This window comes from Diceros bicornis, chromosome 4 (assembly GCF_020826845.1).
Source record: "Diceros bicornis minor isolate mBicDic1 chromosome 4, mDicBic1.mat.cur, whole genome shotgun sequence".
NCBI classification, from domain to species: domain Eukaryota; kingdom Metazoa; phylum Chordata; class Mammalia; order Perissodactyla; family Rhinocerotidae; genus Diceros; species Diceros bicornis.
The window spans coordinates 95130198-95274376 of NC_080743.1; the positions used below are offsets into that span (position 1 = coordinate 95130198).

The following is a 144179-nucleotide window of genomic DNA, read 5'->3' on the forward strand; positions in this document are numbered from 1 at the left end:
TCAAGTCTTTATCATTTCTCATCTGGATTATACCACAGCCTTCTATTTTTCTGCCTACAATAATTTTTCCCTTCCAATCCATTACTCATACTGTAGTCACAGTAAATTTTCTAAACTATAACTTAATCATGTCCCTCAACTGCTTAAAATTTTAACGGCTCAACATGCCCTCAGGATAAATTCTAAACTCCTTAATGTGGCTTATAACGTCAATAGTTTAGCCCTTTCTAATTCAGCCTCTTCTCTTACTACTCTTCTACTTCACAGTCTCTATTCTAGTCATACTGAACCTTGTGCAATTTTTATGAACAGTTTCAGGACTTGGTTCATGCTTCCCTTCCTTTTTCACATAGTTAATTCCCCATGACCTTTTAGTTCTCATCTTAGATCTTCCTTCCTCTTTGAAGCCTTTCCTGATCCCCCAGTGCTTCAAGAATGAATTAGAGGCACCTCTCTTTGATTCTGTTTTACCTGGTACCTATCCCTCTCATAGGTCTTTTCATACCATAATTGTAATTTCTTGATTACAAGTCTGTACCTCTATTAGATGATGAGTTATTTGAGAGAAAAGATATCTTTATCAACTTATCGCCAGTACCTAGCAGAGAACCTGGTATATAACAAGTACTCAATGAATAACTTGAATAGATAAATGCATGCATACGTATACAAACGAATGACTTACACATAAATGTTTATTCCCAGTTGTTGAACTATCTATTGATACTTCCTTTTGTGTATTAAAAAAGCATGAACATTATTCTCAGGTGGATATGACTTGTAAAACTCACAATGTCAATAAAAATCAGTTGTCTTTTTATCATTTTAGACTGAAAGGTTTTCAAATTCCTTAAAGTAGCAGGTACATATTATTTTCAAATGAAAGTGGAACTTTGCTAAGTTCTACTTTGTAGATGACACTAATAGGTAATACTTATTGAGCACTCACTCTGTGTCAATCAATGTTCTTAGCACTTTACATGTAATAAGTTACTGAATTCACACAACAACGCAATGACATTGCTACTATCCCATTTTATAGATGATAATCTGAGGCATAGTTAGATTTAGCAACTTCCGCCAAATTACTGAGCTACTAAGCAGAGCTGGGATTTGAACCAAGGCAGTCCAGCTGAAAAATGCTTTTGGTTTAAGACATTTGGTATGTGAATGTTCTTGCCACCATTTGATTTATCTTCCAATCTTTGTTATGTTTACATATGTAAATGTGGAATCTACTCCATTTAGACTTTACAAAACTAACTCAGAATTAATTTTATCCTTTAAAACCAAAAGCACAAGTGCTAATATCTATTCTTATTATAAGGTAGAGTAATGCCTCCGCGTGTGCATTCTTTTCCATATATTTGACCAAGCATGCATATAGCACTGAATTTCCTTCCTAAGTCTCAGAATTGACTATATAATTTGCAGGGACCAGTGCAAAATGTAAGTGCAGGGCCCTTTGTTAAAAAATTATTAAGAATTTCAAGGTGTCAACAGCAGAGCATTAAACAAAGTATGAGGCCCTTCTAAGCACAGGGCCCTTTGCAACTGCACAGGAAGCACATCCATGAAGCCAGTCCTGCTAAGTCTCCTTCCTAAGAGGCAGTGGACAACAAACCCCCTGTCTACACCTGACAATCACTTGACAACAATACTGCTTAGCTTTTTTGTATGTAAGACTAAAAATTCTATCCTCAACTTTAAAACAACATTTTTCAGTTGTTGTTAAGATAGCTATCCTCACTACCATTATGATAGCACAGAACTTTTACAATCAAATTGGGAATCTAGCACATATAAGGTATCTAGGTATTTTACCCGCCAAAACACCTACTTCACAGTTCTGTGTGAAAGAAATAAGTGTTTCTATTTTACATGTGAATAAACAGAACAAGAAAGATTAAGTAACTTCTATAAGGTCACTTAGCTAGTAAATTAGAGGAGCTACTAGTTAAGCCCAGAGCCACTGCCTCCAAAGCTCACAGTTTTTCCATTATACCATGCTACTTCTTTTGTGGCAATGGAAAAAAGCACAACCGGTCATGGGCTAAGAAGTTGGATTGTGAGACATTTAGTTTTTGCCCTAAGCAAATAAAACCTTACTCTTGTTTTCTCTGTTGGTTCCAGATTCTTCAATCATTGACATGTATGCACAAGTGTATATATGACTTTTAAAGGGAACAGAGCTATCTTCCGATGCTTGGTGAGATCTCTGCTGAGAGTGCTGTCATGGTCACTCTCAAATATCAGGGGCAGATGCAGTCTATTAGGAATTACAAGGCCAGCTGTTGTTTTATATCATTAGACTTTTGAAACCAACTGGGAAAAATCTACTTCTGCCAAGAGGCAAGCCTCCAGGCTCTGCAACAAATATCAATTCCAATTTGGTTGAAGTTGCACAGGGTTAGTTTTTTTTCTGTTTCTCGTGGTTCCAGAAGTGATTCTCTGCACATTGGCTGGAGCTTAACCTGAAGTATGTCATATTTTCCATTTAGATTGAAGAAGATATGCATTTACTCACACCCTCTAAAACAGAGCTGGGCACACACTTTCCATCTAGATTGAATAAGATGTATGCTTATTCATGCCCCCTAAAACAGAGCTGGGCATAAAACTTGTTGGGACTTTGAGCTGAGAACAGTGCATAATTTGCAGAAACAATCATCTTGCCTTAGACAATGGAAAAAAGAATTATAATTTGTTATTCTCTCTTGTGAATAGTTATATTGTCCAGTCAAGGTTACTAACCATCCAGTTATTCACAAGTGGCTCTTCCTGGCAAAACTTGATTTTGAGTTTGATAGCAAGTCTGATGATTTCATAACATTTTAGAATCATGAAGTGTTAACCTTGGAAAGGATATTGTAGGTCACATAATCTAAATATCTCATTTTACAGATGAAGACGTTGATGTTCAGAGATGTTTCAAGGTGGCTGGAGGCATAAAGCTAGGATATGAGGTGGTCCTGGAAATCACAGCTTCTGATCCCAGTTTAGCTCTCTTTCCATTACTCCACTGCTGCCTTGTTTTACTTGGTTGACGTGTCAAACTCCATTTTCTCTTACTCTGCCAGCAGTTTCCAGTTCAGCAGGGAAGCTCTTTGAAATTGGAACACTTCAATGAATCAAGTTTTATTGGGCATATACTTATTTTTTTTAATATTCAACTTAATATTCAGCGTAGTGCTTTGTACATAGGGAGCCGTCAGTCGTTTTTCTGTTTATCCAGTCAACAAATATTTATTGTGCATAAAAAAACATAATAGGCACTTATGAGGATGGAATTCCTTGTTCATTTCTACTAAGATAAGTAAGACACGATCCTTGCCCTTAAAGGAGCTTACAGTCAAGTGGGACAGATATATAAACAATAAATGTTTAATTAATAATTACATGCATATATATATTCAATGATAAAGACACAATAAAAACACTGCAGAAAGAAAGATGAACTTTGGCTAAAGGCTTTATTAAGTGGGTAACATACAGAATCAAAGAACGTTACCAACAGAGTCAAATGTGAGGAATAGCACTACAGGCTGAGGAAAAAGCATGAACAAAGGCACGGAAGCATGAAGGGTCATGCAATATTCTGAAATCTTGGAGGAGGATAGGCTGCCCAGCAGGTGAGCAGGATATGGAGGTAGAAAGGCAAGATTACTTCAGATCTTGGAGGCTATTGAATATCAGGCAAAGGAATATAGATGTTATCATGTAAATAATGGAAATATTAAGGTGAGAGAACTGAGATGATCCAATCTGTATGTTTGGGGATAGCATAAAAGTTATGCTGGAAAAGCACGAGAAGAGAGAGAATCAGAAAATAATTACACATTTATCTCTACTCAGTGTAAGTGAGATAATCCCACTGATTGTGTTTAATTATGTCACTTTCTTGTCTAGGATGGCAAAATAGCTCTCTATTGTCAATCCTTTGAAATTTAAAATCTTCAGCCCTTCACCAAATTCCTGCCCTACACCACGTAGCCATGAAAAAAAACAAATGCAATAAAATCTTCACGTTTGTACATTGGTGATTTATAAGCCACTTCCTGACACATAGTCCCATTTGATCCTCACAAGTGTCCTCTGAAGTTAGCAGGAAAAGGTTAATATCTTCTCTTTATAGATGGTGAAATAAAGGCTCAGAAAGATTAATTTATCAAGGGCCTATTAACCATGTTATTCTAGTCCTCAATTTTCCTAAGTTCACACATCTAGTAAATGGGAATGACCTCTCAGGTCCTTCTCTCCTCCAGTGATCATGTCCTCCCTGACCTCAGCCACACCTTCCCATGGTCATTCCTTGGACTTTATTGCTACTAGTACTGCAACATCTCCAATTTTTTTCATTCTTATTCTATTTTTCCCACTCAATCCCATTGTCAATCCAACCCCAATAATCCTTCAACCTCACTACAATTAATAACCCTATTACTTTCTCACTGGATCTCATTCCTTTGATGTTCTTTTTCTCTTCCCTTACACAGCTTAAATTTATAGCTAATTATTAGAATCACTCCACTGTATATACTCTCAATAACCTTGCCCTTTCTCACTTTGTCAAAGCCACAGCCCATAAACCCAACTATCTCATCTATTCCATGCCTCCCTGTATTCCATGCCTGCACTCATGCGGCTGAATATGGCTGGGAAAAAACACACAGCCATGTTGTATGCTCTGACCTTAATTTCATAACCACAAACCTCACATAGGCCTTAATGCTGTCAGGAAATCAAGGTGTCCACACCTAGTCCATTTAGTCTCCTACTGTTCTAGATGTCTATTTAACACCTTCTCTCTTCTCCTCAAAGTTCCAACACCTTCTCCGTCATCCTCACTTTCAGCTGATGACTTTGCTTCCTGCTTTACTGAGAAAATAGAAGCGAATAAAAGAGGATTTTTAGACTCCCATCATCACTTCAATTTACCTGTCATCATATGCAGGCACATACTCTGCCTTCCTGCCCATTATTAAACATGAACTCTCTCTATGCTCCTACCTAAGGCCAAATTACCAACTTGCACAGAGCAGATCCCATCCCCTCTTACCTGCTCAAGGACATCACCCCAGGAGTTCTCCCCTCTCACTCCTACAAAGTCAATTTTTCCCTCGGTATGGGAAAAGTCCAATCAGCATACAAATACTTTGTTATTTCTTCCAGCTTAGCTCCAAAAACAAAAATATTCCTTCACCCATCAACATTAGCCCCATTCTTTTGCTTCTCTCTTCAGCAAAGAGTTATTCACACTTGGTGTTTCTGATTCCTCTCATTGCTTTTTTCTTCTCCTTGCTTTTTTTTATTGTGGTAACATTGGTTTATAACATTATATAAATTTCAGGGGTACATCATTACATTTTGATTTCTGTGTAGATTATATTATGTTCACCACCCAAAGACTAATTACAATCCATCACCATATACATGTGCCTAATCACCCATTTCACCCTCCTCCCTCCCCCCGTCCCCTCTGGTAACCACCAATCCAATCTCTGTCTCTATGTGTTTGTTTGTTGTTGTTGTTATCTTCTATCTATGAGGGAGATCATACAGCATTTGACTTTCTCCTTCTGACTTATTTCACTCAGCAAAATACCCTCAATGTCCATCCATGTTGTCACAAATGGCTGTATTTCATCATTTCTTGCAGCTGAGTAGTATTCCATTGTGTATATATACCACATCTTCTTCATCCATTCATCCCTTGATGGGCACATAGTTGCTTCCAAGTCTTGGTTATTGTGAACAGTGCTGCAATGAACATAGGGGTGCATATATCTTTATGCATTTGTGTTTTCATGTTCTTTGGATAAATACCCAGCAGTGAAATGGCTGGATCATATGGTAGTTCTATCGTTAATTTTTTGAGGCATCTCCATACTGTTTTCCTTAGTGGCTACACCAGTTTGCACTATAACCAGCAGTGTATGAGAGTTCCCTTTTCTCCACGTCCTCTCCAACACTTGTGATTTCCTGTCTTGTTAATTATAGCCATTTTGATAGACTTGAGGTGATATCGCATTGTAGTTTTGATTTGCATTTCCCTGATAATTACTGATGTTGAACATCTTTTCATGTGCCTGTTGGCCATCGGTATATCTTCCTAGGAGAAATGTCTGTTCAGATCTTTTCCCGATTTTTTAATTGGGTTGTTAGTTTTTTGTTGTTGTTGAGATGTATATGTTCCTCATATATTTTGGAGATTAACCCCTTATCAGATATATGGTTTGCAAATATCTTCTCCCAATTGTTAGGTTGTCTTTTCATTTTATTGATGGTTTCCTTCGCTGTGCAGAAGCTTTTTAGTTTGATGTAGTCCCATTTGCTTATTTTTTCTGTTGTTTCCCTCGCCCAGTCAGACATGGTACTTGAAAGTATGCTGCTAAGACCGATGTCGAAGAGCATACTGCCTATGTTTCCTTCCAGAAGTTTTATGGTTTCAGGTCTTACATTCAAGTCTTTAATCCATTTTGACTTAATTTTTGGGTATGTTGGTAAGGTAATTATCTACTTTCATTCTTTTGCATGTGGCTTCCCAGCTTTCCCAACACCATTTATCGAAGAGACTTTCCTTTCTCCATTGTATGTTCTTGGCTCCCTTGTTGAAAATTAGCTGTACATGGATGTGTGGGTTTATTTCTGGGCTCTTGATTCTGTTCCATTGATCTGTATTTCTGTTTTTGTGGCCGGACCATGCTGTTTTGATTACAATAGCTTTGAAGTATATTTTGAAGTCAGGGAGTGTGATACCTTCAGCTTTGTTCTTTTTTCTGAGGATTCCTTTGGCTATTTGGGGGTCTTTTGTTGTTCCATATAAATTTTAGGATTCTTTGTTCTATTTCTGTGAAAACTGTCAGTGGAAATTTTGATAGGGATTATCCCCGAGCGCGGAGTATTTTTCCATTTGTTTGTGTCTTCAATTTCTTTCAACAGTGTTTTATAGTTTTCAGTGCACAAGTTTTTCACCTCTTTGGTTAAGATTATTCCCAGGTACTTTATTCTTTTTGCTGCAATTGTAAATGGGATTGTATTCTTAATTTCTCTTTCAGCTGCTTCGTTATTAGTGTATAGAAATGCAACGGATTTTTGTATGTTGATTTTGTATCCTGCAACTTTAGCGTATTCACTTATTATTTCTAAAAGTTTTTTGGTGGATTCTTTAGGGTTTTCTGTATACAAAATCATGTCATCTGTAAATAGTGACAGTTTCACTTCTTCTTTTCCAATTTGGATCCCTTTTATTTCTTTTTCTTGCCTGATTGGTCTAGCTAGGACTTCCAATACTATGTTAAATAAGAGTGGTGGAAGTGGGCATCCTTGTCTGGTTCCTGTTCTTAGAGGGATAGCTTTCATTTTTTTCTCCATTGAGAATGATATGAGCTGTGGGTTTGTCATATATGGCCTTTGTTATGTTGAGGTACTTTCTTTCTATACCCATTTTATTCAGAGTTTTTATCATAAGTGGATGCTGTATCTTCTCTGCATCTATTGAGATGATCACGTGATTTTTATTGTTCATTTTGTTAATGTGGTGTATCACGTTGATTTGCAGATGTTGAAACATCCTTGCATCCCTGGAATAAATCCCACTCAATTATGGTGTGTGATCTTTTTAATGTGTTGTTGTATTCGATTTGCTAGTATTTCATTGAGGACTTTTGCATTGATGTTCATCAATGATATTGGCCTATAATTCTCTTTTTTTGTGTTGTCCTTGTCTGGTTTTGGTATCAGGGTAATGTTGGCTTCGTAGAATGAGTTAGGAAGCTTCCTCTCCTCCTCAATTTTTTGGAAGAGTTTGAGAAGGATAGGTACTAAGTCTTCTTTGAATGTTTGGTAGAACTCACCAGGGAAGCTGTCTGGTCCTGGACTTTTATTTTGGGGGAGGTTTTGGTTTACTGTTTCAATCTCCTTACTGGTGATCATTCTATTCAAATTCTCTATTTCTTCTTGATTCAGTTTTGGAAGGTTGTATAATTCTAAGAATTTATCCATTTCTTTTAGATTATCCAATTTGTTGGCATATAGTTTTTTGTACTATTCTCTGATAATCTTTTGTATTTCTTAGGTGTCCATTGTAATTTCTCCTCTTTCATTTCTGATTTTATTTATTTGAGCCTTCTCTCTTTCTTTCTTGGTGAGTCCAACTAAAGGTTTGTCAATTTTGTTGATCTTTTCAAAGAACCAGCTCTTAGTTTCATTTTTTTTCTTTTCTTTTCTTTTCTTTTTTTAGTCTTTATTTCATTTATTTCTGCTCTGATTTTTATTTCCTCCCTTCTGCTGATTTTGGGCATTTTTTGTTCTTCTTTTTCCAGTTCCTTTATGTGCACTGTTAGATTGTTTATTTGAGATTTTTCTTATTTGTTGAGGTAGGCCTGTATTGCTATAAACTTCCCTCTTAGAACCGCTTTTGCTGTATCCCATAAATTTTGGCTTGTCATATTTTCATTTTCATTTGTCTCCAGGTATTTTTTTATTACTTCTTTGATTTCTGCATTGACCCATTCATTGTTCAGTAGCATTTTGTTTAATTTCCACATATTTGTGGCTTTTCTGATTTTCTTCCTGCAGTTGATTTCTAGTTTCATACCACTGTGGTCAGAAGAGATGCTTGGTATTATTTCAATCTTCTTAAGTTTATTGAGTCTTGTTTTGTGGCCTAATAGGTGATCTATCCTGCAGAATGTTCCATGTGCACTTGAAAAGAATGTGTATTTTGTGGTTTTTGGGTGGAATGTTCTGCATATATCTACTAAGTCCATCTGGTCTAATGTGTCATTTAAGGCCAGTGTTTCCTTATTGATCTTCTGTTTGGATGATCTATCCATTGGTGTAAGTGCAGTATTAAAGTCCCCTACTATTATTTTGTTGCTGTCTATTTCTCCTTTTATGTCTCTTAATAATTGCTTTTTATATTTAGGTGCTCCTATGTTGGGTGCGTAGATATTTACAGTGTTATATCGTCTTGTTGGATTTTTCCCTTGATCGTTATGTAATCCCTTTGTCTCTTGTTACAGTTTTTGTTTTAAAGTCTATTTTATCTTAAGTATTGCTACCCCAGCTTTCTTTTCATTGCCACTTGCATGGAGTATTTTTTCCATTCCTTCACTTTCAGTTTGTGAATATCTTTAGGTCTGATGTGTGTCTCTTGTATGCGGCATATATATGGGTCTTGTGTTTTTATCCAATTGGCCACCATATGACTTTTGATGGGAGCATTTAGTCCATTGACATTTAAAGTAGCTATTGATAAGAATGTACTTATTGCCATTTTGTTACCTTTTTTTCTGGGTGTTTTAGCAGTTCTTCTCCATTCCTTTCTTCTTCTCTTGCTCTCTTCCCTTGTGGTCTGATGGCTTTCTTTACTATTATGTTTGGGTTCCTTTCTCTTAATTTTTTGTGTATTTATTATAGGTTTCTGGTTTGTGATTACCATGAGGTTCATATATAATAACCTACATTTATAGAAATCTATATTAAGTTGATGGTCTCTTTAGTTTGACCTCTTGCTAAAAGCTCTACTCTTTTACTCCCCTCTTCCCACATTTTGTGTTTTTGATACCATATGTAACCTTTTTTTCTGTACGTGTGTATCTGTTATCTTCTTATCATGGAAATAGATAATTTCTGTATTTTTGTCTTTTGACTTTCATATTATCTTCATAAGTGGTTGCTCTGCTACCTTTACCATATAATTGCATTTACCAGTGATTTTTTTTTTTTGATAATTTTCTTATTCTTCTTTGTAGTCTTCCCTTTTCCACTTAATAAGTCCCATTAGCATTTCTTGTAAAGCTGGTTTCTTGGTGATAAACTCCTTTAGTTTTTTCTTGTCTGTGAACTCTTTATCTCTCCTTCCATTCTGAATGATAACCTTGCCAGGTAGAGTATTCTTGACTTTAGGTTTTTTTCTTTCAGCACTTTAAATATGTTGTGCCACTCTCGTCTAGCCTGTAAGGTTTCTGCTGAGAAGTCAGCTGATAGCCTTATGGGGTTTCCTTTGTATGTAACTTGTTGCCTTTCTCTTGTGGCTTTCAGGATTCTCTCTTTACCTTTAATTGTTGACATTTTAATTATAATGTGTCTTGGTGTGGGCCTCTTTGGGTTTATCTTATTTGGTGCTTTCTCCACTTCCTATACCTGAATGTCTGTTTCCTTCCTTAGGTTAGGGAAGTTTTCAGCTATTATTTCTTCAAATAGATTCTCTGCCCCTTTGTCTCTCTCTTCTCCTTCTGGGACACCTATAACATGGATGTTAGTACACTTGATGTCCCAGATGTCCCTTTGACTGTCCTCACTCTTTAATTGTTTTTTCTTTTATCTGTTCAGCTTGAGTGATTTCCTCTAGTTTTTCATCCAGCTCGCTGATCTGTTCTTCTGTATCCTCTACTCTGTTTTTGAGTCCCTCTAGTGAATTTTTCATTTCCAGTATTGTATTCTTCATTTCTGATTGGTTATTTTTTATATTTTCCAATTGTTTTTTGAAGTTCTCACTGAGTTCCTCCATTCTTCTCTCAAGATCAGTGAGCATCCTTATGACTATTAGTTTATACTCTTTGTCAGATAAATTGTTTATCTCTGTTTCATTTAATTCTTTTTCTGGGGTTTTGTCCTGTTCCCTTACTTGGAATGTATTCCTTTGTCTCCTCATTTTGCCTCTTTCTCTGTGCTTTTATCTCTGTATTAGGTAGATCAGCTACATCCCCCAATCTTGGAGAGATGGCCTTATGTAAGAGATGCCTTATGAGACCCAGCAGTGTGCTTCCCTCTGGTCACCAGTTCCAAATGTTCCAGGAGTGTTCTCTGTGTGGGCTACATGTCCTTCTGTTGTGTCATGGTTGTTCTTGCTTGCTGCAGGTGCCCAGGGAGGCTAGGCCATACCCCTGGCTGGCTGGTTGTAATGCTCAGCTGCATGTGGCTGCTATGGTCCCTTTGGTCACTTTATTGGACATGAGGAGCCCCAGCACAATTGGCTGGAAGGTCTAATAGCACATTCTTGTTGCAGTTTTTCTGTTAAGTGAGTATACCCCTGGTGTGTCTGATTGCTAGGCTCAGGGGCTTACAATTGCTGTAGGCCTCCAGCCTGCAAGGCTATTGTCAGTTCTCTCAGGATTGCAGCTGGATGGGGCCAGCCCCAGGCACAGGAGCACCCACTTGTTTCAGGCTTTGGAAGGTGGGGCCAATCCTCTATGTGGCTATCTGAGAAACACAAGTCTGCTGCAGCTGACAAGCCTCCTTGCTTGCAGGGCCACACACCCCATCAACACAGTCCTGTCCCATGTGCACGCCCTGACTCACTGAAGCGGACCCAGTCACCCCACTGCAGAGGCCTCACACACTCCACCAATGCAGGCTCGTCCCTCAGGTACACCCTGCCCTGCAGAAGTGGACCCACTTACCAGGCTGCAGAGGTTCCAGACACCTGCCTATGCAGGCCCACAAGTTGCCCAAGGACTTGCTGTTGGGTGGGGCCAGTCCCTAGGGCAGGCTGCCTTCCCTGACTGAGCTAGATTAAATTGGTGCTCTAGTGGGTGGGGCAGACCACAGCACTAACAGGCCGGGGAAGAACTCCAATGGCACTGCCAGCATCTGTGTCAGCATGCCTGTACTAGGTCACAATAATAGCTGTCGCCAATGTGTCAGTCCCTGAAGGTCTCACCTTTCACCAAGATACACCCAGAGCCTATCCAGTGAGTCACTTTTCACCAAAGGACTCTGTGCCTTTCTTTCAGTTGATTTTAGGTTGCTTTCTGAAATGGGTGAATTTGTGTGTGGGCCCTTTAAGAGCAGGAATTTTTTTTCTTTTATGTCCAATAGCTTTTCTGGGCATATACCCCATTGTTGTTGTTACTAGCCAGCAAAGCCATATATTGTGACACTTGTCTCCATTGTGCTCAGTCCAAAACCTGCTTACTGTGGTAACACTCCCCTGCTCAGATGCCCCTCTCCTCCAGGGAAGGCTTCATACTTTAAGATTGCTCCTGGCCATCTGTGAAGCACCGTGGCTAGAAGGTGGCTTTTGTCTCTCCATAAAGGAATTTCTGCCTCTTCCACCTCAGTCAGCACTGTCCCTTATTGTGTGTGGTGGTTCTTTTTATCCAGCTTTAAGTTCTTTCTTAGGCATAATTGTACCAAGAGTAGTTGTAAATTTGTTGTGTCTGTGGGAGATGAGTTCAGAGTCCACCTACACTGCCATCTTGACACCATCAAGAAGCTCTCATTTCTTAAACTCATGTTTTTTTTTAAATTCTATGTGATTTGTTTTTTCCCCAGGGAAGGATTTGCCCTGAGCTAACATCTGTTGCCAATATTTCCTCTTTTCTCTGCCCAAAGCCCCAAGCATGGTTGTATATCCTAGTTGTAAGTCCTTCTAGTTCTTCTAGGTGAGCTGCCACCAAGCATGGCAACTGACAGATGGGTGGTGTGGTTCCCTGACCAGGAAGCGAACCTGGGCCACCAAAGTGGTGAGAGCGTTGAACTTGAACCACTAGGCCATCAGAGCTGGCACGGCTTAAACTCATTTTAATCAAGCTATTACCTCCATCATAATCAAAAATGCTCTTGACAAGGTCACTAATGGCTTCCCCATTGCTAAGCCCAATGGTCAATTCTTAGGCTTCATTTTACTTGAACCATCAGCAATATTTGACACTATTGATCACTTTTCCTTGACATATTTTCTTCATTTGGCTTTTACAACTTTAACTTTGTTATATTTTTTCCTGTTATTGCCCCTTCTCAACTTCCATTTTTGGTCTTCCTGGTCTCCTTACCTCTCAGTGTCGTAGTGTTCCAGAGTTCAGTCCTTGGTCCTTTTTTCTTTCTCTAATTACACTCCATCCTGTGGTGATCTCACCCAGTTGCATGGTTTTAAATACAATTTGTATGCCAATGACTCTCACATTTATATCTTCAACTCAGAACTCTCCCCTAGACCGCAGATTTGTGTGTCTATTCCCCTAACTGACATTCTTACTTGAATGTCTACTAAGCTATCCCAAATTCAACCTGTCCCAGACTAAACTGCTGATTTTCTTTGCTGATCTCCCTAAACCTGTTCCTCCCATGGCATTACATATCTCTGTTAATGGCAACTCTATCCTTCCATTTGTACAGGCCAAAACTTTTGGGTCATTCTTGACTCTTCTCTTTTTCTCACATCCTACATCCAATTCCTCAGCAATTCTGTTTGTCTCTACCTTCAAAATCTATCCAGAATCCAAACACTACTCATCATGTCTTCTGCTACTATCCTAGTCTGAGCCACCATGATCTCTTGGCTAGATTATTGCAGTAGCCTCCTGAAAGTTCTCCCTATATCTGTTCTTTCCCCTCAATAGTTTATCCAAGTGGCTCTCAACTGGGGGCAAATTTGTGCCCCCCAAGTTACATTTGGTAATATCTGGATACATTTCTGATTGTCACAACTGGGGGAGGTGGTGCTATTGGCAGGTAGTGGGTAGAAATCAGGGATGCTCTAAATGCCATAAATGTACAGAAAAACCCCCACAAAGAAGAATCATCTGATTAAAAATTTCAGTGACGCTGAGGCTCAGAAACCATTGTTTATCATCATCACAGCTGCTAGAGTGATCTTTTTTTAAAGACAAGGTTAAATCTGTGCATTCTTCTGTTAAAAATGCTTCAAAATTTCTCCATGTGACTTAAAGTAAAACCAAAGTTTCTACAATGACCCATGAGCCCCTATATGATCTGGTCTCCCGTTAATTCTCTGATGTCATCTTCTCCCATCCTCTATTGTGCTTATTCTGCTCCAGAGGCACCAACTCCTTGCTATTCCTCAAATATGCTGTCACTCCAGGTCTTTGCTCTAATCATTCACTCTGGCTGGGATGCTCTTCCCCTAGATGCACATTTTGCGAAATCCTTCATCTCCTCTAAATCTCACCTACTCTTACTAGTTAGCATTACAACCTGCTTCCTCCCCTGGCATTTCTGGCTCTCCTTACTCTGTTCTCTGTTTTCCATAGCAGTTATTACCTTCTAACACATTATAAAATTTATTTAATTATGTACATTGTTTACTGTCTGTCTCTGGAACACAAGCTCCATCAATGTATCCAAGCATCTAGAAATGTACTTGCACAAAGAAAGCACTCAATAAATATTTTTTGACTGAATGAAGAAGGTTGTTTGAAGGCAAGAAGCCCAACAAGAGAAAGCTGGATATATTGGCATAAGTAGACTGATCAAGTCATTCTCACAACAAATCTAAAAGGAAGACACTCTTAGCCCTATTCTCCAGGAGGGCAAGAAGTTTAAGTGACTTTCCCAAAGTCACGCAGCTAGTAAATAGGGGAGCCAAGATCCAAATGCAAGTCCACCTGACTCCAAACCCTCTGCTCTTTAAACAGTGTTAAACTGCACCTCAATAATCAATATGAGATTAACATAGGCTGGAGGTGGGGAATCTCATATGACTTTTACCACTCAACAAACTGAGCAAAATAAAGATGACAAAAAAAAGAACAGATAAATAAACAAGGTTAGAAAAATTCTTATCTGAAAGGATAGAGGTAATCAGAGTAGAAGAAAGAAGAACAAAAAGAGAAAAGTATGGAGGTCTTAGAGAATCACAGAGCTGGCAGGAACTTAGAAGTTGTGTAGTCCTCATTTAACAGATGAGGATGCTGAAGTTCAGGGGGCAGGACGATTTAATCTAGTTCAAAAGTAGCTCTGACATGGCAGTCAGAATGGAAACTTGGACATCCTATTTTAATCTAGTGCCTTTTTAAATCATGTCTCCTTTCATCTTTTTGTAAAAAATAGAGCCACTCTTCAAAATAAAATTGGCCACTGTGAGAAGACGTAGTAAAAACTTGAATAATTTGATTTAACTCAAGAGTGAGGGAATAATAAACTTTTTTTTTAACAGATTACCTTTACATTCAGTGATAACAAAAATTAACTTTAAAAGGCGTTAAATATTGATGCTTCAGTGGTCTATTTTAATTAGCATGCTATTGTTAATGTGTATTGCTAATATATAAATATGTTATATAAATACATATATAATGTATTGTTAATATATAACTATTCTTTATAAAGTAACTAAAAAGTGTTTTCTTTCTTAAATTCCAAAACACTTCCATAGGCTGTGATCCACCTCTCTAATCCAGCAGACAGGCATTTATTTATGTATGTACATGTATTACATACGTGTTTGTATTTACTTATCCCTTGTCTTTGAGCATGCCAGGAATACGAACTTATTTCCCAGATTATGACACTGCCCCACCCATGTATATTTATAGCCAACAGAACTGTGTAGAAGATGGGCCTGTTCTCTAAGCCTCGGCATGAGGCAGCTTTCCAGAGCATCAGATTCTCCTCTCTTCTCAGTGGCCAGCGCATCTCTGGCATTAGGGATTCCATTCTGGCTGGGTGACAGACAGCCATGACAGCTACAAAATGGAAGTAAAGGAGGGTAAGAACTGGATTCCAGAGGACCTTCCCCTGCAGTCCAGTCTCTTGGCTTAAATTATAATAAACTACTAAGAAATATTAGTCTTTCTTCAATTAATTCTCTATATAGTAAGTCAGAAAAATGCTTTCTTCTGCTTAAATTAAATACGCTAATGCATTATAAAAAGTCACACTTATGCTACAGCTATAAGGAATGTTTCTTGACCCCAAAAGCAAGTCTACTAGAATATCTGCTTCCCTAGAATAGGATATCTAGCCATTTATATTATATACAACATGAATAGCCTCAGGATCACTTGGAATTACATACAGCCATGCATTGCTTAACGGGGGCATATGTTCTGAGAAATGCGTTGTTAGGTGATTTTGTCAGTGTGCAAATATCACAGAGTGTACTTACACAAACCTAGATGGTATAGCTTACTATATACTTAGGCTATACGGTACTAATCTTATGGGAACACCATCATATGTGCAGTCCGTAGTTGACTGAAATGTCATTATGTGGCACGTGGCTACAGTGATATAGTAATAAAGTTGTATCATAATTATGCAGTGATACAACTTTTCTGTATTTTGCACCTACTTTCTCATGGGGGATCTCTGGCTTCCACAGTATCTCCCAATTATGTCTGAAAATCTCCAAGCAGTGGCGGATATGCTTACAAATCACTCTTTCTACTACAGCCACCATTACACATCTGCTGTGTTTTTCCTTCTTAACTCCTTTCTGTCCCCCGTCCACTCCCCCATGAGTGGATGTCTCCTCACAAAGTCATGGGATAGTTCTTAGTTGCTACCCCTGCTATCCATGGTCCTGTTACCTGATGTTCCTCAATCTGCCCATTGTAAGTGTTCCAGGGCTGTCCATGTTCTAAGTAAGCACGAATAGATTGCCTTTCTCCTCCAACTGAGTCTCTACCTAGTACATAAACGTTTACTATCCTAATAGCCGGCACCAGATCTTCTCTTACAAAGACAACTGACTTCGTTTAAGAAAATACTCTGAGGGCCGGCCCCGTGGCTTAGCGGTTAAGTGCGCGCACTCTGCTACTGGCGGCCCGGGTTCGGATCCCGGGCGCGCACCGACACACTGCTTCTCCAGCCATGCTGAGGCCGTGTCCCACACACAGCAACTAGAAGGATGTGCAACTATGACATGCAACTATCTACTGGGGCTTTGCGGGGGAAAAAAAAAGGAGGAGGATTGGCAATAGATGTTAGCTCAGAGCCGGTCTTCCTCAGCAAAAAGAGGAGGATTAGCATGGATGTTAGCTCAGGGCTGATCTTCCTCACCAAAAAAAAAAAAAAATACTCTGATAAGCAACCTGAGGTTGAAGGTAAGACCTTACAGGCATGGGGGTTGTCTGGACAGAGGCCTGAGAAACAAAGAGGTGACTAAATTCCTCTGCATGAGACTGTTTTATTCTGGAGAAGGAAAGAAAAAGAAGGGGAACACGAACAAGGAGCTCCTTAGGTGGTGTGAGGCTGGGGTTTATGTGGATCAAAGGGCCAGTGGAAGTTTCTTGGAGACAGAGACATGTTAAGAATGGGAAAGCCTAATTATTATAAATTATATAATTATATAATTAAATGTTTCTATGTCTGCAGTGTAACAGCCTACTCTGTCTCCCAGGTACCTCCAAATACTCAAGTCTGCATACTGAACTCTTGCATGCATGCTCCGTGGGAATGGGAACCCTGAGGGGGAAGGCCAATATATCTGGGTCAATGTAGTGTAAAACATAGTTTGAACAAAGGCAAAGGTAATCACTAGAACATCAGTCCAACTCCCTATTCCACCTCTGCCAGGAAATTTGCAGAAATCTTAGAGAGGGCTTTTGGACTTCCTTGGCCCATGGAATGAATGGGGAAGGCTTAACTGTGGTTAAACTTAACCACTTTGGGGAAAAAGCTGCATTGGTTGTGTAGCTTCCCCCTCCTGCATTGTGAACACCTCCAATGCAGTGTCTCAATAAACCTTCACGAAAATTCTGCTTCTACTTCTGCCTCTGGCCTTCTGTTTTCCTCAAAAACTGGTCAAAAGAGCCTAGCAGGAAACAGATACCACACTACACATCTGAGAAAAGGAAATACAAATAACATTGTAAAGGCTTACTAGGCATTGAGAAACTGGTAATAAAGTGAAGAGGTAAGAGAATTAAATCAAATGATGGCCAAAATGCCCCTAATGGGAGTGGAGTTAAAAGAAGAGATTCTTCTAAAACAGGGCTTTTCAACCTCAGCATGATTACCATTTGGGCCAAATAATTCTTTGTTGCGGGGGAGGGGCTGTCCTGTGCATTGTAAGATGTGTAGCAGCATCTCTGACCTCTACCTACTAGATGCCAGCAGCATTCCCCCCATTGTGACAACCAAGATATCTCCAGACATTGCCAAATGTCTCCCGGGGGAAAAATTGCCCCCAGCTGAGAACAACTGCCCTAGAGGAAGTTCAAAGAGAGGTGAATTATCACTAAAATGTAATTTGGGAAAGGCTATCCTTATGGTAATTCTAAAACTTTGTTTGTAAGAAATGAGCACAATGTAATAATGGTATGTATTCGCTGGGCAACACAGCTCTTGCCTACTTTTCCAGAATCTTCTCCTTCCACTGCACCACATATATCCTACAGGGCTGTCTGCGTGGAATCATCTTTCTACCATTGATCTTAACCATCTTTAAGATCTTACTTAAAGATCTACTCTCTGTAGCAATATCATTCCTTCATCAATTTCAGATGGTAATCAAATGCCTAGTCCTTATCCACCCCAACTTAGTCACGACAGTCTAGGTTTTCCAAAAACCTTTTATACTGGCTCTTTTGGCACTCATCTGTCTATTTCTAAATTATCTTGCTTAGGTCTTCCTTTGCCAGTAGACAGTAGGGTCTTCCAGAGCAGTACCTGTTTCTAATTAATTTTGTGTCCCTGATAATAGTAATAAGAACAATAATTCTTAATTTGAGTACAACACTTCACAATTTTCAAAGAACTTTCATATACTCTGTCTCACTTTATTCTCACAACTTGGTGAACTATATGTATTTAGAAGTTGAGGTTCTAAGACCTGTAGGAAGACTCATTACATATCATAAAGCTAATAAACTGTGGCTCTGGATCTAGTATATAGAATTTTCATTCTTACCGTTAAAACATAAAATTACAACAATAAGATTTTTAAAGGTCATGAAATTTAGTGATTACAAAGTCATTAGAGATGTTAAAGAGTATATTTAGTTTCTGTAGCACAGTGAGTAACAAACAAGTTTTGAAAGTTTGTAGTATGTTTTCTCAGTGAAGAAATGGAAGAACATTAACTTGAGAATTTTGAAAGTAAAATGGAGAAAGACAAAAGATTAGGTTGATGGAGTTGCAGGTCAAGGGAATATTTTTAATTTATAAATCTATGAACACATTGATATGTGTTGTAGAAGGAGACATGGAAGAGACAGGCTAAGAAAATTACATAAGCACAGTACAAGGAGTATCTTCCCGAAGAGGTGATACGAGAGAGGATCAAAAGAAGGACAGAAAGGACATAAAGAGAGAGAAGTTTATTTTAATACTTCTTTTTAAATGGCATTTTTGAAAAAATATTGCAGTCACAGGTTTCAAAATGAAAAATACAAGCAGATGTTCTACAGATGCATCTTAGGTTCATTCAACAAATATTAAGTATCTGCTATCTACTAGGCACTGTTCACCCATGAACTTACCTTTCTGGCAATGACTCTTTGAAGTAGTTATTTTGATCCTGACTTTTCCGATTAGGAAACTGAGTCTAATAAGTACGTAATTTTGCTAAGTTTCCACAGTTAACCCTGGAACAGGAAGTATCTCCCAGGAGCTCTTTCCTCCACACTAGCCTGCCTTTCAGAGGTGAAAGACTCAGCCCTGTCCTCAAGAGATTTACCACCTACTGGATGAGAAAGACCAGTAAAGTGGGCAGTTACCCTCCACGGGAGTGCTGTGAGGCTCCTGTCCACCTGTGGACTATCAGAAGCCTTCATAAAATATAATGGTTTAAAATATTTCTTTGAAATATTTAAGAAGCTATTTTTGATATTCAGCAAATTTTCTATTTTTAACTGCACCCATTTTTGTGAAAGTCTCACAATGCCTCTGAGAAAGATGCTGCATGAGGGGAAAACCAGTTGTAGACATTTTGTCCTCTCGGTGCAGTTCTTTCTGGAGCCACCGTGTGGTATTGTTGTGCAATTAAAATAACTGCTTCTTTTAGTAATCTGGCCTTTGCCTTGACTAGTTCTAACCTAAGGAGTATCTTTCCTAAATCTTATCTGTCACTTCTGGAATAGGTGCTTATATTCTCCCCCTGAAGTAGGGCTTTTTAAATGTCTATGTTCTCAAATTTTTCCAGAAGCTGAGGGAAATGACGAGCCAAATGTGTTTGTTCAGAAAAAGCCACTGGGGCACATGTGCCCATGTCATTGCTTCAAGGAAGAGGGACAATTCTGTCTTTGTTTGCTGACCACCTTTTATCACAGCACCACATGGGATAGCAGGGCTTGGCCCACAGGCCCCCATCGGGAGACACCCCAAGGTCTATGCACAGGATAGAACCACTAGGACACATTGGCCCGAGCTGGTTCTTTGATGCTCTCCATCCAGCTCTCCCTCATGAGAGCCACATAAAAGCACATGCAAAATTAGGTCTCACTTTATAACTCTCCAAGGGAGAACCATCCCTGGGGGAGGGCAGTGCGGGAGAGGGAGCACACTGAGCTCTGGAATTGGTGTCAGAAGTCCTGGAATCTCCTTGGAAACTTCTGGAAAATTTCAGGCCTTGAATTTCCTATCTGTGCTTGAAAACTTATCCTTGTTTTCTTACCCATCACAGTCACCATCATTACTGTTTATTAAGCTTTTATTGACTTTTCATTTTTTTTCTGTTATACCTGGACACCCTAAAGGACAGTTGCTTAGACACCATCTAAGATTGTTTTTGAAGGGTGACAACATCTCAAATCAAATGGAAAGGTGCACTTAAGGCAAATAATACTACTAACCCCTAAGACTTTTGTATTACTTAGGAGTTTTCAAAGTGCTTTCCATACATTATCTCATTAATCCTCACAGCAACTCTGGAAGGCAGGTATTGCTAATTACAAATAAGGAAACTGAGCTTCTGAGAGGTTAAATGATTTTCCTCGAATCACCAACTGACAAAGGCAAGGTAGAACTCCAGCTTCTAACTCTCAGTACGTTGTGTTTCCACTGGACCTCAGCTACCCAAGCTGAGTGCAGACTATACAAACAAATGCCTGCTCAATAAATGGAGTTTGGGATAAAAGGCAAGAACAAGGGCATAACAGAGGGGGAGAAATTGGGGAAACAGGATTTCCATGAAATGAGTCATATTTTAATAATCAAAATGTAATACATGCTTCGAACTCCCTATAGGCAGAATTCTTATAAAATAGCTTGGTAGACAGCAGGAAAGTTGACTCCGTGGCTTTAAAGGAAAAAACTCTCATCAGCTAATGTTTGTCATGATGTCTTTCATTTGAAAATGTGCTTTGCACATGTAAGGGCCTAATAAATGCTATTGTTAATGACAACGAGGACTGATGAACTGAAATCACCTTTGGCACCAAACTTGTCAGCTTTGCATGAGTAGCATATGCTGAAGAATGCTGCATCCCATAACAGCTTGCTGAGCATTTGGGTCTGTAATAATAACTTTTTGAACCTACTGTGGTGGGGGTACAAGGGCTGATATCACAAGGGCCATATACACACACAATGCCAATCATTCCAACAAAAACTGAAAAATTCAGTCAGTCATCTGGGGATTTATCCACATGACAACAAACATCTGGATGACTGAGTGTTTCCAGTTTTCACCAGGATGGTGCCATGTAGATGCTTATATCTACTCTTAGAGACTGTAATGCTCCAAGATAAATAAACTTTTACATAGCAAGGCACATTCGGGCCACAAGAGTATATTCCATTCACTCATTCCCTCAAATCACAATTTTGGTACAAGAGACCAGACAGGCACAAAACACTCACAGTCTGATGAAGGAAGATAGTGATTACAATACAAGGTAATCAAGGCTACCATAGAGGCATCAACAAAATGCCAGGGGAATGCAGAGCAGAAATGAACTATCTGTGCCTAAAGAGCATTTGCAAAGCTTTAAAGGTGAGGTGGCATTTGAACAAGATCTTATGATACTCCAACAGAGCAGGCATGGGGGTTCTAGGTGAAAAAGGAAGGCAGAGAGTGACATATGCAAAGACAAAGAGACACTTAAAAACACTCCTCAGGGAAAAGCAGAAATTAGGAGGTGGGTAGAACATAGGATATATTGGTTGCACCTGCCCAAGGTCCTGTGTGTTACAGGGCTAGGCTTCAGTCCTCCTCCAACTACCTACCTTCCATGCAACAAGAAGTCCATGGGCAAGAAGACACGCTCACCCAGGACCCATGCCCACCACCACCCCACCCCTGTTCTTTGCTGACCACAATCTGGTTTCCCAGGATCCATTCTCTGCCCAAATGGCCCCCAAACCTACTTCAGCGCCTGCACACGCCTTTTCCCCAAACCCATACTCCCAAATACAGATCAGGCTGCTGATGTGAGCACCCCTACACTGAGGTGAGGCCAAAGGGCAGCCATTTGTGGGCATGTGGACAAGCTTGGATGTGTGAGCTGGAGTCCATGTGGTGTGTGTGAGGCCCCTCATATTGTGGGCTGGAGCACCAGAAGGGGAGCAGGCTGCAACCTGGGACTGGGAGCCAGCTATCCCCAGCCAACCCTGCTCAAGAGGGGAACTCCCAGGAGTCCAGGAAACATAAATGAGAACCTAGCCTTCCAGATTGTTATGAAGGTAGGATAATCAACATAGGATAGTACGACAGGCATTATCTAACAGTTTGTTACCTTGCTTTGTAACTTTAAATATCTAAATACAGGGTGTGTGATCTTCCATTGATAGTCTTGACCTGGGTTTTGCAAATTTTAGGGACAGGTCTGTATTTGGGGAAACTGAGTAGAGAACAAGCTGGAGAGAGAGGTTTGAGAGGAGACTGTGAAGGGTTTTATGTGACAGCTTAGCATAGACATTTCTAAAAACAGATATGTGAGATGTTAAATGGCTCGAGTCTTTCCTTTTCACATCTTCTCCAACTGCTCTTGTCCTCAGAGATGCCTTTCTTTTCCAAACTACTATTATAGTTATTATCCACAACATACAATTTAGCTCTTAATTATGGAATATCTAATTGATTAATAAATATCATCTTAACTCCCCAACCTGACTATAAGGTCTAATGTAAGATAATAAATATCCAGCATTTCTTTTTTATCTTACAGGATGTCTTGCATAATTTTAGGGTAGTAGTTTTTCTAATAACTATTTAGCGATTCATTGCAAAAAGTTGATGATGAAAAAGAAATTTCAGGGTCACGACTGAGCCATATTCTGATGCCAATCCTTTTGTATTCCTCTATCCCTTCAGGACTGGCTATAGAATTTGCAGCACCTGGTGCAAAATGAAAATGTGGTGCTTCCTGTTCAAAATTTATTACGAATTTTGAGAAGGTGATAGCAGAGCATTAAACCAAGCACAGGGCCCTTCTGGGCACAGGGTCCTGTGTGTCTGCACAGATCTGCTTCCCTTTACTCATTTAAGACAAGACGCCTTTCTGTAGGCTTTGTTAGTAAGCTCACTGAAAACGGTCTTTATAAGTCTTTCCCAAAGTGTGGTCCAGTGACAGATGAGATGATTTTAGATGGTACACAGATGGACATTTGTTTCGTGTAATAGTTATGTACCAATGTGTCATAATATGTGTAATAGTTATGCAAATGTGCTTTAGGGAAATATAATTTGCACATCAATCAATAACTTCATGTTTGTTATTGTTTGGGACAAGGCTAAGTTAGAAATGGACCAAATTAAAGAAAAATATTAAGGAAATGGGAGTACGCATGGTATGCAGATGTTGTAGAAAGTAAAATATGGTACTTAAATGATTGAAGTTGGGAAACAGTGGAAAAACTGGATGGTTAAGACATCCTAATGACCTTAAGTATTTGAGGAGCATTCTTGGGCCACATCTGACCTTTGATTTTCTGTTCTGGTTGATCCCATTTTTGTTTTCCCGTTAGGCTGGTAAAAACTTTTCCAGTATTATAAAAGAAAGGTCACCGAATCTGGATCCTGTTGGAGGTAGTCAGCAGAAATCTGGATCGCAAAGTCCATCAGTCCTTCACCACACCCTTTCCTGATCCTATTTTGCAAATGGAGAAGACTCTTCACTAGGGGCAGACTACTTGGAACCAGTCACAAAGCTCTTTCTACCAATTTCCCAGTCAGCTCTCCACCCCAGTTTTTGCTCTTCCCAATTTTATACATGGGCACGCAAAATTTAGCAAATATTATTTGAGATAATTGCCTGAATTTATACCCCTTATTTATATAAAGTGCATAAAAGGGTACAAAGTGAGATTCCTAATGTTATTTGATCTTATCAACAATCCCGTAAAGTATTGGTATTTCCATATAGCCAGTGGCTTGCCCAAGGCTGTCTAGAGGGAAAGTCTCTGAAGGAAGGTTTATACCTAGCTCTTCCAATTCTCAAATCCAAAACATTCTTTGCGAGGGTACTGAAAATGAGGCCTCAGTATTTCATTCTAGAATGACGTTTCTTCCTAAATTCACCTAGGACTAGTACTCCAAATTCCCAACAGGTATTAATCCCGGATTTGGGAACAAGAAATCAGAATTCCTGGGAATTCCCAAAGTCTTACAATATTTCCAACATTCTTTATTCTCTTTACTTGTTATTATGGATATCTAAAAAACATTTCTTTAATAAATATATTAATTATTAATTTATTAATGTTTATTATTAACAAACAATAAATATTAAGCTTGGCAATACTAAAAAGAACTATAGCCTATAGCAAATATTCAAACATCAGAAAACATTATTGGGTAGTGTTTAAACAATGTAACATTTAGAGCTTCTAATAAGATTAACAGCAGTACACAAATTGATGATATTGACAGAATCACGTCAATATCATCAATTTAAGGACTTAATGTGGTTCCAAGACCTGTTATTTCTAGCAACACTGCTTGTAGAATTAGTATAAAATATTCTATGTGATTAAACTTACTAATATGTAGTTTATTTACAGCAATGACTCACTATCAACAGCACACAGGCCCTGAGCACACGTGTACCATGCTAACAAGCAAGACCTGTTAGACCAAGGTCTCCCCTACCGCTCCCGACCTGGTATGGAGAATGCCGACCTTAAACTTCCCCTCCTCATGTCACCATTTCCTGAGATTCCTTTGACTCAGCAACTTCTTTGTGTTGTTTACTAAGCTTAATTCTCTCAGGAGATAATACTTCTCATTTTCCCGATTTCTCAGCTGATTTTGCTGGAGATTCAGGATTTAGAAAAGAATATAATGGTAAAGGAAATGCTGGGAAGAAAGATCCACGTGGAAACACTACCTAGGACAGGCAGTGATCTGGGATCAGGAGCTACGGGTGGAGCAGTTACATCAAATTATTTGTGCTCCAAGAAAGAGAAGGGCGACAAATAGTAAGCTTTTTAACAGCACTTCCTCCTTTTTGAAATAAAGAACCTTTTAAACCTTCTATTAGGTAATGAGTGTTCTACATGGATTTAAAATCCACTATCTTCCCAGGAAGAACTATTATTTAGGAGTTAATTGCTAGTTACTTGTTTAGTCTTTCTGTGGCTGTCAGATTATTGCTTAGTGGGGGTCTCATAAACAAGAAGCTTCCTAGCATGTCCTCGCTGGACCAAATGGACATGTGTTTCCCATTTAAACATTTCATTGCCCCAACTGAAAACAAATCAGCTGTGTCTTTGGGCTCTTAAGGAGAGAAGGTTGGGATTTATTCCTGGACAAGCCTGAGGAAAACATTACCCTAATGGATGAAATATGTTTGTACTAAAGACTTCTTAAAAGTGTTGAATTGGTCTTTCTCAACTTGATCTCCTCTTCCTTGAAAAGAGAGAAAATGCAGAAAAGTCCATCGGTACTATCCTAGCTTTGTCCTTAAATGAGGAGTAGTGGATAAAACTTGCTTTGGTTTAGATAACCATCAAAAGAAGTAGTCACTGTCTCTAGAGATTATTCACACACCTTTGACAATGTGGTCTAGAAGCCCATTCTCTCTTGGCTGTATACAGCAATAGAAACCCACTTCCTGTTTTCTAAAGCCAAATTCCTCCTTCAATTCAGTTTTTCCCAAGAAGGCTCTCGCTGATTTCTCAATGCTCAATGTGGGCAGCAAGAAAATTGGTTCTGGAAAAAATATTTGACTTTCTGCACAGAAAATAATGGTCACCTTAAGACTGCAAGCCCACTGTGGAGGAATTTTGGCTGATTTTATGTTTTGTACGCTGATGGAGCGCAGGAAATAGGAAAATAGATTATTTTCCTTGGCAAACCTGGGGTATGTTTGGTTTAGCAATTGGACAATTTTTAGAGTTCAAGCTGGGCAGCACAACACGAAGCCACTCTCAAAACTGTGTGTCAGGGTCTGAAGCATAATTAGGAAAATTCATCAACGCTAATGGCTTTATTCTGAAATCTATGTGATAGGGCTACCCAGCAAGCAAAATATGTACTTTCTTTTTTGAGTTTGATTTTGCCATAAAAGGTTTGGAAACTCAAAGAAATTTGAGAGCTGGCATGCTCCACAGTGTACCCAAAGAATAGCTAGCCAACCAGAAGCTGGCATCTTGCTGGCGTCTTGCTCATATTGGTGCCGTGCCACTCAAGCAAATACATCAAAGTAGTGTAAAAAGTCTGTTTAAAAATTATCCTTACATAGCTATCTAATTCAAATTTAGACTTAAACGTAGAAGTCACTTTTCCATCACTCAAATTGGTGAGCCTTCATCTGGAGTGAGTACAATATATAACTCTCCTTGTTTTAGGTTTGCCCCTAGAACCAACCTGACCGTGTCTCTTAGCAAAGAAAATTTTAGCAGAATTATCAGGGGTCAGTCTGTAGTTTTATCTAAATTATCGTCTGGCTTTCATATTCCATGGTATGATGTCTATCTTTTTGAATTTTAATTTTTTAAAGTAACATCCAAGGTTTTCCTTACAATTGTCATTCTGTGATGTAAAGTGAGACCTTACTTCACAAGATGATTCACATTCGTGGGAAATGTAAGCACATTATCTCTTATTGAAAATCATACTTGGTTTGTATTTGGCACCAACGTTATTGTCTTCCAATAGACTGTGCTTAAATTTCAGGAAATTTCAATGTGAACATACAGATATATTATTCATCAAGAGAAGTATAAATATAATTAAAAATAATAATTAAGATCATCATAATGGTTGTCATTCCTTGTTTGCAGACCCTAGTCCTTTAGGCCTTGAGGACAATTCTGAATATATTATTCTCTGAAGTCATAGTGGGAATTTTGTTTCTGGTGTGGAGTCCTAATTAATTGAACTAATCAACACATACCAAAAGTTTGTTCATTACTTTGCAGCTCAAGCCACTGATCAACAACGGTTCCTAGATTCTACTTCCTACAGCTCAAACCCTTCATCACAGGGTTGTTCAACGAGCTTCTATTTCTACTATTACATACTTTATTGATGTCTCCAACTATTTCTTAGAGTTGTACAATGACACTATTTTTTAATCAACTTTACTGAAGCATAATTTACATGCAAGAAAATACACATATTTTATGAGTATGGTTTGATGAGCTTCAACAAATGTGTGCAATCATGTAGTCATTACCCAGGTCAAGACGGAGAACAATTCCATCACATCAGAATGATCCCTTGTAACCTTTATTATTTTTGTTTGTTTGTTTATTGCAGTAACATTGGTTTATAACATTGTATAAATTTCAGGTGTACATCATCATACTTCTATTTCTGCATAGATTACATCATGTTCACCACCAAAATACTAATTACAACCCATCACCGGATAATTCGGATAATGTGCCGAATTATCCCTTTTGCCCTCCTCCCTCCCTCCTTCCCCTCTGGTAACCACAAATCCAATCTCTGTCTCTATGTGTTTGTTTATTGTTGTTATTATCTACTACTTAATGAAGGAAATCATATGGTATTTGACCTTCTCCCTCTGACTTATTTCACTTTGCATAATACCCTCAGTGTCCATCCATGTTGTCACACGTGGCTGGATTTCATGGTTTCTTATGGCTGAGTAGTACTCCATTGTGTATATATACCACATCTTCTTTATCCATTCGTCCCTTGATGGGCACTTAAGTTGCTTCCAAGTCTTGGCTATTATGAATAAGGCTGCAATGAACACAAGGGCGCATGTATCTTTACGCATTGGTGTTTTCAAGTTCTTTGGATAAATACCCAGCAGTGGAATAACTGGATCATATGGTAGTTCTATCCTTGATTTTTTGAGGAATCGCCATACTGTTTTCCATAGTGGCTGCACCAGTTCGCACTCCCACCAGCAGTGTATGAGAGTTCCCTTCTCTCCACATCCTCTCCAACACATGTTGTTTCCTGTCTTGTTAATTATAGCCATTCTGATGGGCGTGAGGTGATATCTCATGGTAGTTTTGATAGTTAATGATTTTCAACATCTTTTCATGTCTCTGTTGGCTATCTGTATATCTTCTTTGGAGAAATGTCTGTTCAGGTCTTTTGCCCATTTTTTAATTGGGTTGTGAGTTTTTTTGTTGTTGAGATGCATGAGTTCTTTATATATTTTGGAGATTAAGCCCTTATCAGATGTATGGTTTGCAAATATCGTCTCCCAATTGTTAGGTTGTTTTTTCTTTTTGTTGATGGTTTCCTTTGCTGTGCAGAAGCTTTTTAGTTTGATGTAGTCCCATTTGTTTATTTTTTCTATTGTTTCTCTTGCCCGGTCAGACATGGTGCTTGAAAATATGTTGCTAAGACCAATGTAGAAGAGCGTACTGCCTATGTTTTCTTCTAGAAGTTTCATAGTTTCAGGTCTTACATTCAAGTCTTTAATCCATTTGGAGTTAAGTTTTGTGTATGGTGTAAGGTAGGGGTCTACTATCATTTTTTTGCATGTGGCTATCCAGTTTTCCCAACACCATTTGTTGAAGAGACTTTCTTTTCTCCATTGTATGTTCTTGGCTCCTTTGTCAAAGATTAGCTGTCCATAGATGTGTGGGTTTATTTCTGGGCTTTTGATTCTATTCCATTGATCTGTGTGTCCGTTTTTGTGCCAGTACCATGCTGTTTTGGTTACTATAGCTTGGTAGTATATTTTGAAATCAGGGAGTGTGATACCTCCAGCTTTGTTCTTTTTTCTCAGGATTCCTTTACCTATTGGGGGTCTTTTGTTGTTCCATATAAATTTTAGGATTCTTTGTTCTATTTCTGTGAAGATTGTTGTTGGAACTTTGATAGGGATTGCATTGAATCTATAGATGGCTTTAGGAAGTATGGACATCTTAACTATGTTAATTCTTCCAATCCAAGAGCATGGAATATCTTTCCATTTCTTTGTGTCCTCTTCGATTTATTTCAGGAATGTTTTATAGTTTTCTGTGTACAGCTCTTTCACCTCTTTGGTTAAGTTTATTCCTAGGTCTTTTATTCTTTTTGTTGCAATTGTAAATGGGATGATATTCTTAATTTCTCTTTCTGCCTCTTCGTTGTTAGTGTATAGAAATGCAATTGATTTTTGTATGTTGATTTTGTATCCTGCAACTTGACCATATTCGTTCATTACTTCTAAAAGTTTTCTGGTGGATTCTTTTGGGTTTTCTATATATAAAATCATGTCATCTGCAAACAGTGACAGTTTCACTTCTTCCTTTCCAATTTGGATCCCGTTTATTTCTTTCTCTTGCCTGAGTGCTCTGGCTAGGACTTCCAGTACTATGTTAAATAGGAGTGGTGAGAGTGGGCATCCTTGTCTGGTTCCTGTTCTTAGAGGGATAGCTTTCAGTTTTTCACCATTGAGGATGATATTAGCTGTGGGTTTCTCATATATGGTCTTTATTATGTTGAGGTACTTTCCTTCTATCCCCATTTTATTCAGAGTTTTTATCATAAATGGATGCTGTATCTTGTCAAATGCTTTCTCTGCATCTAATGAGATGATTATGTGATTTTTATTCTTCATTTTATTAATGTGGTGTATCACGTTGATTGATTTGCAAATGTTAAACCATCCCTGCATACCTGGAATAAATCCCACTTGATCATGGTGTATAATCTTTCTAACGTATTGCTCTATGCGATTTGCTAGTATTTTGTTGAGGATTTTTGCATCGATGTTCATCAGTGATATTGGCCTGTAATTTTCTTTTTTTGTGTTGTCTTTGTCTGGTTTTGGTATCATGGTAATATTGGCTTTGTAGAATGAGTTAGGGAGCTTCCCCCCTCCTCAATTTTTTGGAAGAGTTTGAGAAGGATAGGTATTAAGTCTTCTTTGACTGTTTGGTAGAATTCACCAGGGAAGCCGTCTGGGCCTGGACTTTTATTTTTGAGGAGGTTTGTGATTATTGTTTCGATCTCCTTACTGGTGATTGGTCTATTCAAATTCTCTACTTCTTCTCGATCCAGTTTTGGAAGGTTGTATGATTCTAAGAATTTATCCATTTCTTCCAGATTGTCAAATTTGTTGGCATATAGCTTTTCATAGTATTCTCTTATAATCTTTTGTATTTCTGAGGTGTCTGTTGTAATTTCTCCTCTTTCATTTCTGATATTACTTATTTGTGCCTTCTCTCTTTTTTTTCTTGGTGAGTCTAGCTAAAGGCTTGTCAATTTTGTTGATCTTTTCAAAGAACCAGCTCTTGGTTTTATTAATTTTTTCTGTTGTTTTTTTTGGTCTCTATTTCATTTATTTCTACTCTGATTTTTATTATTTCCCTTCTTCTACTGATTTTGGGCTTGGTTTGTTCTTCTTTTTCCAGTTCCTTTAGGTGCATTGTTAGACTGTTTATTTGAGATTTTTCTTGTTTGTTGAGATAGGCCTGTATTGCTATAAACTTCCCTCTTAGAACCGCTTTTGCTGTATCCCATAAATTCTGGCATGTCCTATTTTCATTTTGATTTGTCTCCAGGTATTTTTTGATTTCTTCTTTGATTTCTTCGTTGACCCAGTCGTTGTTCTGTAGCATTTTGTTTAATCTCCACGTATTTGTGGCTTTTCTGATTTTTTTCCTATAGTTGATTTCTAGTTTCATACCGTTGTGTTCAGAAAAGATGCTTGGTATTATTTCCATCTTCTTAAATTTATGGAGATTTGTTTTGTGGCCTAATATGTGATCAATCCTGGAGAATGTTCCATGTGCATTTGAAAAGAATGTGTATTCTTCAGTTTTTGGATGGAATGCTCTGTATATATCTACTAGGTCCATCTGTTCTAGTGTGTCATTTAAGGCCAATATTTCCTTATTGATCTTCTGTTTGGATGATCTATCCATTGGTATAAGTGGAGTGTTAAAGTCCCCTACTGTTATTGTGTTACTTTCTATTTCTGTTTTTTATGTGTGTTAATAATTGCTTTATATATTTAGGTGCACCTACATTGGGTGTGTAGATATTTACAAGTGTTGTATCCTCTTGTTGGATTGTTCCCTTGATCATTATATAATGCCCTTCTTTGTCTCTTTTTACAGTTTTTGTTTTAAAGTCTATTTTGTCTGATATCTGCTACCCCAGCTTTCTTTTCATTGCCATTTGCATGGAGTATCTTTTTCCATCCCTTCACTTTCAGTTTGTGAGTGTCTTTAGGTCTGAAGTGTGTCTCTTGTATCCAGCATATATATGGGTCTTGGTGTTTTATCCAATCAGCCACCCTATGCCTTTTAATTGGAGCATTTAGTCCATTGACGTTTAAAGTAGCTATTGATAAGTACGTACTTACTGACATTTTTTAACTTTTTTTTTTCCTCAGGGTTTTAGTAGTCCTTCTCTGTTCCTTTGTTCTTCTATACAGAATTGATGGTCTCTTTAGTTAGACCTCTGTCTGAAAGCTCTACACTTTAACTCCCCTCCTCCCTCCTTTTATGTTTTTGATATCATATCTGACCTCTTTTTGGTGCATTTGTATCCATTACCCTCTTATCATGGAAGTAGATAATTTTTCCTATTTGTGGTCTTCTCTTTCCCCCTTAAATCAGTCCCTTTAACGTTTCTTGTAGCACTGGTTTCTTGGTGACAAACTCCTTTAATTTTTGCTTGTCTGGGAAGTTTTTGATCTCTCCTTCCATTTTGAATGATAACCTTGCTGGGTAGAGTATTCTTGGCTGTAAGTTTTTTCCTTTTAGCACTTTAAATATATCATGCCTCTCTCTTCTAGCCTGTAGGGTTTCTGCTGAGAAGTCAGCTGATAGCCTTATGGGGTTTCCTTTGTATGTAACTTGACTCTCTCTTGCGGCTTTTAGGATTCTCTCTTTATCTTTAATTCTGGGCATTTGGATTATGATGTGTCTTGGTGTGGGCCTCTTTGGGTTTATCTTGTTTGGGGCTCTCTATGCTTCCTCTATCTGGATGTCTGTTTTCTTCCTTAGGTTAGGGAAGTTTTCATCTATTATTTCTTGAAATAGATTCTCTGCCCCTTTGTCTTGCTCTTCTCCTTCCGGGACACCTATAACATGGATGTTAGTGTGCTTGATGTTGTCCCAGAGGTCCCTTAGACTGTCCTCACTCTTTTTAATTCTTTTCTCTTTTACTTGTTGAGCTTGGGTTATTTCTTCTAGTCTTTCGTCCAGCTCACAGATCTGTTCTTCTGTATCCTCTACTCCGCTTTTGAGTCCCTCTAGTGAATTTTTCACTTCCAGTATTGTATTCTTCATTTCTGATTGGTTCATTTTTATATCTTCCATTTCTTTGTTGACATTCTCACTGACATCATCTATTCTTCTCCCCAGATCAGTGAGCATCCTTAATACTCTTTGTTTGAACTCTCTGTCAGGTAGGTTGCTCATTTCTGTTTGACTTAGTTCCTTTTCTGCGGTTTTGTCCTGTTCCCTTACTTGGAATGTATTCCTTTGCCTCTTCATTTTGCCTCTTTCCCTGTGCTTGTGTCTATGTATTAGGTAGGTCAGCTACATCTCCTGCTCTTGGACAGGTGATCTTATGTAAGTGATGGCTTAGGAGTCCTGCAGTGTGCTTCCCTCAGTTCTCAATGTTCCAGGGGTGACCCCTATGTGGGCTACATGTGTCCTTCTGTTGTGGCCTGTTTGCTCTCCCTGTAGGCGCCCAGGGAGGCCGAGTTATGCTCCTGGCCAGCTGTTATAATGCTCAGCTGCTTGTAGTTGTTGTGGGCCCTTCAGTCTCTTTATCAGGTGTGGGGAGTCCCAGTCAGTTGGCTGCAAGTTCTAATACCACATTTGTGTTGCAATATTTCTTTTAAGTGAGTAGGCCCCCAGCATGGCAGGTTGTTAGGCTCAGGGCCTTACAATTGCTGTAAGCCTCTAGCCTATTAGGTCTCTTGTCAGCTCTCTGAGGATTACAGCTGGGTGGGGCTGGCCTCAGGCACAGGAGCACCCAATTGTTTCAGGCTTTGGAAGGTGGGGCAAACCCCCTATGTGGGTCTTTGAGAAGCACAAGTCTTCTGCAGCTGACAAGCCCTGCCACCCACAGGTCCACACACACAGTCAACACAGTCCTGCCCCGTGTGCGTGCCCCAACCTCCCCAAGCAGACCCAGTCTCTCCACGGCGGGAGCCCCACACACTCCGCCACTGCCCCACACTCTCCACCTGCTCCTTGTGGACACTCTGCCCCGCTAAAGTCGGCTCAGTTGCCAGGCTGCAGAGAATCCAGTCACCAATCTATGCAGGCCTACAAGTTGCCTGAGGGCTTGTTGTTGGGTGGGGCCAGTCTCTAGGTTGGGCTGCCTGACCTGGCTGAGCTGGATTAAATCAGTGCTCTAGGGGGTGGGGCAGACCTGGGCTAGCAGGCCCCAGGGAGAACTCCAATGGCGTCTGTGTCAGCATGCCCACACCAGGCCACAACAATGGCTGCCGCCAACGTCCCAGTCCCTGGATAGGTCTCACCTCTCACGGAGATGCACTCAGGGCCTATCAGGTGAGTCTCTTTTCACCAAAGCACTGTGCACCTTTCTTTCTGGTGATTTTAGGCTGCTTTCTGAAACGGGTGAGTTTGCGCGTGGGCCCTTTAAGAGCCGGTTTTAATTTCTTTGTGAACCGGGTTTTCTGGGGGTACTCCCCAATGCTTTAGTAGCAGGCAAAGTCAGATATTATGCCATTCGTCTGGATTGTGCTGGGTCCACAAAATCCCCACCTCGGGGGCGTTCCCGGCTCAGGGCCCCATGCCTCCAGGGAGGGCTGCGGACCTGTGTGCTTCTCCCAGGCGGCCGTGAGGCGCCGCGACTTGTGAAGGCGGCGTTTTTCCTCTCCAGAAGGGAGTCTCTGCCTCTTCTACCTCAGTTAGGATTGTCCGTTGTTGCAGGAGTTCCTCTTATCCAGTTTTCAGTTGTCTCTCAGGGGTAATTTTTCCACAAGTAGTTGTAAATTGGCTGTGTCCGTGGGAGGAGGTGAGTTCAAAGTCTGCTTATGCCACCATCTTGACTTCCTCTCCTTGTAACCTTCATAATCAATCCTCCCAACCCCAGCCCCAGGCAACCCACTGAACTTCTATTCCTCCGGATTCGATTTGTCTTTTCTAGAGTCTCACATAATGGAATCAAACATACATACTCTTTTGTCTCTATCTTCATGCACTCAACGTACTGTTTTTGCGATTCATCCATGTTATTGCATGAATATACAGCATATAGAAGGAACATATAGTACGTTCCTTCTCATTGCCGAGTAGTATTCAGTTGTATGAATATACAGCACGTATGTTTATTCATTCACCTATTGTGGGCATTTAGGTTGTTTCCATTTGGGGCCATTATGAATAAAATGGCTATAAACATTTGTGTATAGGTCTTTATGTTTCATTTCATTTCTCTTGGATAAATATCTAGCAGTGGAATTTCTTGGTAATATGGTAACTATTTTCAGCTTGACGAGAAAATGACTAACTGTTCTTCAAAGTGATTATATCATTTTTTATTTCCACCAGCAATGTAAAAGATTTCCAGTTGCTCCATATCCTCACCAACAGTTGGTATCGACAATCTCTTTTAGTGATTCTAGCATGTGTGTAGTAGAAATTAGACTAGTGAAAGATGTTGTTTTATATAGGTTTTGTTTCTCTTGGAATTAGGAGCCCACTAACCTATTATCTAAAATATACATAACATGAGGACAGTGATTCAAGTGCATTAGCTATTCTTTCAAGGCTTGGATCATTTGAAATTTCGATAAGCATAAAATTTTTTACCTTTGTACAAATAATGGATTAAAATATTGAGCAAAAGTAGACCTACAATAAAGTCCTGAGATATGTTAATGAAGAAAGATAATCTTTGGGTACGGGTATTCAGCCAGTCAAAAATTATATCCAATTGTACTATATCATGAGCCACCTCAGATTTCTCTATTTTTTTTTCTGTTGAGGAATAATAAACTTATTCAAAAATCCTCTTGGATATTTTCAACTTTCTAGCTACCAGTCTGAGGATAAAGCCATCAAGTAGAAGATTACAGAAGCCCTACCATAATAAGTTTCTAAATTTTTAAAAGACCTCTAAAAGTGAAGACAAACAAGTACTTAAGAATATCCTAACCTACCAGTTTACTAATTCTGCCAGTTTAAAGGAACGTCATACACATATCCTATCTTCTTGTGGCCATATTTTCTCTTTATCCTTTTTCTCAAAAAGCATCCATTCAATAGTTTTCTGGGAAGCAAAGTCAAATAGGATTTAATAAATTTCAGCAGGTAGCTTGGATTGACTGAAAGACCAAACACAGATATTGCTTCATTCAATCAAGCTGGATTCTCTCTTCTTAAGGATCCTTAAGGAAGTTAGCACTGTCAGGATACACAGCACATTTTCCAGGACAGATGGAAGGGCAAATTTCCATACCCTAAGATCCTGCACAGTAATGGACTACAATGTCTAAGTGAATGAGAGTAACATCAGCCTTCAGGAAGCCCAGCTGCTCTGCTCCCTCAGGCTCAGTCTTACATAGGCCAGAGCACGCCTGAGCACAGGCTAGTCTGAATATACGCCTGAGATCAAATATTATTATGCAATATATTATATTATTACTGGGTGCAGTTCAGTTTAGTACATTCAGGAATCTCCCTCAGCCTCCATAGATTGACATGAGTTCAGTCCAGGTACATTCCTGAACTCAATACCCTGGGACAAGAACAAGAGTCAATTGCTCTGATGTCTCTGGGAGCCAGACCAACAGGGCCTTAGACTGGCTGTGGGGCTAATCCCCTAGACACATATAGGTACAATACCTGCCATCTCGCTTCCTTAAAACTTGGAAATATCCTTCTGGACCTACTCTTCTGGAACGCGTTCTGTTGTCTGTGGCTCTCAAACATGGCCTATGATGTTTCTCTTATCATATTTCTTTTGTTAATGATATTGTATTTAGTTAATTTACAATAAGAAGGTGGTCTATATAAAATGAGTTCTTGATATTTAAACAGTGTTTTATATTATCAATATTCATAAAGATCAAGCTTGTAAATTGTCTTATTTAACTCTTCTATAAGCAACCTAATTTTTAATCTTCTTTATCATTTCCTGAGAGAAGTATGTTAAAATTTCCAATTGTGATTGGGGATTTCTAAATTTCTTTTTGTGATTCTGTCAATTTATGCTTTATACATTTTAAAGCTATGTCATTAAGTATTGTTAAGTGTTATTTAAAATTGTTATAGCTTCATGCTGACTTGTTCTTTTTACCATTATGCAATGATCCTCCCTGTCCCTAAAAGTGCTCTTTGCCTTAAAGTCTATGTTATCTATCATTAATATGGATAGACCAGGTTTCTTTGACCTAGTATTTGTCCGATTTATATTTTCTTCGAAATCCCATCCTTGTGTTTCATGCGTCTTTTGTCAATAGCACATTTGCAGGACATTTTTAATTGCATCTGACCATCAGCAATTTATTTGGTGTTGGGGTGAGATGGAGAAGGAGGTGCATTCTTACCCTGGGAGGGCAGGGGCTAAGTTAGGTACCTAGTGACAGAGACAGCAGGGGCATGTGAGGGCCACTCCAGACTTCAATTTTTTGAGGCTTAGTGGACAATTCTGTAATCATTTGTAGACCTCCATGATGACTGCTTTTATCCTCACTGATACGAAAGCACTTAATTTTAAGAAGACTCTTTGAAAACTCACCTGGAGCCAGGAAGGGAGAGGTTGGGGTCAGGAAAAATAGGGAGTGCTGTCCAGGCTGAGGAAAGTTCCCCACAGCTGACCGGCATCCAACACTCCATCCCTGACAAGAAGGAGCATTGCAGAGACAGGAAACAGTAGGGAGATGGGATTGAAGCAAAGCACTTCTGGGGCTTTGTCTTCACTCCAAAATTAGCTCTGTGCCCTACTGCTTTGGGGCTGGGCAATTCTGTGTTCCTAAAGAGAAAAAAGAAAGTCACTGGGACTCAGTCACTGTTCTGTAGAATTTCCATTGGGGTGGGGTCAGGGGCTTCTAAATTTCTGAGTGCCATTTTTGTAACCAAGCTAAAAAAAAAAAATCCTCAATTTTAAGAGTAGCTAGGCAACAAGAAAAACATCTTGTGTGCACTTCTGGGAGGAGCAGGGCAGTCACACACTGCACACTCCGTCTTTTCCTGTCCGCATTTTTCCTCCACTGCTTGCTGCCACACTTCACTCACCTTTGAATTCCTTCTGCTGTGATGCCAGACAGAGAGCCTGGGCCTCCTGACCTAGACCCCTGACTCTTTCCGCTGTATCTGGGGTGTCCATTGACAGCATGGAAGGAAAAGGAAATCTACAATGTGATTTAAGCCGTACGTGAATGCTCTATGTGTGTTGTCTCATTTAATCCCCTCACCAATCTATGGTGTAGGTATCACTTTACAAAAGAAGAAAAAAGACCCATAGGCAATAAGCAATCTCCCAAGATTACACTGCAAATAAGTAACTAAGCAGGGCCTAGAAACAAGGTCCATGTTTTTCCCATTACATCATGTTATCCCCTGAAATCCCCCTCTGTAGAGTTCCAGACAATGTTTGCTATTCTGCAACAGGACTCCCATACCCCACACACGTACATCTCTTTTGCCCCCATCTCATGCATCAAAATTGTGTCCTATTCCTTCAAGACCACGCAGGAATGATAATGGCTAAGAATAACTTCAAGGTATGAGTTACCTCATACAGTGCAGATACGGAGAGACTCCTGGAAACCCATACTGTGAAGGCAGGAATTTAGGTACAGTAGTAAACCGAGGGAGATATTTTTGTAGAACTCTTTCAGAGACGTTACCTCTTCTATGCCTAGAAGCTTGATTAGGTGAGTGAAGTTGTATGAAGGATTTTTTGTTGTCTTTTTTTTTTTTTTTAAATGTATTATAACATCCTTCCTCCCTGCTTGGCTAGAGCAAAGTCTAGGATTACACAAACACACCCACCTCAATCTGGCGTCTCCCCCTGCTGGGGTTGTAGGATACACATGCCCATTCTTTTTTTCCACACTTAACAAATTTTGAAATATAATAAGCACAGAAAAGTACAGAGATCAATATCATGGACATGCTTTACTTACCACCCAGCTTTTGTCAAACTTCAATGTTTGTCATATTTGCTTCTCATATTTTTTAAGAAATAAAATATTTCAGATGTATTTAAAGCACCCTTCCCAAGCCTATCCTCTACCTCCTTAATCAGAAACGGCTTTTTCTGAAATTGTTTTTCATTCCTCTGCATGTTTTATATTTTTACCATGTCCATATATACTTACAAGTAGTATATGATTTTAGTGTGCTTTTTAAACTTTATACAAAATAGTATTGTATATCCTTCTGTAACTTGTTTATTTTTTCCCCTCAAAGTTATATTTCTGAGAGATATCCATCCAAGTGGATATGTATAACCATGGTTTGCTCATTCATTTTTTATTTCTGAATAGTATTCCATTGTGTGAATCAGAGTTTGTTTATCCTCCCGTTGATGGACATTTTGTTTGTTTCCAATATTTTGTTACTGCAAACCATGCTGCAACGAATATTTCTGTTCATGTCTTCCTGTGCACGTGTGAGTTTCTCTAGCTTTCCAGGATTGCTAGCCTTATTTTACCTCTGCTTAACTGAGTGACACTAAGTAAACAAATATGTGTCTCTAAGAAATAGTTTTCAGATGCCTTCAATTTGTAGATGACCTGGCTATCTTCCTTTTAGGAATGCTGCCTTTTTTCAACTAGGATGACATTTTGAGTGATTTTCCAGGAACTCCAGAGTGGCAGGCATTAACTTATTGAAAGTGTTATTTAATGTGTTCATTTACTATAACACTCAATTACTTAATTAGGTATAATCCAAAGGGCACAAGATGACACATAACTATATATTATAATATTCAAATATCCAGTGTGGAAGAATAGAAAGTGTGGTCATTGAGGGCTATAAGACTATGAGTTACAAGGATCTTGAAATGCAGGTGCTATGGACGGAAGGAAGGAAGAAAAAAAGGAAGAAAGGAAGGAAGGAGAGATGGAAGGAAGGATGGAAGGAAGGGAGGGAGGGAAGGAAGGGAAAAATGGGAAGGAAGGAAGGAAAGGAGAAAAAGAGAGAAGAAAGGGGAAGGAGGTAAATTAGTTAGGTTGGGCTGAGTTGCAGTGAACAAATAGACCTTGTCATGCAATGGCTCAGCAGAATAGAACTTTCTTTCTCTGTCATATCACACTCCAAGATGGTTCCAGGTCAGTGAGCATTGCAGCTTTACTTCCTACAGTCACTTTTCAGGGTCCCAGGTTGACTGTTACTTTACCATCTTTAAATTGTGGTTCCCAAAGTTGATCTGAGGTTGTCATATCAGTGAGTCAGATGGAAGAAAGAGCAAGGAAGAGCACAAATGGGAGAAATGAGCCAGGACTGAACTTGTTAATTACCACTTCGGCTCACATTCCATTGGCTAGAAACTAATCACAAGACCACATTTAACTATACGTGATGCTGGCGCACAGAAAGAAGAGTAAATGGACTTTATTGAAATGCTAGTTCTGTCTTCCACAGGAAAAAGGAAAGGAGTTGATAGGGTTTTAATTAAAGTATTTTCAGCAAATATTTGCCAACGTTAGTAAGAAGAAATAGTGGATACCAATTGAGCTGGAAAACAATTTACAATCAAAAGTGCTTTCTCTCTTCTTCCTTGCTCTGGAGGTTCTGCACTACTTTCTTTTATCTACATTTCATTTCTTTCTCCTTCTTCTGGTAACAACAGGTCCCAACTACTCAATCCACATAGTTTTGGGGAGGATGCCCCGGCAAAAAAGAATAGAGTTTTACCTTAACCTGGGTCCCCCCAAGAGCATAATTGGAGGTAATGGCTGACATGCGGGTAGTTTATTTAGAAAGTAATCCCAGGAAGCAGGAATGAGGGACCGAAGGAATAATACGGTAAAAAGGGAAAACCAACACAAGGATGCATTATCACGGTGGCTACCACTGCTATGGGGACTGATGCTCGATAGTTATATGCCTGTAGATAAAAGCGGAGAGCATTTATCTGTTGGTTCAGTTGAGATTCTGTCTACAGGACTCTGGAAATATCCTGGGTCTGAGTGCTGCAGCAACGACTAGAGCTAGAGGTGAGAAAAAGAGGAGTTGTACTGGTGCTCATGCAGTGCCCGATACAGGCAGGCAAGCCTAGTCTGGATGCTCAGTACACCTCCATCCCCAGGGCACAGTGACTGGGTCATGGGTTTGCACAAACCAAGCCAGGAAGTTAAAGTCCTCTCCCAGGACTTTTATAACAGGAGCTTACTTCTCAGATCTTTTTCTCAAAGCTGAACAGATTAAGTCTGCACCTGCCAGCAGCCACTTTCTCTACTATATGGAAAAAACTTGCCTGCAGAGTGAGAGACAGAGAGTTCTGGTGGTGTCAGGTCTCAGTTCCAGTACCTGAGGTTCTCAGAGCTACCCTGACCCCTATAGCTCCTCCTTTCATTCTGTGACCCACCCCATCCATCTAATAAATCCCCTAATTAAATCGTCTCAATCTAATTTCAGTTGGTTTTTTTCCACTTGCAACTCAAATGTACCTGATGATATAGAAATGGATAGGTAAAAGTGGAGTGTAACTTTTTATCGTCCTTCAAATCCAGAACTAGATGACCTGAGGTACCTCGTGGAACAGGGAGGATCTCAACCCAATGCCAGATCTCCAAGACTCCTGAGGGTCAGACAATAGCAAACTCTGTGAAAGGTAAAAGAATTTCTCCCTTTTCAAGTAAAGCTAGGGCGTTTAAAGCACAGTGGAAAGTATTGAGTCTTAACGGGAGCTAGAGACACGAGTGGAAGTCTCCTTTTTCAGCCCTTTCCCAAACCTCTCTGCTGTCCCTCTCCCCACAGGCCTAATAGAAGGTATCCACTCCCACCCACTGCAAATTACAATATACTGAGATGCTGCCTGAAGATAGCGGGCAGATAACTCTGTTCAAAACTCTTCTGTAGCTTTGTCCCAAGGCAGAAGACTAGACGAAGCCTTTAAACTAAGGTCATAGGGATGAGTGGAGTAAACTTTTTACTCTAGAAATTCACTAATCCAATGGCTTGTCAGCTCTACAGCATTTGAGTATGTTGAACATTCCCTTCTTTTTGAAAACTTCTCTTCTCTTAACCCTGAGATAACAAACAAGCTGATCCTCCTCCTATTTCTCAAACAGCTCCTTGTAAATTGCCTTTGGTAGCCCTCTCCCCAACTATAGATGTTCTTCAAAGTCCAGTCTTCCTCCCTCGGCTGAAACTACTTCTGACAGCGATTTATCAGAAAAATTATTTGAGTCACAATGACACACTCTGTTCTCAAAGCACTCATTCACTCTTGTACCTCAAGGAGTTGCCTCCTCAAAGATGAATCCCAAACTTCTATCTCCATCCTTGATCTTGGCTCCAAGCCCTACTTTCACATCTTCACTCACTGGACTCTTACGTTTTGGTTTTCAAATTCAATAATACATCTAAAACTGCAGTTATCGTCTCCTGTACTGGGTCTCTCCTATTTCTGTTGATTTTTGTCAGTTTTGTCAGTGATTCCTTCTCCTCGTCCCCAGGTTTCGAACCAGTCTTGTCCGTGGCTTCATTCTCTTTTCCTGCCGTGAAGTCCTATTGATTCTTTCCTTGCAAGATGTTTCCTCCTCATCTTTTGTTTTTTGTTCCCCTTCTATCTGTTCTTCTGCTTCCAGTTCCCAACCTGCTCTAGATTATCTCATTCTTTTACTTACAATAATCCTGCTCAAGTAGTACTTTTGGCATGGCATTTTTTTTTCTGCTTCATAACTTTCAAGGGATCTCTGTGGCTTGGGGAAAAGACCAAACTCCTGTGTGTCACACCCAATACCCTGCAAGATGAAGGCTCAACTCCAATCTCCAGTGTTTTCTTTCACTCTGCTTCAAAATAAACTCTCCATCCCATCTGGGCCCATCTTGCCCTGGTCCCTGAACACAAATTCCTCATTCCAGTATCCCTGCCTTCATACCTTCTTCTCCAAGCCCCCACTGGAAAGGCCATCACCTCCTCTTCTACTGCCCAAATCCTGGCTGATGAAACTCAGTCCCAGTTCCTCCGTGAAACCCTCTCCCATTCCAGCTCACAGTCTTTTCTTTCTTCTTCTTCTGAACTCCCATCTGCTCTACGTGTTTGACACATTCATTTATTGTCTTGAACTGCTGCATACCTTTGTTCATGCTAGAGTTTGCTTTTAAGACAGGTTTTAATTTGTATGAAAACAGAACCTGTGCCTCCAAATTTGGGTTTTCTATTCCCGCGCCCATTACCACACACGCGATGCCATGCACCATAGGTGATTACAAAATTTTACTGTGTTTCTTCTCTATTCTAAAATAAAATGCTGTACTTTATATGAAGTCTCCTTTGTCGTATGCTATCTGGTATTGTAGATGCTAAAGATGTGGGTAAAAAATAGATAAACTCTCATAAAAGTCCCATTCTATACTTACCCATTATAATAATAAATGTCCCCTCTACCTCCCACCATTGTCTTTACTTTTGAGGAACAATAGATTATTTTCCTTTTTAGGAAATAATAGCACACTCTGGTAAAAGTTCTCTTGTTGGGGCCAGCCCCATGGCATAGTGGTTAAGTTCGGCGCATTCCGCTTTGGTGGCCCGGGTTCGCAGGTTTGGATCCCGGGTGCAGACCTACACCACTCATCAGGCACACTGTGGCGGCAACCCACATATAAAGTAGAGGAAGCATGGCATAGATGTTAGCTAGGGGCTAATCTTCTTCAAGAAAAAGAAAAAAAAAGTTCTCCTGTTCATAAATCCATCTTACTTTCATTCTTTTCTGAATGTAATCTTAGATTCTAGCAGATCTGTTTATAAAGTTCAAAGAGAGAAGAATCAGCAGACTCAAATGTATACAACAAAAGACGACATAGTAGCATCCTTCTTTCTTTTTATTGAAAAGGAATCATTTCTATTCTAGCGCAAACAATGTATATTTTACATCATAAAGCAAGATATAATTTACATATTACATTTCTTATGAGATCTTTATACCTAAGTGTCATTCCCTTTTTATTCAGTCACCTCTTCTGGTTTGATTTAACCTGCCAAAGTATCCTACAATTCAGCATCTTGTCTGGGGAGGACTTGGGGGCACAGATAGTTTGTATTCATCTGTATCTGGGTACGATGACGGTGAGGAACAGGGGCATGCTTTTGTACTTTGCGGCCCTGAGGCCTTCTGTTACACCTGGCTTAGGAGCCAGAAAGCTACTCCTCCAAATCATGTATCAAACTTCTGTTTTTTTTAAATCAATAATAAATGAACAAAACTGAGTGCTTGTACCATGTGTATACTTGATCGAGTGCTTAGATAATAGATGCTTGTGGTATTATTAACAGCAATGCAAGTTCCTATGGCTGACCAGCACTGGTTACTCTATGATATTCCCAGATCTCGCTTTTCCAGGCATTGGGTAACACTGCCCAGTCTCACCCCCCATTTGGGTTATGGCTTCAGGCTTCTCTGTTCACCACTGAAAACAGATGGCAAGGTGAAAGCTTCAAATGACTTTGTTTCACATAACCCTCTATCTCTTTACTTCCTCTTCTAAGAGTCTCCCTTTCTAGCAAAATCCTTTCATGAGTGCTTTCTGTTCCCTACTCTATGACCCAAATCCTCTTCTAGCTGTTCTCCCCAAACTCCAAACTCCAAAAGTTCACCAATTTCTTGGATTGCACTCATTTCACAAAGAAATGTTTTAATCTGTTAGGATACACTGTTCCTTTGAAACTTGATAATCCGCAGCAGCTACTGGGACAAAAGAACTAGTCGAGAGACTCTTTAGGAAGCAAGTAATGTGTGTTGTTCAGCCAGCCTACATCAACCATTCAGTAAGAAATGTTTTAATAGTAGGTTAAAAGAAGAGGGAATCAGTTGATGAGAGCAAAATGCATAAGATGGGCTTCCTTCTTGTTATTAAAGGAAGTACAGAATCAACATCTGAAATAACATTTTCAGATTGGCGGCTATTTGAAAAAGTACCACCATTAGCTCAATCTGATATGCCCAAGGAATAATAAATGTGCTAAAAGTGCATCTTAAACCCCCAATTCCTTGTCTGTCACTCAAAGTTGGCATAATTGGCCAAAATCAATCGAAAGCTTTTTAACCACTGATAACTAAAATTATTAGAACCAAGCTGGTCAGGATGAAAATGTCAGAAATATGTCTATTCCGTGTGTGTTAAATTATTCTTTGGTCAAACGATGTGATTTTTGAGAGGTCTGTAAATAAAAACCTATTTCTCATTTCCAAATACAAGGTTATAAGTACATACAGCAAGGTAGCATTCCCCTGCTGGAAAACAAGGCTTCCAGGTACCATATCCTTCCACGAACTTTCAGAGTCTCTTTCCTCCCATGGCTACAAAGTGCTGGACATACAGAGAACATAGGAAAGAGCAAAGGAGCAAATGAATAGAGCCTCACAACACCCCTGTGAGGTAGGTAAGTACTGTTAAACCCATTTTGCAAAAAGGTAAACTGAGGCACAGCTTGGAAATGTGGTCTGGTCAAGTCCACCTGACAAGTTACAAAAGCACAGCTGGAAACAAAGAGAAAGAAACAAAGAAAGGTCAGTCCTGGCTCCCAGCCCTAGATGCTAAACTTTATTTCAAAATATTAGAAAATAAAAATAGCCCACAATTGCCTTTTATTTTTGGAATTTAGGCAAACCTTTAAGTATTCCATTTAAACCTGGGTCTTTCAGATTCCTGTTGGCAGAGACAGGGCAGATGACTAAATGGCTTTCCCTCCTATCTCTGAGTGCAATTCCCATGATAGATCAGGATGCATCAGCATTCCACCAGAGCTCAGGCTCCACACTCAAGGACATTTTTATAGCTTCAATACTTCCTAATTTATTTAAAGCCCTAATGTGGAAATGAGACCGGTTCTCAAACAGCTGCCCTATCAATTGCTCTGTGGCCTTAATGAGAATTTTGTGTGGAGAAAGAAAGGAAACAGGATCCCTAATACAACATCTCATCACTATAGAGATAAGGACAGTGGTGACGGTATGAAATTTGCTTTTTGTAGTGTTTGAGAAACTGAAAACTCAAGCTTGCAAGAATATTTTATATATATATATAATATATAAATATATACAGTATATATATAAGTGTGCATCTGACTACTCTTAAGGCACCAAAGAGATGTAGGCCATGCCTTTCACAACTCCGTTTTTGTCTTCCTAGAGAAATTTCTCTCCCTCTCTCAAGTGAAAAATATTTCTTCTATCAAATAGCCCATGACAGCAAATCATTCAAAAACAACAAATATCTTTAACTTAAGATGGCTGATTGTTTGGATGGGGGTGAGGGGTGGTAGTGATGGCAATATTATCATCTATAGCTTAGAGCTTAAATCTAGAGCTTATATCTAGAGCTTAAATCTAGAGCTTAGAGCTTAGAATTAGCCAGACACAGCCAATCACATTGGATCAGAGAGGCCAGTGACAAGATGGTGTACACAACTGCTTTTTTCCTAGTAGCTGATGGAAAAACCTTACCATGACCAACAGAGATGGAGATAATGAGAAAGGGAATCACGTCTGGCACAGATTCTTCAGAAAGATTTTGGCTTTTCAGAAGTTCCTAAAGCTTCTATACAGAGAATTGGGAAGAAGGATAGGGTAAGGCACTGAGGTTCAAACAGGTCATTGAGGAGACTATAGACATTGTTCTGAATATATATATGGTTTCTTTGGCCGCTGTGGATTTTTTTAAAACCCATACAACATGGGGTTGGGTAGCCTGAACCTAGCAGAAGAAGCTCGGAGTATATAAAGCAAAGCGCATGAATAGAAGGAAAAACAAAATTAACACACACAGAAACAAGTGGTGGTGGTATCCCAGAGGGAGGAGGAACATTTAACTCATTTTCATTTTGCTCCTCTCCTGCTTTTCTCTGCCATGGTCCCAATATGTTAGTTCTGTTTTTTGTTTGTTTGTTTGTTTTTATTTTTTTTTCCAGCAGATGAAGAAATGACAAGCAGGATAGGTGTCTTATGGTTTTTGATTTCTTCTTAGGCCTGTTTATTTATTTTTTTTCCTCAGTTGACTGTTGGCACCTGGTTCCTCTGTAAACTATATTCCTTGGCCTTCAGTCTCAGGTTGGCAATGCTGTTGGCCATGTTGATGCCCTGTGCAGGGCTATTGTTGGCACATGTGGCAGAGTAAGTAGCCATGGCGCTGTAGGGACAAAGGAGAGAGCAGGGAGAATATCATGCATTAGTTTCACAAAGCTGCAAGTCTGTCCCCCAGATGGATGCAACTCTCAGGATGGGGGTGGGTGGGGGCAAGGGTTGGACTAGATGACCTCTGAGGTCCCTTTGGCCCCAGATTTCCATGAGTCTAAGGCCCTTGGAAAAGCGTGGCAGTGTTTCGAAGGGCAGGGGACAGCAGTGGAGAGTGGAACAAGGCAAGGGGAGAGGTATTTGCTGTGCTGGATACAGTGAGTAATGATTTATTTCTGGGGGAAGAGAAGAAAGTTGCTTATGTTGAGTAGCAGGTGTTTCATCAGCTGACCGATTAAAACACTATTTAATCTCTCTTCCTGCCTACATCACCAGGCTGTGGGAGCAATGAAGGAGAGAAGCAGGCATTTGAAAAGAAATTAAAGGGCATTTTGCCTCCTTCACTCTAGGTAGCTGACTTTAATTCTAACCCATTTTAGATAATCAATAAATACCATATTAAATAGTGTACTTGGAGAACCAGTTAAAACAACCAAGATAACGTCTCTGCCCTTCTTGATTCACTGGTCGATAGTACCAAGCATTGCTGAATCAAGAGGTTCCCATCCCGATTGGCCTTGATTTTATAGCTTCTCCTCAAAAGCGTTTGAGTAGCTCACACCGCCTTTTGGGTCAGTTATTTAGGAAATGTTTAAAGCTCCTAGATAAACTAGCAAAGGCTCCAGGATTCCTGACCTCAGAGGTAACTGTTTCTCACTGTCCTCATCGCTGAGAAAAACCTGAAGTTGTTTTTTGTTGTCAGAGATTGTAATTTAGACCTAGGAATACTGCTGGGCAGAAATTTGTAATTAGCAGTTTTCTATTGATTGCATCCATGAATTTCTTTTAAAGGAAAAACTAATGGTTTCTTAGACTTGGATGCAAATTATCCATTACTTTATAATAAATAGTTAAAAGGGAACTCATTTTAATTAAATGAAAATGTTTCTAGTTGTTTCTAAGATTAGCAAAACCCCTTTCAACTGAGGACTGGAATGAGATAGACTTATAAATGGAATGACATGTGCTCTTCTGTTGCCTGCATTCCAATGCAATTTTGTCAGCCACACAGGCGTTTGTGGTTCTGGGGATCAAGTGACAGACCAGAAAGAGAGAAAACTAGAGCTACTCTACACATAGAGAGACTATATCATTAATACCTATTTGGGACACCAAATGTGAGTCTTATAGTCAAGACTTATAATCAAGTCTTATAGTCAAGACTCACAATCGCCTATTGCAGCTCAGTGACTAGCAATTAACCCAGGAAAATTAGGTTAAAGAAATATAATTAGTCCCAGACCACTAGGTCTTTCCAGAAATACACATCTGTATTTAAATACATTTTAATTTAAAATCCTTATAGCACTGGCGTGTGTGTGTGTGTGTGTGTGTGTGTGTGTGTGTGTGCGCCTTATGGCAAGAGGGGGAAGACTCAGAAGGGTTCCAAAAGAATCCTACATTCTTCCATTTCATTTTTGTCTGCCTCACTCCTACTCATTTCTGGGTAGAAGATCTTAATCGTCTACACAAAGTTAGGTTCTCCAATAGCACCCTGTAATTTTCCTTTTAGCGCTTATTTCAGTTCCTCAACTACAAGCCCATAGATCGGACATCACATCTGCCTTGTTCACCACTGCAGCCCCAGGTAGAGTGAACACCATATCTAGCATGTATTTGGCATTTAAGAAAGGATTTAATGAATGGATAAATAACTGAGAAATAGATATAGTATGATTAAACTGACCACTGCTCAATGTCATTGATCTCTGTCAGCTTGCTGTGAGTAATGATTCTAAAAACATTTTCGCAATATGCTTTTATTCTGAGGAACTAGTCCTTCCTGTTAATTTTGCTGTCTTACTAGAATGAGAAAAATCAGAAGGGACATGACTACACCAGAGGCTGATGATTGCATATTCTTATATCTATCAAAAAATATCTGTTAACAGTAAAAAAATGAACAAATATTAGTGCAGGTTAGACTTATAGAATAGATTATGACTTCTACCACCATCTACCAAAAGACAGAGGCAGAAAAAGTCCCCAGTTAAGTTGGTTTCAATTAGGAGTGAGATAAATGATCAGAACAACCTGTTAAAATGGGACAAGATTTTTGTTTTATAATATACCAAGAAATTTCATTTATTTTCAAAACCCATATAGATATCATTTAATACCTATATGAATGACATGCTTCCATTGAAGACCCTACCAGAAGTATATGCAAATCCATAAATCCTATACTCAAGAAATTCTAGGATATACTGAAATCTAAGATTTCAAAGAAATCAAAGATCTAAGCAGCTAAAAAAAAAGAGACAATTGGATTTGAGAAATATACCTAAGTTATAGATTATAGAGTGAACCAAATCAGCCTTTCTCAACCAGGTTTCTGTGAGACAATTAAGCCCTAACGATGGTACATAGTACTATTTTAAATGCATGGGAGAGAAGCTGGAATTGTGAGTTATCTGTATTATTTGTTAAGTACTGAGAATAAAATTGAATGGTTTCTGAAAACACAAAAGCTGAAACTTCATGAGAAAGCACAAAGAAAAAAATTCTCTGATGGCGAATTGTAGCTTGTCATGGAGTATTGTGCTTTTAAGTACTTGGCCTTCTGAGGGATATGTTTTTCATCCTTTGAAATTCTGGACCAGCAAAGTCCTGTTTAATAGAAATTCTCTTCTTTTTTGATCATCAAAGGTATGGTCCATTTTCCTTAGCAGACAAAGGGAATTCGAATTTTGGGGGATTATTTGAGTTTACTAAAAATACTGTTACTGTTTTCTAGAAAGGTCTACTATTGTTGTGATTTCAATTTTATCTATTATATAACCATTTTTGCTGTAGTTACTTCATAGTTTACTAACATCATCTCATATTTTAGTCTGAAGACTTAGTATGGTAACACATTTCTTGGAAATACTGAGATTCTCTCTCTAATGCAGTCCAGATATTAATATCCCAAATGAGATGAATGCTGATCCACTTTCCATCTCAAAACCAAATTAATGGAAATTAGGGTTATATTTTGCACAGGAGATTGGATTTTCACTGATACATTTTCCCTTAAACGGCAACCTGTGTTTCCAGAGTTGAGAACAGCACCCTTGTCTGATTATACTGTGGCGCTTTCATAAGGACACCACAGTATTAGTAAGGCCATGACAGTGTCTTGTAGGCAGCCCTCAAGTTAGTGAGGATAAAAAAGCAGTGAATTAATGAGTGAGTTTTGCAATTCCCTAGGAGCTTGATAAGCAACAACATTTTCACTTAATAGGTGTTTAGGAAAGTTATAAACTTTCACAAATTGATCTAATTTATTCCAGCATTACATGGCCATAAGAAATAGGATAAAAGAACAGAGGCAGTCTTAATTCACAGCCTGTTAACAAATGTTTAGAATATAGAACCCTATGAGTAGAGACTACAGTGATATTTTGTGCACATACTAAAGAATTATGAGTCTGTTTTCCCTACAGTAGTTTGACATGGGTCTAGTTTCTCAACTTGAACCAAAAGTGCCATATAGGCAAGCAATGAGCAGTCCTTTGACATACCAGTAGTGACAAGCAAGACTTGTTACAGGTCAGAAAAGACAGAATTAATGAGTGGGTACTCTAAGAGCAGCTTAGTCATGCTTTAAAAACAGCATTAGAGGTAAGATGGAGAGGACCCACTTCCCAAAGTGACAACAGATGCAAGAGAGCCTTGAGTGGCTGCCAATCTGAGAGATTGTTCATGACCACCTGTTTTCCATGTCAACGAAACTTCTAAAGCTCTGTGTTAGGAAAAGAAAGAGAACCTTGAAATGTTTTCTCAAAAGACATTTGTGACAAATGTCTCACAAATAAGGGTAATTAGCTGTTTTCAACCAATTTTATAGGGCCATTCAAACCATGTAAAATGACCATTTGTTCCTATACAGAATTAAGCTTCCTGGAATAAAAAAAGTGAGATTAAAACTAAGTGATTTGTATAGATCAAGCACAGATAACACCAAGAGCCTGCTTACCAACGCCAAAAGGTACTGCCCATTGGTCTTATCTTCTGAGCAAGAACCACCTACTCCTCTAACAGGATGCAGACATGAGCTGAGTTCTGGGACTGGGTTTATAGGGTTTGGCTAAAGCACCATTTCTATTTAGTATTTAAGAATGTAAAGTTCTTTGTGTCTGTGACTAAGAAACTACATTGCTGAATAAAGGACATCAAGGAATTAGAGACGAAAAAGAAACGCTTGTATCCCATCTGTTGATTCAGCAAATTTGCACTGGGACTCGTATAGAGCTGACACATTTAAGTAAGCTTGAAATTTTTCCATCTCCTTATTTGGAGATTCCTAACAGATGGAGCTCAGCCATGGACAGCAGAATGCTCACCACCAGCAGGGTTAGAGCTCTGTGTTCACTGGGGACAAATCATTTTTGATCATTTCAACCTACCCTGAAAGGTTGTCATGAGGAAGAATGCATTAAAATGACTGCCAAACACTAAGGAAGTATGGAAAATACTATACAGGGCATGATTTTAAACCAGGAAACTTACGGACGTCTGCCCATCTGCTTTCCAGTCACCCACAGTGTAAGTCCACAAATCACAAAACAATTGAGGAGGGGGGGGAAAAGTAATACCTGACTCAGTTTTCAACTCCAACTTTGTTTTCTATTTGGCCCTTTTGGACAAATGACAGGCTGTTGAAAATTCCACCCCAAAGACAAATCTGTCAGCCCAAGAGGTTTGTGTGTCTTCCTGAGATCCTAGGGTTTCGCCAGCTCGGGATTTTTCCAAAAGCTGTAGAGCTTGAGGTTTTCGCGACTCAGTGATGTGTAGAGGATGGAGACCATCTCTTTGGTTTGTTCTTTGGTTGGTGCAAGAACAATGGAGGTATACTTGCTTCATCTAAGAAAATTCAATACCAGTTTTCCTAGGGAAATTTACTTTTAAAGAGAGACTCCACAAATCCTTTTGGAAGTGATCTTTTGTGATTTAAAGAACCATTTCTAACTTCTGGTTTTAAAATTCAGAAGTTGATTTTTTTAAATGTATATTGAGCACTTAAAGTGGACACACTTGGACCACATTTCATTGGTAAGCCTTCAGTTTGCACTACATGTTCAGTGATCTTTCTGCTATCTTTAACTTTTGTTTCTAGAAATGTTTTTATATATGAGGTCTTGCATCTTTCTACTGTCTCAAGGATTTTTTTTTTTTTGAAATGCACTTTGCTTACCTCTAGGTTCCAAATGCCCCTGTGAGACATGTAGTAAGGAAACTATTGGTAGCTCAGTCTTAGATATAAGGCTACATAAGAGATTGATGAGCCAACTGGCCTGAGGAGCAACAGAAGCCAGGACAAGAACATAGTTCTTCTGACCCTGCCCCATATCCTACAGTCATCTAAAGGCTAACTATTCAAAGTATGTACCAAATGTCCACAGCACCAACATCACATGGGAGCATGTTAGAGATGCAGATCCCAGGTCCTGCTCCAGACCTACTGAATCCAAGTCTACGTTGTAACACGATCCCAGGTGATTCATACGCTCAGTAATCTTTGAGGAGCTCTTCTCCAGACTATCAGACTGCCCTTAACTTTATGAACACATTTTCTTGCAGCTCTGATTTACAAGAATATTCCCCACTCGAGGACCTCACTGCCTACATTTCTAGAATTGCAAGCCCCACTTTCTTGAACACACTTAATTCCCATTTAAACCCTACCCCGAGCAGCCACCCTCTTCCCCCTCTGACAAGTTACCTTTTCAGTGTCTTCCGTTAGAATCCGTTATGAAGCCCCTCGTGTAAACAACATCTTGGGAGGGACGAGGATCTATTTTTGAAAGTGTGAAAGGGAGAAATGAGCCAAATGCGTTCAGCAGATGTCAGGCAGCACCGTGACCACGATCAAATGAGGGAGGAGGAGCAGGATGGGGGAGGGAAACTGTGGACCAGAGTAGCTGGCCTCTCTTTCACTTTCAGTAGTTTTCTTGGGAGCCCGGCCCTCCCTCTGGAAATGGCACTCCAGACCAATACTGCAGATCCAGGCCATTCTCTATCTATCCCTAGTAGGAAAGGGTGTCTCTGGGGCAAGATTTCTTGACAACTTCATCTAAAATGAACTTTTGACTTTTACTTCAGTCAAAAGTCCAGGACTTGGTTAATCACTGCTACCCAAGAGACAAAGCACCACAAGATTAGTGAGTCTAAATAACTCTGGTGCTTGTGTGTGCTTTCCTTTGTCTAAGGAAAACAGCTCTGAGCTAAGCAGTGGGCTCGTGTGTCAAAAACAAGCTTCCTTCAACCGGCTACGGGTAGATCAAGAAGACACCTGCCAGGACAGTAGTGTCTCTGTTAGGGAATGCTTTGCTCCTTCTGGTGACTCAGTTGCCTGCCTGACATCATCACCTCTAACATGCCCAAGGGAATGAACGAGGTCATGATGGCTATAAATAGAGTGAACCATATGTCCCAGTTTGCCCGGGATAATCCCAGTTTATGCCTGTTGTCCTAGTGTAATTATTAATAGCACTCCCCTTTCACTCTCAAAAAGTGTCCCAGTTTGGACGATAAATTACACAGCCACCACTCGGGATATAAAAGACACCCAGAAAAAAAAGTGTTGGCTATTTCCCATCCCATAATTCTGACCATATGCAAACAATTGCTTTGAATCTTGGTTTCCTCCTCTCTTCTTCCAAGGGAGAGCTGTGGAAGTCAGCAAACTGTCCTCTCTGGCAAAGCTGTCTGCTCACTGTCCCTGGGTTGTGTGACCAAGCCACATCAGTCATCCCAAGGGGATACCCACACACCCCAGAATGTGGACCTCAGCTGCAGGCATGCTTCACTGATCTGAAACAGACTCTGAATCAAAGGGGATGTTTACACAGTTTTCCAGTCTTGTACTTTTTACTACTTTCAATATAAGGTAAGGTTTAACTTGAACAAAAATATGGTTATGTGGCCTAAGATGTTGGACAGAAACGGGGATCACGAGCACCGAGTCTAATTCTGCTTGCTGAAGGCTTAAACTTAGGCAAGTGTTCAGTCTCTTCTTTGGAACCAGAGCAAGGACAGAGCTACCACACAGGAGCGTTCCAAGGATTAACCAAGAGAAATGCCTTTTAATGAATGTCACATGTGAGATAACTAACTTGACATAACAGTACCAACAGAATTAGCAAGTTAATTTCCCATAACACAAAAGGTGGATCATTTCCTTTGCTTTTCATCGCTTATTTCTCTTTTATATTTCCTTAATAAAACTTATATTTCCTACCAAGCTTCAAAATGTGAAATCATAATGTATTTTGGTTCTAAACATAGCAGAAAAATCTCCAAATAACAGAATAGCTTTTTGCTACTTTTAGAAATTAATCAAAATATAAACACTCCAGTAAACATTGGGTCAAAAACATTATTATTGATAAAATTACTGCTTTAAACCATCATTTTTTTACTTATATCTGGAGGTTAATTTATTCTTCATACAGAATCTGAACAATCAAATTCTATGAAATTTTAAATTATTTTTTACAAACTCTGTATCTAAGAGAAAAACGATATAAAAGTATACCATGAAATGAGTAAAAAGTATTAAGTTATATGATTTTAAGTGAAAAGAGAAGAATACAAAATTATATGTACAGTAAGGCTACACTATAGAAAATACTGAACTCTAATTGCAAAAATAAACAAACTACTTATGTGAAGATGGTGGAATTATGAATGTTTTAAAAAATTTTATCTAGTATTTCTACATAATCTTTCAAATTATAATAGAACATTTCCAAAAAAGGCACACATAAATTGCATGTTAATAATTTCAGTTAGATACCCATATACAAAATATATATGATGCAGACACTGGGTTGAACTTTTGCTGAGGTTCAGGTAGACTAACCTAATATTAATTCAGCAAATATTTCATCCCCACTCATGCAGTGTACTGCCCTCAGCATCTCACTGGTAAGGACCATATAACAGCCATCTGGATTCTTTACAGCTGGTGTGAAAAGTTCCCAAGTAGGACCCAGGCAGAAAAGGAGCAATACTTCCTGGTTGTGACCAAGTTCAAACCAGAGACCTTGAAACATCAAGCTTTGAACCACATCCATTTCCCAAGCCACGTACTGAGTCTATGAACTATCAATATTTACCAGAGAAACAAAGCAGTCTTCCACTTATTTAAAATATTAAAGACTTTGTGATTTCACAATGGTCTTCAAAATGTGTTTTCAGTAAATCCTATGGGAAAGGAGTCTAAAGTTTAACTAGGTCACACAGATACAACCAATCTTTATGTCTGAGAGCAATAGAAATTTCCAATTTCCTATGCATGGGACCTCTATGTACTAAGACCAAAGTGATTCAGGCTAATTTTGCAATGAGGGATTTAAAAATATTTTCCAAATGCATTTATGATGTTTCTTTCAAGGAAATAATTTTAAACAGAAAGAACATTTAGGTGAGGCCTTTTGCTTTGATTAGCATGATCAACTTTTGAAAAGTGTTTGCATTTCACAAATGTGACATTTAACATCAGGAGTTCAGCTTCAGTTGGGAGATAATCTCCAATAATTAGTTTAAAACTTCTCCTTAAACCATTAATTAACCTTAACAATAAAAAGGTAAACAAAAGCATAATAAATGAATTTGTGACTACTTCTTCCTCTGCTGCAATCTGCCAGAGAGAACACATAGCCTTGATCTGGTTTCTAAGAGCACTCAGATTTAGGTTCAAAGAAAGGCACTTTAGACTGATGACAATGCATTAGGCACTTGTGTCTCAGTGTCCCTCTGGCATTAACCTATATTTTCTGAACAGCATAATAAATGGAAGTTAAGTGACTCTCCAAGAGATTGAAATAGTACTCTGTTATTTGCCTCTTTGAAAATTTTCACCTTCTTAATATAAAAGTTTAGTGCAAATTATACATTGTCTTTATATTTTAAAAAACGCACACAAACTGACTCCCAAGAACTTCAGAAAAGTAGATAAGAATTAGCAATAGAATTGGAAGGCATCTTGGATCATAAGACGTCCCCATCTACTAACAGAGAACTGTGGCCGTGAAAGTGATCAGAATGATCTTGGATTTTTTTTCCTTCTCTGCCTCTCTCTTTCTCCATCTTTCTTTCTTTCTTTCCTTCCTTTCTTCCCTTCCTCCCTCCTTCCTTCCTCCTTCCTCTTTTAATTCAAAATCAGTTTACTGTGAAGTTTGCCTTCGGTCCTAGACTTACAGCCTCACAACTTAAATTCCTACTTGAGCATAAGAAAACAAATCTATCTTAAACTTGGAAATGGAGTAAAGTTTTGTTCCAGAATGGTTGCAAGAGGGACTCTGGGCATAGCTTAACAATCTTTTCTTTTAGATTCTTCCCCATCTTTGAAACTTTTGCAAGAGTTCCTGAGTCCAAGAGGAGATTGCTGATGGCCTGCCCCTCTCTTCTGCCCCAAACCCTGCTCCTGGGGCAACTAGTAATCTCCTGTGAAAATCTGGGGATGTCAACAAGTTGAATGTCTCTGAAGAGGTTAACCCAGTAAGAAATGTCAGCCAGCTGCACAAGCAGCTTTGAACATGACCAACCGCTGAGAAACATGTGGAAGTGGAGCAAGGGAGGGTGGGCCAGTCATTCACCTGTATGGAGAGGCTGTGCCCCAGGAGAGATAATCGGTGGGTCTTGGAGCAGGACGAGGTACAATGGGCTGCTCCACAGCAGTCACGTCTCCTGAGTAGGATTTGAGGAGGGAAGCGTTTTTATTGGCCAGCATGGCTCTCTCATTCCTGCGGAATTTGGCTCTTCGGTTCTGAAACCACACCTGGAAGATTGTTGGGAGGAGAGAAGGGCATGAGGAAGGAGAGGAAAAACAAAGAAGAGGTTACATGAATGAAGTACTGGCTGATTTTACTATATGATGCCTTCCCAGGGAAGATACAGGATGGGTACGGAATTCTTCCCAGAACAATAGAAATCTGCCACAATCCTTCCCTGGTGGGACATCTTAGAAAGCCGTTAGGGGTGAAGACTATTCTAACAGGACCACGAGGTACTTCCAGTAATCAAGCCTCCAGAGAGATCCATGAGATCCAGGACTAACCCACGTGATAGCAAAATATGGGTCATAATCCCTGTGTAATTGTAGTTGTAATTAATTATAATCCCTGTTGCAAGAAAAAGAAGAAAAATCTCATTAGACTTCTGCCACAGATACAATGACATTTTTAAGTTTTTTCAAAATTCTTCAAAATGTGAAAACTTCATCTGCTCTCATAATACTTATTGATAAAGAAAATTCTCCATCTTCCCAAAAGTAGACCTTGTGACAAGGATTTAAGAAGCAAATGGTTTATTTGGGAGGTGCAAGGAACACCAGTAGGAGGAAGTAAGAGAGAAGAAAACGAAGCGCTCCAGAGTGTGCTACTAAACCAGCGCCCTCTGTTGTGGCTCAGTCCCGCAGGGACCCTAAAGACTGACGCAGAACACACCCTTCCCACCCTGAGCAGGCTGGGGATTTGTACACTGGGTACTGTCAGTCATTGCTTATTAATGTTCCAGCACTTCTGCCATGCTGAACACAGGCAGGGCAGTCTCCTGGAGTTCTGGAAAGAAGCTTGTGGTGCAGAAATGCAAATGCTCAAGTTTGGAAGTTGACTAGAGTACATTTAATTGCAGGGTTTGAGGGATATGGGCAGTGCTGACAGCATCGGCTACAGCTAATAGTAAACCTACCATTTACTAAGTGCTACTAGGACTAGGAACTTATATAAACACATTACAAACATTATTTATAGTTATCATGACAATCCCATACATTAGGTTTTATTATTTCTATTTCAGCACTGAGGAAATAGGTTCAATGAGATTAAGTAACGTGTTGAAGTTCACACAAATAATAAATGGCTGATTCAAGGACATCTGAATCATGATCATACGACTCTTCCAGACTTCCATGGAATTTTATTCATTCATTTACTCATTCAAGAAATCTTTAGGGAGTGCCTGCTGTGTTTCAGACTCTGTGCTAACTGCTGGGAATAGAGATATGAGATACGCTCTGCTCATAAGCAGCTCATAGTCTATTAAAATAAGACAAGCATGAAAATTTGAAAAACTGCAAAACAAGTATTTTAGGTGCAATTATAGAAATACATAACAAAATATGGGAGAAAGAAATTCTACGGTGTGGAGTGGGACAGTTGCACAGCTCTTGGAGGCAACATTCACATACAATACCATGGGATTGGTGCCCTGTGGAGTCTTGCAGCTTGAAGAGCCTGGGGGGAAATCAGTAAAGGTAGAAACTGGACATCTCTTTCCCAGCTTTGCAGACTCCCAGCTCTTTTGTTTCTAATGTGCCCTTCACATTGCTATTAGAGTTATCATTTTAAATGAAAATATAATTGTATTTGTGCTAGGCTTTATATTATCCACTGGCTCCCATCACTCACAGAATAAAATCAAAACTTCTTACCATAGAACAAGGCTGTTCAGGAGTTAGCTCTTTGTGCACCAATCCAGCCACATCCTGCATCAATGGGCCTCATGCTCTGACCCTCCATCACTCCAACTCCTGCCCTGGGCTCAAGACTATCAAATACATTCAATTCCTCCCCACCTATGTATATTCACACCAAATGCTCCCTCTGCCTGTGATAGTCTTCCCTTCTTCGTCTAGATGTCAAAAGACATATGTTTTTCAAGATTCAACCTCCTTTGTCAAATGTTGTAGTAGAAAGAACATGACTTCAAAGTCTAAGAGAGTTGGATAAAAATACTGGTTCCACTACTTTAAAGATTTGTTGTTGGATAGTTACTTAATCTCTCTGATCCTTCATCTCCTAACCAAATGGAAATAATACCTATTCACAGGGTTGGTATGAGAGTTGGCACAGAATGGGTGCTTAATATATGTGTCATCTCACCCTTTTTCCCCAGGCAGATTTGATCATTCCTCCCTCTGGTCTATCACAAATTCTTGTACATCCCTTTAGTGTAGGAATCATCTTACTACATCATGACAGTATGGTACGCACATCTGTCTGCTCTGCCTCCAGTCTACAACAACCTTAAGGAGAGGGCTAGTGTCCTATTCATCCCCAGTGAACCAAAAACAGTTCCAAGAGCATAATAGGTGCTTGATAAATGTTTGAGGGGAACAAAAGAAGAGGAAAAAGAAAGAGGAAAAAAAAATTTTACAAAGTTGGTAAGATATGGCTTCCCTCCAAGAGGACTTCTTCACAATCTAGTTGGGGAAGTTGGCCCACATACAACGGAATATAATACCTGGCATGTTGTGATAAATGCCATAAATATAAAGAAGGCCAGAGTCAGAAAGGAGTGGGTCCGACTAGGAAAGGGTAAGACTTCATGGAGGAAGAATCAAGTCGTGGAGGGAGAATTCTGTCCATTCACACGCAAAATATCCACAGCTCTGAAAGCCATTGGAACACAGCAAGGTGGGAAAGGAGGAAGATGAAATAGTTTCAACATATAAGACAGGCATTTGCTTATTGTTGTAATGGGGGCAAGATAGCTCCCCAACCCACAAATTGCTCTTTCACATTAAAAAAAAATTTCCAGCATTGCTCTGTCCATGTTTCCTAATTTAAAATTCAGATCGCCACGGCAAAACGGTATTTCAAGGTACTGTGGGTTACTGGTCTAAAACTATTTATTACACCATTGCAGGCCAAGCCTGGGGCATAAAAGATATAGGGATTTTGAAGGAGAGAGGACGGGATTTAAGAGTAGAAATAGAGCATGTTTGGAGAACTGTGGTAAGCAGCATGGGGAAAGAGGATGTGGGAAGGCAAACCTCAGAGTTCTGCTTTGGATGGCGGGATGGAGAGAGCAAAAGTGAGTTTTGTCCCTGTGGCTCACTCTCACTGGAGCCCTGAGGGAGTGCCCAGCAGTGGTGAGCGCGGCTGCACTCCCACTTTCTTCTAACCTATGCTCGTGTGGCCCCACAGCACCCAAGAAACCTTCCTCCTTTTGTCACTGACATTTTTTCTCTCCTGGGGAGCATTTCTAGGCAAGGTGCCTGTTTCCCATGGCGAAAACTCTAGCACACTTACTCTTCAGGCTGAAGGGAGCTCCAGGACCCTCTCCCTCAACCCAACAAATGTCTCTCACAGTATTCAGTGCCTCGTGGCATAGACACAGATCCTACCCTCAAGGCCCTTGGAGTCTACCTCAGTCTCCACTGGTCAAGAGGCTTATCATTTGCATAAAGAAATCCCTCAAGCCCAGACTGAACACAGACATACAAACAATAATTTCCTCAGGAAGACACGAACGATTTGGCCCACCCCCCTTACTATTAGTAAAACAGCAGCCTACCTGTGGCAATATGGAAGACAATAAGATCTTGACTCTCAGCAGAGAGAGCAAAGCACTACATGAAAAAGTGTTAAGTCAGGAGACTCTCGTTGATTCAAAGTCTACTGTGGAGCTTAAAAGCATGAACTCTGGATCTGCGCATCTGTGTTCAAATCCTAGTTCAGCCACTTCCTAGCTGTGTCACATTGGGTAAAACACTTTAACCTCTCTGTGCCTCAGTTTCCTCATCTGCGAGATGAAGAATACTATCCAACTCATTGAATTGGTGTGAGGATTAAACAGATTAGTTTATGTAAAGAACTTAGAACACTGCTTGGCCTACCAGGGCTCAGGGATTGTTTAGTTATTATTATCATCATTATGATTACTAATCACAGACTGTGTTATTTCTAGATGTCTGGCTTGTAGCTGATGTGTCATGGCATTAATGTTAGAAAGAATCACTGTTCTCTCTCTACCCTGTCTAACATGCCCTTATCTTCCTTCACTTCACAGAAACACAGATTCATCTACTTGAATGTGCTCTTAACGCAGGTCCTAAGTGCAAGGTCTTTAATGTGTTCGTTTCCCACTCCTATCAGTATCCATAATTGTGTGTATTTATAATACGTTCTTGAAGGTTTGTACATTCCCAAAGTCTGGGGAGGAAAACTGAGATGGAGGACAGAGTTCATCTCTTTGGCCCCGCTAAAGCTCAGATCAAAAGCTGAGAAGTGTGGAGTCAAACGCTCAGATGGACAGTGTTTATAACATGAATCTGGAAGAGTGGGAAACAATGAAGAGGAGTGAGACCTGTAGGAAGGCATACTCCACCCCACCTAAAGGCATTCAATTTGACTTTTATAAATACCATGCTGCCCAAAGGTACACAGTGAGAAATTGACTCTGTCCTCATGCTAACCATTTATAACCTTATTAGTCCCAGCTCCAGTCTGAAACCTATACCTTGCGTTTTTAAACAGTCTTCCGAGATGTGCCTCTGAGGAGGCGAAGACTTTGGTTACCTGCACTCTGGCCTCGGTGAGGTTCACTCGGCGCGCCAGGTCTTCTCGCACAAAAGCATCTGGGTAGTGTGTACGCTCAAAGACACGCTCCAAAGCCTGCAGCTGGCTGCTGTTGAAAGTTGTCCTGTTCCTCCGCTGCTTTCTCTTCTTCTTTTCCTCTGAGTTCAGCTGATCATCTGGAATAGAGGAAGATGATGGTGAGGGGCTCAAGTCATTTTGGGGGTTCTAGTTAATACTTCTTGACTGTATATCTACAGTGAGATATTGTTTCATTTGCTCACATCCTTATCAAAATGTTATAGCCAGATGCCACTTTCAATGAACAAACGTGGGCACTGGTGCTCTCAAGTTCACATGCCAGGAACGTCCAGCAATTCTGATGCTTAGTTGTTGCTTCTAAATCTGGGACCAGACATGAACTGTCAGAGGGACATTTCTTGCATGCTCCTTGAAGCCTGTTTTGTCAAAGAAGGCTAAAAGAAATCGTACTCCTGCCCCTGTTTTCTGGACTTCTCTAGAGATGGAGGAAGAAGAACAGATTGCTTTGGACTCTACTTGTGTTAGACAATATTATGCTCATTCATATAGTTTCATAACCAAGGAGACCAACCATCCCCTGATTCCTTCTCCTCAACATACCCACATAAACACAAATGCAGAGTTAAAGAGGAAAAACCATGTTCAAAGTGATTAGAGGGATTTCTGTTTTACCATGCCTTCTCCTAGAAACAGCAAGTAATTCCTAACTGCATTTGCTCAAGGCTCCATGCCATTGCTAAGGCAGGCTTCAGGGGCCTTGGCCTAGATCAGGGCTAGTGCTCCAACACCATAAACCCAAGCTAACATTGGCCTGGGACTCACCCGATGAGAACTCAAGAACAGGAAATAGTACTGAAAGATCTCTGAAACAGTTTCACCCAAAAATTGAGTTCTAGGGCCCTGAGATCTTAGGAAACTTTGAAGAATCATGACCCTAAGTTTTCACCTGTCAAGATCTGTCCTTGGTTTTCTCTGAGTCCCCCCAAATGCACCTTGGCAAGCTGATCGCCCAGCCTGCCCATGGCAGACAGCAGTGTGCTCCTGTCCTGGCGCCCCCACTCAGCCCAGGCAGGGATGATGGATGTGTGCAGCTGAGTGGAAGACCAGCTGTGCTACCACCACCATCAAGCTATCACCCGGAGCCCCAAGCCACTGCAGAGCCTGTGCAGTGCTTGGAGATTTACAGTCAAACGCTCGGCTTGATGAACTGGACTTAAACTTCCAATAGCTCTCCCCAAAGAAGCTTAGCCCAAAGAAAAATATGAGGAGTGAGAGTGAGGATGGAGAGAAAGGAGAGCTTGGCCACTTGCTCCACATTCAATAGAAAGTAGCTCTCCGCCATTTTTTCCAACATGTGAAGTCTCCTGATCCTCTCTGACTATAAACACGCAATATATTCAGGAAAACTACTAGTAGGAATCATAATATCCTAAGAAAAGTGACTCCTACCTGAGCTATAATATTATTCTTATTACAAATTGAGGGCATGTTCTACATTTGGATGTGGATTCAAAGTATGGCTTAAATCCAGGAGCTCCTAGCCCAGATCTCTGGGTGCCTCACAACTGAGGCCTCTACATCTTTTTGATCAAAGACCCCTTCCTCGTGAGTGCTGCTGAACCAGGAATGTGCTTGGAGCTTAGAATAGAGACTATACATTTCCCCTTGATACTTAAAGCCCCCAGGTATAGGAAGTGCTTGTTGAATTAGTTTTCAGGGAAAATGTGAAACTTTTCTTGTCTTAAGACAACTGTTTCTATAGAAGAAAAACCCATATGATCTCACCCACATTCCTCCAGCTGGGAAGCTGCTGACACCCATTCTCAGCTTCATGGTTGTGCTCGTGGTTGACCACTTCTCTGGTTTTTTACATTTGTGGTACCTCCACTAGAAGCCCTGCTTTGAAGGCACTGCTGTGACACTCTCAATAAGAATGTCAGATCAGTGGCATCTTGAGAATGAAGCCAATTTAATTATCATGATTTCTGGGATTTATCAAGGCCTGGAATAGTTCCACTAACATCCCTGATTATACCACTGCTTAGCTATTAGCAAAATTAGTTTACAATAATATCAACACAGAATACAAACACCCAGAATCAAACACCTTTCAGCAGTTGCCTTGCGTTTGTATTTTCCTTCCTATTTGAGTATTTGGGGGCATTTCTGGTGTTCCCGTTCTGTTTCCCAAATCTTTTTGTCTACAGTTCTATATGTCTTGCACTTCAGGTCTCTCTAGGTCATCCAGGCCTTTATGACAGCACCACCACCTGCATTTCAGGCTCCTATTAAACAGAAATCTGCAAAAAATCCTTAGCTTCTTTACCTACCCCAGATGGAGACTAATTAGACAGACTCTAGGCTATTATTTTTAGTCATATAAAGGAAATCCCTTATTAAGCCAATCCCATGATTTGCTTTCTTCCCTCAAAGAAAATGCTTTCTCAGGTATAACCACAACTTTTAAATCCTTTATGCTGTTTTGTAAGCCTGTTTCTTGTTGTGCTGCCAAACTGTGATTGAGAACAAGAATATTTTATGTTTTGTTCTTAGTACTACACCTGCTACATAATCTCTCGGTAGTTCTCGGAAATCTTTCACAGTTCACTCAAATTCCACTGACTGTCCACCGTAAACCACCAACTCCCCTAACGTGGGAGCGAGGGAAATAGAGAATTACAGTTTATGACAGAGAATAAATAGCTATGATGACCTGAAACAATTCCAGCGCAAGCTTCCCAGTGAATGTTCTTGTTGTTTTTAACAAATGAAAACACCAGTCCAGATCATGTCGAAGGTGAGAAAAGACATACAAGTAACAGGGGTCCAAGGAGCCTGGATCTGGCAAATGTCCTTCAAAGTGCAAGCATAATCGGAAGAGACAATGAGGGGACAACAGAGGCAGCTTGGGCGGCAGCCCTTCAGCTCATCTGTCTTTGCTCACGAATCACAGACTGTGAGCTCCCTCTTTTCCTCCAAGAGCACAGAACAGCATCCGGCACAGTCTCCTCAGCAGCAGCAGAGGCTGACAAATGTGGGGCATCTGAAGGGCCTGTGATAAGCACCCTTATCAGACTCTAGACTCTGGTTGAATACAGAGGAGAGAAAGCAGTGTATTTTTATCATTGCCGGAAGATCATCTTTCTTGTAAAAACAGCTACAGTAAAGGTTGATTTTGAAATATGCTGTACAAGGACACCAACGTCCAACTGGACATCAGGAAGCATCTGACGCTTTGGAATTCTGAAGGGGGTAGGATCCACCAAATTGCAGAATAACCACAGGGTACATGGATGCATTTTTACCAAAATCACAATGTTTCAAGTCCAAGGTGTTGACGGATTTTACGGATGATTATGTATGCTATGGATGACTAAGTAAACTGCAAATATGCAGTTATCGCCACCCTTTCTAATAAAAACAAGCAAAATGACCTTATTAACCAGTGTATTTTCACTTGGAATCATGAATTATAAAATATTGGCACCAAATGAAACCAGGGAAATTATCTAATTCAACCATCCTGTTTGACAGTTGATGTAAATGAGGCCTAGAATAATGGAGCGTCTTACCCCAAATCACAGTACAAGCTGTGACTGAGCAGAGCTAGAAGCCAGGGCTCCTAACTCCCCTCCACCCTCCAGTGCAAATGACAACACACATGCTGTGCATGAGAGGAACAGTGGAGCAGCAGAGACATAAATGAAAACCATGACCCCAGGAAAATTTTTATAGGAAAGACAGGTTTTTCCATACTAGCTATATAAACAGAGTCTAAGAAAAAGGGTCCATGCGTATCCATGCTGTCATTTCTACCAGAACAGCCATTAAAAAATGCAGCCACTCTGGGGCCAGCTGCGTGGCCTAGTGGTTAAGTTCAGCACATTCCACCTCAGTGGCCGGGGTTCAGTTCCTGGGCACGGACCTACACCACTCATTGGCAGCCATGCTGTGGTGGCAACCCACATGCAAAATAGAAGAAGACTGGCACAGATGTTAGCTCGGGCGAATCTTCCTCAGGAAAAAAAAAAAAATGCAACCACTCTCATCCAGAACAGCTACCTTGATCCAGATGTTCTTGAATTTTCATTTTCAATGGCCTCCATAAGTCCTTGCTTCATCAATCAAATATATGTAGGGTTATTTTAACACATTAGTATACCCCCATCTTCCATCTTCTCACATCCGTGTTGGCACTCCTCTTTCTTTCATTTTAGGACTGAGTTCAAAATCTGTTTCCTATGACATATCTCAAATCTTACCTCCTCTATAAAACCTTGCTGATAACTCTAATCTATATTGATCTCTCCATTCTCTAAATCCTATATATATTTTAGTATATAATCCAATACTTTTTTAAAACTATGGCTCGGGGCTGGCCCGGTGGCGCAAGCGGTTAAGTGCAGGCGCTCCACTGCGGCAGCCCAGGGTTCGCCAGTTCGGATCCCGGGCGCGCACCAGCACACTGCTTGTCAGGCCATGCTGTGGCAGGAGTCCCATATAGAGTGGAGGAAGATGGGCATGGATGTTAGCCCAGGGCCAGTCTTTCTCAGCAAAAAGAGGAGGATTGACAGATGTTAGCTCAGGGCTGATCTTCCTCACAAAAAAAATAAACAAACAAAATAAAATAAAATTATGGCTCAATTCTTTCTATGTAAATGTTGTGTCACCTCAATGCATTCAGATCTTCCTGCAGAAAAGATATAGGGTCTCTTGATAAATTAAATTTAAATAAAATTTGAAAGATTTATAGTAGTATTGTGGTATAGAAGCAGTCTCAGAAAATCAGAACCTTGGTGATTCACCTGAAGTTTTAAAGGGCTGATGAATTTCCGAATTCCAATTATTCTTTTTAATAGCGCATAGCAAATAATTAAGTTAACCTTATCTTTTATCTCCGGATAATTTTACCTGCGGAGGAAAAAAACCTTTTACCATGTTTCTTTTTCAAATAGGTTAGTCATCAGATTTAGAGATGGAAGAAGCTGTGTGGTTCTGATTCCTTTGTAAATGCAGGAATTAGTCCTTCATTTTTATTTCTTACTAGAAAAGCAGCTCCGAGATAAATGAATGATTTAAACAAACAGGAACACACATGAGAAAGAGATGCTAAAGAGAATAGTGTGTCCAATGGATCAGGACGTTAGAAAACGTATGAAGCACTTCTCCAGCAAAGAAAGCCCTTTGTTCTGGGCAGGATGCCCCTTGTGCATTCAGATACAAGTCAAAGAGGACAATAGCTCTGTCCTTGGCTCTAGTGTGAAATTCCCTCTGGACTCCAGATGTGGCTGCCCAAATTGCACTGAAGGGAGAGTAGAGAAGAAGACAGTGTGAAGGGCCATCCTCAAGCATGAGGACCAGGCAGCAGGCTGTGGTCCCTACTCACTCACTAAGGCCCTGCACTCACCATGCAGACTTCAGTTAACTCCCAAAAACCCTGACCCTCTTCTGCTCTATATCTTGTGGGAGAAGCCTTGGAGATTCCAAATCGGTCAGCCAAATGTAATTTAGAAGTACAGCAAAAACATATTTTAGGAATAAAATCTGAAGAAAAATGTCTTTCGTATGCCTGAATTACATCAATTTGGGAAGAAATCTGATGCAAGAAGATAAAACGCCAGTTTCAGTAGCAGAAACCAACCACCACATCAAAGCTTGTCCTCTGCCTTTTGGTTGAAAACATGGCAGGCAAGCGGATCTAAAGAGCAGCCCAAAGATCGTTTTATGGGCATTGAAGAATGTTTTCAAAGGAACTTATATTGCACAACAACTACTTACTTTAATGGGATTTGTGTGGTTCAGGCCCTGTAACCTTTGGAAAATTGAAGGGAAGTATAATTGCAAAAGCCACTAAAAACTGTTTGGCTTTTATTGCAAGGCCTATGAAAAGCAGCAAGATATAGCTGCAGCATTCATTTGAGTTTCTTTGGTTACACTAAGCTCCAACTGCAATTAGGACAGCATCCTTTTAATATGTGACCTGATCAATGGCACATGGGTCACTTAACTGGGATGACCGCTGCAGCGTAGATGGAGCTTAGCACATCACGGTGACCAAAGCCAAGTATATCAGCACATCTACACCTTCTCAACAGCGTACCTGGCATCCTCCACCACTGAATCCCAGCACCTGTCAAGAAGGACAAGGTCTCTGCCGGTGCAAATGCACAACCGTGCAGCTATTGTCCACCTAAGGGTGCATTATCACATGACAGCTGCCAGACCCTGAACTTCCCATGACGGTCTTTGATGCGTATATTTTCTCCTTTACTGTCAACTTGGCAGTATTTTTAGTCAAGTATCAGTCTTAAATCTTAGAAAATAGCATTAAAACACCTTAAATGTAATTTTGGGGACATATGTTCTTTGGAGAATAAAATGCTCTAAAAAGTGTGAAATAACATTATTTTGAATGGTTTGGACCAAAAAGATGAGTCAGTGGCTCTGGGAAAAGCTACAGCAGTTTTATGTGGATACAGCTCAAAGTTCAGCTCTCTCAGTATAGCCAACCCTCCTTTGAAACAGAAAACACTGAAGAATATGAGGTATCACAACGCAATTGGTACTACTTTTGACTTCTTCATCTCATATATTTCCTTTCACCTCTCTAGGACAAATACACTTCCAAGCAGCCAAAAATGTTAACACAACCCATATCACCTTATCTGCTTTAACTCTTAAGACACTTTTCTGAAAGGATTCCCCATCAGAACCCCAAGGATATCCAACACAAAGCAAGTCTTCCCAAGAAGTCCTAGCTTTCCTCTGGGATGGTGTTGTTAATTCCCCCCATGCTGGCATTGTCCATATGACTCTGAGTCTATTTTAGACTGTAACTTCAGAGTAAAAAGTTTATATCTGTATATAATTGAAGCTCTTATCAATGTTCAGTAAATAAAAATTAATAATCAGACATGAAATATTCATATATTTGAATTATTATTATAGGATTTCAGTTACTGAGCAGAATGCCTTCTTTCTGATAAAGACATAAAATTCTGGCTTTAGATATGTAGTCCACTACCAATTTCTCTATGGATGAATCACTTATTTACTCATTTTTCAGTTCATCGCTGGATGTTGAAAAAAGAGGAAAATAAGACTGTTTTAATCAGATCCAACTAAACTGTAATTGGGGAGGGGGCACAGTGAAGTAGAGTGGAAAGTTAACCGGCTTAGAAATCAGAATGATCTGTGTTCTCCTATAGGCCCTGCTATTCACTAGCTGTGTGGCCTTGGGTAAGACACTTCACTTCTCTGAGCCTCAGTGCCAGAAACAATAAAATGGAAATAAGACTACCTACTTCCTACGGTTATTTCAAAACTTAATGAACACATAGTAGGCATTTAGTAAGCGGTGGATTTTACAGCTACCACTGCTACTGTAATTTCTCCTTGGAGATGGGCTAGTCAAAAACCATTGCTGTTCCTTTTTTTCTTCTGTTCACTTAACTATTCAGCAAGATTTCTATCATAGCACAACTGGGGAGAAAGTGAGAAAACCACTCAAATATGTTGATATGGCTTAGTTAGTTTTGATGGAGAGCATAATTGAGATCTAGGGGACTTGAAAAATAAATAAAAGCTTTAAAAAATCAAAAAGAACTGAGACATGGTGGTACACCCAAAATTGTATGTGAAAATCATGCATAGAAGTTTGTCCAAAAGCTCCATTTGGGACACTTTTCTGCTGCTAGCCAACTCCTTGTTTTCTAACAAAACAATTTTCCTTTCTCAATGCAAATTTTGAAGACACATTCAGGAAGCAGGTAGATTGTAGCACTCAAAGATCGGTAAGCAATTGGTACCTTTAACAACTAATCTCACTAGAAATGAGTTTTTAAAAAAAAAGACAGGAAAAAGGAAGAACTCCAAGGGCTAAAACCAGGCTATGAAAATTCAATGATTTCCCAGACTGCTTGCCTTGGGTTGACTAATTTGGTTGCCACATGTCTAAAAACACAAAAGTTGGGTCATATTACTCAATATTTATTCAGTGACTTTTTTTTCTAAATGTCTGAGCGCTTTGGTAAATTCCAAAGGGATAAAAAGAAACCAAGGAAGGCAAAGTTCTGGGAAAAGAGTGAGTTCTAACTGAGATTTTAAAAGCTTTCTAAACTTGCAGCATTCCAGGTGTGTGGTCCCCTTGGAAGTGCCTGGTATTTGACTAGGATTACAAACAGAGCCCTAGATGAGCCATAAGCTTCTGCCTTCTCCTGGTAGTTCTTCCTTTGTAGTGAGACTGCTGTCATTTTGTAAAAGACACAACATCCATCTTGACATTATCAGTAGAAATTCGTGTCTTCATGGGAGGCAGCCACTGTAAGTCATTTTTTTTAATGATTCATTTTTTTGGTAATAAATTTTAGTGTTCTAAAGAAAAATTTGGTAAAAAAAAAAAAGAGGTTTTCAGAAAAATACAACTGAAAGCAGTAGCAATGAAGAAGATGCAAATAATTATTGACTAAGGTCAGCTCTTGGAAAGATGGTAGTGATGGAACAAGATTCTTTTACTTGGATAAAAAGACAAATATGAGATATTTGATCATTTGAGAATAGGAGCATGACTGATACTTTCTCATCTCAAGTTAAAAGGACAAGATGCCTATAGCAAAGAAAGCCACAGGGAACAGATAATTAGCTTTAATCACAATAAGAGATGGAGCTGAGGGTAATTCTGTAACACTAGATAGAGTAAATGAGGAGGGCTGAAGAAGAAATGAAAGCCCCTCTCAAGTGTTACTCTGTCTTGACATCAACTAATATGAAGACTGAAATACGCTAAAATTGTCCACATAAGGAACTTGGTATTTTTAAATAATGTTTAAGTGAAAGGAAATTAAAATTCTCTTTCAAGAATAAGAAAAGCCAAAGTGTAAACCGTGGTTTAAAGCTTGACATTGTTACACCACACTGCACCATCTCTGGGTTTCAACTTTCTTGTCTGTAAAAATGGGTTGCTTTAAGACACAAACAATACATGATTTTTAGATTGTAACGACTAGGTATACACATTTCCTTCTATTTTGCTTTAAATTCTATTATGGAGCAATTGCGGAAAGGGCTTTGGATTGGTGATCAGGGGGCTCAGATTCTAATTCAGCAGGATTATTGACCAAATCTGTGATGTTAGGGCTCAGCGTCCTTACCGGCAAAATTATAGGCTGCGCTAGGTGATTAAGATCTTTTTCAAATCCAGCATTGTAGGTTTTGGGGATTGTTCTTATATTTTCAGTATCTGGTCCAATAGAAACTTTCAATAATTGTGTGTTTAAGGCAATGACTGAATCGTGTCCTTTTGATGTTGTTGTTATGTTTTTGGTTTTGCTTTATTTGTTTTTGTCTTTGTTTTAGAAAACCTTTGGCTAGAGAATATATTGACTGAGGATTATTCTGCAATTACCTATGCCTAAGGAAAGCTTAGGTGATTGACCTGTTCCTCCATGCCCAGAGCACTCTGCAGAGTTAAGTCTCCAAATTAAAATTAATGTGAATTTTTATTTTAAAAGAAATTAGTTCACAAACAAGCACAGTCTAGAGAAAGAGGAAACCTAAGAGGTTCTTAAGAGACAGTTATTCTAACCTTTAAATTTACTAAACGTAAAGGAGAATAACTACTATTTCTTTTCTTTCTTCTATCTGCCTTGACCTCCTAACCATGGGTTGGGTGATAGTAGCCTTACTGTAAACACTGCCTATAAGAACAACCTTAGGCTGATCCCAAAATTGGTGCCACTAACAATGGTCACATTCAGTCTTGACCTTCAAAACCTCTACCTTATTCATTCATTTGAACAAATATTTATTGAGCATCTACAACATGCCAGGCAAGTAGGTGCTGTGAGAAATACAGAGAAATAGTACATGTAGTCTGCCTTTAAGGGACTTTATAATTGGTTTGGGGAAAGAAGTTGCAAGCATTTGAAAAGTAAAGTAACAGTAGCAAAAAGATATTCCCAGAGAGCTGGTGGCCATCAGAGTCAGCAATGGGCAAGGAAGGAGGACATAGACACCAAAGCGGGTGGCAGGTCAGAATGAGGCTTCTCTGTCATTCTTAAAGTTCAGCATCCCTTTCTCAACTGCACTGTGACTTGTCACTCCATTCAGCCTACTACAGTTGTGCTGCTGATGGTGGTGACAAAAACACATTTATATTCTTCTTTGACCTTATTTTTCCTTGGCTAACAACACATCCTAGTCCCCTATCCATGGACTCTTCATATTGATGGCTCCTTCTTCTGCTCCAAGTCTCAGTTTACCTGTCAGCTCTTCATAGGGACCTTCTCTGATCATCAACCAGAAGTAACCTTCCCTCACTATTCTCCGTCCAGCATCTGAACCATCTGCTTTACCACACTTATGACAATCTGTAATTATTGATGTTGATGGCCTCACACACTAGAATATGAGCTTCATGAGGGCAGGAACTTTTTCTGACTTGTTCACTATAGTATTCCAGCATCTAGCATTAGTGGCTGGTATATTTTAGGCACTTTTCTTACAATGACTGAATGAATATGTTAACTATGCTTGGTGAAAATGCCTATTCTGCACACGCTGGGCAATTCACGCTCAGCCACCAAACCTGACAGCTCTTGCAGGGATGATTTTCTGTAACATCTTGACACACAAATTTTCCCAATATGAAGGCCTCTTGCATTCTCTATAGGCATGTAAATTCCAGGAGCATATGTGACCCAGGTCTTTCATGTACTTTCTTTGTGCATGACTTTGCATTAGTAATTATCTCCCCAATTAGAAGGTAAGCCTTGAAGGCAGATGAACAACGTGTGTAGAACAGAGCTCTATACATCTTAGCAGGACTTAATAAATGTTTGACTTTGATAACGATGACACATATGGAATTATTGACCATATGAGACATGACCTGGTACAGTTATTTCCGTTTTAAAAAATATATGTTTAGCTTTAGATTGTATTCTCTTCTAGTTAGTCAATTTCAGTGACTCTGTTTCCTGTTCCCTTTCACTGGCAAAGGAGCTTGGGCAAAGGCCTGGCTAATTCAGTTTCCAACATACAGCAACATTACTGTCTGTCAACCATACATAAACCTTAATTATATGGTGATTTCCTCTCCAAGGATATGTGACTGTTGTAACTAGTAAGGAAGCTGATGCACTAAGGTCATATGAGAAAAAAAAGTTTTTGGACAAAACACCAAAAATTCCATGTGGAATAATCTTATTCCACTGAATCATGTCCCCTGTTGTTGAACAGCCCTAAAGAACCTCTTATTAATAGGTGATTCTGTCTGCCTGGAGTGGAAACCTGTGAGTAATCTGTGTGTCACTGTGACTTATGTCATGGCCACCACTTCCAACTCCCCATCATCTGAAAGTTGGCAAGAAGAATTCATACTGCTCAACTCATAACAGGAAGAAGGCAGGATGGAGGAAAGACCTAATAACCAGTTTTATTGATTAAAAAGGTGATGACTAGAAAAGAAAGACAACCAAGCATAAGAACAATGCCTTTTTAGTCACCACCTAAATCATTCTCTGCCTTGGCATCTCTTTCCAATGTGCCTTCAATGCCAATACAGGTGTTCTTCCTTCACATCCTTGGATCTTTTTTCAGATTTCCCCTATTTAAAAATTTTTCCAACTTTTAAATTACTTTTAAGAAAGGACTTCAATAGCAATATGTTAAACCAAGAGGAAGGACAAACTGGGACAAGCTAGTGTTTAATTCCACTACAAAACTATTCCCCAAATATTGATAGAACTTTCATTTGCCAGCTTTCCTCTAATTTCTTCTCTATTCCTCTGCAATTCTGATTAAAATGGCACAGGGTTTAACGACGTGGTTAACTTACTGGGAAGTCAGTAGCTTTAAAATAAAGTTTCTTAGGAATAAACTGGAAGATTTTACGAACTCAGGGTCCTCATAAAAAACATATACTGATTAGGTGTGTAGGTGAGAGAAGAGACTTTGGAAAATGAGATTTTTATAAACATAATGTTTGCCATTAATTGGTTAAAGAAAGTTTGTGTATGGTAACTGATTTGGGCAAAAGTGGGGACATCCTAAGCTGTGGTTTTAAAATTTTTTACCTAGCCAAAGAGGGAGTTATTCACAAGGAAATATGCTCCCTTCTTGCTATTCAAATGTGTTTTGCAGATTCTTGCTGGGCTCCTTCACTTGGTTGTATTTGGTTATTTCTATACTAACATTTTCCAGGGATAGGGGTCACGTCTCCATTGAAGCATCATTAAACTTCTTTTTTTACTACAGATCTGTTAGTTTGAGGGTAAAGTTCCTTGGTTAGAGGATTATTATGATTGTCTTTCCTAGAGACTTGCAGTTTTAGCACCAGTCTCAAGGCCAAGGGGCACTAGCTTTGCTGGCCACTAAACCTAGGGGGTCACCAAGTGATATCAGTAAAGTTAACTTCTTGAGTTGAGAGCGCCCATTTTTTATTTCAAAAATTTATCTCTAATTCTTCATAGCTCCAGATCAGATTTACACAATAGTGATTTTATTCCCCTTCCCAAATTTTCAGCGATCCAATGTTTATAAAAAACTTTTCATAGAATTTTATCATAAAGACTACTTTACATAAAAGTAGGGGGCAGTGGAGAACTCCAGTGGGTTAGAAGTCAGAAGACCTGGGTTCTCACCCTGTCTGGCCCTAAAGTCATGTGATTTCTTTTTCCCAGTCATGTGATCTTACGAACGTAACTGTGCCAATCTGGATTTCCATTTCTATTGCTAGCAAATAGTGTATAGTATTAGACTATTTAATATCTCTTCCTGATTTTAAATTCTAAATTTCTCTTCAAATACTTGACCAATGGATAAATCTGTGCCTTCAAAGAGGTATATGGTAAAGAATAATATATTTATTTACTAATTATCTCCAATTTTGAAATCTATGAATTTAACAGTGGATTAACTAAATATTATGTAATTCCATTAATACTCATTTCTGTAGTTAAATCTGCAGTGTTCTTGATGTTTTAAATAACGTTACTGATGATCTTTGCTGATATCCAGGTTATTTCAACATTACATGGATGCTTATTTTCTTTTAGATAATTTTTAAAGAAAATGTTCAGATTTAGCAGGTATTCAAACAATTGAGAAGAGAGCAGAGATGAAAAACTGTTTTATAAAGTTATGGAAATTTAAAATAATCTAACATTTAAAGATGAGGGACATATTTCTTACAAAATATCTGTGTGCACGTGCACGGGTGTGTGTGTCTCACATACACATGAGTGTATGAGTGTGTGTGTGACTCAGCTCAGAGAGTCCTCAGTTGAACTGTGACAGTGCTATAAACATAAGAACTAGAAGCAGATCCAGTTGCCTACAGTGGAAAGGACCAATGTGTGGCATTGTGAAAGATTTTACTTGTTTGGCCTTTCTGTATAGCTCACTAAAACTGCCAAGACCTATCATCATTACCTAGTCTCACGCCAACTATATCTGGTAACTCACTTTGACATATTCGTTTCTAGGTAGGAGCTCCCAGACAATGGCTCATGTGATATAAGTGCCAGCTGGACTCAGCTGTAAACAACAACAAAAAAAAGTATTTTAAATAGCTATTTCAGACGTTTAAAATTTAAATAAACCAAGGCCGAGCGTGTAAGGTTCCAAGTGAAGTCAATTGCCAAGTTGTGCTGGGTGGTACAACCAAGTACTATATCAATGGGGTCTTAAATTGCCCCATAATGCAGACATGGAGGAGGAAAAGTGGCAAAAAAAAAGAGTGGGGGTGAATTCAAGATGAGTCACTAAGGACGCTCTTCCATTAAACTCAGAGAGTTTATGCACTGACACCATCTCACTAGCACCCAAGTAATATGTGAGCCTTTGGAACCATTTGCAGTATATGTTTCAAAGTCCAGACCAAAGCCACTAGGTAAGTTTTATGAGTCCCTCTAGAAAGCAGTTTCTTGTCAGGGCTGGAAAAATAATGTTACAAAGGATCCAGTAACAACAGAATCTAGGCCTGTTAGTTAGATTCCAAGTTGATGCCTCTTAAAAGGAGAGCATCCAGAAAGACAATTTATTCCCCAGACCGAGAGAGAAAGTCTAATATTTAGGATTAAGAAAAGTTTGGTGTATAGTCTCTTATACACAGAGTGCAGATCTGTTGGGGCAGATCTGTCTACCATTTTAGTTGTTTTAACAAAGACTATCATGAAGGTGAATTTCTCCAAGATCATCTCTTGTGGGGGCTCACGACAGGAGACAGGAAGATGTATGTCACTGGCTTTCCAAAGTCTAGCTTGCTTCTAAAGGTTCTTTTAAGAATATAGCACAGCTGAGAAGGCAGGTTTGTATGCAGTCCTATACAATGACTGCACTGACCAATGGCCAATAAATCAATTACATCTTGTGTACCCGACTTAACCTTTGGATATGATGAATATTTCTAGTGTGTTTTTTGTGGTCTCAAGCCAAAAGTTAACCACAGCCTAGAGATTTTTAAACCTCAGGAAAAGAACTAGAAATCTATGTTTCCCACTTTATTCTCAGTGCAGTTGGAGAGAACAGAATTCCATTAGAGAGAGACAATGTAATTGTGTTCATAACTTCTGAGGGTTGAGAGGTTGCACTTATATGGTGCCTTTCTTCCAAAGATCATAAAACACCTCACATATGCTATTTCATTTATGTTCCAAATGTCTTTATGGTATAACAAAAGAGCACTTAATACAATTTTAACAAAAAAAGTATTAATTTTTTAATACAGTGTAGCAAAACTAAGCAAAGCAACATTTATCTAATTTAATATACAGAGGAAACCAATATTTAGTAACATTCAGAATAAAAATGGTCAGTAGGTGAGTTCATTATTTTTACCTTTAAAATTTTTATTTTACTTTTCTCAACTTCTCTAGATCACATTAATTATTCTCTTTTCTTACCTCTAATTGCACTAAGTGCTTGAATCGCACAATTTAGCACATTGTTATACACTGTCTTATTGTCTTCTTTGTTTTCTATGTATTTTAGTCTCAATAGCCACTCAAAGGGAGAGACAGGTGTGTATTGGAAATGACACTAACTAGAAGACAGAGACCTGACTGCCAGTTCTGCCAGTTGTCTCTCTGTCACTCAGTATCTTTCAGCGAACCCACTCATCCTTCCTAAGCTCCAATTTCTTTACTAACAAATGCAAAAAAAAGTACTAAATGTCTTAAAGGATTGTTGTGATGTTGGAATAAAATGATTTTCCTAAAAATACTACGCATATAAGTAAAACATTGTAAACTCTGTGAAGGCAGAGACAATATTTTGTATCTTCCTTATATACTTTCTAGGATCTAATATGATGTTAGGTCAATACAATTTTCCATTAAGTACTTAATAAATATGTCTTGATACAAACAATTACTCAATACTTACTATTTGCTGGGAACCACTGATAAGTGCTTTACATGGAATATTTCATATTTCACTACCCTAGGAGGTCATGCTATTATTATCCCCATATTGCAGATGAAGAAACTGAGGCTGAGAGAGGTTGCACAGCCTGACCAAGGGCACATGGCTGACGCTTGACTCCTGGTAGCTTGGCTACAGAGCCCAAGTTCTGAAATACTTTACTTGCCTTTCATAGAACCAGAGATCCTGAAAGAATGCAGAGGTTATGAAATTTCCTTCCTAAAATGATTAAAAAAGTGGAAGAACTTTTAAGAAGTGGATACGAACTTGTGAGAGTGTGTTGGGTATAATTTTAACCCAGAAATTGAAATAAACAAATAGACCAACTTCTTGATATGTTAGGGTGCAATCACATGATTTTCCTAAGAGGTGTTTAGTTCAGAGAAATGCTTCTGAGCATTTGATCTGGAAAAAATTGAGAATTAAAGTTACAGCCTTCAAGATATTTCTATTCTTCTCCCAATCAACTAGTTACAATCCTTCCCAGAATCGTGGGAGCATAAAGCCAATTATGCACGAGGCCAATGGGAACAAGATAATTGCATAGATCTAGTACCCATCCATTACACTCAGCATCATAAATCACTGAACTGCCACAACCTCAGCTTTCTGGAATCCCCAAGTTGTTTGAAATACTCTACTATTGCCATTTATGGAAGAGCCATATTATACTGTCTTTGCCTTAAGTGCTATCAAAATAAAATTTAAAATTCGAGTGTTTACCCTTCAGAGGGTGCTCACGTGATAGAACGATGGAAAACAAGAGACAGCAAATCAAAATTTGATATCCTCTAACATGAAAATGGGCAAGCATCTCAATCTAAGGAACTGGTTAGCCCCATTAAGAAATTAAGTTGGGTAGTTCTCTTTTTAGTCCTTTTGTAATGGAAATTATATTTGTTAGCAGAATTGTGGGTCTGCTTTTCCCTCACACACATGCCGACTCCATAAGAGGGAGTCTGACAAATGTGTAATTTTTGAACAAAGCAAGCAAGGAGGTTGGCCTGAGTAGAGATGGAATAATCAGATGCCTGCAAATTAAACTGAGTTCACGTCCAAGGCTTATATGAGCCTTTAAACCATGGAATTAAAATTAAGTTACAAGGATGAGTCAATTCAGAGTTCCTATCTTGTGTTTTCTTACTATTCAATGTAACATATGTTGATTGAACACCTACTGGTTGGTGGGTATGAAAGGTCATTGGCTTCCACCCCCACAAGGAGCTCACAGTTTAGTGAGAGAAACAGATATATAAACAAATAACTTCAAAAAAATGAGCTAAGTAAAATAATGGAGGCATACACTGTAAAGCTGTGGCACAAAGGAGGGATCAACTGTATCTTAATACGTGAGAAAAGAGTCACAGAAAAGGAGGAACTAATTGCACTGGATTTTGAAAGAAAAATAAACATTTTGACCAGAGGAAAAAGACTGTTTGTAATGGATAGAGCAGAGTGACAGAAAGCAGTATTACTCGTTCCTAATAGTGGATTTTCATCTCATTTATCCCACACTGCAGCCCCATGAAGGAGCACGTCATTGTCCTAATTTTAGAGGTTCAGAAAGGTAGGCGTCCCGAGAATACAGGGCCGGTGAGTGATAGGATCTTGAGTCTCCTGTGCTGCGGCACCTGCGCAGTGGGAGCTCTGAGGAGGGAAGAAAGATGCAGCTGCAGGGGAAGCGGGGCCAGCTGGTAGGGGGCCCCTCAAAACACGCTTCTGGACTTCACCCCTTAGTGCAGGGGAGTCAGTAATGGACTTTTCAGCAGCGGAGTGGGTGACGGGAGCAGTTTTGCCTTTCAGATAGCATCCTAGTAATTGTGTGGAGCTTGGTTTTGGCGGGGCATGAGGCAAACATCAATGCTTTATAGATTCGGAAGGTCAGTACTAATAATGTGGCCCACCCTGCTAGTTTTAACGATCAGAATGCTTGAGGCTTCTCTAATTCTTAAACTTCCACCATGACATCTCTGTCCATCATCTCCCACTATCTCCCCTGTCTGGGCCTGTTTTTAACTCTCCTGCCCATCTTTCTTTCAATCTATGAAGTATGTCTGTATCCAAGTCAGTAAACATGCCTAGTACAAATTCAGGATACAAAGAAGTATAATTTTTTAATGTCTGGGAGAGCTCTGAAGGACTTTCCAAATGGTTCAAATATATATCCAAAAAGTCTGTGTGCCCCTCTATTAGGTACCTGAAGTAACATAACCCATCAAAGGCTCTGTACTAGTTGGAAGTGCCCCTACCCTCCAACATTCCATCTGGAACCTACCGAACTTCTCAGGCTCCTGAGGAGCCTCATTTTAAGCACCTTGATTCATAAAAAATGAAAATTTCCCAAAACGTAATGTCAGATACAACAAAAAATTGACCTTACGGTATTTTAAAATTGCTAGGTTCACTGGTACATTTAAAATATAATTACATATATATGAAAACCCCAGATAGGCATCCACTTATACTTTGAGGCAAACTGGTATTTCTCATCGTATTTTTGCGTCGCTTTGTTTCATTTTTAAAAGCAGTCATCCCGATTCAAATCCAAGCAAGCCTGTCTCCTTTTGAGCCCACAGGAACCCTTATTTCTCTCCCCTTTGCCATTCTCTAGCCTCCTTTACTATCACTTTCCACTCAGTCTTGCAGTGGGCAGACGCCTCGAGATCTGCTTCCCCAATCCTGCTGCTTATAACACAGTTTTCTGTGAACTGACAAGAGTCACCTTCTTGCCACTTATCTGGAGGAGCTACGTAAAAACCAGAGTTGCAGAACGGAATAGAGAAAGAAGTGAGACACATTTGAAAACTCAAAGTATCCCTCTCATTTCAAAGAACCAAACATTTACCTCTCTGAAAGCGTTTTGTAAAAGAATAAAAAGTAAAAGTAAAAAAAAGAAAAGAAAAAACCTTATTAATGTTTGCTGGAGAAACAGAAAAGCTTTTTCCACAAGAAACGTCCTCTCTGTACTGAAATTGGCAGCCAGACGGCCTGAGCATTTATCTCCTGCATAGAAAGTGCTCTGTCAGGCAAGCTGTGACTAACAATAAGCTGAAAAACACGCCACAGACTTCCACTGTATTTTATTTGGCAGAGAGGAATTATTCCTCAGCACAAAGTATTTGCAACTGGCATCAGTTAAACAAGAAATTACAACCTTTAAAAGCTCTATTTATCATTAGCTGCAAAAGTGCAGACTTCACCGTCAATTACTCTGACTAAGGATTACAGACCATCAACACTACACACAGGATAACAACAGTCTTGGCGGCCAGCCGGCCTCTCCGAAGGGAGGATTAGAAAGTTAACAGCCAGGAGCCCCTTCTCCAGAGATGCCCTCTCGGTCCTTCCTCGCCTACCTCTTCCCCTTCCAGGCTGACTCTCCCATCTCTAGCACTGTCTCTCCCTTCACCTTGGCTAGCAGAGGCTGGTAGACCAAAGCTTTCAGCAGAAAGCTGGGATGGTTGTGAAAGTCATTGCTTAAGAATCACTGGCCAAATCAAATCAGCAGCAACTTTGCTCCAATTCTGCGCCGTGTTCTGTTGATAAAAATGGACATTACAAGATTGATTTCTGAAAGCTAACGAAATAATACGGTGTTATTCCTCCCAGCTACTTCATTTAGAGGCTAAATGGTCAGAAAAATAGTGGATTTTAATAAGCAAAAGACCTCTGCTGTGATTCTAAAACACCCTCCCAATCCTGAATAGTGCCTATGTATTCTTGGAAGAAGCCCTTTTGCATTTCACTGAGGCATTAACCCATCTTTAAATGATTTCCTTCCTTAGGAACAGAAAAACAAAGAGATGCTTTGTTTTCCAGACTTTAAAATTTTAAAAATTTTATTCTCAAGTCCTTATGTAAGCGGTAAGAGATCTTTCTCAAGAAACACATGAATATATCCTTATTTAACTTTAACTTTCCAAAGAAGTACAAGGTCATTATTAGTGTTACCATCACCTTGTTGCCAGTTAAATTAGCTTAAATGGTCTTAGAGTTTCTCTCAGAGGCTTATATATTAATATTATCATTGTCTTCAATGTTTTATTGACTATATTTTTCTCAGTATACTAACATCAATATTTCATCAGAATAAAGTAAAATAACATAAAATACATAAACCACTTATATTTGGTTTGGAACATAGTGTTCAATAAATGATGATGTGGGTGATAACCCAATGTCGATAAGGATGAGGAGGAGGAGGGGGGAATATGCAGTATTAAAAGTTATGTTTATAAAGGATTTTTAATGATTTTAAAGAACACTTGTGGATACATAGATCCATATACATTTGAATGCAAGTTACACATATGGTACATTCTTAACTATACAAAACAATACTCAGAAAAAAAAGACTGGAAGAAAATAAATCAAAATGTTAAGAGTGTTCAGGAGGCCAGCCCATGGCCTAGTGGTTGAGTTCAGTGCACTTCACTTCGGCAGCCCGGGTTTGGTTCCCAGGCACAGACCTACACCACTCGTCAGCGGCCATGCTGTGGCGGCAACCCACACACAAAATAGAGGAAGATTGGCACAGATGTTAGCTCACGGCAAATCCTCCTCAGCAAAAAAAACAATAGAGTGTTTGCCTCTGGGTGATGCAAGAATGGACATTTTTCTCTTATTGTCTTTTCTATGCTCTTCTCTACTTTTCTGTGATGAGCTTATCTTATATTTATTATGAGAAAAAAATAGAAAAGATACAGACAAGGAAAAATATCATAACTAAAATACTATATTTGTAAGGTGATTGTGAAAGTATAAACTTTTTCACATCCAATATGCTAACCCTTCAAGGGAGACAGTTCTTCCCATTTTACAATAAAGTAACTGAATTTCAAAGAAATTAAGTGATTTGCCCAACGGAAGCTAGTGAGGTGCCATAGCCAAAACTAAGACACAGCTTATTCCACTTCTAGACCTATGTGTTTCCCTTCCTCCTTGCTGCCTCCTGGACTGATGAGTGTGTGTGTGTGTGTGTGTGCGTGTGTGTGTGCACTCACGCACGCTTGCACGTTCACATTCCGTATCTTTTCTGGTTAATGTGTGTTTAAGGAGCAGGTCTATTCATACAGGAGGCTCCTAATCTCTCCAGATTAGACCATATTCCTTCATATTTGGTCTGCTATGTTCATAAAAACTATCACGGGGCTATCACTTGTGGGTGACCTCCAAAAATCACAGGAGTTTGGATAGCTTTATTTAGCTCTATTAGGTTCAAAGACTGTGCCAGGCAGATTCTCAGTCCAAAAATAATCTCCTTTTATTGGTGCTCTATAGTAACTCATGGAGGAGTGGGCTGAGCTAAATTAAAGCTTTCATACAGCAAGGCCCAGGGAGTTTTACTGAGTGGTAAATGTTTTCTCTCTCTGTGAGAACTTTACTGTTTCCTTCCTCTAAGAGAGGCTGTGCTTAGATGCAAAGAAAGTGGCTCAAAGCAGATCTTGCAGAATTCATTTTATTTGACAAAGACTCTTAGTTTAAGCCCCTGATGTGGAACATTTAAAATTTTATAGGTTTTCCTAGCTTTTAAAGTAATTTGCATGTAAATAAAGAGATTCTAATCTCTAGCACAAATGGCAAAATGTGTTCTTTGCCCTTTTGTAACTGGAAAATTGAATTCATAAGAGTCATTGGGTGAGGCATTTTTCCTTATAAAGGACTTCAAATGCTTGACAAATCTTAACCACATCCCTTCTGGACTGCCAGCAGCACCTTATGTTATCTTTCATAACTATTGGAGTACTGTGGTCCACTTCTCTCCGAGAACTGCTCTCTAGGGAACAGGCAACATAAGACATAAAATATGATATTGAGATTCAAGGTTTTCTCTTTTTCTCTAATACAGACACGTCACTGCTGGTCATGGCTAATGATGCATTTACCACCGTTCCTGCAGTGTGGGAGTAACATCCACTGAGTTTTCAAATAGCAATAGACAAGCATGCCTTATTGGGACTTTTCATATGTCACCCTCTCCTTTGCTCCTGCCTATCTTGCACCCTGAACGAGTGACCAGTGCAGGTGGGAGGCACATGTTGATTCTCTCTGTCTCTCTTTCTTACTGGATTTTGGACGTGCACACCCTACAGAGAGAGGATACTCAAGTGCCAAGCCTTTTATATTGAAGTCTAGAAGAAAGTATATCTTCTTTCTCCACACTGAACATCCAGAAGGTCCCAGAAAAATCATCCTAAGTTGCTCTAAACCTGGGTCACTTCTTCAACTGAGGTTCCATCAAGGGTCCCAAAGAAGAGAGCAAAAAAGAGTATATCCAGGAAAAGAAGCGAAAAGAGAAGACGGGGTCGAGATAGTTGAAGGAAAAGATGCAAGTTCCTACCTCTTATAGATTTCTTGTTGACTGGAGAAGTGAGTTTGAACTAACAGGAAGTGATTTGAACTAACAGAAAATGTAATTGACTGGGAGTTGATGTGTCCAAGTGAAAAGAACTCAAGGCTGGCAGTACAGAGGCCTTTGGTCCTGACTCTGAAGAAGAAAATGCTCCCCTCTATCTAACTGTGGCTGAGAATCCCACACACGTACGTGTTCCCAGCATGAAAGAATGACCTTTCCACCCAAAGACACATCCTTCTTCCACCAAGCGTATGTGAACAGACAGATAACATTACCATCAAATATGTTGCTAAAAGGGGTGGGGGTGGGGGCAATTGATTGAATGTTTGGGCATGTAGTATTTATATAGCATCTTATTTTGCATGGTTTCAACTATAATGCAGCTATGGAAAAGCCATTGGTGGAACATAATGGGCATTAAACAGGAGCTCAAGTTCCAGTCAGAGTTCTGCAACTAGCTAGCTGATGTTGTGCAGATCACCTCAATTTCCTCATTTTGCAAATAAGAAGTTTGGAAGGACACCCTCTCTAACTCCTTCTAGCTCTAACAGTCCATCGGGTACAGTTATCACATTTAGCCATTCTACTATCAGATATCTTATAAGTCAGGCCTCCAAAGACATCCCAGTGGGTGAACTAGACCCTTCCACTGCAAGTTCTTGCAACTACATGCAAGGTCAGAATGCCTCGGCATCTTTCCCAGTGCACTGCATTGGTAGGCTCTGCTAGTTTCCTAATTTATTGCAGGAAGAAGCTGAATGACAAATTAGAAGAACTGATGACTTTAGCCAAATCTGAATTTCTACCTCCATTGTTATTCTAACAACAAAAAATCCTTAGATGTTATCATACTTTTCATTTTTATCTATAGAAACACTTTGAGCACAGCTGTTACTCATTAGACTCCAGTGGCTGAAAGCATTTGGTTATTACAGGAAAAGGAAAAAAGAAAATCAGTAAAGTTTTATTTACAATCCCCTTTCATCATGAAATAGCAGAAGTCCCCAAATCAATAAAAAGATGTGCTTGGTACTAAAAGCATAAATATGTTTTCTTAAAACAGTGGTAAATACTGCGGGCACATTTCCCAGATTTTAAGTACTATTCCAATTCTCTTATTTTCCCCATAAGTATGCTCACACTTCTTAGCCCATGTGACTAGCTTTTCAATAAGAAAACACAGTTACATAGGGAATATGCCTCTTCTAAATGGGCATATGTATTATACATGCACACAGCCATACATACACAAAAGTTTCATGTAAATTTTATAAAGATAATTTCCACCCTACAAGGGAAACAGCTGTTCAGTGAAATAGTTGACTCTCTATCTGTGAAAATCTTTAAGCGAGCCTTGATTCTGTCTGCCAGAAATACCAGAGAAGGAATTTCAGACCTCAGAATAGGTTTGGTTTGATCACTTATAAGCTCTCTTTCAATTCTGAATTCAAAGATTCTTTAAGTTTTATTTTTTCCTAAATTCGTTATAAAAATTGGTCCAACCTTTCCACTGTTTCATGCTTTGGCAGGTACAATAACAAGCACAAGCGAGAAATTGAAACGTCGTGGTGCTGAAATCTGAATACATTTGCAACTGGGATTCTGGACACACTTAGACCTGGAAACCAAAGAATGTGGCAATACAGTCCCTGGCAGCCACCTTCCTCCGAGAAAACTGAAAAGTGCTTTAGAAAACTAAAACTATATTTGCTTCATGGAATCCGTGTAGTGAACAATACTATTCCCACTTCTCAAGGCAGAAAACGAGAAAATTAGGAATCAAATACTTGTGAATAAGATGGAATTATTACTCATAAACATTTTACTTTGTGAGTAAAAACTCACCTGAGTTTCATACTACGTAGCCTCATTGCTTTGCCACTACATCTCACCTTCCTCCAACAAGATCAGATTTCTGAGAGAATGAATTTTGCTTGATGCCGTCTCTCATCTTGAAATTTAGTCCAATTCAAGATCTGAGCTTCTCATCTTTTTTATTCAATTTCCAAGAAATTTTAAGTAATAAATTGCCCCATTAACCCATTACCCATCCTCCATCATACTATCCATGCTATCAAACCTCTTAATCCTAAAAGTTTTCCTTTTGAAGAGTCTAGCTGAGCCAGTTTTACCTAGCAACACAAATTTTCAAATTATTTATGATGGTGATTGTTGAGTTTAGTGAGTGTGGGGGGTGGGGGAAGAGAAGGACCACAGCCCAGCAAGAAAGTCAACTGTTATTCTTTCCTGGTCCCCTTCGTTAAGTAAGGCAGTACTGCCATATCAAATATCCTGTTTCCTGAAAGCCTGCCTCTGAGATTGGTATGCGCAGGAAATTACATCATTGCAGAATTCGGTCACACTGACCCTAAGTGCACCCATATTCCAGCATTTGCCCTCTGACCCCACCTCCTTAATCACATTTGCATGCTGTCTCCACTCTTTATAGTAATATTTAGAACCTTTCCACAGCATATTCTATTTTGCAAGTCATTTATCAAGGCTAATTCATCTCTTCTCACCTTCATTCCTTTGAGGTAGAGCCCTGTGATTAGTAATAATAACAAAACCATCATGTTTCGCTTTTCTATAGCTTCTGTCTCCTGAGAACTCTACAAATATTAACAGCACACATACTGGTCTCCCGGAATGGCTTAGGTCACAGAAGGAGTGGAGAAGAATGCTATGACTAGCCTAAGTGGAATAAATTAAAGGTTGGGCTGGAATTGAATCAAGATGCCGGTATTAATATGCCCAACTATTTAGGAAAAGTTCCAGGATCACTTAATGATGAAAAGCAATAAGGCTGTCAAAATTTGCCTGGAATATATATAGGATTAGGCCAGCTCCTAAAATTTCCCAAGGTACCTCAAGGTCAAGGGCTTTCTGCAGAAGGTAAGCCTTTTTGATGACATAAAAATTCCAAAAGCCCCAGATGAAGAAAAATGTAAGAGAGGTGGGAGTGTGTGTGTGTGTGTGTGTGTGTGTGTGTGTGTGTATAAGAGAGGGAGAGAGAGAGAGTGTTAGTTAAGTAGTTAGGTGTTTCTTTCACTTATTTCCATGAAGGTTCTCTATTGGACCCATTTTAATCCTCAATACTTTTTGTAGACTCATTTCTTTTCTTTCTTTTGTTTTTTGTGTGAGGAAGATCAGCCCTGAGCTAACATTTGACGCCAATCCTCCTCTTTTTTGCTGAGGAAGACTGTCCCTGGGCTAACAGCCATGCCCATCTTCTTTCACTTTATATGGGACGCCGCCACAGCATGGCCTGACAAGCGGTGCATCGGTGCGCACCCGGGATCTGAACCTGCGAACCCTGGGCCGCCAAAGTGGAGCACGTGCACTTAACCGCTGCACCACCGTGCCTGCCCCTGTAGACTCATTTCTTATCTTGAAAAAAATAATTCTACAACTAGGACAAATCTGACTCTTACCTAATAAGAGAAATACTAGTGGTCTGAAATAAAAACAGCTTTAATTTTTCATCAAATAAATGTAATACAGCAACTTAATAATGTAAGATTATAATGCTTATAACCTCATAATGTAAGATGATACTTAATAATAATGTAAAGTTATCCTTTAACTACATTCTAGAAAGTTAGCTACATTGTAATATGTAACTCAGTGAATCAAGGAAGGATATCCCAACAGGCTTACTAATCCTATTTTGGGGGATTTTTAAGCCTCTTCTTTTGAGTTAAACTCTTCAAATTAAGAATTTAATCAAAAGTGTTGAAACTATGGAAAAATAATAAATTACATTTTTAACCCATAAGGATTAATGTCAGTCATTAAGAAGGACTTCTGGTCTTGGGCAATTGTTAATACGAACGCAAATTCTTTCCTGGAAATGATCCTGAACAGATCCTACTCCGATTTTGGACTACCAAGATAAAAATAACTCCTGTATCGTATAATTTGTTCTTCTCTCATAGCATCACTTTCCATTTGATATCATATTTATTTGTGTGTATATCTAATGTAGAGTCTAGATTCTAGACCCATCAATCAACTCTTAAGTTTCTTGAAGGACAAGGCAATTTGCATGCCTCAGAGTGTTTAACACAGAACCATATACACTCAGTTGTGCATTAAATATTTCTTGAATAAATGTTGCAATAAGGCTGGCTTCAGTGTCGTAATAAGGCACTGCTCCCCCCACCACCATAGTCCCCTGAAACCTGCTGCTGGAACTCGGGCAGCCACCCAGAGCACAAGGGTTAAAATTTTCCCACTTTACATTAAACCTTTGGGACTATGCTCCTTTATTTTATTTATCTTCAATACTATATTTGTTATTCACACAAGAATAGGGGAGGGAAAGAGGGGGAGGGAGGAGGAGGAGGAAGGAGGAAGGGGAAGAGGAGAAAAGGATGGGTGGGGGAGAAAAAGAAGAAGGGAGAGGGGAAAAGAAGGGAGGGAGAGAGGAAGAAGGAAGGAAATTTCTCCTCAGTGATGTCAGAATCCATCTGAGTAGCAACTCTGTAAAAACAAGTTGGTTCTCATCACTTCTGTAAGTTTGACCTGATTAAACCCATCAGTAGTCTCTAAGAGACATTACTTTATATTTCACTCCTAGGTTGGCTAATAAACATTTTAACCCAATCTTTGCTTGCTGGCTGGCACCCAACCCATCTGCTTTATTTCGTTTATTCATTCAACAAATACTTTTTGAGCAACAATTTTCCAGGTCTGTGATTGGCACTGGAAAGACAGTGGTGAACAAAACACACCTCTCCCTTGAAAGGCTTATGCTACTCTCTCCACAGCCACTCGAAACACAAATTAGTGCTATCAGCTATCCTCGAATTTTGTCAAGCAAGCACCTTTCTATCACATTATCCTCTCTAGACTCTTGTTGTCTGCCTAGACAAACCATTAGTACCTTCTCCCTGCAATCAAGCATTTTTCCAATGGACCACCTCTGATCAATTCATGCAGCCCCTTGCTCTGAGGCCAATGGAAATGTCTGCAAAAAGCCAACTCACTACTCTCTCTCTAGTCTCTTACATTTTCTGAAATTTCCAACTCTCTGAATAGTTTCTAAATTTTATTTTATCTTATTCATACTCTTCCCAGAATCCTGCTTCCAGGACTTCTCTGACATGTAATCCAGGTGGCTCATATTTAATCCATCCTGACCCAATATAAACATTGGAATGTCTAAAGCACAATTTTACTATAATTACATACTCTTATCACACAAATTCTCATAGATGAGGGCTGGTGGGGAAGTTGAGTTTTGCCAAATGTGTATTCTCTCGAGTTTTGAAATTCAAAAACTAGGCTATGAATGGTAACTACTGATGGTGCTTCTGAGTATGACTATGAATAAATGGAGCCAACCAACTTTTCTCACACACACGACACACACTTGAACTGTTCATGGTGGCAAAGTGACTATTATAATAATTTCCCTCCCCCAATCTATTCTAAGTGATGAACATCTATTCCTCTTTCACTATTCAGCTCAGTGCTCACATCTTCCATGAAGTTTTTCCTTAACCATTGGACTGACAACTCTGCCTTTGTGACTCTTCTTTATCCTGCCCTGATCCTGACTCCATTCTAGAATCCATAAAACGTTGCTGATTTGAGTTCACATGTCTGCCTCTTCTAAACTACGAGCTCCTAGGGGGCAGGGACTGGATCTTATAGGACATAATATTTCTAGTGCTGATTACAATGCCTGGAACATTATAGGTGTTCTGTAAATGTTGAATGAATGGAAGGGAAGAGAGGAGGGGGAATCTCATACATAATGAAATACAAACCAAAAATGGCTAGCAGGAGCTAGAGACCTTTAGTAGCGCTTGAATTTTTCAAGTGAAATATTGTCTGGAATCTGGTGAGAAAAGTGTTTTGTACAGATGGTGAATGCCAGGCTAGTCTTGCTCAGCCAAAAGGTAACCAAAGTTTTTTTAAGTTTTTCCTTTTTTAATTTGTCTGTCTCTCTGTCAAACACACATACACACACACACACAGTATTAAATCTGATCAGTTTGCTCTCCAAATGTCCTCATGCTTCCTCTTTCACTAGGACATTATCCAACTTCGGTGCCCCAAGCTCCCCACACCTCACCCCATATCGCCACCTGGTGTCCAAAAGCAAGAAAAATACCTAAAAAATGAAAACGATTTTGCTAAACTGATGAATATCAGGACCCTGGAACCATACACTGAACGTTAAAAAAAGAAAAATCTTGTGCTACTTGGCACAGACTTCTGGTCAAAACATAAAGATGAAATGCACAAACCTCCCTCAAAGCACAGCCTTCTTTCCACTCACATCTTCACAAAAAGTATGAATGCTCTCAATCTTTTCAGCTCCATGGACCGCCTTCTGCCCACAGATTCCAAGTTTTAAAACCTTTTCTACCAAATAAACTATATTTTGTCATTTGCATTAAGGAAACTCAAAATTGTCAGTCTACAATACCATTTAGCCCGTGATAGACGGGAATATCATCATTCATTCACGCATTCATTCATCTCCTTCGTGAGTCCCACTGTTTTCTAAGGACTGTACAAGGCTCCACAGGGTCACAATAAATTACAATCAATCCAATCAGAAATTCTTAAAGTTCTTCTGTCTGTAGAGAGGAAACATATATTTTCATTAGGTGTTTTGAAATTGCTGAAAATAGGAAAGGTTTCCTATTACTGCCCCTACGAACTGGGGAATCTGAGATAGGTTACCAATGGATTAGGAAAAAGTATATCCTGATGGACTCAGAACAACTTCAAGTCAAAATTTTTTTAAATATGTCTCAAACGTCTACTTTCAGCTCAGATTATCTTTCATCTGATTTTAAATGTGCAATTGATTGTTAACATATATTGAAGATAATTTTATTGTCACAGAACTAAGAACCAAAAGATGCATAGCTAAAGAATAATCTGAATTTTACTTGAACTCAGGTCACCACAAAATTATCAAATGAGTTTCAATGATGAAATCAACAATTACATAGTGAAGATATAGGAAGCAAAAAGTGCCTCAATCAAGAATTTCCTGTCAACCGTCCTCAGCACAAAGACGAAGTTTTCAAGGTTCCAAAATACAATGGGGGAGGGAGTGTGGATAAGAACAACACTGAGTTTCTTCACATGTTACATGCATGCATTTGAGATTACAACCATTTTTTGGTGCTATAATGTTCTTTCTTTTCTGAAACAATATACTCAGAAAACGGTAGGAGGTTTATTTAAATGTCTTTACTTGACTAAATAAGTAAGGGTACCCAGATTTTTTTAAATGAAATTTTACTGGTAAGTTAATTTCTAAAGTCTGGATAAGCCTGAGTATGAATCTGAAATTAATTTTGAAGAGCTAAAAGTTGGAAACCCTTGAAACATACCTGACTTTATGTTATCTTCAAGATCAAATTAAAAAATCCAATTGCTTTTTCAAATGGATTGGTTAAATAAAAGCAATTTTTAAGAAAAACAGAAAAAAATCAGATACCTTAATTTTTGCCACAAGTATAACCCAATTCCAGCAATATTTATCAACACTGTGTAACATTACATTCTTCTCACCCACATTGTACCTTGAGTGTTAGCGTTTCCTTCAGTTATTTTACTCTGCTTTCTGGGTCCAAAGTCAGTAGGGGATTCTAGACTTTATTTTATTTCCCAAGATCTCTAAGTTAACAAATAAAATACTACTGCTAATAATAATTTTTAGAGAGGTATGACAATGGATTTAAAAGTCACTCAACTAATAAATGGATGTACAGCCTCGATGCTTTGACTTCCGAATCACAGAGTAAACCCCATGTTGCCTCTCAGTCAAAATATTGTTGATGCTTAGTTTTAAGCAAAATCTCTTTCTCTCCCACTTCTTCTCTTTATCCTTCTTTCTTTTTCCCTTTCTCTCATCACAGAGCTTTCTGGACTGAGTAGAAGTATTCGGTCACTTGCTCTTTGACCCCAGAGTCTCCTGAGACTATATATTCATTTTAAGAATGAGTCCCTTTAGTTACCTAAAGTGTCCTCAGACTAAATTGTTTCCAGATGTTTACAAATATTTCAAGGAAATATCCACATAGTTTTTATGGCTGAATGATAAAGGACTCCACGGTGTCTGCTCAATTGTAAAATACAGATCAACCACTTATTGTAAAAGAACTTCCGTGCGGTAAGCATTTGCTACCTGCCAGGTATAGTGCTAACCACGTTCAATACTTCATCTCATTGAATGCTCACAGCAACCTGTATTTTTGAGAAGAGGAAGGTGAGGCTTAGAGTAACTTCACGGAAAAGCAAGCGAGGGAAGCAGCCCACCACCCCAAGTCCACATTCTTAGTCTGTGGGTCCTGCCGCTTGCTCGGAGCAAAACTCCTCTACTGTTGGCTTAGAACAGGAAAGAACAGAGAGAATTCACAGAAGTCGTGGGCATCCCTGAGCATCCAAAGAAATGCCCTTGAAGAGGCTCAAGAGGGAAGTTTGTAGATCAAGAGTCCTCGTTCAGCCTCAACCAGTACCTCCGACAGACTGGTTCACGAATGTGACTTCAACAGACTCTAAATGCGCAAGGCCAAAATATTTTCATCATGCATTTAAAACCCAGCTTTCACATATGGGGTTTGAAATTTGCCTGTTCAGTGTTTATACTGTTCTTCTCTCACAGTCTTCTGACCTGTTTAAAAAAAAATTCCCAAATGGTCAAGGTGACTTTTATAAAAAAAAGCTCTTAATATCATAGAAATCGTGCTTTTTATGTAACTTTGTGCTACTCTTAAAAGAGGCTACTATTAATAAGAAAACTTAAATGACTGGCATATGGGGTGGGAATGAGGAAGTGTCCAATCAATTCTTGATTATTCTAACTAATGCAGAGAAGCAAGACATAACCATTTACAAGGTGCTCAACGAACGTTACTTGCACGCCCCAAAACAAAAGTAATCAAAAAGCCTTCTATATTTATGCTTGGAAAACAGTATATAGTTTCTTTGTTTTCAATTACCTAGGAGGTAGACATTTCTAAGTTTTGCTGAGGTTGTTTCTAGATGATTTTGGATTCTTAAAGTATAGTCTCTCTGACAATGAAATGAAACAACTCTGGAGCGTGCAAGTTCAAGATGTCAACTGCAGATTTTAAAAGAATCCACCAAGTGGGAAATCCATATGCAGGCAATTAAGAGGTGACGCTGTTTGTTCTAGAAATGTCTCTCATGGAATTGAGTGCACAAGCTGCTGCAGCCGCCTGTCTCCTACCGATGTTAAATGTCATCTATTCAGGCCACCTCTTCTTCTGTTCTCATCAAACAGCTACCCCCCTAAGGCTAGAATATGAATGAGTGTCAGAAATTGCTGACCTTGGCAAGTCACATTTTCCTTAGCCCCACTCCCCAAAGTACCACAGAACTCTCAGACTTTTGACCTTGCTGAAAACCACGGGATTATTTGAATGAGAAATTCTTTTCTCCACTTCTCTTCCGTCCCCTTCTGCTTTCCCCCACCACCAGTGCTGCCACAGCTCCTTTTAAAGAAAAGCTGGGTTATAAAACGCAGAGCTGCCCGCTTTTGCCCTCTCAGGTTTTTGGTCCTCTAAGCCAGCATTTTTTCCAAGCTGCCATTCTCCACTCACCAGACCATATTTTTAAAAAATATCTGGAACACAAACAGCAACTTGTTTTTTGTACCCTGACTAAATATCTACCAGGCTTTTTTTTTTTTATGTAATGTTGTTTCACATCATTTTTAAGTGAGTTTAATGCTGGTGAAAGGTGCCAGATTGACAGCCTGGAGGCAGAGGGTCTATATTTTTAACTACAACAGAGTGAAGCCGTGTCAACTCCTGCCGAGGAAATTCACAGGCCTCACCCTCCTGCTTGGAAGGGTTCTTGTGGAATTGAACAGGTACACAATCATTTGAAGTTGCTTGCTTAGTGTTTATATTGTTCTTAACTCATAATATTCTGACTTGTAAAAAAAAATTCTACTACACACAAGTCCCATTCAAATGCTGCCTCTTCCACCAAGCCTTTCCTCATGTGTCCCTGCTAGATATGAAAAATCCACCCTCTGAAGCCCTAGCCATTTATTACCCTCTGGTTATACGAGAATTTTATAGTGGTGTTGATCAGACCTCACATACATCCTTTCTCCCACATTGTGCCCCCTCAAGACTCTATGACAAAAAAAAAATCAAGCAGGCATCATCACTCCATTTTACAGATAGGTGATAGAGGCCAAGAGTGGTAAACACAGGCAGAAATAGAAGCAGAACTGAAATCTAGATTTTCTGATTCCAAATTCTAAACTCTTTTTTTCTCCACCTATCAAAATAAATTTTTTTTAAACTTCCTAGTCTGTGAAAGCACCGTAATTCCGAAATCATCTTCCCTCTCAATGTGTCTCGCAGGTTGCCTTCACAAATCCCCTGGCTTGGAGTTAGCCTTCCAAGGGCTGCTGGGTTGTTGCCTAGTCAGCTGCTAGTCCAGACTTGAAGGCCCCTTTGACACTTCCCAGGCAGCAGGCTTTGCCCACCTCACTCTGTCCTGTGTGTCCCCCTCCCTCAGGAGATGTGCAGGAGTGGTGGTTCCAGCCACGACTGGTGTAGACTGGTTTATTCTGACCCAATTTCCTCCCCACCTTTTTTCAGATCATTAATGAAGACATTCATGGAAGCTCAGAAGAAGAGATAAGCCTAAATTAACACCTCAAATCAGCCCTGTTGTAAAGCCAATATTTCAGCCTCAGGAAAAATATTGATTAAATTCCCTGTGCAAAGAAACTAATAAACTGATTGTCTCTGAATTCTAGACTGGAAGTCAGAGGACTATCATCTTGTTCCAAGGTTCAGTTTATATGAAATCCAGTTTTTCTTAACAAATACTGAACTTTTCTGCATGGTCTACTTAGTCAATTGCATAATTATAAGTTTATGCTGACTATAACTTATTTGTCAAATTACTTGAAATACCATGAAAAATGTCAGAAGGTTTAGAATGCTGAGAAGACGAGATAGTGAGGCATTTCTTAACTCTCATGGTGCTACAAGCTGCAGAATGCTTCGAGTATTTGAGGTTGAAAATCTTCTTTTAAAGCAAGACATATCTATTCAAAGTTTCTTCTTTTTTTCCAGCTAGCGGTTTCTTTTGTTTGTTTGTTTTTTGTTTCGTTTTCTTATTTTTTTTAATTTCTTTAATTTTTTGTTTATTGCCGTAACATTGGTTTATAACTTGTATAAATTTCAGGTGTACATCATTATACTTCTATTTCTGCATGGATTACGACGAAATCCAGCCATTTGTGACAACATGGATGGACATTGAGGGTATTATGCAAAGTGAAATAAGTCAGAGGGAGAAGGTCAAATACCGTATGATCTTACTCATTAAGTAGTAGATAATAACAACAACAAACAAACACATAGAGACAGAGATTGGATTGGTGGTTACTAGAGAGGAAGAGGGGAGGGAAGAGGGCGAAAGGGATAATTAGGCACATGTGTGTGGTGATGAATTGATTGTGATTAATATTTGGGTGGTGAACATAAGAACATGACGTAATCCATGCAGCTAGTGGTTTCTTACAGGTCTGAAATTCTTCCTACTGTCTGCAATCACCTTCGGAACACAGAAAGTTCCATCTGTAAGGAACTACAAGGAAAGATCTGATCAAGCCCCTGTGAGACAAAAAGTTTGCCCTAAGAAACAGGCATGTGGAATGGAAGACAGGAAGGGGTTGGAGCTGCTGTTGAAATTTTGAGCTGGTCCCATCTGGTAGCCTGAGGTACCACTGAGTGATAGAGAAAAGAGGAGGAGTGGGTCTGGGGCATGGGTGATCTCGGGATTGGGCATGTTAAAATTACACTGCTGGTGAGGCCCAGGATTAGATTCATCTCGCCAATTAGATGACGGGCTTTTTTGGCAAGAGCTCATGTCACGTGCTTCTTTAGTATCCTCCAGAGTGCCTGGCACACTGCTGAACACCATAAATATCCGTTAGCTGAATGACCAATGGTAGGTAAAATGTTCTGATTTCAGCTCACCTGAACTAGACTTACTATTTCATTGTTTGGAGAAAAGACCTGACTGCTTTCTGACCTTCGGCGGCAGGAATGCATACACACGAAAGGGGAGGAACTCTGACCTAGGAAATACAAATAACTTCTCAAGGCGTCTCAGTTACACAAGTCTTCACATATCTGAATTGTAGTCGTTAGTAATGCTGCCTTCTGATGTTTTGCTAAATTACAAAGAGGCTGCTTTTGCAGAACTTAAAACAGAACCCTTCCTTTCTGCGAAAATTATAGGCAGTACCTGAATTACAGGCTCTAACTCCTCAAATAACAAACTCAAGAAGAAATTGCTCCCATTTCACACCCCGTTGCACCCGACCACTCCCTCTCCTTTGTCAGCTGCTTCCAAGGACCCCGCCACGGAAAGGCTCGCAGTTTGAGAGAAAACCTGGGTACAGAAACACAGAAAAGGTGAGGCTAAGAAAAGAAGTGCCCTGGGTCAGTCCTCCAGGCAAGGCCCTTTTCATCTACTAAGCCAGCTGGCTCCCATCAGCCGCCTGAGCCCCTATAGTAAGCACAGTCTGGGTGCCCACCGGCACTTCCCGCACGGGTGCGGGTTCAAAACACCATCTTCTCTCACCTGGCCCATTGCAATAACCTCCTAACTGCTTCTCCTTCCTCCTCTAATACCCATTCTCCATAGAGCAAGCAGATGGTTCTTTTAAATACATATATCAGATTACAACACTCCCCAGCTTAAATCTCTCCAATGACTTCCCATTGCCATCACACTTAGAATACAAGCCCAACTTCTCACTGTGACCCACAAGGTCCCCATCAGCTGGCCCCTACATACCTCTCTGACCTCATCTACCAAACTCCCATCATTTGCTATCTTGCAGTCACACTGATCTTCCTTCTGTTCCCTGGACACATCAGGTTTGTTCTTGCCTCTGGGCCTTTGTATTTGCTGTTCATTCCTACTGCCTGAGCTTCCTCATGGTTAGCTCCTTTTCATTCATATCTTTGCTCAAATAAGCCCATTTCATTTCCTTTATAGAATTTGTCATTATTTATAATTGAATTACTTATCTAGTTTGTTTATTTACACGTGCATTGCCACTCATTTCCAGGAGAATGTAAGGTTTATGAGAAGAAGCTATTTGTCTGTTTCATTGCTGTCTCCTCACAGCCAAGGCTATAGTGACTGGCACACAGCAGGCACTCAATACATATTTTTCAAATGTATAAGAAAATGATTGAGAGAAAGACAGAGAGTGGAAGGGGAGTCTGTTCTGCACTCATAACAGACTTAAACCTAGGCCTCCAACTTTGTTTTATCAGCAAATCACAGAAGATGAGGCCTTGGGTGCCCAGGGTCTATTGAGTGTTTGCCCAGATGATGACAATTCAGTGCAATGTTTCTCATTCGGCTCCTCTTCTATGTGTTTATCTTGCTCACTGAGAACTCCAGAGAAGAGGAGTGAGACACCAAAACCAGGTTCCAGGACGCAACACTCTGCTTCCACTGCAGTTCATCGACATCACACAATTTACTAGTTTTTTGGAGGCCTCCTGGGAACCTAATCACCACTTATATCATTACCTCTGGAAAAATGAATTTCCAGTTCCAAACAACCAAATCAGACTGTCTGAATCTTGCAAATAGGATTTCATTTGCAACTCAAAAAAAGTTTGAGTTAACTCAAAAAAGATAACTCAAAAAAAAGAAAAATCTCATTCCCATAGCAGGAGAGAATTTAACCAGAAATTTTGGACCTGTCATTTTTTTTTCAATATTTTAATCCAGTATTAGATCTGACACAACTTATAAGCTTTGTACCACCTGTGAGGTAAGGTAAGGAAGATCCACATCTGCCTGATTTAATCTTCAGTAGATTTGTCAAAAATATATTGCTATTCTCATTTCATAGGATTACAGCTCAGAGGGGCTGTGGGGCATGTCAGAGCCATGATCAAAATCAACTCCTCCTCTTCAGGAAAGTTCTTTGGCTCACCTACTCTCTTCTCTAGTACTATCTTCCAACTCACTCTCATTCAAGTTCACCAAGCCCCGTAATTAACCTCAGTTTTGCTGCTCAACTGTCAATGAACTATCCAGTACCATCAGGGGCTTTTCTTTGCGAAGGATTATTTGCGTTTTTTTATTTGTAATCCCAACACACAGTTCAGTACTACAGTTACAGGATTTCTGTGTTCCACTGAATAAATGTCACAGAAAAGCCATTCAATTCGACCATCTCCTTCCAATTTTCTAGCCACTGGAGGGTAAATGAGAGGATAACTGAATATGGGGTACAGAGGGGTCAAGACAAGCTCTGGTTTTGTCGGGACTAACTTCGAGGCTTCAGGCAAGTTGCTAAGCCTCCTCTGAGTCTCAAAGCCCATTTGTAAATTGGGGGTGACAATATCTACCACTCAGCATTATTGTGAAAATTAAAACAACATAAATGGTATAAATCACCCAGCAGAGTACTTGGTCATGATGGGTGCTCAATAAATCATTTCTTTCCTTTAGCTCCCTTCCCCCATTGAAAGACCCAAAGGCAGTAGATAAGTGGGGTCATTTGTGAGCTGCAGGGCCAAACACGAAGAAATATGGAGACGAATCCAAATTCCCTTTGCTAACCCAGATACGTTCTTTTTTATCTCATTGATACATTTTACATCCTTGCAGGTTAATAGGAATAGAACCACATTTTACAGTTACATTATAGAAGTCAATACCACATGGGAGATTATCTTTCTATGGAAGCACTATGCTTGCTACTCAGAAAACTGAGTATTTAAACCAAGAAGCCCAGCTATCTTTGGTAACGGTTCCCCCAAAAGTAAAACCCATTGAGAAGGTGAGTTAGCCAGGACAACTTTCAGGAGAAGCTCAACCAAGGCCAGACTCTGTCAGGCCTGAAATACGGGATGTTATGACACTGGTGAATTACTTCTGACGTACTTAATTATGCAACAACAAGATTTGCAGGAGCATAACCACATAGTTCCCCTGGGTATGCTGCCAGTGTGCTCCACAAATGATTAAATATAAAATAAACAACAGCTAACTGTGAATTATGAAGTTGTAATTCCACCAAGGGGGTTCCAGTGATGTCATAAACCAGTAGAGCAAAGTTCATGTCACCAAAGGATCCCAGATGGGCTTCGAGGCCTGTAACTCAGCAGTGGTCTCTGCCACCGATATGGCTCTAGGAAAGCCTTTCCCCTCGCTTTTTGCCCCTTCTCATCTCTGCAAGGGCCCTCCTTTCTTGTTCTCTGCCTCCGAGCTTTCTAAAATCACACTAACCCTGCTTTACTAGATGTAGTTCTTTTTTAATCAGTTAAATGGTCTGTCATTTAAGAGGCTGTCCCCATCCCCCCATGCACTCTTTGGACAGAAATCTATGAATTACATATATGTCATTAGAAAAAAAACAAAGCCTGGTATTTATTGGAAAATTCATTTAGGACACAGCCCTGGAGCATACCTTAACAGGAGACATTTGAGATGTAACTTTAGGATATACCCTACTAATGGAATAAATTTGATTTTAAACATGGCAAACTTGGAAAAGTTATGTTGAAATTTCAAATACAACCTTCCCACAATCAGCATCTGAAAACAGGGTAAATGAAACCTTAGCTTTCTCAGACCATGCAGAAGATAAATAAACAAAATTGTATAAATTTTAGAAAAACTGTGCTTTATCAACGGTCAGAAAAAAAGGAAGGGCTTTGCAAGAAAAGAAGATACAAAATAGTGAACTATAACTTCCTAAATGTGGTATACTTTCATCTGAAGCCTTATTGAAAACTAAAGTTAAATTGCAATATTAGTATCTGTGCCCCTTCTCTGACACATGCTTTTTCTTTTAGAATAAGAGCTGAGATGATAATCGCCCAAAATTAGTTGTACTTAGGATTTTTACAACCCCCAATAATGGCCTCAAATGGTTTTTCTTTGTTTTATGTGAAGCACTTAGAACAGTGCCCCAGCACCTAGTGAGAGCTTCATGCATGTTCTTTTTTTTTAATCTCCCAGTTGTTTGTTCATGCATTCATTTATGCAATAACTGTTTATTAAGTCATCTACAACATGAAAAGCACCATGATAAGTGCTCCAAAGTATAAAATATCTGCCTCTCTGCCCTTGTCTTCAAAACTGTATACATCTAGTTGAAGAGAGAAGACCACCACTTAGGGAGAGTTACATAACAATGGAATGCACAAGGAAATACAGCATCCAACGCCAATCATGAGGAGAGACTGTGGTCCACATCTGGGTTCTCAAACTCCGCAGTATATAAAAATCATCTGGGATATTTAAAATGCACATGGTTTTGGAGACTCCGATTCACTGGGAATCGGTGGGCCCTGGAATCTGCATTTTAAGACACTTAGGTTCATTCTGATGCAGGTGAACCAGGCATCACACCTTAAGATACACAGGATTAGACTGTAAGCACGTTAGAGAAATCCCTTTTCTCTGAGTCATTAGAAATGAACATATGGGAGAGACATAGTTAGAAGAAAGAAATGAAGAAAATAAGGACCAAAGGAAAGTTTTCCTAGATGAGGAAGGACTCCATGCTCTCTAAAGGAGAACAGTAACCCAGAGCTATATCTACATCCCCTATTTAGAGACTACATAATATGGTAAAGCACGTACAGCATTTTTAGCAAACACACAAACACTTTTCCATATGTCAGAACTGATCTTCCTGACAGAGCTGTGCTCCTAATCTCTGACTAACACCCGCTGAGCATGTTTAGGAGATGATCTGCCTCTCTCTTGTATGAGGCACATGGTAAACTGCTTCTCTAAACCGCTGGCACACTAGTCATGCAATCATCTGTTGTCTGTGCCTCACCCACAGTGACCCGTTTTCTCTACGTAGACCACAAGTGTTAGCCATGCTGATCTATTACTGAAGAATGCCAGGGAGATTTAATTGTTAATTGCTTGGCAAAAAAATAAAGAGTCCTCGATGCTTCATGATATAGAAATGCAGTCTGTATGTCTTCTAGGTTTATCAGATTTCAAAGCAATCCATATGAAAGTAGATCACATATCAAACTGAGGATGGAATGTTTATCTTACTCAACTGGTTAGGAAATCTAAGTTGGCAAAAGAATTGTAACTTTATGCATAATCACAGTCAACATGATGAGTATTATTCATGTACAAAAAATTAAGTAAACCCCACAGAAATCTCAGAGGAGTGGTAAGACAGTGCTACGTTAGAGACATTATACTACAGATAAAATTTAATATGGTTGGTCTCCTGGAAACTTACTGGCTGTGTTAGGTCTAGAATAAGAAGTCTTGACACCTGGTGTCCTAAGCATATGTCATATTTTCTCCATTAAATTCAGTGGCTAAATTGGGGGAGGGCATTTGTCTTCTCCAGTCACTGTAAAGTCCTTGGTGATGAATGAAGCAAGTGGAAATATGAAAGGTTGGTGCCATCTCAAAGTTTAAAATGACTTGCGTTACTGTTTCATGCTAGAGAGGGGAAGGGTAGTCTGAAGGAGATGACTATAGCCAGGAACATCTGAGCCAGACTCCTGGCTCTACCAGGCACTTTACAGTGTGGCCTTACATGTGTCACTAAAAATCATAAGGCATCAGTTCCCAACTGTAGATCAAAAACGGATGTCTCCTCTGCCACTCAGTAAGTGACATGCTGTAAGAGTGTGACTAGGAGCATGGGAATATTCCTAATTTCAGTGACATAAAACGGCCTCCAACATCGATTGGGAAATCACGTTGAGTGTATATCCAGGCCTGGAATTAGTGATACTCATCGGAGATGTTGTGGAAGTGGGGAGCAGGAAAAGAGAGAGCATTTATTTGAGTGCCTTCTATGGGAAGGGAAGTAGGGTATTGAGGTCTTTGTTTACATTATCCTACTACTCCCAACAACAAAACTGTGTGATAAATATTAATGTGCCATTTTAATAGATCAGGGAATTGAGACCCAGAAGTCAACCAGAAGGTATATTGTAGAACTGTAACTCAACACAGAATTCTCTGAATATAAAGTGAAACACTATGAAACTCTTAATGTCTCTAAATCTCAATGAAAGATTCTCACTTTTTGAGGGCTGCGTACAAATTTATTGAAAAGCATTCTTAGTTTTTGATCTTTACTTGATAACAATTTAGAAAAGTTTCCATTTGATTCCTTATGGTATAATAATATACATGAATTTAGCCTTTTATTTCTCAAATACCTTCACAAATGCAGTATCTTTCTGGCCTGCTACATTCCCATGAGGAAGACAGGCACAGCAGTTACGTGCCCACCTTATAGTGAAGAATATAAGCCAGAGGAATTAAAAGAGATTTGTGCAGCATAGCAGTGTGTTGTGAAGGGGCATGGTCTTTCTATTTCTAATTCATTATTGTTTCACTAGACAATAATGTGTCTAAAAGAATTTGATTGACATCAAAGATGATGGGATATGATGAAAAAAATTAAAATGGGATCAGGAGAGAAAGATTGAAGTCACTTAACAGTAGCTCACTTAAATTCTCCAAGCCATAGTTTTCTTATCTGTAAAGTGAAAATAATTATGCTATCCCTACCTTCTTAAAACTGGCTGTACAAAACAGAACAGCATTGGTATATGTTCTGAGAGTGTATGAAGCAGTTTCATATTTTATCTCACTTTTGCGTTCATATTATTAATGTTATTAATCCTTTCAGACAAAGTCAGTCATCAGGGAAAGTAATCAGGGAAAAGAATTGACTACACCAACAGTCTGAGTATATTAATTCAGTTAAAATGACTGCCCTTTGAGGCCTACTCAAACACAGTTGGAATTTCCTGGCTGTTCAAGGTAGCCCTGAATCTCCAAACCAAAAAATCCAAAACAGTGCAGACAACAGATATTCTCACCACTCTGAGAAAGGACAATGCTGGGGTAAAGAAAAAAAAAAGAAGACATAAATTTGAATAGCGCTCCGTATATTCTGAGCAAAAATGATCACACCCGGAAAAATCTCTTCTTCCCTGAGGGAAGCTAAGAACAGACCCATAACGTGCAATGATACTATTTTCTGTTTCTCTTGTCAGAAGGGATTCAGCTTTGAAATATGTGTAGCAAAACTGCAGATTTCAGTTTCATGATTAATGAACTAAATTACGTTCTATTTCTTAAATGTGTTGAGGATTCATCCTGCGGTCTTCCCTCGAACTTGAGGATTAGAGTTGCTGAACAGCACATCTGGTTATAGGCCAAGCTCTCTGGGTGGTTCTCCTGCTTTCCTCCCTTAGAAATAGGCAATGTGGGAACTGCAGAAACTTTTATTGGGCAAATGTGGTTTTTAATCCTCAAAAATGATAATTACTCTCTCTCTTCCCCCTTTCTCATGAGAAGGAGAAAGATTAATTATTAGGATATATCTAATTCATAATTTAAAAGTTTTGTTCTACATGATTTTATATCACTTGTTAATACTTACCCTAAAGAAAATATTTGCATTCGTCAGGCAAATGTTTTAACATCAACGTGCCTGGGAACGATTTTTAAATAGACTTCACAATAACAATTTATATTTTCTCTGTAATTATCACTTTAAATAAGGGCTGGGGTCTCGTAGACTTTCATATCTGGATAAATGCATTATCTTTGATTGTTAAAAGTGCTTCTTCCTCTGTCAAAACACACTGCCGTGTCCTGGAATATGTTACTGCCCTACCTGATCCTTGTTCTACAAGGTGTAGAGAAATAAATCTTGTTTTACTCTTCCTTTTTCTACAAAAGCATGTATGAGTCTCAAAACACTTAATAAAAGAAAATTCAAGATCCAGAGATCTACAATAATATAAAATTTTCAGTCTCTCAAGATATTTTCTCCCCTACTCTTTTTGTGGAGCTCTTCCTCACTAAACTATGTAAAAACGAATTTTTTGAGCGGTAGCTCTCCAACTGTGGTCTTGGAATGTCCTTTAGGTATTATGCAGGCTTTTCCAATTTCAAAAGGAGACATGTGCTCATGTCTAGGGAAGGTTCCCGGCTAGAACAAGCAGAAAAGAAAAAGAAACTGTTTCCTCGGAAGGTCTTTACTGCTGGAAATGTACCCACTGGAACTTGAGAACACTGGGAAATAGCTGTGATGTCACAATCCTTGGAGAGTTTTGGTTTGTTGTTTGTGTGTTTGTTGGTTTAATTTTTCTGATGAGAGCGAGTGGGTTAAATGCGTATTTTCTTAACTTGGAGGAAACACAGTCTTTGAAAAGGGGATTAAAAAGTCCTCCACTGTTTAAAGAAAAATCAATAATCAAGAATGTTAATAGAAAAATTGTATAAAAAATAAAAAGGAAATATTTTAGCACCAAACTATTAACTGTGTCTACCTCAGGGTAGTGACATATAGGTGACTTTACTTTCCCATTTAAACTTTTTAATGTAAAATAATATATTTTCTAAAATGAGCATGTATTGCACTTTGGTATTACTCTTATATTTAAAAAATTACTTGCACTAAGAGAATGCAAAAACAGCAGAACCAGACTATACCAAAAATTATCTATTTAATTTATTTGCTTGGTACAGCTTTGCTATATACACTGTCGAATATATCCCCCACCACCAAAAAAAGTTCTAATCTTAAGAAAATTCTCAAGGTAAATTAACAATCATAAAACATTTAGAAAATTGTTAAGTAATACATGTAGAGGCATTGATTATTTCTAGAGTAAGCACGGAGAAAGGGATTTGCTTGGTCTGAAATGAAGCAGTCAAGGAAGGTGTCACAAGGAGATGTGCTGGGAGCAGAACCGTCAAAGGTAGCATGGGTGGGTTAGCGACAAAGGGGCACGGGGCAAGGACATTTCAGATCAGAAGTGAGAGAGGCAGAAAGGAGACTAGCACACAGCAGGAACATCCTAGCCTAACTAGCATCCCAGAGAAAAGGAGAGAAAGAGTTCTGATCTGCATGTGTGTGAATGGGCAAGTTGCTAGGGTAGGAATGGAAATATAGACTGTAAAGAGCAATTTTAAAAAATGAGACACATAATTGTGTCTTGATGTAGAAAAGAATGAAAAGCAATTGTGAGTTCTAATGAAGGCGAGAGCCATGATATCTTAAAAATGTGTTTGTAAAAGAATGCACTAGTATTCATCATTTATTCATTCAGCAAATATTCTTTGAAGCTCTATTATATCCACTCTGTCCATCACCTACACATAGAGGAGGACAAGCAAGGATGCAGGGAGACTCAATTAGTTAGGAGGCTGGTACAGCAGGGCAGCTGAGCTATCACAGAGATTTAAAAACGAGATGGATTCAAGTGATTTTAGAAGGTAAACTTCTTGGGATTTGGAGATGGATTGGACAGAGGCATAAACGAAGGAGTCCAGGATAAATCTAAAATTTCTGAGTGTTACATTCATGTGTTGTGATCACGGAAAAGAGGGAAAGCTATAAGAGGATCAGGTTAGGGAAAGAGAACTCATTAGCGCCATGTTTTGCTGTTTTCGAGGTTGAAGCACTTCTGTGATGTTCGAATGGAAATGTCGAATAGGTAGCTGCATATATGGATCTGCGGCTCCAGGGGGACCCTGAAGCTATAACCTGGGAGTCATTAGTACACGGATGGTTATGGAAACGGTGGCCTAGAGGAGACCTCCAAGCAAAGGGGGAAGGGGAGGAAAGAGGGCCTAGTCCTTAGATTGGAAAGGAGATCCACTAAAATGGGGAGCTCATTCTATATTTAATAAGCATTTACTGAGCACAGGCAACAGTTAGGCAGCTGTCCCAGTGGTATATGACTGCTGTAATTCAGACCAGTATTTAGGGAAGTAGCACTGGTAGAAAATGGAAAGAAAAGTCACAAGGTACATAATTATTTAATGTCACCTCCCAGTCTAGATTAATGGTGATGTGTGTCAATGCCCAGGTATAAAGGTTTAGATTCAATACCTATTTCCATTGGAACTTTCAACTTCATATATTTATGAGTTACCTGAGAAAGAAACAGAACGTTAACCAGTTCCCCAAACCTCTATTACCAAGAAGTCTCTAACTAAACTACTATAAAATGAACTATCAGAGAGGAAAAATACATGAAAATACCTGGTACATTACATGTCACTGAGCTCAACAGCCCTCTCCTTTTGTGGGGATTCTAGAAAACAGTACTTAGGGGGCTTCTGCAGCCTCTAGGCACCAGTTTTCTCTGTAGCACACAGACCTTGCACAGCCAGGTGGGGCACAGGGAATGCAAAGAAGAAAAGGACGGTGGACAAAGTCAGGAGGCTGCAACACTGACTCCCCTACCACCCACCCGGCCCAAGCCACTTCCACCAAGCCCTCCGCAGACTAGCATGAGTTTGTGTGCACAAATACAAGGGAAACTTGAGAAAACGTGGTTCTCTGTACATATCCGAAGTGCTGGCTAGGCCTTGCACTTTGCCCATAGTCAAGCTGATTAAACTTAGCATTTCCTGGCTCAAATTTTGATTGAGTCGGGCCCCTTGGCCTTTAAGTTGTATTTCTGAATCCTCCTTGAAAAGATTTGGCCTCCCCATACATATTTAGAGTACCGAGAGAGCACCTGTCTGTTTTTATGCTTATTTATAACTACATCACCTTCCAGCACTGTGGGGTCCTTTAAAATATAATGACATGACTGATGATGAGAAATTAAGTGAACAGGGTGAATGTTCTTACTCTCAAACGTGTGCGGGAAAGCAATTTCCCTTGCAGTTCTGGCCTCGTGCTTCTGTTTCTAGTGAACACTCAAGCTCAGATTATCTTGGAAGGTGTGCATTCACCACCATCTGTGCTAAGACAAAATATTCATCCTCACAGTTTGTTGTTCCCAGTGTTGCCTTGTCTTGGTGACCTCCAACGTCAGGGTGTAGTAAGGAGAGAAGCAGAAAATCCCAAGATTTACAGAGGGGGGTTATGAATTTATCCTCGCACGTCCTGTAGGTCCCTTGAAACTCTTCCCCAAAAAGGGAGGATCAGTGGAGGCCAGGAGCCAGATGTGGGGATTGGAAACGGCTGTGGGCGCCCTAATTGCAGGCACACTCAAGACTTGGGGCAGCCATTGTTCGTCCTTTGAGGGAAAGAGGGTTACCCTAAAAAACGCCGGGGCCTAAGGCTCCAGCGGCCAGTGTACGGCCCTACCTGAAGACTCCAGGCACTATGAGGGTTTCAGCGGCTGTTCTGCAGCATCTCACTAACACTGCCACCTCTCAGTCTCTCAAATCTGCCCCTTTCTTTAGATACTCGAAGTTCCCATGCAGAAATGTCTCACTCACCTCCACAGGGACAAACTCTATCCTTCCCCACGGAACCCAGGCATGAGCCCTAGCACCCACCGACCCAGGGTCATCTAGTTCCACTGCTCTCCTGCCCCTTCCTGCTAACCCTGGAGTCCCGACCACCCCCATTTCAAAGAGGAAGACATGAGGCCTACCAGCTGCCTCTATGTTTCCGTTATAACGCGTGTGTAGCAATATATTTATGCAGTCCCTGGAGCCACTTCACGCTATTGATATTTCCCATCTCTTGCTACTTGTGCAAAGGGGTCTTCCAGCACGTCGCCTCCTGCCGAGGTCCAAGGGTTTTTGAACGCAGGATAGGTCCCAGCCCAGGCCTAGGAGGAATACGCCCCCTTTCGGCAGGAGAAGACAAGGAGAGGCGCGTCTGGCGAGGCTCGCGGGCACATTTCACGCGGCGAGAGCTGCGCCCCAGCGCCCTTGGCACTTGGAGGACGGGGCGGAGGGGGGGTGGGGGTGTTGGCATCTTTGTCCCGGCCGACATGGAGAACATTAAAATCTAAGATACTGTGGGCTCTGTTTTAAAAGTTAAAATTCTTCACTGAATTACTGAATTAATTCTCTCTGGCCCTATTTACTCCCTCCCCCGCCGTCCACCCCTCCCACCCCCGCAAAAAAAGGTGAGACTCAAAGGGATCCTGCTGTTACCGCCGAGTGCGGTCTCCATTCCATGGGAGTTTCGGTAGTCTCTTCTCGCCCGTCCATTAAGAAAATTTCCAATCGCTTGTAAATCACTCCATGAAAGCAAACAAAACAGGAAATAGAGGACCTGTCCTTGTCCCTTCTCATCGGATCTTGGGGATTCAAATTAATACACATTTTTCAAATTTATTCCTCATTTGGAGCTGAGTCTGGGGAAATCAATAATGGTAAAAATAAGCCCCCAAGTTCTTCGGAATTAATGCTCCCTCATTACATGGTGCAGCGAAGGGACTGGGGCATCCAGTACCCGAAGACTGCATTCTGGTCATAACTCAGATCCTTATTCCTATATTTGAGAACTGCGGGAACAGCAGAATCCTTAAGATTCCGAAAGTCCTCAGAAGTCTTCTGAGATGTCACTTGGGTACGTGATTGATATGTTCTGACATGTTTTCTTTAATAAAATTTCCTTAACCATCCACCACTTGTGTCTTTGTTCCCCTCCCCTCCCCTCCCCTCCCCTAAAGTGGCTATCGCCCCTGTAATCGGCTTTCCAGATATTTTCTCATCAAGAAAAGTGGTTCCAGGACAAGTGAAATGTAGTGTTTTTTTAAGTCTTAACCCTAAAATCGATAGCCCATAATTCTCTGTGCGACTACTTCCTTGAGACTGCCTCACTAAATTAGACAAAGGACGACGCCAAGAATCTACTAATATTCAGACCACTGTGGAGATTTCTTATTCAAAAACTTCCACACGTGGAAAACAAAACCGACGCCTGTCCTTCCTCAGACGTCTCGGCAACTTATCTCCGCATTTATTGATTTAATAAGAAACGGAATTTAGAGAAAAGGAGGTTGTGGCAGTTTGTTGATATTATTGTTACCGTTTGAGATTGTTAGTTTTTAATTGAGTGCTGTTAGCCTGCTCACCAAGCTATTTGATTTTACAAGAATCCAAATTCCTGTGGAAAAATAATAATGCTGTTGACATATGCATCCTCTGTGTATTGTTGAAAAGGGACTTCAAGGACAGCAAAACGATGGGAGTGATCCTTGGTCCCGCGTCAAATTAAAACACAGAATTCGACAAAGAGCGCCCAATCGGATTACAATGGCGGGCACTCACAGGTAGTTCAGTAAACGTCTGGACACCAAGCGGCCACAGGGAGTTGGCCCCTTGTCCAAATATTCCCTATAAATGTCTAATCTCTAGCGCGGAGGAATACTCCGAGGGTACTGCTGGTTGAACTTACGAACGGCTTGGATGGAGGATGCTGAGCTCTCACGTTTTGCTTTTTCACCGGGGGCGGTTCGTCCCCAAAAAACTCTTCCACCCCCTGCAAAAAATAAGCAAAACGCAAGCCTTATCTCTTTCTCTAGAAACACACTTCCCCGATTTCTAAAAGTCGTTCCTCCCGTGGGTTCTTCTGACGTTACCTTTCCTGAAGGGTAAAAAATAAATACATACGCTCAGAGCCGTGGAAAACCAGCACCGCCAGGAGCAGGAGGCACGCGGAGGCCGCCGCGCACGCACAGGCGCGCACGGATTTGTAACCCGCGTGTCGCCGCGGCCCTGGCGCCCCGCGGGGGGGAACGGTTCTCCCCGGGCGAGAGGTCTGCTTTGGTGGTACGCCTTGCAGAAGGAGGGAGCGGGTAAACAGGGTATAGCAGAGGAATTGTAAAAGAAACATGTCTTTTTAAAATAAGAATCAAATTGGTCTAGGGATCCTCGTAGTTGAAAATCTACAGATGCCATTTAAAAGTGAAAAAGGGTCCCGGAGGTGGCTGCTGGCCCAGAGCGACGTTCAAAACCTGGATCTGAGCGGATCTGAGCCACTGGAGTAGAAGGTATTGTTGGTTCTGAAGTTGCTGGGGGGTTTTCTCAGAGGACAGGAGGTAGGGTGACATCTTGTTGGTTTGGAGATGATTTATTCCCTCGTGTTGTAAAATCTAAAATGACGCCCCTGGGAAGACGAAGCAACTGCAGGGATCCATGTGACCCACTGCTGCCCGCTTGACGCCCCTACACTCTGACCTGAGCGTGCCTGGGAAAAGGTTAAGGTCGCCGAGCCAAAATGCATGGCTGCGCAACGCCTAAGGTACGGGAGAGGCGCTCCGGAGTTTGGAAAGGGCTTCATCGGTGAAAGGAACGATGGAGGCAGTGACTCACTGTCTCCTCGAGTTGGGGGATCTGAAGACCAGGGATATTGGCAGTCTGGGGCCTCGGACTTTACAGGCCCAGCACCGCGACACGTCAAACTCCAAGGGGCCCTAGGCTCCAGAGGGGGTGTGAGTCACTAGATTGTCAATTGCTCCAAAATATTAAGAGGAGTCCATCCAGTCCCCTGCCCTGGTATGTAAGATAAACAGGATTCACTAACTCTTCTCTGGACTTGACGTTCCACTTTGGGGACTCAGTGACTTCCTTTGATCCTGGATTTCACTGCCTCCTCTAAAGAGAAAATTTTTTCAGGCTACTCTTAAAAGGATATGTTTCTTTGACTCCCCCTTGAATCGAGAAAATTGAGGCCCAGATTCAGAGTGCCAGCACCGGCTCCAGGGCCCCAGGGTGGTGCCGCGTAAGAAAATTTCTGGCGCCATAGTAGTTGCAAATGCTGAAACTCCACGGGAATTGACATTCTGATGCGAATTCCAACTGATGAGCGCGCTAGAGAATGTTCCCGCTCCCCTGGGCATTTTTCTGGCGCAGATGAGTTGCCTGGAGCTGGGCGCCAGGGACTGTGGAGCGCGGCTTGGGCGGGCGATTCCTTCGCGCCGCGTTTACACCTCTCCCTTTGTGACAAATCGATTTCCCGCGCCGCTGTTCTGCATTTGCGTCCCGCCGCGGCCCGAGGCCCAGCTGCACCCAGTCACACTTAGCACTGGCTTGTGAGTGTGTGCGTGTGCGCGCGTGTCTAATTGACTTTCCGTCTACCTTTTTATGACTACATGTGTTTCCAACAAAAGGTCTTATTAGGACAATCTGGTTTCACTAATTTAGAGTTTGGGAACGTGGAAGGCAGGCGCTTTTTTTTTTTTTTTTTTTTTCTTTGAGATTTTGCAGAAGTTCAGATTAAGAAATGACAGCGGGATGCACCAGTCTGCCTATTTTTATGACCTGTTCCTCTTTCCTCTCCCTGACTACCCTGTTCTACCACTACCTCCCTTCACTCCACACTCCCCCATTAGCCACTGGATTCCTAACAGTGATAAAAAAACCCTTTCTTCAAACACGAGGTATTTGAACCCAGAAGATTGAAAAATTTTACTGGGCTGGGAGAATCAGTAAAAGGGAAAAGAAGTCGTTCTACAGATAGGAAAGTGGAATGAATGTCAACCCAAGGGGAAACAGAATAGCAGTGGGGGGTGCAGGAGATCAGCAGGAAGCCCTCACTTCCAACAGTACTTAGCTAAGGTCGGCCCAGGTTGCATTTTGAAAATGTTTAATATTAGTGATCTAATATTGCAGGTGTAAATGGAGTCTGTTTTACTAATTTCAGCCAAAAAGAAAATTTAGGAAGGATCTGTTTCTGTATAGCTGGATGAGTAAAAGATGTCTTCTAAATGTGCCCCATCTTTCTGAAGGAGCTAATGGCTTCCCACTCTGGAGTAGATTCCCAGCAGGCTGCAAGGAGCGCCTGACTCTTGGCGCGGTCCTCTGTCCCTGCAGGCTCCGAGCCCGGCTCTAGCTCTCTGCCTGGAGACTCCTCTCTACCCTGATGCACAGTCTCAGCCTCACTGTCCACGGCAGACTGGAGGCCCAGGTGGCCCCACCGGTCCTGACTTCCAAGTAGCTCACAACAGCTTCCTGGGCAACTCCTGGTGGGGGCCCAAGAACTAAGGACACGGGTCCTCCTGGGTACTTGCTATCGCCCAATTTACCAGACCCTCCTATTCTCATCCTAGAGATGGAGAAGGAGGTTGAGGAAACACTGCTTCTAAAAGCAACAGCTATTTGCTAGAATAGGCCTGGCCATCTCTAGAAAGCAAGGCCTGTTGTGTGGTGTGTGTGTGTGTGCGCGCGCGTGCGCCCTTTCTGGGCTACTTTCCCAGCCCCAGGTGTCGGTCACTTCTTCCCCATAACTTTGCTCTGCATTCTTCCACCTTCCAGAACTGTATGTTCATCAAGCTTCCTCAAGCATCCTCTCCTTGGCTGGCCTCTGAACCTCAGTTTCCTTTGGGGGTCCACTAGGCCTCATTACTCCTTGAAACTCCGAAATCTGCTGAAGTATCAAGCGGGCATGTTCCCAGAGGTCTCATCCCCTTCCCTCTGGACACACAGTCCCCAACTCCACCAGCTACGCTTTGCTTGTCCTCGCTTGCCCTGGCGGTTGCCACGTGCGCAGCGCAGCCTCGGCTGCGCCAGGCCTGTGTCTCGCAGGAGCCATCCCTGGGCTGCCTCCTCGCCACCGTGTGCCGCCTCTGCCTCAGCTTGCCGGCACTTCCCAAATAGCCTAGCCTGCTCGGTACCCACTAGAAGGCCACCACGAACCCGAGCTTCCTACTCTCGGCATCCACTCGGAGCCAAACGACAGGAATGGTCAGCATCCCTCCAGTCCTGTAGTATCTAGCACCCACCAAGGCCAGCGTGGGCCCAGGGCTTGCCGTGGCCACTGGCCTTGAGCCTGCTTTTCACATCACTTAGCTTGCTCTTGGGGCAAAGAAACAGTGGCTGGTCTCTCCCGCCCGTTTCTTCATGACCCTATTTTCTGTTGTGGGTCCAGCCTCCAGTTCTCCAAACAGTGATAAATGTTACGGTGAATAATTAGCCACAGCGAAACAAGAACAGCAGAATGTGCAGAATTAGTGAAGCTGGGTGACAGGCACATGGAAATTCAGAATACTGTTCTTTCTACTCTTTGTATGTTTAAATTTTCCCTAGTAAAACTTTTTAAAATAATCATATTATTTCGCAGTGCAATTTCTTGGAGCTAAAAATGTCTATGCAAACAATTAACTCATGCTGTCTGCCCGGGCAGCATGAGCAGCTCCCTCAGGCACCAAAACCCTCAAGGACGCCTGTGCCTCTGTACCTAGCCATTACGCAGGACTTGAGGACGCTGGGTCTTCACTCCTCAGAGTTGGCCATCTTTCTCTAGTGACAGGCCAGGCCAGACTCCCCGCTGCCCTCTGCCTTTGCCAGTAGTAGAGTGGATCAGCCCTAGTGGGCTTTTGGGTAAAAAACACTGAGGGAAACCCAGGCCTGGACCAAGGATGCAGGGCGAGGAGCTGGAGGCCTATGGGAGAAAGGGGCTCTCCCTGCGGCCTACTTTATCCCGGCACCCCCACCCCCCTCCAGTGCTTCCACCACTTTGCCCAGGCCTTGCTTCCAGCTGTTTCTGGGTCGGGTTTGCTTTGTCTATCTATTTTCTGAGAGTCTAACATTGGCAATGTTTTTTGGAAATGACAGAATGCCTGCCGGCCCCCTGGTTCCGCAGGTTCCAAATATGAAGATAAAATAGCAGTCAGCAAATAATAGTATGGAAAGGGATCAGCTTCGTTTTAAAACTTCCAGCCAAGTTCAGTCTCCTGCAACTTTGAGAAGGAAATATCTAGTCCCATGTCACCTGGGATAAGCCAGGTGACAGGTCTGTTATAGATTCTGGGACATATGGATACACTTGGAGTCACATTTAAGGCACGGTATAATAACGTGAGGCTGGATTTCCATGGGGGCAAGATATCAGTCGAGGAGGATGCGGAAGATGGACTGTGCGTGGACTTTTCTGGAGGTCTTGGGGCCAATAGGGAGAGCTCCTCGAATGTGACACCGGGCTCAGCATCGGAGCCGGCGCTCCCCCAGCGCATCTCTCTTGTGCAGGATCATGCGGGACAGGAGCTCGGGTTTCACCCCTAAAGGACACTCCCTTTGCTTCGCCTGAATCTTCCCGAGTCATTCAGGCGTTTGACCTTGCCGGGAGCCTCCAACCCATTTGCAGGTGGAGGCAACAGCAGAGGACGGAGAGCAGCTCCTGCTGCTCGGGCCAGGCGCTGCAGCGCGGCCGCTCCCGCTGGCCCGGCTTTCGGAGCCCGCGCGCTGTGCGCAGCGGGGCAGCGCGGTCTCGCTCCCTGTGCTCGGTTCCCGCCGCCCCCTCGGGCCTGTCTGCCCGCGACCCCGCACACGCCACCTGGGAGAAGCCCTCCCGACCCGACTCAGCATCTTTGACCCGTTGCCTTCCCAAACCGGGCGGGCTTCCCTAGTTTGCACCTCTCTGGGACCCTTTCCCAGCCCAGCCCTGTCGCCCCGCAGGCGGGAAGATCTGGGCGCCGTGCTCGCCCGGGACGGAGAGGCAGCCCAATCGGCTTCAGCGAGAGTCCGCTGCCGGCGGGCAGAGTCCCGGACCCGGACCGCAGGGCCTCGGAGCCTCCCTCCAGCGTCTGCCCTGGCTACTCCCTCGGTGGAGCCCTCCTTTTCTCATCCTGTTTCCCCTTCTGTGGCCGGCCCTTCCTCCGGCCACTGCCACCACCTCTCCTTGTCTCCCGACTTTCTCTCCCTGGCCCCGGGCGGCCTCCAGCCGCCCAGCCCGGACCCCTGCCCTCGCTCCGGACACACAACCCCGCGGGCATGCGCCCCTCACTCACTGTCCTGCTGCGGGGTGTCGCTGCCGCTGGTGAGTCCCGGCGACTCCAGTAGGCTCCGGCCCGCCTCACCCACGCTCTCGTCCGCCTGCGCCGCCACCATGTCCCCCGCTTCCTCCAGGTCTAGCAGGTGACTGACGGAGAAGTTCTTTTTCGCCTGCAGGGTGTCGAGGTTGCCCGGGCTGTCCAAGCGGCCGCCCAGCGCCGGTTGCCGCTCCAGAACGTGCCCGTAGCTGGAGGTCATGGTCTCCCCCTCCGATCCCACCCACCCCCCTCTTCCCGCTCGAATCAACACCAAACGCTGTGGGCGCGAGGGGGGAGAGGAGCCGAGTGGGGAAGAGAGAGGGGGGAGTGGAGAGAGAGAAAGAGGAGGGGAAGGACAAAAAAAAGTGAAAAGAGGGCGGGGGACCCCCTTCTGCAGAGCAGAGCGTTCTGCACCAGCAGCCTTCGACAGCCTCGGTTGCTTTCCTGAGGCCAAGTCCGGCGCGGTCCAAAGAGATAATCCACACCAAAAAATAAAATTAAAAAGTCACCCTATGTTCAAGTCAGGAGAAAAAAATTCCTTCGAGCTCTCCAAAAGCGTCCACACGCACACACTAAAAATAATAAGGGGGAGAGAGGAAAGGGGAGGCCAGCAGGGCGGGGGAGTTAGGCAAACAGAAGAAGAGAGAAGAAGGGGTGGGAGAGAAGAAGAATCAAAGTGGGTTTTTTTAAGGTTAAAAAAGTTATTCCCAGGCAAGAGTTCAAGCACCAACAGAAGAGGCTTGTTCCAGCTTTAAAACATCTTCAAGAAAACGTGTTCCCCTCTCTGCACTCCTGTGGATTCTCAGGAGTGACTAAAGTTTCAGGAGGAGAGGGTGATGTCTTGCAGATGTATTGGAGAGCAGGATTCTCACTTTACTTTTCGTAAGGAGGGGAAAAAAGAAAAAAAAAAAAAAAGGTCTTCAAGAGTCCGAAGGAGGGTGGTGGTGGGTTTGCCCCTTTTCCCTTCTCTCTCTCCCCCTCTTCTTGCTGAGCTCCTTTTTCCTTCTCAGTTGGATCAAGAAGCTCTCTGGCACTTCAAAAGGCACAAACTGGCATGCAGAGGAGGCTTTGTAGGGAATACAAGAAAATTGGAGACCCCTGGGAGGGCAGATCTCGACTTAATAGGAGCCTGTAATTACGTGGCAAAGCCTTTGTGCGGTGCCTGACGTTTTACAGACCCTCTTTCTCCATCACAATCTCCTTCTTCCTCCTTTCCCTCGGACCAAAAAACAGTCTGATTAAGAAAACCCCCTTTGCCAACATCTGAGCAAGAGGGAAAGAGAGGGAGGGAGCGCGAGAGGGAGAGAGGGAGGAGGGAGAGAAAAGGGAGGGAAGAGAAAGCGAGAGAGCCCCTCTGGATTTTTAAAGTAAAGCTCTAATTATCATTCCCCTGCAATAGTATCACGGGGAGAAAAGACGAACTGAAACCCACAGTCACTTCAAACGGGCTGATTATTTTGCTTCGGCATTAACTCCTCCAGATTTGTTTAAGATCCTGTTGGAAAATCTCATTTGCATGTTTTGATAACAGCTGCGGGGAAACTTTTTGGAAAAAATCCACCACTATCTCAATCAAATTTTCTTCTCCCTCTGTCTTTTTTTTTAACGTTTCCTGCTGTTCTAAGTTTTTTGGGGGTGGGGGTGGAGGAGCGTCTGAGGGAGAAAGCAAGCATATTAAGGCTACGTTTGGCTCTGTAGAGACAGCCTATTAAATAACGTAGTAAAATAACGGGCGCGATAATAATGGGAGGCTCTCCCACGCTTCTTCTGCCGACTAAAGGCAGGTTGGGGGAGACGTGGAAGGCGCCGAATCGATTCGAGTCTCTCCGCGATGCTAAGAAGTCCCCGGCCAGGGCAGTAGGAAATTTACATATTTATTTAGCTGGAAGAAAGGACGCTAGGAGTAAGTCATAATTGCTTCCCCCTCCCCCACCCTGGCCAATTTCGTAACCTCTGTGGTGCGGCCAAGGTCGCTTCCCCAGGCGACGACGCTAAGCCAAGAGGGTCGCGCTGCCCAGATGCGGAGGAGGCAGAGGCACTCCTAGAGCCAGCGGCGGGCGAGGCTCCCCGGGGGGTTCAGCGTCCAGCCTGGGGGCCCTGGGGGGTGGGGGAGGGGAGGAAGGCCGGGGAGGGCTGGAGGAACCCCCAGGTAAGTCCTCGGATAATGCTCGGTCGTCCGTCTGCTGAGCCCTAACTTGACAGAGGACAGAGAGGTGCTGAGCGATTTTTTCATGACCTGTCGGAATTTGGTAACAGCTTTAATAGTCTCATTAGAAATGAGTTACTATATGACGAGTAAGTAAAATATTAAGTGCTTATTTGTGGCTTTTTATGTTCTTTAAACACACACACATACACACACACACACACATATACATACTCCCTCACTCCCTTGATTACTAGACTTTTTTCTTTTTTTTCTCCTATAGCTAAGAGGCTCGACTGGAGAGAAAGAAGGGTCCGAGTGTGTGTAAATGGTTTCTGGGCTCCAAACGGCCATAGTTAGCCCAGAACTTCCAGCCCTGATCTGGGAAAAGAACATTTGATGCCATCAAAGGGCTGCAGATTGAAACCAGATGTGCTCGCCTCGGTTCTTTCCATGCATTTAATTAAGGAGCCGAGATGGAGGAGACTTTTTCATCATTAGTCCACCCACTCCCCCCTCCTCTCTCCATCCTCTCGCCCTCCCCTCGGCCCGCTCGCACCCCCGACTGGGGGCCAGAGCCCCGCCAGCGCCGCGCGGTGCGCCGCGCCGGTCGCTCCGTCTCCCCAGCGGTCGGGGCTCTAAGCAGTAAACATCTGTCCGCGTCTGGGCCGGGCCGAGCGGCGCGGCGGGGCGGAGGGGATGCTGGTGGGAGGTGGACGGGCCCCCGGGTGGGCCCGCACCGAGTGGGAGCGTCCCCCGCCTTCCGCGGGGATTTCCAGTCTCGCGGTCTCCTGGAGCCTAAAGCGAGCGCCACACGTGTCAGTGCCACCGGCTCGAATGGACGCGACTTACACGCGCAGAGAGGTTTCCATCCGGCGTCCTGCTGGACGAGCTTAGGGGAAAGGGCCGAGGGGCCGTTTCTGCCTTCCCTCCACGTCGCGCGAGGCACTGCTGGGTCAGGACCGCAGCCGGGGCAGCCTCCTCGAATCTCCCCAGAACTGGAGCAGGCCTTAGCCTCTCCCTCCTCCTCCGCCCTCATTTACACACTTGTATTTTAACATTTCTTTTCGTCCGTCACACCGGCCAAACTGCCCTTTTTGACAAAGGTCTGGGTAAGGGGCCAATGGATTCTGACACCCCCGGGAAATGCGGCTTCCCCTGGTGACCCAGCGATTTCCGACGGTTGGGGGGAGATCGCCCTTCAGAGGAAGTTGCCTTGTCCCGAGTGTGCTGTCAGCCTGGTTGGTGACCGAGAGCTGGTGACAGGAAAGAGAAGTCAGAGATGGGCAGTTGAAAAAGTACTCGGACGTCTCCGCTTATATCCCGCCGTGTTCTCCAGAGGGATCAGGCGCTCTCTTAACATCGTTCACTTGTCATTCCTGTAATAATATCATCCGTTCATACCGACACCAGCTAGAATGCTAACGGTTTCAACAAAAACGCCAAGACACATTTTGCTTAAGATTTGTCGACCAAATATGTATATGAGTGTGTGTATATATATATGTTATACTATAGGATATACATTTCTATGCACAATATTTTCCCAAAATGTCTCTCGGACCGAGAGCTCAAATACCGGCGGACTATGCCGGGCTGGTTCAGCCCCGCAGCGCAGCTCCCGCTGCAACAACTCTCGAGGCCGGCGGCCCGGGAGTCCCGCTCCAGGAATTGGGGTGGCCTTTGAAGACTGCGGGGTTGGAGAGCAGAGCGTCCTCCAAGCCCGGAAGCTGGAACCCGAGGGCAGACTCCCAGAGTATCCAGGGAAAGGGAAATGCCGGTGTTGGGACAGGGACTCGAGGCAGGCGGCGGGGCTCCCTCTCGCTGCCCCGGCGCGCTTTTTACAGATTCCTGCAGAGGCCGCGGGGCGCGAAAGGCTCGAGAGGCTCTTCCCTCCGGCAGGCGGCTCCTTCCCACGCTTTCCGTAGGCCTGCGCTGCAGAGACCCAGCCCCAGAGTCCTGCGGCCTCGGCCCCGAAATCACCGCAGGGAGTCGGGGCGGGAGCTTGGGAGCGGGGACGCGATGGAAGGGCCCCCAAGAAAGCAAATCCTCAAGGTATAAACCCCGCAGAATTGATCTTTTTTTTTTTTTTTTTTTTTTGCTTGTTTGGGTCTTTGTGTTTTTTTTTGTTTTCCTTTTTTTATTCCTATTAACAGTTACTGGTGAATTGGATCCTCACCCTGATTATGTTTACACACAACATTTGTAATTTGTTGAGATTCTGGATTGTAATTAAAAACCATGGGGATGACCCTACAGGCAGATTCTCGGAGCGGAGAGCGCATTCACCCGGTGAATGGTGCAAGGCCTTGGCTCCTGCTGCCAGCTGGCGGGGCGCGCGCAGGCTCTCGAGCCCTTGGAGCCAGCGCCGAGGCTCCAGCTCGGGCACAAAGAGGCGGCCAGGGAGCTCCTTCTCAGTCAGCAAGGGTCGCCGCGCCTGGCCTCTCCTTGCCGTCCAGGCGCCAAGCCCCGCTCGCTAGAGGGGTGGAGGGAGGGGAAAATTGGTGGATCAAAGTTCTCTCGGCTCGGGTTGCAAGAACCAGGAGGGCCAAGCACCTCTAGAATTCGAGAACGACCATCTGGCAGAAAGATGTCAGCAGAGGAAAAGCCGTGGCTGGGAGCACACGCTCAACTCTAAAGCAGGCTGCAGGCCTGGCCTGGGAACTCAGAAGGCCCCAGAGAACGCTGTGGCCTGTTTAGCTTCTTAATCACTACTCTGCTTTCCCCATGTGACTTCCTTTAGGGAAGAGTTGGAAGGAGAGCATTTCTAACTCAAAATTTCTGAACATGTGTAGTTCTTTCCTTAGCTTTCACTTTGACTTCCATCCACCAATTAATATTTATTAAAAATTTGAAGCCCTAAGTGAAGTAACTAACCAGAACCCTCTTCCTCTTGACCCTTCCAGCATCTGAGAGTGGCTTTCCAACCCTTCTTTCTGCCCTACCCTCTTTAAAATAACTCCCGTTTGGGGGATTCCTCCCCATGTAGGTGGGAGCAAAGCTGGAACTAGCAAGGAAACTTGCCAAGAGATCAGACCAAGGTAGCAAGGAGGTTTGGTTCCCAGCCATGTGTCCTTGGGTGGTCCTATTCATAGTTAGGTTTGGTATTGATTATTGTCTAGAGTTTCCCTGGCACTGGAAGCTGGCAGAACTCTGTCTCATCTGGCTAGCAGAATGTCCCCCACCCTATGTAGTTCCCCCTCTGAGGTGAAGGTCAGGAGTTGCACTCCCTGACATGTTAATAAGCTGACATGATAGTCACATGTGACAAGTCACAGATTTCATGGCACATAAACATGACAATACCAGCCTCATGCAAATAACATGCTGTGTGAGTGGAAATGCTTTCCTGCTCACGGTTGACAATCTAGTATATGTTCATTAACAATGAAACAGGGAAAAAGAGTGAAATGCAAGATGGATTCTGTAGGGTTTCCATATTTTAATGTTTCTGAGAAGGAGACTTTATGCCAGACTTGAAAAAAACTCTCCTTTGCCCTTTCAGTTCTGGTTCTTGTAATCATAAGTGGCCTTTCACATTCCTCCTATGTATGAGTGAATGCTCTCCACCCACCTCCACTTCCATCCAATAGCTCTGTTGAATTATTTTGAAGTTTTGCAATAATCAAAGGAAGTAGGACTAAAAACACATTTCCAAGTAGTGAACTGGTAATGGGTTCATTCTGTTAGAGGCTGGGAGGCCTAACACATTCAGCTGAGACCTAGTACAGTTTCAGTGGGGCAATCTATTTCTCAAATCGCTGGACACTGACTTTGCATACATCATTCAGCCAGCTTTTGCTAAAAACACAAGTGACCTGTAGATGGGCAAATGCAATAAATACTCTCAGATCTTATTTTGTTAAATGCCTCTGCTGTAATCGACAATATTGAACCCTCTCTTTTTGGAATTTTTGAAATGTCTTCTCCTGTTCCTCTAGTTCTCTGACCACTTCTTCTTGGTCTTTATAGAGTATTCCTTCTCCTCAGCTCGCTCCTTAAATATTGGTATTCTCCAGAATTCTGTCCTTCATCCTCACCATCCTTTTTCCAATAAACAGGTTGTTATTAGAAGATCTCATGAGTTGTATACCGTCTGTGTGTCAAGGAGTCTAAAATCTAAATCTTAAGCTTTGCTATCCACTTACTGTCACCATGGGCAAACTGGGGAAGGTGCTTACCTCTGTAAGCCTCAGTTTACTCATCTTTCAGATAAGGCTAATCATGACTCCTACCACATATATTTGTGAGAATTAAATAAGAATGCAGGCAAGCCATTTAACACAATGCTTAGCATATAGTAAGCGCTGAAGAAAAATAGCTTATCTTCTTGCTGGACATGCATATTTGTTGAGGAACCTTAAACTGAGGAACCAATACTAAATTCACCTAATCTCCCCATGCTCCTTCTCTTTTCTCAGCAGGAAACCTAGGAGTTACCCCAAACTGCCCCCCCTCTGACACCACCTATAGTTTATCCAGGTAATCACTAAGGTCTGCCTATTTTATCTAGCCAGTATCGATCCTGTCACTAAAAAGTCAATAAGTGCTTGTCGAATTGGAACTGAAGATTAAGTAAGAGTGGAGCAGATGAGCAGGCAACGTTACGTATGAGTACGTAGCTATGATATTATAGTGTGTTCACATTATATAGACAATAACAACAATTAGTAGTCAGGATGCCTTGCCAAATACTCTCATATATGATATACGAAAGTGCAAGTGCTGTACCTTCTCTGTCCTGAGGAATTCAAGCCTTACTCACTAGGAAGATTCGGATGCCCCACAAATGGCTGTTGCGAGGATTAAGAAAGAAACAAAAGAAAAATGCCTTACCATAGTCATTATTCAACAAATGTTAATTCCCTTCCTCTGCTCTTTCCCTTACACTCAGATGGCCCAGGTTACAGGTTTCTTTGGGTTCCACAGAAGAGTAGGAAGCTAAATTCTTGCTCTCTTCCTATTTTAGAAAAATCCTTTAAAAATGGGCGTATGCATTTGACTAAGAAGCTTTAGAACTGAGAATTGTTCTAGGCAAGCAGCAGCACATAGAGCTGCCAGGGAAACCATTGGTGCCCCTTCAATACTGTCCTGGAAGAGCACAAGCCTGGTGGGTTTTTGTATCACACCCTGAGAAGTAGAGAACCTGTTTGCTCACTGGGTTCTTGGACCTGCATTAGACATCTGAGCTGTGGTCCCAGGCTGGTTTGCTGCCTGTGCAAGCTCCCCAACTTTTAGGCCCTGACGCTCTGTTTCTAGGCCAAGCAAAAGTGGAGTGGAATCTTACAGGATGGGTACAAAATGCTTTGGGCTGGGGTAAATTGGCCCCATTTGAAACCCTTAACATCCTTCAGTTGACTTGAGTGCTTATTTATAGCATGCCAAGTGGGCGTACCACTTTGGATAACCTTCCTTGGCTTGCTGCTCTCATAAATATGGAGCCAAGCACAACCCATTCTCCACCTGCTTTCCTCGCCTGAGTCCTTCCATAAATCTCTAATTTTCTAATCACGCCTTTTCTCTTCTCTCCTCTTCTCTTCTCTTTTCTTCTCTTCTCTTCTGTTCTCTTCTCCCAGTTCTCGATTTTTCCTATGATTCTAGCTCGTAGATAAACAACCAAGCTGGTTGCATCTTCTATTGTCCAGTTACACTTGTTAGGTTAGGTATATATTTTATCCTCCTTTTTTTTTCCCTGTTTTTATCATATTACGCACACCCATATCTGCCTCACATCAAGTTTTGCTCCACGGTAAATAGTAGTAACAAATTGCAGCAACGTTTTTCTCTTACTTGCCTCAAAAGGATGCTGTGAGATAAGGTGTATGTGAAGAACTTTAGTATAAAAGGCAGGACTATATAAGACCAGTTGCAGTTATCATTACCTCCAGTTGTCATATTTTCTGCCATCTTTTCTTGCTTTTCATCACTACAGACAAGAAGGAAGAATTTACCTAATGGAATTTAGAATCTTGATTTTTTTTTTAAGTCTGAAATAATGTTCTATTTCAACACTTTGCAGATCATGAACCTATTACTTCAACACTTTGTTAAGTCACTATTCACCTCTTTTACACAATATATTCCTTTGCTTTTCATGAACCTGGTGTCTAGCTCTGCATTTAAAGCACCAGAACCACCTCTCCCCAACATACATGCTTAAAAAAAACAGAACATCCTTTTTGTCACTCACCTTTTTATCGTTTCCTCTTTCTGGAATTTTTCTTTTGAGCATCTTCTGCTCCTTTAAGCCAGAAGTCTAAATTATTTCCTTTAAACTTTGAAAGGTGAGATTTAGTGATCTCTCTAATTTTCATTACTGTTGAGTGTCTCAGTTTCTCCTTTAAAAGTTATTATACAGGATCTCAGATATCCAATTTTATGTTATTTTGGACCAAATGACGTGAAGTAGGAATTCACCATTAGTCTTTAATCATTACCAGATAGTCTATTATGTCCCACTTTGAGCCTAGTATGATGAAAAGAGTAGAGGCTTTAGAGTCCTTGGAAGTATATTCCTTGGTTCTGCCTCTTAAAAACTTTGAGCAAGCTACTTAGTCCCTCTGAGCCTCAGCATCTCAAAGTACTGCTGAAAAAAATGTAAGCTTGTGTAGGTAAGGATCTGACAAACTGCCTGTAAATAGTAAATACTCAATAAAAGTTAGTTCAGAGTTTCTACTTTTGGCTATGATGTAGTAGCTTGTAGCAGACAAAGAATGCTCCCTCCAAGAGCAACTAGAAAATCTGAAATATTTTTATCCTCCTCACCCCAAATATCAAGGAGCTTCCAAGGCAATAAAAACTTGAACAGTCATGTTCCAGGAAAGGACATTCTTTGAAGTAAACCAAACTTTCTCCATTTGCCTTTATCCTTGGGTTATCTGCCACATTTTGGTGTAGAGCAAGAAACTTAAAAAGAGAAAGTACCTGCTAAGAAGCAGAGAATCCAGCAGAGCTTTATGCAACTGTATGGTCTTAGAGGAAGAAAAATTAGAGTTTGTGATTGCTGTGATTTCATAGAGAAAGGAGGCTGAGACAAATGAGACCAACGTTCACACCAGTTTTCCCCCTCAAGGTATTTGCCAATTAAGCTGCACAAGGAAAAAGGCCAAGAAGCATAGCATAATGTGAACAAAAAGCAGATCAGAGATTTTGGCAACATGACAGGGCCAGGAAGACCAAAAGGGAAGTTCATGACATACCAAGGAGGGGAATCCACAAGAAACATTTGAGGCTCTCTGTTAGGAGATCTAGAAAGCTACACCATAAGAATGCAAGCAAATTAGATGTAGACTGAATCTTACTAAGACTGAGTTCAGTCCCAGATTGAACTGAGCTGATTTGCCTCTCTGTTGCCTTCCAAGATAGGTTTAATCCTCTCTGGAGGAATATTACACCCAGTGTCACTATAATTTTTATGCAAAATGTCCTGCATTTGATTAAAAACATACTTACATATTAAGAAACAAGACTAAGAGAAACAACACACAACAGAAATAGATGGCTCAGATATTAGAGGTAGCAGACATGGACTTAAAAATAATAATAATTAATATAATCAAAGTAATAAATGATAAGATGAGAACTTCATCATTGAAACTATAAGAATCAAATAGAAGTTCTAGAAATGAAAAATACAACAACTGACCTTAAGAACCCAGTAGATGGGTTTAATTGGATATTTGACATAGCTCAAGAGAGAATTAGTGAGCTGGAAAATAGATCAAAAAAAAATGTCCAGACTGAAGCATGGAGGGAAAAAGTAATGGGAAGTAAAGAGGATTCTGAGAAGATGGAAGAATAAGAAGGACCAGGAAATTGTCTCCCCACCTGGACAACAATTGCACTGGCAGAATCTGTCTAATGTAATTAACTTAATACTCTGGAGTCTACTGAAGGCTTGAAACTTCCAGGGAAAGGCTTGGATGGCAAATTGAGGTTAATTTCTGTCAATTTTAGCTCTTAACACAGTAGCAGCTACCCATCCCCCACCCTTAGCCCCATGGCAGGCAGCTGTGCACATGTTCCTGGACCAGCTGCACACAGCTTGTGGGAGCCAGGATGGGCAAAAAGGACCTATCCTCCAAATATCAGGGATCTGTGCTCTAATTGCTGATTTCTGCTTCTGATCACAGAAGAGGGTGCAATTATTGTTGCAAGCCCCTCCCCTCAAGCTGAAATGACTTCCAGGGGATTTAAATGGCCAGCACTCTCCCTATGCCCTTCATTTTTCTCTTTTTCTCCTATTGGGAGACAGACATTAAAGACTAGGACATTCAAAATCAACTGCATATATAGAAAAAAATTAGAAAGTGACCATGCATGACCAGGGAAAGGTGCATGCTCAAAAAAGACCTGAGACAATCTTAAGTTTACACCTCAGGCTGATCCTTGGAACAGAGACAGCCTTACAACAATAAAAAACAAACCCACAAAAACGGGGAACTAAAACAGTAACAATACCCAGCAAACCCTAGGGAAGGTGGAGAATCTGATTTCCAGATTTACCACATTATTAGATTCCAATGTCCAGTTTCCAACCAAAAAATCACAAAGCGTACAAAGAAACAAGAAAGTATGGCCTATTTAAAGTAAAAAATAAACAGAAAATCTTTCTGAAAAAGACCTGATGGAAGATCTACTAGACATAGATGTTGAAACAACTGTCTTAAAGATGCTAAAAGAACTAAAGGAAGATATGGAGAAAGTCAATAAAATGATGTATGAACAAAATGGAAATATCAATAAAAAGATAGAAAACAAAAAGAAATAATAAAGAAATTCTGGAGCTGAAAAGTACAATAACTGAAATGAAAAATTCACTAAAAGGATTCAAAGGCAGATTTGAGCAGACAGAAAAAGAATCAGCAAACTTGAAGATAGGACAGTGGAAACTGTCAAGGGTGAGAAACATAAAGAAAAAAAGTTGAAGAAAAGTGAACAGAGCCTAGGTGACCTGTGGCACACCATCAAGAAGCCCATTTATGCACTGTGGGAGTCCCAGAAGAAGAAGAGAAAGAGAAAGGGGCAGGGAGAATATTTGAGGAAATAATGGCAGAAAACTTCCCAAAATTGATGAAAACCATGAATATAAACATCCAAGGAGCTCAATGAACTCAAATAAGATAAACTCAAAGAGACCCACACCAAGACACATTATAATCAAACTTTCAAAAGCCAAAGATAAAGAGAGAATCTTGAAAGCAACAAGAGAGAAGTGACTCATCACATACAAAGGATTCTCAATAAGATAATCAGATTTTTTCATCAGAAACTTTGGATGCCAGAAGGCAGTGGGCCTATATATTCAAAGTACTTAAAGAAAAAAACGTGTCAACTAAGAATCCTATATCCAGCAGAATTGTCCTTCAAGAGTGAGAGAGAAATTAAGACATTCCCAGATAAGTAAAAGCTGAGAAAGTTCATTACCACTAGAACTTCCCTGCAAGAAATACTCAAAGGAATCCTGCAGGGTAAAATGAAAGGAAACTAGACAGAAAATTGAAGCCATATGAAAAAATAAAGATCTCAATAAAGTTAAATACACAGGCAATTATAAAAGTTAGTGTTATTGTAACACTGGTTTGTAACTCCACTTTTTCTGTTCTACATGATTTAAAAGACTAATATATTTTTTTAAAAATTATTATCTAAAAGCTTGTATTATTGTACGTTTGATTTGTAACTCTACATATTGTTTTATACATAATTTAAGAGACTAAGGCATTCAAAAGAATTATTAGCTTAAGTTTAGGGGCACACACTGTAAAAGATGTAATTTTTTGATATCAACAACTAGAAGAGGTAGTGACAGAGCTGTAAAAGAGCAGAGTTTTTGTATATTATTGAAGTTAAGCTGGTATAAATTCAAATTAAAGTATTATAACTTTAGGATGTTAAATGTGATCTCCATAGTCATCACAAAGAAATAGCTATAGAATATACACAAAAGGAAATAAGAAAGAAATTTAAACGTTTCACTACAAAAAATCAACTAAACACAAAAGAAGATAGTAATGCAGAAAATGAGGGATAAAAAAACTGTAAGGAATATAGAAAACAAATAGCATAATGACAGAAGTAAGTCCCTCCTTATCAGTAATCACTTTAAATGTAAATGGATTAAACTCGCCAATCAATAGACAGGGATTGGCAGAAAGGATAAAAAAATGCATAATCCAACTATATGCCACCTACAAGAGACTTACTTTAGATCCAAAGGCACAAATAGATTGAAAGTGAAAGGATGGAAAAAGATATTCCATGCAAATAGAAACCAAAGGAGAGCATGGGTGGCTATACTAGTATCAGACAAAATAAATTTTAAATCAAAATATGTTATAAGAGACAAAGAAGAATGCTTTATATTAATAAGTTTCAATACAGCATAAAATAAAACAATTACCAACATTTACACACTTAATTACAGACCAGCAAAATATATGAGGCAAAAACTGAGAAAATTGAAAGGAGAAACAGACAGTTCTACAATAACAGTAGGAGACGTCAATACTTCACACTCAATAATAGGTAGAACAACCATACAGAAGATAAGAAAGGAAATAGAGGACTTAATGCAATAAAGCAACTAGATCTAACAGACATATTACAGAACACTCTACCCAACCACAACAACATACACATTCTTCTCAAGTGCACATAGTGCATTTTCCAGGTTATGTTATGTTAGCCACAAATTAAGTCTCAGTAGATTTAAAAAGATGGATATAATACAAATTATCTTCTCTGAACACAAGAGGGTGAAATTAGAATTCAACAACAGAAGTAAAGGTGGAAAATTCACAGATTTGTGGAAATTAAACAACACACTCTTAAACAAACAGTGGACAAAAAAAGAAATCACAAGGGAAATTATAGACTACTTAGAGATGCAGGAAAATGAAAACACAACATACCAAAAGCCAGACAAAGACACTACAACAAAAGAAAACTACAGACCAATATCTTTTATGAACACTGATGCAAAAATACCCAACAAAATACTAGCAAACTGAATTCAACAGCATATCAAAAGGATTATACATGATGAGCAAGTGGGACTTATTCCTGGAATGCAAGGATGGTTCAACATATGAAACATGTACTGAAAGAAATGTAAAAAAATTATAACAGTACTGTTTGTAACACACTCAAACTGCACATAGCCCAAATATTCAACAATATTATAGATAAATTGTTACATTTATATAGTTGAATACTATCTGCTCTTACATGCAGCAATATGGACGAGTCTCACAAAGATAATATTGATCCAAAAATACCAGACACAAAGAGAACATTTTGTTTGTTGCATTCATTTAAAAAAAAAGTTGGTTCCCTCCATGTTCCACTTCCCCAGCTGAGAACATCCCATATTATATTTTTCACAGAAACTATAGTTCAAGAAGGAAATTGGAGGTCTATTGCTTGCCATTTATCTACCATTTGTCTTCCGCAGAGAATTTCTGTAAGGATGGGTAGGAGCATGTGGAAAAAATGCTTAAAACAGAATATTACTTGGTTTAACAAGCATTGGATATTTTCACAAATTGCCTTCTGATATTTAGCAGCCTCTTAATTATGCTTTTATGTGTTCAATGAAATGATATACTAAGTATATAGCACTGAAAACAGAAGTCTGAAATATATAAGGCCATGATAATTTTCTCCTAACTATATAGTTATTTACACTGACTTCAATTTCATACCTTTGGAACTGTAATGATAGTAATAATTGCTATCATTTTATGAGTATTTACTATGTGCCAAACACTGTGCTAAGTGTTTTATATCCATTATCTCATTTAATCTTCACAATAACCCCAGAAGGTAAGATTTACTATACCCTTATACAGATAAGGAAACCAAGATTAAGTAATTTTCCCAAGGGGTCACCCAGCCATGATTAGAATCTGGTTCTGTCTGATGACCAGGCATGTGCTCTTAACTACCTTGCTAAATGGTGTGTCGTGTTGGTATGCATCAGTGATTTAAAGAAATTCCAATTCAGTGGTCTGAAACTGCAAATGTAAGGTTTAGTGTAAATTTAGCTCTAAGAATCCATCTGATTCTCTTCCCTTAATCTCTTCTTTACCTTCACTTGACCTTCTTGAGTCACCTTATGCTATAATGGCAATTGAAAAACTAGAAATATCATGAGGAAGAAGAGAACATTGATCCCTTTGCTTATCTCACCAAAGAGTCCATGTCCCAAAATAAGGTTACCATTGAATGTTTTGGACCCTGTCTTGGCTGTCTTCTCCTGGGGATGGAGTAAAGAGGGAAGTTGTACAGTAGCATTCAGACTTACTATTTTTCTTGGTAGAACAATGGAAAAGAAAGAATTATAAAATGTATGCTTAGATATCCTATAAATCAGAAGGAATTTGTATTTAGATTATTTTTTCTTTACCTTTGCATCCACTCCTTTTTTGAAAGGCTCCAGTTTTTTGTTTGTAATGAAAGATTCCTTGGCCATGTCACATTAGGATGCATACTATCATCAGCCTGTTTCTCAGCTGCGAGGAGCCAAACTCCTGTTCTTAGACCATAGAGAAGACTTGTTATCATGACTCTGCCCTTGGATTGTGTTGGTAAAATATGTTCTTTCTGGAGATAACAGCCTCAATTGAAAAATGAATCTGTACTTACAAAGGTTGAAGGAGAATATCATCTCCTGCACCCTGCTGCAGCAAGAGGACTAATAAAAACCTTGAACCCATTACTCATGTATGAGAACAAAAGGGGCTTTATTGAAGATCAAATAAAAAGTACAAATAGCGAGTCAGGCAGCACATGAAGTGAATATTCCAGCACTCTTTTTTGCTCATATTGCTTTTAATGACATTTGAGATTAAAGGTCAAATAGAATTCAACACAGTGACCCTTGAAAGGCTTGATTTTCTATATTTGCAGATTCTAACTATTCACCTCTTCACCCAGAACTTCACTTCTCAACAAGATGTTTGTCTTCATTGCACTTTTCATATCCGTTTATCAGGAATCCTAACCAGCAAAATGTGTACTTTTAAAACAATCCCTCAGGACTTTTTGCATTAGATACTCATTCATTCACTCGTTCACTCATTCAACATGTGTTGAGTGCCTACTAACCTTAAGGATGAAAAAAAACAGGTCTGCCCACAGTATGCTCACTGTCTAAGAGGGGAGATAAACAAACTGATATTTAGAAAATGATTTGTGTGGCAGAGTTGATGATTGAACACTATATTTCTCAAATTTAAAAAAAGTAATTTGTTTAATTTATAAAATTGATCTGTTCTCCTAGCTCTTCATCCAGCAGGACCAAAAGAAAAGCTTAAATTCAATAATTAATGCTATCTCAAACTCCTGGGGATCTAATAGTCTCTCAAAGATTACTCAATCTCTTTGGTGATGTTGATGCTCTGTCTTTCAGTTTGCTCTCCGTCCTCCTGGCTTTCCTCTAGGATAGCATCTGAGTATCTCAGGGAGGGGTTTCAAGTCTCAAAGAGGCTGTGGAGAGGGAGTCTAAGGTCCACAAATAAGATCCAAGATCCATGACTAAATCCTGTGTTGATCTCTAGGTCCTCTGCGACAAGGCTTCTGGTTGGGACCAATTCCTGGTCTCCATTTTGCAGGTATTATTGATGAAGGTGAACTTTTTCCTGTTAACTGGTTAAGCCCTAATGGTTCACCCTTGGCTGACTAAGCCCCAATTTGACTCTATCCAGCATTGCATACCCCTCTCAATTTCAGCCCACTGAGTTCAGCTTCCCAGCACTAGGATCCGTGCGGTAAGTCCCCTCATCCCTTGCCACAGCAATACCATACAGGTCCAATGGCTCAACTCAATTATTTTCCTTACCACACCCCCCACCTGCACTGTGGGGCATGCAAACTTCTGGATCTCTTCCATATACTAGAGGAGATGAGGGAGACTTTGGAGGGCTAACTCAGGCCTTGTAAACAAACCAAGCCTTTCTCACATTTTTAATTTTTTTTTTTTTTTTTTGGATAGGATAGCACCCTGTAAGATCACCTCTTTCCAAAGTTCCAAATAGGAAGTAGGGGGAAAAGCTCTTGGAATAGGTGAGGGGTGGGGAGACCTTTGTGGGGAAAATGCCTGAGGAACTCAGTCTGACCATTTACCTTCTCTTACTTCTTTTTCTTCTCACAACTCTTAGGCAACAAAGGGTGGGATTTTTCACTTTCCTATATGGAAAGGATGTATGTCTTCTGAATTCTCTCTGTTCATGGGAATTTGATGGGGGTCAGCCTGTCCTGGTTCTTGGTATTTTAAAAAGGATAGAAAAAACTAGAGATTTATTTTCTCTCTCCACAATGCTTGGCTTCTAAAAATATTGTTATAAAAATGACTCAAAAATCTTATTTTTGGTAGTTAGTAGTTGAATATCAACTACTTTTTTTTCCATTCCTACTTGCCATCTCCAAAAGATGGATATTTCTAAATAACTAGAAAGTTACATTCATGGAAATATAAAAGAAAAGTTTACATTTTAATATTTATTATATATTATGTATATTTATTACATCTTATGATATTTAAAATAGATTACATAGTTTTAATTTTATAATATATTAATTATATGCTATTATATAACATTTTAAAATATACTATCCCTGTTTTAAATGCATAAGCTACAATAGAAACACCAAGAAGGAACACATAAGTATATACAGATAATTAGGGTGAAAGAACCAGAAAGAGAATTAATTAAATCACTAGAATTTGCTTCCTTTTGGGAAACTGGAGCAAAAGATACAATCAATTTTCTTGCTATTATTATCTCTTAGAATTTTCACTGATAGAGCACAGAGTCTCCAAGGACAATGTCTAAAGCATAGAGTCTTTTCCAATAAGCCATTTAGACTGAAGGAAAATCAGATGGAGAAGTAAAATGCAGTTTATTAATTAATGAAGAGCCTTTAAGGGCTGTAGGACAAAGTTGCTTTATCATCCTTAAAGTCAATAAAAATCAAATAGCATTACTAACATTGGATACTTAGGAATATATTTGGAACTGAGCACGTGTGCACACGCACGCACACTCACACTCACAAAAAGGCCTAGGGAAGAATTACAGAATGATATTAGAGGTAGAGCCTAGTGATCCATTCAGTCACTGATATCCTGTACATCTCACTCTATGCCCAGTTGACACTGTTCTCCCTTTTCCCAAGTGAGCGGCAACTCAACTATACTATGCTGAAAGAAGTTTACTAATAACATTGGATGGTGAAACGTGGTTGCATTAATAGAGTCAGGTTACAATTCTCAATTCTCTTTGATGCTAGTGATAAAACTTTGAGTATCCAAAAGACAGACATTATTGCTCAAACTTACAGACACTATGCGGGCCGACACAATGTTACCTGATGTTATATCTTCAGAGTTTAGTTGCCTCTCTATCTCTGGCAGGAGTGAAGTAACTTGTTACTGAGTGTGTAGCATTCTGTTAACAGAAGACAGATAAGTCTCAGACAGTCAAAGAATATTCTATTGGCTTCTGTGATTGGTTCAACAAAGAAGAGTTGAACTGATTGTGGCTATCACAACCAGATGCCATTTATCAATATAGTTTATGCCAAAAAGAAAGGCACAGAAAAGATGAAATAAAACAGGTCTTTGCTGACAATAAGACAATAAAGTTAAAAATTACCCTTTGAGAAATTTTGATAAGCTACAACTAATAGAAAATTAAAATTTAAAATTTGTAAAAATATATGAACTTAAGCATAATTAAAACTAGAATTACAGGGGCCAGCCTGGTGGCACAAGCGTTCAGTGCGCGCACTCTGCTGCGGCAGCCAGGGGTTTGCTGGTTTGGATCCCGGGCGCACACCAATGCACTGCTTGTCAAGCCATGCTGTGGTGGCGTCCCATATAAAGTAGAGGAAGATAGGCACGGATGTTAGCCCAGGGCCAGTCTTCTGCAGCAAAAAGAGGAGGATTGGCATGGATGTTAGCTCAGGGCTGATCTTCCTCACAAAAAAAAAAAAACTAGAATTACAAAATATTTTAAAAATTATATAGACTTCTGGTAAACATGGCAGGCTGAGTAGGCAAACTCAAAACCTAGGAAAAGGAATCCCAGGAGTCAGAAAGGAGGCCCTGAAGAAGTGCCGTGAAAAATAACTTCCGTTGAGCTTTCCTCCAGTTTTTGGATCTTCTCTTTGCCTTAAATTTTCTTAATTTCACTACTATTTGAATAAATGTGGGCTTCACCTACTAAGGATTTGATATGTTCCTTTTCATGTCTTTTTTCAATTCTGGAAAATTCTTAGTTATTATCTCTACCATAATTGTCTTTCCTCCATTCTGTCTATGCCCTCTTTCTTGAATTTCTTTTAAACACATGTTGGAACTGGTGATTGCATCCTTCATGTTTTTTAACTTCTCTGTCATATATATTCTGTCTCTTTGTCTCTCTGTGTTGTGTTTTGAATGACTTCCTCAGATCTGTTTTCCAATTTATTAGTTCTGTCTTCAGCAGGATCTGGTCTATCATTCTACCTATCTATTGAGTTATTTTACTCAATGACTCTCTACATTAATTGATTCTTCTTCACTCTCTCGTCTTCCTGCCTAATGATTTCTATCACATCTTTTATTTTTTTAATACTTTGAACATATTTAATCTCTTTCAGACTGCTTTACTATCTTTTTTTAAGGTAAAAATGTTGCCGTTTATGCATCCAATAGCTTTCTTTCAAGTTGGTTTGTTCATTTTTGATGTTTGTGATTTTTTTAATGAGTAACTATGAAAATAATCACTAAACTGGTATAATTCAAAATCAAGCTTGACCAAAAATCTAGACAAAAATGGCATTGAAAATAAGAGTGTGGAGTTAAATCATTCTAAGGCTTTTGCATTGCTTGGGAGGAAGATACAGCTAATGATTAATTTTAGACTTTGCTAAATGAAGTTAAATTAAGGTTATATGTTATAAATTTGAAGTTAACCACTAAAAGAATATAAATAGAATGTGTAATTTCAAAACCACTAGGGGAAAATAAATAATTAAAGAAATTCAATAAAACCAATAGAAAGCAGAAAACAAGAAAATATAGAGAAGCGCATTAGAGTAGTCCCTCCTTATCCACAGGAAATACGTTCCAAGACCCCTAGACGATGCCTGACACTGCAGAGTATTGAACTCTATATACTATGCTTTTCATACACATGTACACATACACACCTATGATACAGTTTAATTTATAATTAGGCACAGTAAGAGATTAACAGCAATAATTAATAATAAAAGAGAACGATTATAACAAAATACTGTAATAAAGGTTCTGTGAATGTGATCTGTCTCCCTCAAAATATCTTATATTACAAACTTAATGCCTTTCCATCACTTATCCCACACCATGGCTTTAACGTTTGCAGTTTAAGGTGCAACAGCAAAACTAACGCAAATTTCTTTCTCCTTCTTCACAATTTCACAAATAGTAGATTCCGTCTTACCGCAGATCTTAGCAACCTCAGCATATGATTTTTTTTCTCTCCTTGTTAAGTCAGAACTTTCACCTTTTCACTTAAAGGAAGCACTTTACAGCTTCTCTTTTGCGTATTTGAATCACCAGCATCACTACTCTTGCACTTTGGGGCCATTATTAAGTAAAATAAGGGTTGCTTGACACAAGCACTGCGATACTGCGACAGTTGATCTGATAACCAAGATGGCCACTGAGTGACTAATGGGCAGGTGGCATATACAGCATGGATACTCTGTCCAGATGTCCTGGTGGGCCATGGCAGGATGGCTTACCATAGCATCACGCCACTCAGAATGACACACAATTTAAAACTTATGAATTATTTCTGGAATTTTCCATTTAATATTTTTGGACCTCAGGTAACTGAAATTACAGAAAATGAAACTGCGGGTAAGGGGGACTACTGTAAATACACAACACAAAACCAAGTACATCAGTACTCACAATATTACAGATTCAACACATTTATTAAAAGTCAGAATTAGTCAGACAATATTTAAAGAAAAAATCCAGTGATATGACACCAACAAAAGACAAACTTAAAGTAAGTTGCACCAATAAGATAAATAAGTCCTGGGGATGTAATATACAGAATGGTGGCTATAGTTAGTAATACTGTCTTTTATATTTGAAAGTTGCTAAGAGAGTAGATCTTAAAAGTTCTCATTCAGGAAAAGAAATTGTAACTAAGTGTGGTGATGGATGTTAACTAAATTTATTGTGGTGATCATTTCACAAGATATACATATATCAAATCATTACGTTATATACCTAAAACTAATACAATGTTATATATTTATTATATCACAATTTAAAAAAAGTAAATTACACCTAAAGACTGAAAAATAAGAGGATGGAAATAAAAAAGGAGGGGATTAAATAAAATCTGGTTTAATCACGTGACAGAACGCCATACAGCAGCTAAAAAAGGTGATCTCTCCATATCAGTACGTATAAATATATCAACCAATCTATGGGTCCATTAGCATAGTTTTTGAAAATACATTGAACATAAAAGATGCAGAAGTATACATCAGTATGGCCGTATTTATTTGCTTTGAAAAACATATAAAACAATATTGTATATTGTTCATGAATTTGTAGATTTGTAAGATTTTAAAGTGTAGATTTGACAGATTCATATCAAATTCGTGATAGTGGTTGCTTCTATGGAAGGAAAGAGAAAAATTATGATAGAACAAGAAACAAAGATAACTGTCACTTGATAATATTTTATATTTTTGCCAAAAAGGAGAAAAAGTCAAGAATGTAATAATAAATACACTATTTAATAAAGTAGTAATAATAATAGGTACATTTAAAGAATGCATTATAGTGCCATATATATATATATAGTAATTTAAATATATATAAACATAGTCTGTGTGCCAGATATATATATTTATATACACTAATTTACATACACTAATTTAAATACACTTCCTGGCTTTATCACTAAGCCAGGAAAAATGACAATCAACTGCTTACAAGTAGCTAGACAAATGAAATCTAACACAACTAAGGAATACAAAAAGAAAGAGCTACAAAAACAAAAATTAGAACTTAATAAATTAGAATGGAGAGAGAGTAAATAAACAAATCCAAGAGTTAATGTCTTTGAAGAACAAAAAAAAATAGAGATAGAACATTAACTAGCTTTATTTTAAAAAAAGAGAGAACAATAGAAAGGAGTTATAATTGTTGATAAGAGAATACATCCTATAATTCTATGTTAATAACTAGAAAATAAATAGGCAATGTTTCGGGGAATAAAAAGAAAATGTATTGACCCTAAAAGAGGTAGAAATATTTACTAGATCAAAATTCACGGAAGAAATAAAGAAATTTATTAAATAATTGTCCCTTTAAAAGGCACTGGAGCCAAGTAATTTTATGTGTTCATTCATCCAAACATTCAGGGAACAGATAATTCTGGGTTATTTAAATTTTCCCATAACACAGAGAAAGAAGGAATGTTTCCAATTTCTTTACATATATGTATAAATATAAATATATATACATAGCTAACACAACCCTGATATCAAAATCTTACAGAAAGGGCACAAAAACCAAAGGACTCACCAATTTTCTAAACAAAATATTAACTAAACAACCTAAAATATATATTAAAAGACTAAGCGACGTTGACTAAATAGGATCTGTTCTAGGAAGGACTGAGTGGTTTGATATTAGAATATGTATTACCATTATTCATCAAAGGAAAAGCATCAGAAGAGATACTGAAGAGGCATTTAAGAAAACTCAGCATCCATTCTCAATCAAACGTTTAAAAATAGGATTAGAGAGTGACTTTGTAACATGGTAAGATGCATAGCTTAAAATAATTGAACAATATCATGCCTCATGATGTAACACTACAGAAATTCCCATTAAAGTCAGGAACAATGAAAGGAGCCTATGATCACAAAGATTGTATAAGACTGTCCAGGAAATGCCAACTAACTCAATTAAATAAGAAAGCTATGTAAAAGTTTAATCATATTGGAAAGAGGAAGCAAATTTATCAAATGTTATAAAATGATATGATTGTCCCTCTGAATAGCCTGAGAAAATCAACAGAAAAAAGCTGCTAGAACTAATGAGTTCAATAATGTAGTCAGTTACAAATTAAATATTAAAAGTTCCACAGTTTTTCTATATTGAAAATATAGTCAGAGTATATTTAAATAAATATAAATAAAATACCCCAATCATAATGGTAATGAAATGTCAAATACCCGAGGATAAAATGAAAAAGAAATGTGTAGGGCTTACAAATGGCCAACTACAAAGCACTACCAAAGGAAATTAAAGACTTGCTTTGAAGTGGAGAGACATAGTACGTCCCCAGACAAAAATACTCAATACAATAAAATTGTCAATTAGCCCCAAATTATCCAGTAAATTTAATGTAGTCCCAACAAAAACTTTTTTTTTTTTTCCAACTTGCCAAAATTGTTTTAGAGTTCAGCTGCAAGAACAAAGGTACAAGAAGAGTCCAATTTTCTAAAGGGTATTCTGGCAATTTGTATCTAAAGCACTAAAAAAAAATGATATGCTTTGATATAATAATTCAGCTTTTAGGAATATATTCCTGAAACATAATTGGACAGGAGCACAATAATCTATATCCAAGAATATTCATAACAGCATTTTTTATGATGCAAAAGTGTGGAAAGAAAATAATAGGATAATGATCAACTAAACTACAAATATAATTAAATACTAAGCAGCTATTAAAATAATGAAGTCATTGGAGTACACTAGTTTGGAAAGATGTTTACAAGGTAGATGTTACATGAAAAATTAGGCAAAAATATTTATAAACCACGTATTTGTTTCCATAGAAATGAGACCAGAAGAATGCACACAAAACATTGAGTAGTCATCTTTAAGTCTTGGAATTTTCAGTGATTTTAATTGTCTTATTTTTTGTTTGGAGGTTGTTTATTTCTTCCAAAATTACATGCATTTCTTGTATTATAAACAATAAATGAGTCAAATAAAGCACATAAAAAGAAATAATCCTTTAGCTATAGGAAATTAAGTCTTGTCAATTTTCCTCCCATAATAGCACTTGCATCAATCCTTTCTCCACTGACTGGACCACTGCAGCAATTTCCTAACTGGTTACTTTGTGGCCACCTCTCTACTCTACCAAGAAAGTGGATTTCCTAAAATGCAAATATGTACATTTATCTCTTTTAACACTATCCAGTGGTTCCTTATTAGGTATAAGAGAGAAAATAAAACCTTAGTATAGTGATGACATACACTTCCTTTCCTTAACTGGGTTAACCTTACCTCCCATCCTCCTCTTCACATGTCAGGACCTATGCCATTTACTCATTTACTTGTCTATAATGGCCCCACCTACTTTGCTTAAGATTAGCTTGTGCTCATTCTTCAGGCGTCAGTTTCCAAGTTACCTCTCACAAGAGCACTTCCTGGACTTTAAAGAAGATTTCTGTCCCTCCTCATCTCCCTTTCTCTATTCTCTATGTTAGCCCTCACTTTTTTCTTTATAAGCACTCATAATTTGTAATTATCTTACATATTTATTTACATAGTACTTTTAAAATCTGCCTCCATCAAGATAAAGTAGTCTTCATGCAGGCATGGACTGAACACATCTTGTTCACTATTCCAAGGACTTCGTTTAATAAATCAGTATATGAATGAACCCGTATTTCAAATGGAGCTAGCTTCAGCTCTCTGAATGTATTGAGCTATTTCAACCTCTACCTTCACATGTTCAGTTTCTTCTGTCTGGAACATTTGTCCTTCTCTGGAAAGTCTGGCGAGTGTCTGGTCCTATTTCATGACTTGGCTCAAGTATTACTTCCTCTGGAAAGCCGGGTAGAGATGACCACTCTTATCTTTGGGCCCTGCTGAATAGTTCACCCTCTGATCATAGAATCTATCACATTCTGTTGCTTTTATTAGCTCACATATCTATTTCCCCTCCTAGAATGTGAGCTTCTACTGGGCAGGGCTTGGTCCTTACTCATCTCTATTCTCCCAGTGTTTAGCGCAACACATAGTTGGCCCTCAGATATCCATCAGATCTGGATGGATGAATGAATAAATGCATTTATATGAAATGCTTCACAGCACTTGTGATTGAGATCTTCATTATATGCCAAATGATTCTTATTTAAAAATCACCACAAGATTATTTAGTTTACAGTAGGAAGGAAAGACAAGAGCTTGCTAAAGGAAACTTCGAAGGATACTCCATCTCTCTGTAATCAATGGAATTTGTGAAAATAACATCCATGGTCCTTGACCAATACCACAGTAACTTCAACAAGAAATGACAGTTGGAATAAAGGTTAAATTCATTGACATCATGAACCTCAGCCAAGCACTGTACTGTATTGCAGCTGCATGGCCCTTTGAAAGGATTTAAATTGGACATGGTCTGGAATTCCCAAATCTTTGGTTTGTATTTCATTTACAAAAAAAAAAACTGCACTGACTTAATCTCTGCTCACTATATCTGAACTGGAGGCACTCTTGGCCTTGGTGGGACCAAGCCTCAGGAAACTGGCTTTACCCCAGTGGGACTGGACGCCTTCCTCTTTTGGTTTGGGGATCATCATCGTGCTTTCACCTCCTGGCCCACTGTAGTGATGTTACTTCCTCAGCTTCGAACTCACACCGTTATGCAAAGACAGTCTCTGGTGCACAAATGAGCCAAGAACAGCCCTCACTGCAGGTGCAGAAATGCTTTTATAATGAATTACTGCCTCCTTACTGGGAAGCAGGAGAGACCTGCTGTGTTGGTCACTTTTTACTTCTTAGGCAATGTCTGCAGGCACTCAAGATTTCTATTCCACACTCTTCTCCCTTTTCTGGAGCAGAAAGCAAGTGCTGTAACAGCTGTGTGTGTATTTGTTTTCTTTGGGGCAGATAGAGGCCAAAGAAACCACAAAACAGTCTAAATCACAGATCTTCCTTCACTTACATAAGGATTACAGAAGCAGGTGCATAGTGTTTCTTCTGGGTGTAGAAGAAGGCCTCTGAGTTTTTGTATTAGTAACTTATAAGCAGCCTATCGTTACCATCATGTGTGATTTGAGTGCTGTCTCAGCTACGCTCTAGAACTACTTTAAAAGACACGCTTGACAGGTGTCTCGGCCCAGTATACGTGATTCACATCAGCATCATTGTCCTTACTCTCATGTTTGAGGATTCACAAAGTGAAGAGTCACAGTGACATGGTATGGGCAAGATCTATGTTGAATTGAAACTTGCATTCTAAACATTCTAAAGGAAATATTTGCTGTATTAAGCGTATTTCTCACTCCTCTCTATTCTATCCTTGATTGTTCACTAAGATGAAGGGCAGACTGTTTCAGAAAGATTCACATCTTGAAGCACTAAAGACTAAGACTGGCCTTTCTCTTGATCTTCAAACCCTCCAAGCTTGTATCTACCTTAAGGCCCATGTGGAATTGCTTGATCATAGATGATCATTACATTTTTAATTTTTATAGCTATTGCCAAATTGGGAAATACTGAATTTCAGAAGTTTCTCACATGGCATTTGATGTAGAGATATGGGTGATGTGGTAAACAATATCTTTAGCAACATTTGCTGGTAAATACATAGTGAAATATGTGTTTTAAAAGAGACTAGTCATAATTATTACTAGTAAATAGGCATAAAGCAAAAATGTTTTTGAAGCCCAAGGTGTGGCTATCCAGTTTACTTCTCCTGATAAGTGGGAGTGTAAGAAATACTGTTTTGCTGCTATGTTTCATAGGATGGGGGCATCCTGGGTTTGGTTTCTGTGCTTGGAGCCAAGGAACAGTTATCAGAAGCAGTATCCTAATGTCAGATGAGGATCAGTGTATTAGTTTGCTAGGGCTGCTGTAATAAAGTACCACAAACTGGGTGGCTTAAACAACAGAAATTTGCCATCTCACAGTTCTGGAGGCTAGAAGTCTGAAATCAAAGTGTCAGCAGGGTTGATCCTTTCTGAGGGCTGTGAAGAAAGGATCTGTTCCAGGTCTCTCTCCTTGGCTTATAGATAGCCATCTTCTCCTTTTGTCTGTTCACATCATCTTCCTTGTGTACATTTCTGTCTCTGTGTCCAAATTTCCCCTTTTTATAGGGACACCAGTCGTAATGAACACCAGTCATTTTGACTTGATTACCTCCTTAAAGACTCTGTCTCCAAACAAGGTTATAGTCTGAGGCACTGGGGATAGGACTCCAATATATCTTGGAGAGGTCAACAGCAGGGAGACACAATTCAACACATAACAGTCAGGATGGTCTGAGGTTGGGTCACCAACGGATGAGAAATCCAAGATCCAAAGGCAAGGGAGACTGGAGATTTAAGAGAGCCAATTTGCGAGAGATTTCAAAGAGTCCAGAATGATAGAAACTTGGAATAATTCCTAAGCTGAAATGTCAATGATTGCAGTAACTTTGTACGTGATGCCCACAGCAGCTGTAATGTTTGGGTCAAGAGCATTTGAAGGGGCGGAAACATTGGCCAAGAGGAGGAACTGCAGTAGTAATGATACAAACAAGGCCAAGCTGTGATGCTGTTCATAACTAGGAGACCATATTATTGTTCAGCATTAGCACGTTTGACCCTTCTGAGTTCCTTATTTGTTGTAATTTTGTTGTTTTTTCTTGTTCCTTTTGAGTTCCTAGTTGAGTTTATAGTTTTATACTGATTTAATTTAGGTTGGGTTTAATCCAAAGTGTTTTATGCAGCAATAAAGTCTATTTTCCTGAAGACTTCTGTGTTCCATATTTATTAATTTTCTGAAGATGGCAAATCCCATTAAAAGAGAGTTAAAGAAACAATTCTCTGAAATCATTTGAATGCCAGATGTGTACCTTTTGTTTTAAAGAAGAATAGCAGAGGGATCTAATAAAAGTGTGAATATGTCTGCAAATTCAGGTCAGAAAGAAATGTTGCAACTTTCTTTTTCTTCATCATAAATCAATTTAATTCATATTTTAAGCCTCCAACCCACGAGGCCGAAAACATAAGCATTTGTCCTTCTTGGACTTCCCCATGCTAGGTTATATCAGTTCTTAGATTTTATATAGGGTGACGATCTCGGGTGAGAGCCATCTGGTCTTCAGTCTTTCTGCCACATTGATAGTCGTTGAAACATCTGCTGCCTGCATGACCGTTTCAGTGCCAACAGATTCCTACTGCTTCCATACATATTTGGGACACGGAATCCTTTCTTGGTGAGATTGCCTGTGCTTCCATCTGCCTGAACACCACTTAGCCATTTCTTCTTGGAGGTCTTAGCACATTCCCTGTGGTGCTACTGAGAAGCTGAACACAGGTCTCTTCTTCTCCAAGGGCTCACAAATCTCTGTCTTCTCTTTCCACTCCCTAGCTTGCAGGGGTGATTTTCAATTTGATGGAAATTATTTTCCATTTTGTCCATGCTATTGAATTTCCTTCTTTCTACCTCATCAGCAAACTCCACAACCGGTCAATTCTCCTGAAGCTTGGGCTTTTAGAAAACACCAGGCAAAATGACTTTTGGTCTATTTTCGCTTCCTTCCCTGCCCTATATCATCTCTCCTGAGGTACAGAGAACAGGACTAGCAACTTTGAATGTGGAGCAGAGAAAGTGGAAAGCAGAAAGAGAAAAAGGTTAGTTAATATCATAAAATATTGTTCCAGGCACACAATTAAGGCACAGGTGTTTGCAAACCAGTTACATTGTCATAGGCATTGAGTGATAACCAAGAATAATACTAAAGCTAATATCAGGCAGGAAGACCACATCTGGAGTCAGCCAACAGATTCTTCATCATCTTGCTGGGGAAAGAACTGGTGAAATCTGACCTAATTAAAATTTATCAATAGCTATTTTCATCTTCTGAGAATAATATGAGTTAAACCCCTTCAGTTTAGAATCTGGTGCCTCTGGAACACCTCATTGTTCATTGAGACCTTGCTTTCTGGAATCCACATGTAGCTTGTCTATCACAGATATCCTGGTCATAGCAACAGCAAAGGATGGAGCAATGGAAGACACTCCATTCTATCAAAACATCAGGTTTTCTGGTAAAAAGAGAAAAAGTAAATCGGAAATTGTAGTTGCTTTCCAGAGACCTGCATGCCTTAGTCTGTACTATAGTCACCCTGTGCGACATGTGTCTATTCAAAAATAAATTTTTTTTAAGGAAATGATGCCAGCTTTCTAGGGACCACTCCATTCTTTTTCCCACAGAAGGGATACATTCCTGAGTTGCTTCATTATCTATCAGAAAAAGTCATCCTATTGCAATTGACTTGCCAGAATGAGAACACTGTTTAGATTGTTAAGCAGCTACTAACTTTAGAATCTCTATTCTAACATCACAATTAATATAAGCACTGTTGCTAAAAGACAATGCTCATCTGACAAGGTGGACCTGAAACTAAGCACGAAATTACAGATAACATTGGAATATTGTTTACTTACCTCACAGAAACAATGTCACGTAGTCACAGATGGTCAAATAAGTGCTCAATATTATTGTAGGGGACAAGCAACTAGCCAACTGCAATAAGCATATATTTCTAATTTTACATATCACAAATTAGGTTCTGGCCCAACATGCAAGGAGCTTAGAAATCATGACTTCCATCCTCACACCAAGAAGAAATCTTAAAAAACTGAAAAAATAACAACTCTTTTCAGATTCATCAGAAAATTGAGTTCAGAGTAAACCACTGTCCCCCAAAATGGAGTAGCATGTGAATACAGAGAATCACGGCTTACCAAAGCAAAAGCCCAGGAGCATAAAACCTCTGTGAGAGCAAGCACCAGGGTAAGAAAATTGAAACTATAACTGACAAATTGCCAGAGCTCGGTGTACACAAGTTTGAGAGTTAAAAACTCCAGGGGGCGGGCCCAATCTTAGGGGAACCCCCACACATTTGTGAGTTTTACCTCCAGGAGCCCTACCAGGTGTGAAGGTCCTACACAGTGAAGATCCAGTAAAAATCTCCTTGTATTTCCAGCCTTGAAATTCATCCAGAGTATTCTGTTCTTCTCAAGAAGACTTGCCCTCAAGAGAAACTATTTTACCAAAACCTAACCAACTTGGGTTTTATCAGAGCCTAACTGACCTGGGAGAAGGGAAATCTCGAACTCCAGCCCCCTGTAGTTTCCTGACTCACCCGTGGAGGTGTTGAATGAGAAGAACTTATGAAGGTCACAGCACAGGGATACAGGCTTCCTAAAAGTCTGAGACCTAATCACGGGACTATAGATCCCTTCCCCTCTCATCATACCTTACCATCACACCAAAAGTGCTCCTGTATAGTAACCAGGAAATGAAACTGAAAGAACTGTATGCCTCAGACGTTATTTAAGAAGAAATCTCTAAGGAAACCCAAAGCAACTGGGGAGATAAACACAAGGACACCAGGGGAAATTTTAGTCTCTGACACCTACAGCTACAGCAAACAGTAAACATAGCCTAACTCCTAGTAAGACAAACATAAAACCTCACACAAAAGGCATACTTACCTCAGTTCCTTTTACTCAGTACACCATGTCTAGCTTTTAATAAAAAATTACGGGGCGTACAAAAATACGAAAAACACAGTTTGAAGAGATAGCAAACATCAGAACCAGAGTCGGATATGGCAGAGATGTTTGAATTATTAGACTGGAAATTTAAAACAACTGTTAATATGCTAAGAGCTCTCATGGAAAAGGCAGACAACATGCAAGAACAGATGGGTGATGTAAGCAGGGAGAAGGAAATTCTAAGAAAGAGTCAAAAGGAAATACTAGAAATCAAAAACACTGTAGCGGGAATGAAGAATGTTTTTCATGGGCTCCTCAATAGATTGAACAAAACTGAGGAAGGAATTAGTGAGCTTGAAGAAATGTCAATTGAAACTTTTAAAACTGAAATGCAAAGAGAGAAAAGAATAAAAAAGACAACAGAATATCCAAGAAGTTTGGGACAACTACAAAAGGTGTAATATATAGATAATGGGAATACCAGAAGGAAAATAAAAAGATAAAGGAAGAGAAGAACTGTTTAAAGACTGAGAATTTTCTAACATTAATGATAGACACCAAATACAGATCCACCAAGCTCATAAAACACCAAGCAGGATAAAACCAAAAATCTACACCTGGGCATATAATAGTCAAAGTGCAGAAAATCGAAGACCAAAAGAAAATCTTGAAAGAAACCAGAGGGAAAAAACACCTCACCTACAGAGAAGCAAGGATAGGAATTACCTCAGACTTCTCTTCAGAAGCCCTGCAAGTAAGAAGACAGTGGAGTGAAATATTTAATGTGTTGGAAAAAAAACCCACCAATCTAGAATTCTTTACCCAGTGAAATTATCCTTTAAAAGTGAAAGAGAAATAAAGATTTTTTTCAAAAAAAAACAAAAATTGAGAGAACTGGTTGCCAAAAGACCTGTCTTGCAAGAAATATTAAAAGATATTCTTCAGAAAGAAGGAAAATGATACAGGTCAGAAACTTGGATCTATGTAAAGTAAAGGAGAGTGTTAGAGAAGGAATATATGAAGGCAAAATATATCACAAACTATGAGATTGTTCAGAGGATGAACTTACATACTTAAATCACTAAATGTGCAGAACCAGAATTTTTCTCAACAGAGAGTCATGAATAATAACAGTGAGGTTTTCCTTTATTCAAAATATTATTACCATATCAATAATGCAGGTCATTCCTGGTGATTTATATATCTGCTCAATAAATAATTATTGAATGTATACTAAATACCAGACCCTGGTACTAGGGAAAAGGAAAAAAGATAAGAGGAACTATTTCTACCCAGAAGAAGTATACAATTTAATGAAGATAGAGAAATACTACTTAAAATTTAATAATACAGTAAGATAATAGCTATAAGTGGCATATGCACAAAGTTAAGTGGCACTTTCAGAGAAGCACTTGACTTTATCTAGAGATATCCAGCAAGGTTCATCAGAGGACACAGCATTAAAG

At 40.1% G+C, this 144179-nt stretch overlaps 1 protein-coding gene across 1 annotated transcript; it reads right to left on the minus strand.

The window, feature by feature from the left end:
* Positions 1-45524: 45524 nt before the first annotated feature.
* Positions 45525-113267, minus strand: PRRX1 (paired related homeobox 1). The gene is made up of 4 exons (XM_058540092.1): positions 113027-113267; positions 60692-60867; positions 55985-56166; positions 45525-46293 (listed from the first exon to the last, which is right to left on the minus strand). The coding sequence occupies exons 1-4, from the start codon at positions 113265-113267 to the stop codon at positions 46155-46157; spliced, it is 738 nt and encodes a 245-aa protein (XP_058396075.1). The 3' UTR covers positions 45525-46154.
* Between the last annotated feature and the right edge of the window lie 30912 nt (positions 113268-144179).

Excerpts from the sequence above, each read along its gene's own strand:
- PRRX1 (XM_058540092.1), bottom strand. The coding sequence starts at position 113,267 with ATGACCTCCAGCTACGGGCACGTTCTGGAGCGGCAACCGGCGCTGGGC. Across the intron at positions 60,868-113,026 it reads CGACACCCCGCAGCAGGACA|ATGATCAGCTGAACTCAGAG; the intron begins GTGAGTGAGGGG and ends CCTCTATTCCAG. Across the intron at positions 46,294-55,984 it reads GGCACAGCCTCTCCATACAG|CGCCATGGCTACTTACTCTG; the intron begins GTGAATGACTGG and ends TTGTCCCTACAG.